At 45.4% G+C, this 142,018-nt stretch overlaps 8 protein-coding genes across 68 annotated transcripts in view; 2 read left to right on the top strand and 6 right to left on the bottom strand.

Moving 5' to 3' along the window:
- Positions 1-23,897, bottom strand: part of LOC127927549 (focal adhesion kinase 1-like) — a 26,912-nt gene extending 3,015 nt beyond the window's left edge. The window contains exons 1-2 of the mRNA XM_052514079.1: positions 22,822-23,897; positions 3,549-3,757 (exon numbers count right to left, since the gene is read on the bottom strand). Coding sequence (XP_052370039.1) covers positions 3,549-3,757; positions 22,822-22,897 — 285 coding nt within the window. The 5' untranslated portion in view covers positions 22,898-23,897. The remainder of the gene's footprint in view (positions 1-3,548; positions 3,758-22,821) is intronic.
- A 17,261-nt stretch (positions 23,898-41,158) lies between these two features.
- Positions 41,159-48,682, bottom strand: LOC127927563 (uncharacterized). The gene is made up of 6 exons (XM_052514111.1): positions 48,677-48,682; positions 42,431-42,548; positions 42,017-42,361; positions 41,868-41,936; positions 41,698-41,766; positions 41,159-41,635 (listed from the first exon to the last, which is right to left on the bottom strand). The coding sequence occupies exons 1-6, from the start codon at positions 48,680-48,682 to the stop codon at positions 41,211-41,213; spliced, it is 1,032 nt and encodes a 343-aa protein (XP_052370071.1). The 3' UTR covers positions 41,159-41,210.
- A 1,949-nt stretch (positions 48,683-50,631) lies between these two features.
- Positions 50,632-55,357, top strand: LOC127927572 (50 kDa spicule matrix protein-like). Its single transcript, XM_052514174.1, has 12 exons — positions 50,632-51,225; positions 51,263-51,341; positions 51,379-51,530; positions 51,683-51,954; positions 52,562-52,675; positions 53,096-53,460; positions 53,536-53,611; positions 53,926-54,305; positions 54,687-54,861; positions 55,004-55,079; positions 55,192-55,261; positions 55,297-55,357. The coding sequence occupies exons 1-5, from the start codon at positions 50,916-50,918 to the stop codon at positions 52,649-52,651; spliced, it is 903 nt and encodes a 300-aa protein (XP_052370134.1). The 5' UTR covers positions 50,632-50,915; the 3' UTR covers positions 52,652-52,675; positions 53,096-53,460; positions 53,536-53,611; positions 53,926-54,305; positions 54,687-54,861; positions 55,004-55,079; positions 55,192-55,261; positions 55,297-55,357.
- A 538-nt stretch (positions 55,358-55,895) lies between these two features.
- On the bottom strand, positions 55,896-87,470 carry LOC118379437 (DENN domain-containing protein 3-like). Of its 48 annotated transcripts, none has more exons than XM_052514132.1 (27): positions 86,751-87,470; positions 85,203-85,343; positions 84,799-85,093; positions 84,487-84,602; positions 84,201-84,328; positions 84,013-84,118; positions 83,501-83,620; positions 82,259-82,477; positions 81,863-81,978; positions 77,019-77,174; positions 76,621-76,717; positions 76,428-76,531; positions 74,704-74,888; positions 73,568-73,727; positions 72,847-73,211; positions 71,038-71,297; positions 70,577-70,747; positions 64,279-64,408; positions 63,854-63,961; positions 62,103-62,147; positions 62,013-62,057; positions 59,631-59,770; positions 58,330-58,487; positions 57,783-57,916; positions 57,465-57,583; positions 57,119-57,256; positions 55,896-56,725 (listed from the first exon to the last, which is right to left on the bottom strand). In XM_052514132.1, the coding sequence occupies exons 2-27, from the start codon at positions 85,284-85,286 to the stop codon at positions 56,519-56,521; spliced, it is 3,906 nt and encodes a 1,301-aa protein (XP_052370092.1). In that variant the 5' UTR covers positions 85,287-85,343; positions 86,751-87,470; the 3' UTR covers positions 55,896-56,518. The 48 variants fall into 48 exon arrangements, with proteins under 48 accessions (XP_052370092.1, XP_052370113.1, XP_052370114.1 ...); XM_052514124.1 differs by having other exon boundaries at positions 56,438-56,725; positions 63,854-63,964; XM_052514128.1 differs by lacking the exon at positions 62,013-62,057 and adding an exon at positions 61,743-61,787 and having other exon boundaries at positions 56,438-56,725; positions 63,854-63,964.
- Positions 86,775-92,526, top strand: LOC127927562 (uncharacterized). The gene is made up of 6 exons (XM_052514110.1): positions 86,775-86,803; positions 87,321-87,512; positions 89,076-89,099; positions 90,441-90,647; positions 90,696-91,127; positions 92,180-92,526. The coding sequence occupies exons 1-6, from the start codon at positions 86,775-86,777 to the stop codon at positions 92,511-92,513; spliced, it is 1,218 nt and encodes a 405-aa protein (XP_052370070.1). The 3' UTR covers positions 92,514-92,526.
- A 610-nt stretch (positions 92,527-93,136) lies between these two features.
- Positions 93,137-121,529, bottom strand: slc45a4b (solute carrier family 45 member 4b). Of its 11 annotated transcripts, none has more exons than XM_052514175.1 (8): positions 121,154-121,529; positions 115,879-116,528; positions 110,370-110,558; positions 109,942-110,121; positions 104,741-105,876; positions 103,809-103,908; positions 97,517-97,728; positions 93,137-96,380 (listed from the first exon to the last, which is right to left on the bottom strand). In XM_052514175.1, exons 2-8 carry the CDS (start codon positions 116,117-116,119, stop codon positions 95,994-95,996), a joined length of 2,445 nt encoding a protein of 814 aa, XP_052370135.1. In that variant the 5' UTR covers positions 116,120-116,528; positions 121,154-121,529; the 3' UTR covers positions 93,137-95,993. The 11 variants fall into 11 exon arrangements, with proteins under 11 accessions (XP_052370135.1, XP_052370136.1, XP_052370142.1 ...); XM_052514176.1 differs by lacking the exon at positions 121,154-121,529 and adding an exon at positions 120,515-120,536; XM_052514182.1 differs by lacking the exons at positions 115,879-116,528; positions 121,154-121,529 and adding an exon at positions 115,529-115,578.
- LOC127927573 (clumping factor A-like) lies at positions 99,672-102,867 on the bottom strand. 3 transcript variants are annotated; one of them, XR_008128042.1, is made up of 4 exons: positions 102,265-102,867; positions 101,980-102,085; positions 100,129-100,297; positions 99,672-100,053 (listed from the first exon to the last, which is right to left on the bottom strand). XR_008128042.1 is itself a non-coding variant. In XM_052514186.1 (3 exons), exons 1-3 carry the CDS (start codon positions 102,862-102,864, stop codon positions 100,212-100,214), a joined length of 792 nt encoding a protein of 263 aa, XP_052370146.1. In that variant the 5' UTR covers positions 102,865-102,867; the 3' UTR covers positions 99,672-100,211. The 3 variants fall into 3 exon arrangements, 2 of the variants coding, with proteins under 2 accessions (XP_052370146.1, XP_052370147.1); XM_052514186.1 differs by having other exon boundaries at positions 99,672-100,297; XM_052514187.1 differs by having other exon boundaries at positions 99,672-100,297; positions 102,286-102,867.
- A 203-nt stretch (positions 121,530-121,732) lies between the features above and the next one.
- On the bottom strand, positions 121,733-131,116 carry gpr20 (G protein-coupled receptor 20). Of its 2 annotated transcripts, none has more exons than XM_035768061.2 (2): positions 130,742-131,116; positions 121,733-123,806 (listed from the first exon to the last, which is right to left on the bottom strand). In XM_035768061.2, the coding sequence occupies exon 2, from the start codon at positions 123,781-123,783 to the stop codon at positions 122,683-122,685; it is 1,101 nt and encodes a 366-aa protein (XP_035623954.1). In that variant the 5' UTR covers positions 123,784-123,806; positions 130,742-131,116; the 3' UTR covers positions 121,733-122,682. The 2 variants fall into 2 exon arrangements, with proteins under 2 accessions (XP_035623954.1, XP_035623955.1); XM_035768062.2 differs by lacking the exon at positions 130,742-131,116 and adding an exon at positions 125,251-125,751.
- Between the last annotated feature and the right edge of the window lie 10,902 nt (positions 131,117-142,018).

Genomic DNA, 142,018 nt, shown 5'->3' with positions numbered 1-142,018 from the left:
TAGTCCAGGAGAACCACCTATTCACCCATCCATCCATCCCTATAGTCCAGGAGAACCATCTATTCACCCATCCATCCCTGTAGTCCAGGGGTGACTTGAGGACTCCAGGGGAACCATCTATTCACCCATCCATCCCTGTAGTCCAGGAGAACCACCTATTCACCCATCCATCCCTGTCATCCAGGAGAACCATCTATTCACCCATCCATCCTTGTAGTCCAGGGGTGACTTGAGGACTCCAGGGGAACCATCTATTCACCCATCCATCCCTGTAGTCCAGGAGAACCATCTATTCACCCATCCATCCCTGTCATCCAGGAGAACCATCTATTCACCCATCCATCCTTGTAGTCCAGGGGTGACTTGAGGACTCCAGGGGAACCATCTATTCACCCATCCATCCCTGTAGTCCAGGAGAACCATCTATTCACCCATCCATCCCTGTAGTCCAGGAGAACCACCTATTCACCCATCCATCCCTATAGTCCAGGAGAACCATCTATTCACCCATCCATCCTTGTAGTCCAGGGGTGACTTGAGGACTCCAGGGGAACCATCTATTCACCCATCCATCCCTGTAGTCCAGGAGAACCATCTATTCACCCATCCATCCCTGTAGTCCAGGGGTGACATGAGGACTCCAGGAGAACCATCTATCTATAACAGTAGATAGAATAGAAAGAACAGCTTGGCAGAGTTACACTGAATGATAGATCGTCCTCTCTCTCTCTTCCAGGAAGAGATTGTCATTGTGTGCAGAAGCAAGGGAAGAGGAATGGGGCGGGTTAAATAATCCATCATTGAAATGCCACTATGGGGCTTATGACACAATCTGAGAAGTGACACCCCTGCTTGGTTAAAATGATTAACGAGACGACCTCCCCATCTCTTTCAGGGATGACATGTTCCATCACATCCCTCAACATCATCTGGCATCACTACTTCAGGTATTGAAGTTAGAGGCCATTGAAGCATAAATTAGAAGCAGTCTACTTTGAAATGAAGCGCTTTGCCATTCCAGAGCCAGACACCTAACAGAAGAGATGTGGTAGCAAAGCCTTTTGGAATCTTTTCCAAGAAACACCTGTTTAATCACCTGTTTAACTAGCTATTCTTTTCACCTCCTAAACTCTCTGTCTTGTTTCATCTGAATAGAAGTCATTATTAAACCTAACGGGGATGGAAGACACTAAATGTAGAAATGTCAACCTCATAAATACCCGGGTTGTGTCCAGTAGGGAGAAAACGTTTTGAAACACTTTAAAATTGTGATGTAGTCCGAGGTACTAAGTGAATTTGTCTAATAAGAAAACTTGTTTTCATTTTCTGTTACAAAACATTGTAGCTACAGTGGGACCTACTGAACGGCAGGTAGCCTAGCGGTTAAGAGCATTGGGCCAGTAACCAAAAGGTTGCTGGTTCGAATCCCTGAGCCGGCTGGTTGAAACATCTGCCGATGTGCCCTTGAGCAAGGCACTTAACCTGAATTGCTCCTGGAAGTCGCTCTGGATAAGAGTGTCTGGTAAATGACTAAAATGTAAATGTTAAATGAACATCGCCCAGGTGACAGGGGGAGTTCTACAGTGAGATGCTCAAGGAAGGAACATCGCCCAGGTGACCGGGGGAGTTCTACAGTGAGACGCTCAAGGAAGGAACATCGCCCAGGTGACAGGGGGAGTTCTACAGTGAGACGCTCAAGGAAGGAACATCGCCCAGGTGACAGGGGGAGTTCTACAGTGAGACGCTCAAGGAAGGAACATCGCCCAGGTGACAGGGGGAGTTCTACAGTGAGACGCTCAAGGAAGGAACATCGCCCAGGTGATAGGGGGAGTTCTACAGTGAGACGCTCAAGGAAGGAACATCGCCCAGGTAATAGGGGGAGTTCTACAGTGAGACGCTCAAGTCCCAAATGACTGTCTACATATGACACATTTCCATACAGTGTTTTAGCAAAAAGGCCCAAAATGCTCTGTTTCCATCTAAAGGCGCTAGCATGCCTCAGTTCAGCTGGTGGCTAGCCTGAAGTCGTCTAGGCGAACTGAATGAGTGTCCTCGCATACTCCCTTAAAAAACCTTTGCTTGAAAAACTAGAAAAAATACACAATAGTACTGTTTGTCCATTTAGAGAAGCCGTAGCCAGAGTACACATCAGCAAAATAGTCAGAATTAATCTAAGATCACTCAAGAAATCTGTCATTCAAATGGACGTTTATGCGGAGGAGATCTTGGTTGAGCAATTTTACATCTAACTAAGACGTTTGGTGCAGTATTTCTCAATTTAAAAAATTGCATAAAAGCAGGTCGTCTTTCATTGAATGACAACAAAGTCTTTATTGAACAATGCCTAATGTTGACCAATCAATTCAATTTCAATTCAATTCAAGGGCTTTATTGGCATGAGAAACATGTGTTAACTTTGCCAAAGCAAGTGAGGTAGATTATATATAAAGTGAATATATAAAGTGAAATAAACAATAACCAACAAAGTCTTTATTGAACAATATCTACTGTTGACCAATCACCAACAAAGGGGCCTAGACTTCAGCTACTGACTTTGGCTTGCCTCAAGAAAGATGTGTGCCTGAACAGCCGGGTAAACCCTTATCGAAATCCAAAACGAACTAAACGGCACAAAATGGCATCATAATATATTCACTAACTCTTCCTAACTGTTTTGGCTGGAAACCATTTGGAAGCCTTAAGCAGGCCGGCACCCGTGTCCCACTGGGCCATGGCTCCGGTGGACTTGCTCTCACCTGGGGCCAAAGCCAGGCCACTGGTACTTTTCAGCTGGCATTTACATAACATTGGCAAACTGTGGACTTTAACACCTTCTCACAAAGCACCTTCTCACAAGTCCTCAATGTCAGCCCTAGCTATGGAAACACAATTTCCCTAGTATAACATTAGGGTGTATTTTTTTATTTGACCTTTATTTAACTAGGCAAGTCAGTTAAGAACAAATTCTTATTTTCAATGACGGCCTAGGAACAGTGGGTTAACTGCCTGTTCAGGGGCAGAACTAGTGTAACACGGATGTTAAAGTTGAAAAGCAGCAATAGTGCACTTCTTTTGACCAGTGACTATAGGGCTGTATAGGGAACAGGGAGCCATTTGGGACACTCAGGGTGTTGATAGGTAACTGTCTGTCTGTCTAGTAGGTAGAGTAGATAGGTAATTGTCTGTCTGTCTGTCTGTCTAGTTGGTAGAGTTGATAGGTAATTGTCTGTCTAGTTGGTAGAGTTGATAGGTAACTGTCTGTCTAGTTGGTAGAGTTGATAGGTAACTGTCTGTCTAGTTGGTAGAGTTGATAGGTAACTGTCTGTCTAGTTGGTAGAGTTGATAGGTAATTGTCTGTCTAGTTGGTAGAGTTGATAGGTAACTGTCTGTCTAGTTGGTAGAGTTGATAGGTAACTGTCTGTCTGTATGGACAGTATGTGTCCCTACTGTACGAATGATAGGGAGAGACTATACAGACAGTAACCTAAAGAAGCATAGTTGCTGTAACTGTGGTAAACTGTGTTTACCCAATCAGCTGCTCAGCTCACCCTGATGTCAGTGGCGTCTCCGTGGCGGATGTGGCTGGCCCAGGTGGATGGTTCACTGTTGCTCTCCAAGTAGTGGTGGATCTTGAGCACGCGGTCCATGGTCCCCGGCTTCGACACCCCACCGCCCAACCCAGCATGGTGGTTCAGGTTGGGGTCCAGGTACGCTGACGCCATGCTTCCTTTGGTGGGGGCTAGCTGTCTGTCATATTCTGAAGGTAGAGAGACAGAGGGGAGAGAGAGAGAGAGAGAGAGAGAGAGAGAGAGAGAGAGAGAGAGAGAGAGAGAGAGAGAGAGAGAGAGATGCAAAGAGAGAGAGAGCAAAGAGAGAGAGAGAGAGAGAGAGAGAGAGAGGAGAGAGAGAGAGAGAGAGAGAGAGAGAGAGAGAGAGAGAGAGAGAGAGAGAGAGAGAGAGAGAGAGAGAGAGAGGAGGGATGCAAAGAGAGAGATAGGGGAGGGAGAGGTAGACAGAGAGAGCGAGAGATAGGGGAAGTAGAGAGAGAAAGAGAGAGAGAGAGAGAGGAGGGATGCAAAGAGAGAGAGAGAGGAGGTAAAGAGAGAGTGAGAGAGAGAGAGAGAGAGAGAGAGAGAGAGAGAGAGAGAGAGAGAGAGAGAGGAGAGAGAGGTAGAGAGAGAGAGAGAGAGAGAGAGGAGATAGAGGAGGTAGAGAGAGAGAGAGAGAGAGAGAGAGAGGGAGAGAGATAGAGGAGATAGAGGAGGTAGAGAGATAGAGGAGGTAGAGAGAGAGGAGGCTTCAGGTGAATTCCCACTAGACGACTGTGTAACTTTCTCACCATTATAACTTAATCTGTAATCAGTAACAAAAGTGGACTGGAGAGAATAGAACAGACAAACGGACGGCTGGACAGACTGACAGATAACAGTGAGGTCTGCAGGTTGAAGTGGTCTGAGCTGGGCTTGCAGACTGACAGATAACAGTGAGGTCTGCAGGTTGAAGTGGTCTGAGCTGGGCTTGCTACAGTAGGCTGGACAGACTGACAGATAACAGTGAGGTCTGCAGGTTGAAGTGGTCTGAGCTGGGCTTGCTACAGTAGGCTGGACAGACTGACAGATAACAGTGAGGTCTGCAGGTTGAAGTGGTCTGAGCTGGGCTTGCTACAGTAGGCTGGACAGACTGACAGATAACAGTGAGGTCTGCAGGTTGAAGTGGTCTGAGCTGGGCTTGCTACAGTAGGCTGGACAGACTGACAGATAACAGTGAGGTCTGCAGGTTGAAGTGGTCTGAGCTGGGCTTGCTACAGTAGGCTGGACAGACTGACAGATAACAGTGAGGTCTGCAGGTTGAAGTGGTCTGAGCTGGGCTTGCTACAGTAGGCTGGCCAGACAGCTGGGTGGCTTTGGAGAGTGAGCAGGGAGCAGCACTGTCAGAAGCACTGCCAGCATTACAACAACCCTCCTCACGAACCACAAACTGGGGCCATTATACAGAAGCTGTTTGGATTGGGGTAGAAACGGTCAGGGGTGAAATTTGGTGTGTGTGTGTGTGTGTGTGTGTGTGTGTGTGTGTGTGTGTGTGTGTGTGTGTGTGTGTGTGTGTGTGTGTGTGTGTGTGTGTGTGTGTGTGTGTGTGTGTGTGTGTGTGTGTGTGTGTGTGTGTGTGTGTGTGTGTGTGTGTGTGTGTGTGTGTGTGTGTGTGTGTGTGTGTGTGTGTGTGTGTGTGTGTGTGTGTGTGGTAATAGGTACAGCCAAGACAGTACCGCTGTGCTTGTTAAAACATGGCTTTTCTAGTGTTTTGGAAAGACTGACCCAGAGCAGCTCAGTGACATTCCTCAGCCTTCCTGACTGTATCTGCTGTTGGTAACATCACTAGAATAGAGCACCACAGGAAAACCTGCCCTTAACACCAAAACACACACATTCTCAGATGGCGACCTCTTCGATGTTACTTTCTGGTAACCCAGGCAGAACACATGTATGAAGACAGAGGTAAATATCCTAACTCTTGACAATCAGTCAGACAACATTGAAGCAATGGAGATCAGTACAGACACAACTGGTCCATTTGAGCCCACGACTGGTCAACTTCCTTTCAGAGTTGTTCATTAATAAACTCCTGTCAAACTCAATTCAAACACTAATATTCTGATCTAACACCAGCACAGCAACAACAGCCCAATCAGTCAGTCCTCCTACCTTTACTGATGAAGGGCCAGCAGGTACACTCCACTGTAGAGTTCCGTAGTGACAACATTAGTGCTATAGCAACAGCACACTAGGTTACCCAGTAGAATATGTCCACTAGGTTACACAGTAGAGTCTGTCCACGAGGTTACACAGTAGAGTATGTCCACGAGGTTACCCAGTAGAGTATGTCCACGAGGTTACAGTAGAGTATGTCCACGAGGTTACACAGTAGAGTATGTCCACGAGGTTACACAGTAGAGTATGTCTACGAGGTTACCCAGTAGAATATGTCCACTAGGTTACACAGTAGAGAATGTCCACTAGGTTACACAGTAGAGTATGTCCACGAGGTTACACAGTAGAGTATGTCTACGAGGTTACCCAGTAGAATATGTCCACTAGGTTACACAGTAGAGAATCGACAGGTCCATGGGAATTCTTCTTGGTTTCTTCCAGGCACAAACACACTTCTTCTTACCCACACATTCCTCTCTCTCTCTCTCTCTCTCTCTCTCTCTCTCTCTCTCTCTCTCTCTCTCTCTCTCTCTCTCTCCCATACACACACATACAAAGTGAACAACACATTCACGTCTTTCCTGTCCAGTCACGTCACATCCTGGTTATCACAATGCGTCCTGTCCGCTCAGGAGCCACAGTGAGTCATCACTCCTGTCTCCTCACACGGCACAGAGCTCTTCCTGGCTGAGAAGAGGAGAAGCCTGTGCTGTGATCAACATGTCACTGCTGTTTCATGGTAGAGCTCTTCCTGGACTGAACTGAGGGGGGCGAGGCCAGAGTCCTCTCTGCAACACAACATAGCTCCTCTCTCTTCCTGAGCTGAGGGGAAGGCGAGGCAAGCCCAGAAGCCTGTCTATATTCACAACAGAGTCCTCCAGCTCCACAACACAACACAGTCCTGTGAATAATGTGAATGCTGTGAACACAGTCAGGCTGCTAGCCTAACTCCACCGTGGCTGCTGTTACCCAGGCAAGACAGAATGGAGTTCAGTTCCACAGGAAGAGAGAGGCAGGCTGTGATTGGCTTGGTGACAGACGGAGTTGAGTAAACAAGGCGTGCTTAGTGGGAGCCCAGCCAACATGGTAGATTGGATGACAGGAGGGCCGGCCTGGGAGGAGTCAACATGGTTGATAGGAGGATAGGAGGGCCGGCCTGGGAGGAGTCAACATGGTTGATAGGAGGATAGGAGGGCCGGCCTGGGAGGAGTCAACATGGTTGATAGGAGGATAAGAGGGCCGGCCTGGGAGGACAACAACATGGTTGATAGGAGGGCCGGCCTGGGAGGAGTCAACATGGTTGATAGGAGGACAGTAGGGCCGGCCTTGGAGGAGGAGTCAACAACATGGTTGATAGGAGGGCCGGCCTGGGAGGAGTCAACATGGTTGATAGGAGGATAGGAGGGCCGGCCTGGGAGGACAACAACATGGTTGATAGGAGGGCCGGCCTGGGAGGAGTCAACATGGTTGATAGGAGGATAGGAGGGCCGGCCTGGGAGGACAACAACATGGTTGATAGGAGGGCCGGCCTGGGAGGACAACAACATGGTTGATAGGAGGGCCGGCCTGGGAGGACAACAACATGGTTGATAGGAGGACAGTAGGGCCGGCCTGGGAGGACAACAACATGGTTGATAGGAGGATAGGAGGGCCGGCCTGGGAGGACAACATGGTTGATAGGAGGATAGGAGGGCAACACAAACCTTTTGTGAATGTGAGGAAAGATTGTCAATTATACTGACAAGATAGTCAAGCGACCGCTCTAACAATGGAATTTTTATTTATGAATATATATATATATAAAGATATTTTTTTCTTCTAACAATGGAAATACATGTCCTCAAAGACAGATCAATGACCAGATCAGGTAGGACCATTTAGATGGAAGATACACATGTGAACAATAGGGCATAGAGATCGATAGAGGACTCATCTTTGTATCTGTGCCATTAAAATGTCTGTGACAGCCTCAATGGTGCTGCCCATACTATCTCCATTTTAAAGTAGTACATTTTCTTATTTTTCATTGGCTGATTTCTCCCAACTCATAGGAATCCCCACCCAGTCAGTAGTCTGTCAGTCGTCAGTCAGTAGTCAGTCAGTAGTCAGCCAGTCAGTCAGTAGTCTGTCAGTCGTCAGTCAGTAGTCAGTCAGTAGTCAGCCAGTCAGTAGTCAGTCAGTCAGCCAGTCAGTAGTCAGCCAGTCAGGAGTCAGCCAGTCAGTCAGTAGTCAGTCAGTCAGTAGTCTGTCAGTTGTCGGTCAGTAGTCAGTCAGTCAGTCAGTCGCCAGTCAGTCAGTCAGTAGTCAGTCAGTCAGTAGTCAGTCAGTCAGTAGTCAGTCAGTAGTCAGTCAGTCAGTCAGTCAGTCAGTCAGTAGTCAGTCAGTCAGTCAGTAGTCAGTCAGTTAGTAGTTTGTCAGTAGTCAGCCAGTCAGTCAGTAGTCAGTCAGTTAGTAGTCAGTCAGTAGTCCGCCAGTCAGTCAGTAGTCAGCCAGTCAGCCAGTAGTCAGTCAGTCAGTCCTCAGCCAGTCAGTCAGTAGTCAGCCAGTCAGTAGTCAGTTAGTCAGTCAGTAGTCAGTCAGTCAGTAGTCAGTCAGTCAGTCAGTAGTCAGCCAGTCAGTAGTCAGTCAGTCGTCAGTCAGTCAGTAGTCAGCCAGTCAGTCAGTAGTCAGTCAGTTAGTAGTCAGTCAGTAGTCCGCCAGTCAGTCAGTAGTCAGCCAGTCAGCCAGTAGTCAGTCAGTCGTCCGTCAGTCAGTCAGTCGTCAGCCAGTCAGTAAGACAGTAGTCAGCCAGTAAGTCAGTAGTCAGTCAGTAGTCCACCAGTCAGTCAGTAGTCAGCCAGCCAGTCAGCCAGTCGGTCAGTAGTCAGCCAGTCAGTCGCCAGTCAGTCAGTAGTCAGTCAGTAGTCAGTCAGTCAGTAGTCAGTCAGTCAGTAGTCAGTAGTCAGTCAGTCAGTCGCCAGTCAGTAGTCAGTTAGTCAGTCAGTAGTCAGTCAGTCAGTAGTCAGTCAGTCAGTAGTCAGCCAGGCAGCAGAGCAGGCACAAGGACAGTGATGAGGGGGAAGTATAGCCTAGCCTATCTGCTGACTCTGCTAGTTTACGGATTGACCTACAGTCACCTCTAACTGAGATACTCTCTCCCGCACGCACACACACGCACGCACACACGCACGCACACAACCAAGAATCCTTTCATAGAAGACAAAGTTATACCTGCCGGGAAACGTTTATGAGATCAGCCGACTTGACAAAATGCCTCATCATACTGACAAAGCTCCTTGAGTGAACCTACTGTATGGAAGAATGACAAATGTCTTCATGTTAAACATCTTTAAGGTTTAACACTCTTAAATAGACCTACTAAATAAACCTTTTGTCAACATTATCAGGAACTTTCTAGCATGTATGTCTACTGACTGCCTCAGCCAATCCCCCTACTATAGTTTCTGAAAGACCTGTTACCAGGTTAGGCTAATCATTATAGGACACAGACGGACACACACATCCCTTGTAGTGACTGAGAGGCTGGAGGGCCAGTAGACTAGGAGATGAGAGAGATGGTTAACAGGGGTGATACAGGAGAGGACAGAGATTTAATGTTGTCCCCACAGACTCCCCAAATAACACTCATCTGATTGTAAGACTGACATATATGGCTCAATTACTGTACATGAACTTGATACAACTCACTCTGGGTTATCCCATGAATAATATCAGCCTGATAATAACAGGCTGCTAATAGGATAATAGGATAATAAGAGTCTAGTTGTTATCCCTCAGGGTTAAACATGACAACGTTGTTTCCTCGTTATTTCAACTCAATCCAACATCAATCAAAATACTTGTTTATTCGATGTTGACATCAGGTCATTGCCGTGGGATGTTTAGTTATCAAATTAATTCTTCATTTCCTTGTAGTATGGACAAAGCTTGGTATATAAGCTTAGATAATATAATCAATAGAGTAGCCCACTGTCTGTCTAGCTCGTGGGAGTATTGACCTCATTACTCTGGTTGTACTGTAGTCTCATCCTAAAGAGATTGTGTAACAGTGTCTCGTGGCTCAGAGGGATTGACTGTGGGACTGCAGTCTTCTCTCTAGGTTAGTTATTGACAGTAGTCTGAGCCCACATTGGCCAGAGCAACGCTGCTATAACAACACGTGTCAATTCCAATGAAAGTCAAACAGCACTTCATCAGCACTACTGAGCAACCATACATTTCTGTTCCACTGTTTCGCTGCGGTGAAGAAAAACATGGCCTTTTTCCCAACTCACAGAGGGCCCATTCAGCAGCTAGGCCAGGCTATCTCCAGGGAGGGCCCATTCAGCAGCCAGGCCAGGCTATCTCCAGGGAGGGCCCATTCAGCAGCTAGGCCAGGCTATCTCCAGGGAGGGCCCATTCAGCAGCCAGGCCAGGCTATCTCCAGGGAGGGCCCATTCAGCAGCCAGGCTATCTCCAGGGAGGGCCCAATCAGCAGCAGCTAGGCCAGGCTATCTCCAGGGAGGGCCCATTCAGCAGCCAGGCCAGGCTATCTCCAGGGAGGGCCCAATCAGCAGCTAGGCCAGGCTATCTCCAGGGAGGGCCCATTCAGCAGCTAGGCCAGGCTATCTCCAGGGAGGGCCCATTCAGCAGCTAGGCCAGGCTATCTCCAGGGAGGGCCCATTCAGCAGCTAGGCCAGGCTATCTCCAGGGAGGGCCCATTCAGCAGCTAGGCCAGGCTATCTCCAGGGCCCATTCAGCAGGGCCCATTCAGCAGCTAGGCCAGGCTATCTCCAGGGAGGGCCCATTCAGCAGCTAGGCCAGGCTATCTCCAGGGAGGGCCCATTCAGCAGCTAGGCCAGGCTATCTCCAGGGGGAGGGCCCATTCAGCAGCTAGGCCAGGCTATCTCCAGGGAGGGCCCATTCAGCAGCTAGGCCAGGCTATCTCCAGGGAGGGCCCATTCAGCAGCTAGGCCAGGCTATCTCCAGGGAGGGCCCATTCAGCAGCTAGGCCAGGCTATCTCCAGGGAGGGCCCATTCAGCAGCCAGGCCAGGCTATCTCCAGGGAGGGCCCATTCAGCAGCTAGGCCAGGCTATCTCCAGGGAGGGCCCATTCAGCAGCTAGGCCAGGCTATCTCCAGGGAGGGCCCATTCAGCAGCTAGGCCAGGCTATCTCCAGGGAGGGCCCATTCAGCAGCTAGGCCAGGCTATCTCCAGGGAGGGCCCATTCAGCAGCTAGGCCAGGCTATCTCCAGGGAGGGCCCATTCAGCAGCTAGGCCAGGCTATCTCCAGGGAGGGCCCATTCAGCAGCTAGGCCAGGCTATCTCCAGGGAGGGCCCATTCAGCAGCTAGGCCAGGCTATCTCCAGGGAGGGCCCATTCAGCAGCTAGGCCAGGCTATCTCCAGGGAGGGCCCATTCAGCAGCTAGGCCAGGCTATCTCCAGGGAGGGCCCATTCAGCAGCCAGGCCAGGCTATCTCCAGGGAGGGCCCATTCAGCAGCTAGGCCAGGCTATCTCCAGGGAGGGCCCATTCAGCAGCCAGGCCAGGCTATCTCCAGGGAGGGCCCATTCAGCAGCTAGGCCAGGCTATCTCCAGGGAGGGCCCATTCAGCAGCTAGGCCAGGCTATCTCCAGGGAGGGCCCATTCAGCAGCTAGGCCAGGCTATCTCCAGGGAGGGCCCATTCAGCAGCTAGGCCAGGCTATCTCCAGGGAGGGCCCATTCAGCAGCCAGGCCAGGCTATCTCCAGGGAGGGCCCATTCAGCAGCCAGGCCAGGCTATCTCCAGGGAGGGCCCATTCAGCAGCTAGGCCAGGCTATCTCCAGGGAGGGCCCATTCAGCAGCTAGGCCAGGCTATCTCCAGGGAGGGCCCATTCAGCAGCTAGGCCAGGCTATCTCCAGGGAGGGCCCATTCAGCAGCCAGGCCAGGCTATCTCCAGGGAGGGCCCATTCAGCAGCCAGGCCAGGCTATCTCTCCAGGGAGGGCCCATTCAGCAGCTAGGCCAGGCTATCTCCAGGGAGGGCCCATTCAGCAGCTAGGCCAGGCTATCTCCAGGGAGGGCCCATTCAGCAGCTAGGCCAGGCTATCTCCAGGGAGGGCCCATTCAGCAGCTAGGCCAGGCTATCTCCAGGGAGGGCCCATTCAGCAGCTAGGCCAGGCTATCTCCAGGGAGGGCCCATTCAGCAGCTATCTCCAGGGAGGGCCCATTCAGGCCAGGCTATCTCCAGGGAGGGCCCATTCAGCAGCTAGGCCAGGCTATCTCCAGGGAGGGCCCATTCAGCAGCTAGGCCAGGCTATCTCCAGGGAGGGCCCATTCAGCAGCTAGGCCAGGCTATCTCCAGGGAGGGCCCATTCAGCAGCTAGGCCAGGCTATCTCCAGGGAGGGCCCATTCAGCAGCTAGGCCAGGCTATCTCTATCTCAGGGAGGGCCCATTCAGCAGCTAGGCCAGGCTATCTCCAGATGTAACGCCCATTCAGCACTGTGAACAATAATGAAAACAAAGTCAAATTCAGCTAGGAGGGCCCATTCAGCTACTAAAGGCTATGCAAAGGAAATAGGAACTAGATTTGGAGGCATGCAGCTGAGAACATTTTCTATCTCCAGGGAGGAAGTGTTCAATTCAGCAGCAAGCATGGCTGCTCCAGGGAAGGCAGAGGGACAACCTGCAACTGCACCTGTACAGGCTATCTCCAGGGCCCATTCAGCAGCTAGGCGGCATTCACGCAGCCAGGCCAGGCTATCTCACGGGCCCAGGGCCCATTCAGCAGCTAGGCCAGGCTATCTAGGGAGGGCCCATTCAGCGCTAGGCCAGGCTATCTCCAGGGAGGGCCCATTCAGCAGCCAGGCCAGGCTTCTCCAGGCTATCTCCAGGGAGGCCAGCATTCAGCAGCTACGCCAGGCGATGTACGCACGCACTGTGAACGCACGAACAATAATGAAAACAAAAGTCAAATACTAAAGTATGCACAAAATAGGAACGCACGAGAACTACTGCACGCATGTGCAGAACATTTTCACTGAGAGGAAGCACGCACATTCACACATGCACGCACGCACAGGCACGCACGCACGCACACACACACACACACACACACGCGCACACACACACGCACGCACGCACACACGCACGCACGCACACACACACGTCAATATTTCTAAGAAGGTAATGAATGCATGGTCTCAAAACCTTGGTTAGAGAACATAGACATGTAGAACAGGACTGTTAATTCTAGTCCTGAAGAGAAAGGACCTCACCCAACTGCTTGCTGTGCAGACGATGGATTCATTTCATTGGTCTACTCTCACTAGGGGGAATCAGGTCTGGTATCCACTCCTGTCTGAACATATAGACTATTTGATTTATTCCTTATTTTACCAGGTAAGTTGACTGAGAACACATTTTCAAACACAGCAACAACCTGGGGAGTAGTTACAGGGATGAATGAGCCAATTGGAAGCTGGGGATGATTAGGTGGCCATGATGGTATGAGGGCCAGATGGGGAATTTATCCAGGACACCGGGGTTAAGACACATACTCATACAATAAGTGCCATGGGATCTTTAGTGACCACAGAGAGTCAGGACTAGGATTGCACATTTTGGGGAATATTCAGAGGTGGAAACTTTCCATGGGAATTAATGGGACTATATGGGAATTCATGGGGATGAACGGAAATATATGCAAATTAATATGAATTCCATATAACTGTAAATGTTTTTTGCATTGGATATATTTACCATATCATATGGAGACAGAAACATAAACCTTTAACCTTATCATAAGTACACATACTGTAATTGTAAATGATTAAATCCTTCCAATAGAAATACTAGTTACCAATTGAACTGTAATTAAATGAGTTGACTCTTCACATGGGATGATTTCACTGAACAACAAAAGAAAGGGAATATCTAATGGTCCCCAATGATCCATCGCATCTCACAATCTGTAAATGATAGTCTAGAAACTAAAGCTTTGGTTGTCTTCCTCTCAGGCTTCCATGTCTTCTCTCTAGACCTCCTCAATGTCCACCTCTTGAACATCAGACTCTGAGGCCTCATGTTCACTGTCCCTTTCCAACCTTGTTGAGGATGGCTCGTTGTCAGACTCAAAAAGCCTCAAATTTGCCTGGATGGCCACCAATTTTTCAACCCTTGTATTTGTCAGCCTGTTGTGTGCTTTGGTGTGTGTGTTCCCTACCAAGAACCAGATGCGCTCTGAGACAGCTGATGTTGGTGTGATTTGGAGGATGATGGAGGCAACAGGGGAAAGAGTCTCAGATCCACATAGTCCCTTCCACCAGGTGGCTGATGAGATATGTTGGCATGACTGCCATATTGTATCTCCATCCCAAAGCCCTTGCACTTCGCCAGACTGCCCTCATTCAGGCCAAGGTGGCGAGACACAGTAGTGATGACACCATAGGCCTTGTTGATCTCTGCACCAGACAGGATGCTCTTGCCATCTCATATTTCTTCTCTTACATCTGCAAGCAGAGTCTGAACATGAGACAGGATGGCAATGTCTCCCTCAATCCGTGCAATGGCTACTGCTATAGGTTTCAGGAGTTTCAGGCTGCTTTACCACTCTCTCCCAAAATCCCGGAGGATCCTCTTGATGGGGCTGTCCATATCGGCAGACTGTGATATGGCCATTTCTTGGAGAGACTCCTTTCCCTCCAGGAAACTGTAAAACATGATGACAACACCACCCCAACGGGTGCTGCTGGGCAGCTTCAATGTGGTGCACTTATTCTTCTCACTTTGCTTGGTGAGGTAGATTGCTGCTATAACTTGATGACCCTTCACATACCTAACCATTTCCTTGGCTCTCTTCTGCCTTCAGCTCATCTGCAATGTAGAGACCGGTGTGTCTGTGCTCTTGTAGAATACTGGTTTAGGGGTGGAGATGATGTAGTTAATTATTTCTTGCCCATGAACATTTGACCACCCATCAGAGATGATTGCAATACAGTCAGCTTTCTCTATGATTTGCTTGACCTTCACTTGAACTCTGCATCTAGAAACTAAGTAGATAAAGCATGTCTGGTTGGAGGGGTGTATGCTGGGCCAAGAACATTCAGAAATCTCTTCCAATACACATTGCCTGTGAGCATCAGAGGTGAACCAGTTGCATACAGCTCGAACAAGACATTCATCAGCATTTCTCTGACTACGTTTCTCCATTGAGTCAAAAACATTCTGATTCTAGGAGGACTGTGAGCGGTTGATATCGATAAGGTGTCTGATTCATCATTTCCACCTCGAATAGAAGTAGAGGGACTTTTGTCAGAGGTTGCTTGTTGTGAGCGCAGAGGGAACTTTTTGCACTTCGTCGTGTATGGATCTGTTGTGGCGGTATGCAAATTGGGAGTGGGTCTGGGTGTCTGGAAAGATGGAGTTAATGTGGGCCATAACCTTCCTCTCAAAGCACTTCATTATTAAAGAAGTAAGTGCTACAGGGCGGTAGTCATTGTGGCGTGAAGCCTAAGAGTTCTTGGGAACAGGAATGATGGCGGTCAGTTTAAAATATGTGGGGGATGACAGACTAGGACAAGGAGAGGGTGTAAGCGCCATGATAAAAGCATTTTCTATTGAACTGCCATTGTCCTCAATGTACAGCTGCTGAAACTCCAGTGGCCGCCCCACTGCTTAGAGGGGGGTTGAGAACGGAGCAGAAGACACATTTCCGTTGTTCGCTGTAACACATGGACAATAATATATACGATAATAATACTACTACTACTAATAATAATAATAATAATAATATGGACAATAAAGTTATATTCCAGGTTGAGGTCTAGCCTTTTGCGTCATGCTCCTTGTTTGGACTACAAGGCCCTGTAGCGACACAGTAGCCTATATTTCCCCCTACAGACGCCATCTACCCTCCATAGTTCCCCAGGTGGTCTCTGTAAGCTGTGGCACTAGAGGGAGGGAGATGACGGAGAGACAGCCTGGTGCGTGGGGCTGCCACAGGCAGGGGTGACCTACAGGGGGCCTGGTGCGTGATGGAGGCACCGGATGGACCGGGCTGTGGGGGAGCACTGGAGCTCTGGTGCGCAGCCTTGGCACCACTCCTCCAGGCTGGGTGACCACTTTAGCCCGGACTCTCCAGAGTGCAGGCACAGGTTGAACCGGGCTTTGGGTGAGCACTGGAGATCTGGTGCATACCACTTGCACCTCTCCCTTAGGCTCAATACCCACATTCGCCCGGCATGGGCGGAGCGCAGGCTTAGGACGCACTGCACCCTCCCAGCGCCCCGGAGACACTGCATGCAGCACCGGCGCAGGATACCCTGGGCCGAAACGGCGTACCGGAGACCAAACACGCTGGGCCGGCACAATACGCCCTGGCTGGATGTCTACTCTCGCATGGCACTTGCGGCGACACCGTGCGCTTGAACGCATAACTCGGTGCCTGACCAGTACTGCGCTTCCTCCGGTAAGCACGAGGTGTGGGCTCAGGTCTCCAACCTGACTCCGACACTCCCCGTGTGCCCCCACCCAAAAATGTTTTAGGGCTGCCTCTCGTGCCTGCCGTGCTGCAACCTTGTATCGCCGCCGCTCAGCTCTCGCTGCCTCCCGGTTCTTCCTTGGGGTGGCGATATTCCCCAGCCTGTGGGTCCCTTACCATCTAAAATCTCCTCCCATGTTCATGAGTCCAGAGAACGCTGTTTATCGATACCACGCTGCTTGGTCCTTGGTTGGTGGGTGTTTCTGTAACGGTTTTCGTTGGTGGAAGAAGGTGAGGACCAAAGCGCAGCGTGGTGAGTGTTCATGATTATTTAATAGAACAGAACACTGAATGACAAAAACAACAAGAGACCGAAATGAAAACGAAACAGTTCTGCCAGGTGGACAGACACTAAACAGAAATTAAACACCCACAACCAAAATGGGGAAACCAGGCTACCTAAGTATGATTCTCAATCAGAGACAACGAACGACACCTGCCTCTGATTGAGAACCATACTAGGCCAAATACATAGAAATATAAAAAGAACATAGACTACCTACCCCAACTCACGCCCTGAACAACCTAACACAAAGACATAAAAAGGAACTAAGGTCAGAACGTGACAGTGTCCTTTAATGCTGTTGCATCTCACATGTTTCATTGACCACAACATTCCTCCAGCTGAAAACTAAGCCTTATCTTTTAATGGCTTTGAAATCTCTTGCTTTGACCAAGAAATGTTAACAAAATACCACAGATCAGTGTGACTGATTGGGGGTGGGGTGGGGTGTGTGTGTGTGTGTGTGTGTGTGTGTGTGTGTGTGTGTGTGTGTGTGTGTGTGTGTGTGTGTGTGTGTGTGTGTGTGTGTGTGTGTGTGTGTGTGTGTGTGTGTGTGTGTGTGTGTGTGTGTGTGTGTGTGTGTGTGTGTGTGTGTGTGTGTGTGTGTGTGTGTGTGTGTGTGTGTGGACAAGTGAGTCACAGTACAACATCTGATTTGATCCATTTGGCCCCAACGGCATTACCATGAACCAAGGGCTCAAACAAAACCCCTCCTTTTACAGTACAGTAGAACTGATCACATCATGTCCAGTACATGGAGCACCATACCTTCACCATCACCATCCTTTACTGTGGAGTTAGTGCTCAGGGTACAACACCTGCTGCCTCTGCAGCATGTATGGTCACGTCCCAAACAGCACCCTATTCCCTACATACTGAACCTATGAGCCCTGGTCAAAAGTACTGCACTCTATAGGGAATAGGGTGACAATTAGAACGCATCCAGTATCTATCCTATAGCCTGTGGGGACTGAAGCGGATTCCCACTGACTCTCTCCCTCAGTCCCACGGCTCTGCTCTACACTCCTACCTTCTCATTACGACCTGCTACTGCTGGAGCTACTTCCTCCCTGGATTACGACCTGCTACTGCTGGAGCTACTTCCTCCCTGGATTACGACCTGCTACTGCTGGAGCTACTTCCTCCCTGGATTACGACCTGCTACTGCTGGAGCTACTTCCTCCCTGGATTACGACCTGCTACTGCTGGAGCTACTTCCTCCCTGGATTACGTCCTGCTACTGCTGGAGCTACTTCCTCCCTGGATTACGACCTGCTACTGCTGGAGCTACTTCCTCCCTGGATTACGACCTGCTACTGCTGGAGCTACTTCCTCCCTGGATTACGACCTGCTACTGCTGGAGCTACTTCCTCCCTGGATTACGACCTGCTACTGCTGGAGCTACTTCCTCCCTGGATTACGACCTGCTACTGCTGGAGCTACTTCCTCCCTGGATTAAAGCTTCCTTTCCTCTCATCCTCTGCCTACTGTACCAGCTCACACTATCCAGCCCCCCCAAAAAACTACATCAAGGCTTTGCCTGGGTTTAATATATTCTGCGTTTACACTAACCCTGGAGGATGCAGTTAGAAGGAGAGCCAGAGCCTCTAAATAGATGAAGACAGAAGGGAAGACTTCCCCAGTGTTATTCTGTTCTGGCTTTTCTAAAGCACCCGGACTCATGATAGATACTGGTATCCAGGGAGAGAGTAAAGCACCAGGACTCATGATAGATACTGGTATCCAGGGAGAGAGTAAAGCACCAGGACTCATGATAGATACTGGTATCCAGGGAGAGAGTAAAGCACCAGGACTCATGATAGATACTGGTATCCAGGGAGAGAGTAAAGCACCAGGACTCATGATAGATACTGGTATCCAGGGAGAGAGTAAAGCAACAGGACTCATGATAGATACTGGTATCCAGGGAGAGAGTAAAGCACCAGGACTCATGATAGATACTGGTATCCAGGGAGAGAGTAAAGCACCAGGACTCATGATAGATACTGGTATCCAGGGAGAGAGTAAAGCACCAGGACTCATGATAGATACTGGTATCCAGGGAGAGAGTAAAGCACCAGGACTCATGATAGATACTGGTATCCAGGGAGAGAGTAAAGCACCAGGACTCATGATAGATACTGGTATCCAGGGAGAGAGTAAAGCACCCGGACTCATGATAGATACTGGTATCCAGGGAGAGAGTAAAGCACCAGGACTCATGATAGATACTGGTATCCAGGGAGAGAGTAAAGCACCAGGACTCATGATAGATACTGGTATCCAGGGAGAGAGTAAAGCACCAGGACTCATGATAGATACTGGTATCCAGGGAGAGTAAAGCACCAGGACTCATGTAAAGCACCCGGACTCATGATAGATACTGGTATCCAGGGAGAGAGTAAAGCACCAGGACTCATGATAGATACTGGTATGCAGGGAGAGAGTAAAGCACCCGGACTCATGATAGATACTGGTATCCAGGGAGAGAGTAAAGCACCAGGACTCATGATAGATACTGGTATCCAGGGAGAGAGTAAAGCACCAGGACTCATGATAGATACTGGTATCCAGGGAGAGAGTAAAGCACCAGGACTCATGATAGATACTGGTATCCAGGGAGAGAGTAAAGCACCAGGACTCATGATAGATACTGGTATCCAGGGAGAGAGTAAAGCACCCGGACTCATGATAGATACTGGTATCCAGGGAGAGAGTAAAGCAGCTGCCACCGCTGCTGTTTCTGTTTCTGCTGCTGGTTCTGTTTCTACTGCTGCTAGTTCTGTTTCTACTGCTGCTAGTTCTGTTTCTACTGCTGCTAGTTCTGTTTCTGTTTCTACTAGTTCTGTTTCTACTGCTACTAGTTCTGTTTCTACTGCTGCTAGTTCTGTTTCTACTGCTGCTAGTTCTGTTTCTACTGCTGCTAGTTCTGTTTCTGTTTCTACTAGTTCTGTTTCTACTGCTACTAGTTCTGTTTCTACTGCTACTAGTTCTGTTTCTACTGCTGCTAGTTCTGTTTCTACTGCTGCTAGTTCTGTTTCTGTTTCTACTAGTTCTGTTTCTACTGCTGCTAGTTCTGTTTCTACTGCTACTAGTTCTGTTTCTGTTTCTACTAGTTCTGTTTCTACTGCTACTAGTTCTGTTTCTGTTTCTACTAGTTCTGTTTCTACTGCTACTAGTTCTGATTCTGTTTCTACTGCTACTAGATCTGTTTCTGTTTCTACTAGTTCTGTTTCTGCTAGTTCTGTTTCTACTGCTACGTGTTCTGTTTCTACTAGTTCTGTTTCAACTGATTCTGCTTCTAGTTCTGTTTCTACTGCTACTAGTTCTGATTCTGTTTCTACTGCTACTAGTTCTGTTTCTGTTTCTACTAGTTCTGTTTCTACTGCTACTAGTTCTGATTCTGTTTCTACTGCTACTAGATTTGTTTCTGTTTCTACTAGTTCTGTTTCTACTAGTTCTGTTTCTACTGCTACTTGTTCTGTTTCTACTAGTTCTGTTTCAACTGATTCTGCTTCTAGTTCTGTTTCTACTGCTACTAGTTCTATATCTACTGCTACTAGTTCTGTTTCTACTGCTGCTAGTTCTGTTTCTACTGCTACTAGTTCTATATCTACTGCTACTAGTTCTGTTCTGTTTCTACTAGTTATGTTTCTACTGCTACTAGTTCTGTTCTGTTTCTACTAGTTATGTTTCTACTGCTACTGCTGCTAGTTCTGTTTCTACTGCTACTAGATATGTTTCTGTTTCTACTAGTTCTGTTTCTACTGCTACTAGTTCTGTTTATGTTGCTACTGCTGCTAGTTCTGTTTCTACTGCTACTAGATATGTTTCTGTTTCTACTAGTTCTGTTTCTACTGCTACTTGTTCTGTTTCTACTAGTTCTGTTTCAACTGATTCTGCTTCTAGTTCTGTTTCTACTGCTACTAGTTCTATATCTACTGCTACTAGTTCTGTTTCTACTGCTGCTAGTTCTGTTTCTACTGCTGCTAGTTCTGTTTCTACTGCTACTAGTTCTATATCTACTGCTACTAGTTCTGTTCTGTTTCTACTAGTTATGTTTCTACTGCTACTAGTTCTATATCTACTGCTACTAGTTCTGTTCTGTTTCTACTGCTACTAGTTCTATATCTACTGCTACTAGTTCTGTTCTGTTTCTACTAGTTCTGTTTCAACTGATTCTGCTTCTAGTTCTGTTTCTACTGCTACTAGTTCTATATCTACTGCTACTAGTTCTGTTTCTACTGCTGCTAGTTCTGTTTCTACTGCTACTAGTTCTATATCTACTGCTACTAGTTCTGTTCTGTTTCTACTAGTTATGTTTCTACTGCTACTAGTTCTGTTCTGTTTCTACTAGTTATGTTTCTACTGCTACTGCTGCTAGTTCTGTTTCTACTGCTACTAGATATGTTTCTGTTTCTACTAGTTCTGTTTCTACTGCTACTAGTTCTGTTTCTACTACTACTAGTTCCGTTTCTACTATTACTAGTTCTGTTTCTACTACTACTAGTTCTGTTTCTACTACTACTAGTTCTGTTTCTACTACTACTAGTTCCGTTTCTACTACTACTAGTTCCGTTTCTACTACTACTAGTTCTGTTTCTACTACTACTAGTTCCGTTTCTACTACTACTAGTTCTGTTTCTACTACTACTAGTTCTGTTTCTACTACTACTAGTTCTGTTTCTACTAGTTCTGTTTCTACTGCTGATAGTTCTGTTTCTACTACTACTAGTTCTGTTTCTACTAGTTCCGTTTCTACTACTACTAGTTCCGTTTCTACTATTACTACTTCTGTTTCTACTACTACTAGTTCCGTTTCTACTACTACTAGTTCCGTTTCTACTATTACTAGTTCTGTTTCTACTCCTGATAGTTCTGTTTCTATTATACTACTACTAGTTCTGTTTCTACTACTACTAGTTCCGTTTCTACTACTACTAGTTCTGTTTCTACTACTACTAGTTCCGTTTCTACTACTACTAGTTCTGTTTCTACTACTACTAGTTCTGTTTCTACTAGTTCTGTTTCTACTGCTGATAGTTCTGTTTCTACTACTACTAGTTCTGTTCTACTGCTACTAGTTCTGTTTCTACTGCTACTAGTTATGAATCTGTTTCTACTGCTACTAGTTCTGTTTCTACTATACTACTACTAGTTCTGTTTCTACTAGTTCTGTTCTACTGCTACTAGTTCTGTTTCTACTATACTACTACTAGTTCTGTTTCTACTAGTTCTGTTCTACTGCTACTAGTTCTGTTTCTACTACTACTAGTTCTGAATCTGTTTCTACTGCTGATAGTTCTGTTTCTACTACTACTAGTTCTGTTCTACTAGTTCTGAATCTGTTTCTACTACTACTTGTTCTGAATCTGTTTCTACTACTACTAGTTCTGCTGCTACTGCTGTGCAGTTCCTGGGCAGTTCTCGCTCTACCTGGCCTAGTTCTTCAACAGCTATCCCCTCTCCTCACAATAACACTAATCACAGCCCTGCCCGACACTTAATCAGTTCAAGACTAATGGGAATTCACCCCTCTGCTCCGTAATATGTTCAGGGGACAGACAGACAGCAGTCCTCCTGTAAGTCAGTGCTCAGCAGTAGTCAGCGTTTCCCAGCTCCGGTTCTCCAGTACCCCCACCAGCACACATTTCTGTTGTAACCCGGGACAAACATACCTCATTCAACTCCTTTAGGGTCTGATGATTAGTTGAAACCGGTGTGCTTGTCCAGGGCTACAATAAAAACGAGGACTGGAGTTGGGAAACCCTGTGTTAGATGCTGTACAAATTACTTTCACAGCCATGGATAACTTAATATCCACCATGGCTTGGTTTGTTGTGGTGATCAGATGACAGAAGAATACCTTTGTCTCTATGGCAACCTACGGTACAGTGCTACTGTACACATTGGGGCATTGCCATTCAGTGCACCTGACGTCTTGGCATGTTATAGTAGGAGAGGCAGCAATAATACCTGCATAAAGCAGGGCATGGCAAATCACAATCATCTCTAACTATAGCAGAGTTCTGGGAATTAGCATTCAGTCAGTGTAGCCTTAAATCACAATCATCTCTAACTATAGCAGAGTTCTGGGAATTAGCATTCAGTCAGTGTAGCCTTAAATCACAATCATCTCTAACTATAGCAGAGTTCTGGGAATTAGCATTCAGTCAGTGTAGCCTTAAATCACATTCATATTCATCACACATCCAAACACAGCCATCATCAACAGAAAGACCTCTAAAGAACACTGAGATGAACACTGGTTAAAAGGCTCTACCTAGAAGCACCTAGTGTGCATAACATATCTGCTGTGTGTACACAGTACATACTTGGGAGTGGAGGGTGTTGAGCATAAACACAGGCGCCCCGGGCCCAGCATAGGGGGATGCAGCCACTCCTCTCCATGATGGCCGCAGCAGCGCCTGCCTTTCTATCCCACCACCAGACCCTGCAGCCTGAACCAGCCCCAGGCTCCCTGACCCTGTCCCCTTCCACAACCGCATAGAGGCCAGGCCAGGCTGCTGCTTCTTCCTCTGCCCCCGAGGACCCCGGCACAGCCCCTCTCCGCTCCTCACAGCCCCTACCGCTGCCCCCCTCGGACCCGTTCACACAGCCCTGCCTCAGGGGAGAGAACTGTGGGGTGAGGAGAAGACGTCAAGGGAGCAACTCAGTGAAATCCTCAAGAGGTTTTAATCCTAACATCCACCTTGCCTGACAGACAGGCTGTTTCCGGGTCAGAGGTGTTTGGTGTCACTCCAAGAGGGAGTGAGAGAGACACAGAGAGAGAGAGAAAGAGAGAGACAGAGACAGAGACAGAGATAGAGAGAGAGAGAGAGAGAGAGAGAGAGAGAGAGAGAGAGAGAGAGAGAGAGAGAGAGAGAGAGACAGACAGACAGACAGACAGAGACAGAGAAACAGAAGATCAATATGGGACAGGTCTGTGTTGTCAGCTCCTTATCTTCCGATTCCTCTTCAGATCCCCTCAGCGTTGGCTTCCAGCCTCTAAATAAATCCCTCTGCGTGCCTCTGCACAGCCTTGTAAATTAATCAAGCCCGGGAGGCAGCTGACTTGGAAAACAGTGTAGTAGAAGACACAGAGGAGGCAAAAAACCAAAACAATCCTTCATTTAATTCATCACTACAACCGTCTGTCTACTCCGATGTGACAGCCTTGTAATCCAGGACAAGCTGCTGCCGCTGCTGCTGCTGCTGTTAAACCCTGCTGCCGAGTCGGCTGTGTCAGGAGGGAGTGTGAGCTGGGTTTGTGTGTGACTCAGAGAGAGAGAGAGAGGTAGAGGTAGGGAGAAAGTGAGGGAGGCGGGAGGCAGGGTGGGAGGAAGGGAGGAGAGAGAGGGAACCTCATTTAGGGAACTACACTCAGCTCTTCTCCTGTTTACAAAATGGACAGCGGCTCTTACATCCAGGGTCATGACTAGCGTTCAGTTCATTAGCAAACAATATCTCTTCTTCCTCCTCCTCTTTCGCCTTCTTACAACAAGGTCTGCCCCTATGCCTCTGGCTATCAATCAAAACATGTCCCTCCCTCTCTCCTTTCCTCCCTTCTTCCTCTCCTCCTCTCTCCTTTCCTCCCTTTTTCCTCTCCTCCTCTCTCCTTTCCTCCCATCTTCCTCTCCTCCTCTCTCCTTTCCTCCCTTCTTCCTCTCTCCTTTCCTCCCTTCTTCCTCTCCTCCTCTCTCCTTTCCTCCCTTCTTCCTCTCCTCCTCTCTCCTTTCCTCCCTTCATCCTCTCCTCCTCTCTCCTTTCCTCCCTTCTTCCTCTCCTCCTCTCTCATTTCCTCCCTTCTTCCTCTCCTCCTCTCTCCTTTCCTCCCTTCTTCCTCTCCTCCTCTCTCCTTTCCTCCCTTCTCTCTCCTTTCCTCCCTTCTTCCTCTCCTCCTCTCTCCTTTCCTCCCTTCTTCCTCTCCTCCTCTCTCCTTTCCTCCCTTCTTCCTCTCCCCCTCTCTCCTTTCCTCCCTTCTTCCTCTCCTCCTCTCTCCTTTCCTCCCTTCTTCCTCTCCTCCTCTCTCCTTTCCTCCCTTCTTCCTCTCCTCCTCTCTCCTGTATGCTTTCCATTTGCAGCATTCCATTTTCCTCCAAGGTGTAGACAGGTGAGGAATATTGATGATGTTACATAAGATGTTTTCAGTGATATGAAAAGTAACTCTGCAATGCTATCACCATCCTAGTGAATGTCTGGGATCAGATATCTGTGGTGTGATGAGGTCACAGCTATCTCCCTGTCTTAGTGGCAATGGAGCTTTTTGATTCCACCAATCACACAACAGAACAGAGGTTCTAGGGAATAACGTCATAATGCATGAATTAGGCCGAGACTATTACATACACAAGCATTTCTAAACCTGCTGCAAAACACAATGGTATCATCAAGCTTTGATTATTTAAATCAGCCGGGTGGGTCAAATTCATTCCATGGAGGGCCTAGCATCTCCTAGACAACCAGGTGAGGAGAGTTTCTTACTAATCAGTGATCTTCCTTAGTTCATCAATCATGTACAACGGGGGAGTGAAAACCCCCTGACACTTGGGGAATGAGTTTGACAGATGATTGACCCAGAAAACGATAGTTTGATGTGTTTAGTCAGTCCACTCAATTTTCAGCTCTGTGAACAGACAGCCTGGCTTGTACCCACTGACTACCTCAACAGCTCTACAGGATGGTGCTGTTCTATAGTTCTCATAATCCAGCACAGACCTACATTATTCACTATAGAGAGAGGAGAGGGATCTGGTTGTCACTGGGTTCTTTCACAGTATAGGCCTTCTGTCTATACATACTTTCAAAGAGGAGTATTTGTCCACATGCACCCAGTATAAATTGAATATGTATGATCAATTCCTCTCAAGGGGTGCTACATCAATTCCTCATTTTCAGCGAGCGCATTAACACACTTTAAGGCTTCATCCAAAAAGGCACCCTAGTCCCTTTATAGTACACTACTTTAGATCAGGGCCCATAGGGCTCTGGTCAAAAGTAGTGCACTATATAGGGAATTTGGGACATAGTGTGAGACCAACAAAATGTTTTAATTGCTGCAATTACCACGACAATTATTCAAGATGTCTGTAAAACTAAAGAAGAACAAATAACCATATTAATTGTGGCTGTGAATCACCCCGACATGAAAACAACAAACCTAATCAAGGGACAAATCTCACTCTACTCATTACACACATCACACACAGGCAGTTCTATGGTCCCTTTAAACATTCAGAAGTGTGTGTGTGTGTGTGTACTGCAAATCTCTCTTTTTGGACACCGATTTGGCAGATTTTTTTTTTACACCTTTATTTAATCTTTATTTAACTAGGCAAGTCAGTTAACAACACATTCTTATTTTCAATGACGGCCTAGGAACAGTGGGTTAACTGCTTGTTCAGGGGCAGAACAACAGATTTGTACCTTGTCAGCTCAGGGATTCAATCTTGCAACCTTACAGTTAACTAGTCCAACGCCCTAACCACCTGCCTCTCATTGCACTCCACGAGGAGACTGCCTGTTACGCGAATGCAGTAAGAAGCCAAGGTAAGTTGCTAGCTCGCATTAAAATCAAATCAAATTTTATTTGTCACATACACATGGTTAGCAGATGTTAATGCGAGTGTAGCGAAATACTATCTTATAAAAAACAATCAATCAATCATAATCACTAGTTAACTACACATGGTTGATGATATTACTAGTTTATCTAGCGTGTCCTGCGTTGCATATAATCGATGCGGTGTGTATTGTTGCTCCAATGTGTAGCTAACCATAAACATCAATGCCTTTCTTAAAATCAATACACAGAAGTATATATTTTTAAACCTGCATATTTAGCTAAAAGAAATCCAGGTTAGCAGGCAATATTAAGCAGGTGAAACTGTGTCATTTCTCTTGCGTTCATTGCACGCAGAGTCAGTGTATATGCAACAGTTTGGGCCGCCTAATTTGCCAGAATTGTACGTAATTATGACATAACATTGACGGTGTGCAATATAACAGGAATATTTAGACTTATGGATGACACCCGTTAGATAAAGAAAGAATAAACGTCTTGTTTTCGAGATGATAGTTTTGTATTTCTGTGTGTTATTATGTTATAACTACGTCTATGATTTGATAGAGCAGTCTGACTGAGCGATGGTAGGCAGCAGCAGGCTCGTAAGCATTCATTCAAACAGCACTTTCATGTGTTTTTCCAGCAGCTCTTTGATGTGCTTCTGCACTGTTTATGACTTCAAGCCTATCAACTCCAGAGATTAGGCTGGTATAACCGATGTGAAATGGCTAGCTAGTTAGCGGGGTGCACGCTAATAGCGTTTCAAACGTCACTCACTCTGAGACTTGGAGTAGTTGTTCCCCTTGCTCTGCATGGGTAACGCTGCTTCAAGGGTGGCTGTTGTCGATGTGTTCCTGGTTCGAGCCCAGGTAGGAGCGAGGAGAGGGACGGAAGCTGTACTGTTACACTGGCAATACTAAAGTGCCTATAAGAACATCCAATAGTCAAATGTATATGAATTACAAATGGTATAGAGAGAAATAGTCCTTTAATTCCTATAATAACTACAACCTAAAACTTCTTACCTGGGAATATTGAAGACTCATGTTAAAAGGAACCACCAGCTTTCATGTGTTCTCATGTTCTGAGCAAGGAACTAAAACGTTAGCTTTCTTACATGGCACAAATTGCACTTTTACTCCAACACTTTTTGCATTATTTAAACCAAATTGAACATGTTTCATTATTTATTTGAGGCTAAATTGATTTTATTGATGTATTATATTAAGTTAAAATAAGTGTTCATTCAGTATTGTTGTAATTGTCATTATTACAAATAAATAATACATTTTAAAAAATCGGCCGATTAATCGGTATCGTCTTTTTTTGGTCCTCCAATAATCGGTATCGGTATTGAAAAGTCATAAGCGGTGGATCTCTAATCTAAACCCTGGTAAAAGTGTTGGTATGTACTGTATAACTGATGCAGGATGGTTCATACTCTGTTGATACTGCACCCCATTCAAGAGGACGTCAGTCTGTCAGATGATACCGGCTTTTGGTGCAGTTATCCAGTCTTGGCCAGGCCACGATTCTCTAATACTGCTGACTGACTATGGATCAACACAAGCAATCAGCTGGATGTTATTTAACTACACAACTAACCACTTAACCTGTCTGTCCTCACAGCCAGCTCCATCCTAACCCTGTGAGTACAGAGAGAATTTAGAGATGTTTCCACTGATAGTCTGTCGCAACACACTCGCACAGGGAACATGGCTGCCTCTGAGCCCTAGATATCAGGTCAGAAACCCCATTATGTCTAGAATAATGGGCTCTAGCTCCACACATACATACAGTGCCGTCAGAGTATTCATACCCCTTCACTTATTCAACATTTTGTTGTGTCGCAGACTGAATTCAAAATGGATTCAATCGATTTCCTCTCACCCATCTACACACAATACTCCATAATGACAAAGTGAAAATCCTATTCACACCCTTGAGTCAATATCGACCAGATTCACCTTTGGCAGCGATTACAGCTGTGAGTCTTCCTGGGTAATCCTCTAAGAGCTTTGCATACCTGGACTGTACAATATTTACACATTACATTATTATTGTTAATATTCTTCAAGCTCTGTCAAGTTGGTTGTTGATCATCGCTGGACCAGGCTGGTCACAAGACAGAGCCTTCGATTTGGGACATGTGAAAAGGTCCTGAGGATGTGGATATGTGCCTTTGTTGGAGCTACATACATAAATAAATAAATAACAATAAAAAATAACACAATGACACAACGAACTCACAAGGCCCTGAGCCAGAGCACACTGCTTAGACCCCTGCGCCACGGCAGTTCACAACGAACTCACAAGGCCCTGAGCCAGAGCACACTGCTTAGACCCCTGCGCCACGGCAGTTCACAACGAACTCACAAGGCCCTGAGCCAGAGCACACTGCTTAGACCCCTGCGCCACGGCAGTTCACAACGAACTCACAAGGACCTGAGCCTGAGCCAGAGCACACTCACTTGCTTAGACCCCTGCGCCACGGCAGTTCACAACGAACTCACAAGGCCCTGAGCCAGAGCACACTGCTTAGACCCCTGCGCCACGGCAGTTCACAACGAACTCACAAGGCCCTGAGCCAGAGCACACTGCTTAGACCCCTGCGCCACGGCAGTTCACAACGAACTCACAAGGCCCTGAGCCAGAGCACACTGCTTAGACCCCTGCGCCACGGCAGTTCACAACGAACTCACAAGGCCCTGAGCCAGAGCACACTGCTTAGACCCCTGCGCCACGGCAGTTCACAACGAACTCACAAGGCCCTGAGCCAGAGCACACTGCTTAGCCCCTGCGCCAGAGTTCACACTCACAAGGCCCTGAGCCAGAGCACACTGCTTAGACCCCTGCGCCACGGCAGTTCACAACGAACTCACAAGGCCCTGAGCCAGAGCACACTGCTTAGACCCCTGCGCCACGGCAGTTCACAACGAACTCACAAGGCCCTGAGCCAGAGCACACTGCTTAGACCCCTGCGCCACGGCAGTTCACAACGAACTCACAAGGCCCTGAGCCAGAGCACACTGCTTAGACCCCTGCGCCACGGCAGTTCACAACGAACTCACAAGGCCCTGAGCCAGAGCACACTGCTTAGACCCCTGTGCCACCGCAGTTCACAACGAACTCACAAGGCCCTGAGCCAGAGCACACTGCTTAGACCCCTGCGCCACGGCAGTTCACAACGAACTCACAAGGCCCTGAGCCAGAGCACACTGCTTAGACCCCTGCACCACAGCAGTTCACAATTCTCTCGCAAGCAGGGAGAGTACTTGATGATACTGAATGAAAAAAGCACATTGAACCTTTGAGTTGTTTTTGTTTAAACCCTGTAAACACGCAAAAATAACTCTGTAACCACACAGAATTAACCCTGTAAACACACAGAATTACCCTGTAAACACACAGAATTACCCTGTAAACACACAGAATGAATAGGTCAAAAATGTACGTTCATCCAATTACGGCAATTCCGAAGTGAAACTATGAGAACAGGCTGTGCTAGCCAGCCATGTTGAGGTCTTGCCATAGATGTTCAAGCCGATTTAAGTCAAAACTGTAAGTCTGGTGAGAAATTAAATACAGTGCCTTGCGAAAGTATTCGGCCCCCTTGAACTTTGCGACCTTTTGCCACATTTCAGGCTTCAAACATAAAGATATAAAACGGTATTATTTTGTGAAGAATCAACAACAAGTGGGACACAATCATGAAGTGGAACGACATTTATTGGATATTTCAAACTTTTTTATCAAATCAAAAACTGAAAAATTGGGCGTGCAAAATTATTCAGCCCCCTTAAGTTAATACTTTGTAGCGCCACCTTTTGCTGCGATTACAGCTGTAAGTCGCTTGGGGTATGTCTCTATCAGTTTTGCACATCGAGAGACTGAATTTTTTTCCCATTCCTCCTTGCAAAACAGCTCGAGCTCAGTGAGGTTGGATGGAGAGCATTTGTGAACAGCAGTTTTCAGTTCTTTCCACAGATTCTCGATTGGATTCAGGTCTGGACTTTGACTTGGCCATTCTAACACCTGGATATGTTTATTTCTGAACCATTCCATTGTAGATTTTGCTTTATGTTTTGGATCATTGTCTTGTTGGAAGACAAATCTCCATCCCAGTCTCAGGTCTTTTGCAGACTCCATCAGGTTTTCTTCCAGAATGGTCCTGTATTTGGCTCCATCCATCTTCCCATCAATTTTAACCATCTTCCCTGTCCCTGCTGAAGAAAAGCAGGCCCAAACCATGATGCTGCCACCACCATGTTTGACAGTGGGGATGGTGTGTTCAGGGTGATGAGTTGTGTTGCTTTTACGCCAAACATAACGTTTTGCATTGTTGCCAAAAGTTCAATTTTGGTTTCATCTGACCAGAGCACCTTCTTCCACATGTTTGGTGTGTCTCCCAGGTGGCTTGTGGCAAACTTTAAACAACACTTTTTATGGATATTTTTAAGAAATGGCTTTCTTCTTGCCACTCTTCCATAAAGGCCAGATTTGTGCAATATACGACTGATTGTTGTCCTATGGACAGAGTCTCCCACCTCAGCTGTAGATCTCTGCAGTTTATCCAGAGTGATCATGGGCCTCTTGGCTGCATCTCTGATCAGTCTTCTCCTTGTATGAGCTGAAAGTTTAGAGGGACGGCCAGGTCTTGGTAGATTTGCAGTGGTCTGATACTCCTTCCATTTCAATATTATCGCTTGCACAGTGCTCCTTGGGATGTTTAAAGCTTGGGAAATCTTTTTCCGGCTTTAAACTTCTTCACAACAGTATCTCGGACCTGCCTGGTGTGTTCCTTGTTCTTCATGATGCTCTCTGCGCTTTTAACGGACCTCTGAGACTATCACAGTGCAGGTGCATTTATACGGAGACTTGATTACACACAGGTGGATTGTATTTATCATCATTAGTCATTTAGGTCAACATTGGATCATTCAGAGATCCTCACTGAACTTCTGGAGAGAGTTTGCTGCACTGAAAGTAAAGGGGCTGAATAATTTTGCACGCCCAATTTTTCAGTTTTTGTTTTGTTAAAAAAGTTTGAAATATCCAATAAATGTCGTTCCACTTCATGATTGTGTCCCACTTGTTGTTGATTCTTCACAAAAAAATACAGTTTTATATCTTTATGTTTGAAGCCTGAAATGTGGCAAAAGGTCGCAAAGTTCAAGGGGGCCGAATACTTTCGCAAGGCACTGTAGCTATCAAACTGGAAGAGATTTTCATTCCTTCATTCCTTTGCAGAGATGTTTACTGCAACTAATACTGATATTTTCCAATAGATCATTTTCTCCAGTACATGTTGTTCAAACAATTAAATATTGATGAAGAATCAGAGAGAAATGCTGATTGCAGGAGATTGCAGGAGATGAAGACAGCCCCATCATGCCTTTAGCTTCAGCCATGGGTCCCCTCCAGGAAGCTAACAGAGTCACATAGCTGTATGTACTATATAGGGAACAACATCTGGGATAGCTGTATGTACTGTATAGGGAACAACATGTGGAATAGCTGTATGTACTGTATAGGGAACAACATGTGGAATAGCTGTATGTACTGTATAGGGAACAACATGTGGAATAGCTGTATGTATTGCATAGGGAACAACATGTAGAATAGCTGTATGTATTGCATAGGGAACAACATGTAGAATAGCTGCATGTACTGTATAGGGAACAACATGTGGAATAGCTGTATGTACTGTATAGGGAACAACATGTGGAATAGCTGTATGTACTGTATAGGGAACAACATGTAGAATATCTGTACGTATTGTATAGGGAACAACATGTAGAATAGCTGTATGTATTGTATATGGAACAACATGTGGAATAGCTGTATGTACTGTATAGGGAACAACATGTAGAATAGCTGTATGTATTGTATATGGAACAACATGTGGAATAGCTGTATGTACTGTATAGGGAACAACATGTGGAATAGCTGTATGTACTGTATAGGGAACAACATGTAGAATAGCTGTATGTACTGTATAGGGAACAACATGTGGAATAGCTGTATGTACTGTATAGGGAACAACATGTAGAATATCTGTACGTATTGTATAGGGAACAACATGTAGAATAGCTGTATGTATTGTATATGGAACAACATGTGGAATAGCTGTATGTACTGTATAGGGAACAACATGTAGAATAGCTGTATGTATTGTATATGGAACAACATGTAGAATAGCTGTATGTACTGTATAGGGAACAACATGTGGAATAGCTGTATGTACTGTATAGGGAACAACATGTAGAATAGTATGTATTGTATAGGGAACAACATGTAGAATAGCTGTATGTATTGTATAGGGAACAACATGTGGAATAGCTGTATGTACTGTATAGGGAACAACATGTAGAATACAATCTGGCTGCACTCATCTAGAGCATGTCTAGGTGCAGTTTGTCCTTTTTCTATAATAACTACACACACTCAACCAGCACTTCACACATAGCACTAATAACTTTAAATGGCAGAATCTTTACTGCCAGGGTAAAATACACATAGCACTAATAACTTTAAATGACAGAATCTTTACTGCCAGGGAAAAATCCCCCGGTACATACCAGCGTAGTATGATGATATCCTGGAAATATCTGCAAGGGAAACAGAGAGAGAGAGAAGTATGTTAGGATGGCATTACTCAGGGTATTTACATGAGCTGACTGTGGAGGCCAGCCAGAAGCCAGTAGCCAGCAGCACCTGTGCAGATACAGCCCCCTAGAGGTCATCTGTTCAGCACAGCCCAGAGGCTGTTAGACTGCACTGCCAAAGGCACTGGGGTCTTGGCCTGCTTGCACAGAACCTTTGGGGTTTCAGGTGATGTAACGGTGACTGTCATCTCAAGTGGTAACATTATACATTGATGGTACTGGACATTTCTTAAAGGCCAGCATGATGGTAGCAGGCTGGTGACTCATGAATTGATTTGGAGAGATGGTGGTGAAAGTGGTAGAAAGGAAGAAAGAAAGAGGATTAATCCTGGATGGAACGCACCCAATCTTGACACAGGGAGGAGGATGTGCTTCTGTTTCTGATGACTTTACGATTGATTAGTCCTAATTTAATAAGCATTAAGCAGTCTGGGCTATTTTGTCCACACACAGTGTTTTGGATTCAGCACAGTGCTCCCTGTCTGCCTGTCTGCCTGTCTGCAGTCAGTCACCACCTAACCTTGTCTTCCAGTGGAGATCACGCCTACGTCCCAAATGACAACATATTCCCTACATAGTGCACTACTTCTCACCAGAGCCCAATGGGCCCAAGTCAAATGTAGAGCACTAAAAAGAGGAATAGGGTGGTCTTTGGCACTCAGATGACATCCTCCTGCGGTCATTAAAGTCCGAGGCACGTTCAGACGGACAGCAGATGATGGCAGGACTTTGATAATATCCTCTAGATACTAGAGGTCGACCGATTAATCGGAATGGCCGATTAATTAGGGCCGATTTCAAGTTTTCATAACAATTGGAGATCTGTATTTTTGGACACCGATTTTTTTTTTACACCTTTATTTAATCTTTATTTAACTAGGCAAGTCAGTTAAGAACACATTCTTATTTTCAATGACGGCCTAGGAACAGTGGGTTAACTGCCTCGTTTAAGTGCAGAACGACAGATTTTCACCTTGTCAGCTCGGGGGATCCAATCTTGCAACCTTACAGTTAACTAGTCCAACGCAATAACGACCTGCCTCTCTCTCGTTGCACTCCACAAGGAGACTGCCTGTTACACGAATGCAGTAAGCTAAGGTAAGTTGCTAGCTAGTTAAACTTATCTTATAAAAAACAATCAATCAATCATAATCACTAGTTAACTACACATTGATGATATTACTAGATATTATCTAGCGTGTCCTGCATTGCATATTATCTGACTGAGCATACAAGGATACAAGTATCTAAGTATCTGACTGAGCGGTGGTAGGCAGAAGCAGGCGCGTAAACATTCATTCAAACAGCACTTTCGGGCGTTTTGCCAGCAGCTCTTCGTTGTGCTTCAAGCATTGCGCTGTTTATGACTTCAAGCCTATCAACTCCGAAGATGAGGCTGGTGTAACCGAAGTCAGATGGCTAGCTAGTTAGCATGAGCTAATAGCATTTCAAACGTCACTCCCTCTGAGCCTTGGAGTGGTTGTTTCCCTTGCTCTGCATGGGTAACGCTGCTTCGACGGTGGCTATTGTCGATGTGTTCCTGGTTCGAGCCCAGGTAGGAGCGAGGAGAGGGACGGAAGCTATACCGTTACACTGACAATAGTAAAGTGCCTATAAGAACATCCAATAGTCAAAGGTTAATGAAATGCAAATGGTATAGAGAGAAATAGTCCTATAATTCCTATAATAACTACAACCTAAAACTTCTTACCTGGGAATATTGAAGACTCATGTTAAAAGGAACCACCAGCTTTCATATGTTCTCATGTTCCGAGCAAGGAACTTAAACGTTAGATTTCTTACATAGCACATATTGCACTTTTACTTTCTTCTCCAACACTTTGTTTTTGCATTATTTAAACCAAATTGAACACGTTTCATTATTTATTTGAGGCTAAATTGATTTTATTTATGTATTAAGTTAAAATAAGTGTTCATCCAGTATTGTTGTAATTGTCATTATTACAAATAAATATATATATTTTTTAAATTGGCCGATTAATTGGTATCGGCTTTTTTGGTCCTCCGATAATCGGTATCGGCGTAGAAATCGGTCGATCGGTCGAACTCGACTAGATACCACATCAGAATTTCACTGGCTTCTTAGGGTGGGATACTGAAGGGCTGGCTACATTATTAGACAGATGAAAAGACAGACAGACAGACAGAGACAGACAGACAGACAGCACAGGAGGTTGGTGGCACCTTAATTGGGGAGGACAGGCTCGTGGTAATGGCTGGAGAGGAGAGGAATGAGTGGAATGGTATCAAATACATCAAACATATGGATGTGTTTGATGCCATTCCATTTACTCCGTTCTGGCCATTATTACGAGCTGTCCTCCCATCAGCAGCCTCCACTGACCGACTGGCAGACAGAGGTCCAGCTATCAGTGAGGAGCCAGGAGCAGATAAGCTCATCAGTTAATCATAATGCTCATTATTCCTGACTAAACCTGTCTCAGCAGAAAGCACAGAGGAGGAGATGATAGAGAGATGATCTGAGAAAACAGCAGTGAATGAATAAGGGATTCATGATGTAAGACTTTAAATGGAAATAAGTCAATTCAGTTGTTTTTGAAAATGTTTTTATGCTGAGCGCCAGGGCTTCAAATGACATGGACGTAGTCATGACCTAGGAAACTAAACCAGAAACTGAGAGAAGTTAGCAATTATATGGTACAGTGATTGTATATTCCCCCTCACTGATCAAAATAAATGGTTCTATCAATTCCTCTTGTAATATTGATGTGACTATGAAAGGCCACTGTTTTGTTTGCATTAGAGAATGATTGGTCAATAAAGGTTTTCTTCAGACGTGTTCATATGAATATGACGGTGGCTAGTCAACAGAGGCTATGTCCCAAATGACACCCTATTCCCTACATAGTGCACTACCTTTTGATGGGGAGAAGAAAAAAAATTGATAGTCACATATCGGGATATTATTTTTGACAATATACCATATCGTAACATTTGGACAATATCGTAATATTAATTTTTTTGCTGGATGGCTGTACCTGCACCGTAATCCAGTATTTTTCCTTCCTTCCTTCCTTCCTTCCTTCCTTCCTTCCTTCCTTCCTTCCTTCCTTCCTTCCTTCCTTCCTTCCTTCCTTCCTTCCTTCCTTCCTTCCTTCCTAAAAATCTTTATTTAACTAGGCAAGTCAGTTAAGAACAAATTCTTATCTACATTGACGGCCTACCAAGGAACAGTGGGTTAACTGCCTTGTTCAGGGGAAGAACGACAGATTTTTACCTTGTCAGCTCGGGGATTCGATCCAGCAACCTTTCATAGCTTGTTCTCAATCTTATTTTTAAATAGGAAGCCTTACCGGCTTTCAGCAGTTTTGTTTCCTTGTTTTGTCATGGCTCTATCTTTTCCCACTGTAGCAGACATATGGTTAGCTTGTAAACTAACATCCCACACACTGGAGGCTTGCAGGCGCTGCAGCATTTCCTTCAGCAGACAGACTACCCTTGCTCCATCCAATGATTGCATTTTACAATTTACTGAACTGGTATTATTCAATAACTACTTTGTCTTTGAGTCAGACGTTTTCCTTCAAATTCAGAGGGGAAGCCATGGCCTCCCCCTTTTTCCCCAACTATGCAAACCTGTATGTGGGACAATTTGAGGAAGCACTCCTTTACAAAACAGAGACCCACCCCCAACTTTCTAAAATCCTCCTATGGAAGAGATACACAGATGATGTCTTTGTGCTCTGGGAAGGAAGTCAGCAGGAACTAAATTAATTACAAACTTTACTAAACGAGAGCTCTGAATACCTAAAATTCACCATGCAGACTGATGAGAGAAAAATAAACTACCTGGACTTATGGATCATCAAAGATAATGATGCATTACACACAGACTTAAACACAAAGCCCACACACCGCAATACCCTGCTACGTTGATAGTATGCATCCCCTTCCCCTCAAGAATGGTCTACTATATAGCCAGTTGTGCGGATAAATTCATCTGTGGCCACCAGACAGATTTTGACAGCAAAGCTAAAATAAAAATGACAGAAATTCAAAATGCGAGGCTACAAGGACAAAACTCTTGATGCTGCAATGATGAAAATATCTCAAAAACCAAGAGAGGTTATTTTAGGTGGTTGTGGAATTTAATGGCTCTTTTCTGGATTTGGATAATTAGGCCTAATTCGGCCTAATTCTGCTTTGCATGCATTATTGTTTTTTTTTGTTGCAGAATTCTATATGCAGAGTCTCAATTTGGTGTTTGTCCCATTTTGTGAATTCTTGGTTGATGAGCGGACCCCAGACCTCACAACCATAAAGGGCAATGGGTTCTATAACTGAATCAAATATTTTTAGCCAGATCCTGTCGAATTTTATGTTCCTTTTGATGGCATAGATCGTTCACAGCTTTGTGGAAGTTACCTGTGGAGCTGACGTTCAGGCTGAGGGATGTATAGTTGTGTGTGCTCTAGGGCAGGTATTCCCAAACCCCAGAGGTCCTCACAATGTCGTCAGGGGTATGCCAAATAAAAATGTGATTCACATTTTTTTTTTTTTCACATTCTATTATTTTTATGTCTTCACATTGTCAAACAGTACATTAATATTTTCCAATGGGGATATACATCTGGGTGAGGGTTGTCTCTCGCCTGAGTAACCTGGTTTCACTGCCAATAATAAAATGAAACCATCTAGTGTTCAGCGAAATAACAACACAATGTCAAATACAGGTAGCCTAGTCAAATAATTAACATCCAATCACATTAACTGTTATTGTCTCGTTGGAATTCCACTAACGGTCCGTAGCTGCTGCTCATGGCGCAAAAGCCATGACAGGGAGACATAGTGGAGTGGTAACGCATGTGTAAGCAGTTGCTCCCAACGCCACCTGGGCACACTGCAGCATCCACCAAGAGGCTCTTGCTGCCAAGGGAATGCCTGACAGCTTGAAAGACGTTTTGGACACTACAGTGAAAATGGTTAACTTTGTTAAAGAAAGGCCCCTGAACTCTCATTTATTTTCTGCAGTATGCATTGATATGGACAGTGACCATTAGAGGTCGACCGATTATGATTTTTCAATGCCGATACCGATACCGATTATTGGAGGACCAAAAAAAGACCATACCAATTAATCTGCTGATTTTTTTGTTTTATTTGTAATAATGACAATTACAACAATACTGAATGAACACTTATTTTAACTTAATATAATATATCAATAAAATCAATTTAGCATCAAATAAATAATGAAACATGTTCAATTTGGTTTAAATAATGCAAAAACAAAGTGTTGGAGAAGAAAGTAAAAGTGCAATTTGTGTCATGTAAGAAAGCTAACGTTTTAGTTCCTTGCTCAGAACATGACAACATATGAAAGCTGGTGGTTTCTTTTAACATGAGTCTTCAATATTCCCAGGTAAGAAGTTTTAGATTGTAGTTATTATAGGAATTATAGGACTATTTCTCTCTATACCATTTGTATTTCCTTAACCTTTGACTATTGGATGTTCTTATAGGCACTTTAGTATTGCCAGTGTAACAGTACAGCTTCCGTCCCTCTCCTCCCTCCTACCTGGGCTCGAACCAGGAACACATCGACAACAGCCACCCTTGAAGCAGCGTTACCCATGCAGAGCAAGGGGAACAACTACTCCAAGTCTCAGAGCGAGTGACGTTTGAAACGCTATTAGCGTGCACCCAGCTAACTAGCTAGCCATTTTACATCGGTTACACCAGTCTAATCTCGGGAGTTGATAGGCTTGAAGTCATAAACAGCAGAGCTGCTGGCAAAACGCACGAAAGTGCTGTTTGAATGAATGCTTACGAGCCTGCTGCTGCCTACCATCGCTCAGTCAGACTGCTCTATCAAATCATAGACGTAGTTATAACATAATAACACACAGAAATGCGAGCCTTGGGTCATGAATATGGTCGAATCCGGAAACTATCATCTCGAAAACAAGACGTTTATTCTTTCAGTGAAATACGGAACCGTTCCGTATTTTATCTAATGGGTGGCATCCATAAGTCTAAATATTCCTGTTACATTGCACAACCTTCAATGTTATGTCATAATTAAGTGGCAAATTAGGAGGCCCAAACTTTTGCATATACCCTGACTCTGTGTGCAATGAACGCAAGAGAAGTGACACAATTTCACCTGCTTAATATTGCCTGCTAACCTGGATTTCTTTTAGCTAAATATGCAGGTTTAAAAATATATACCTCTGTGTATTGATTTTAAGAAGATTGATGTTTATGGTTAGCTACACATTGGAGCAACGATGCACACCGCATCGATTATATGCAACGCAGGACACACTAGATAAACTTGTAATATCATCAACCATGTGTAGTTAACTAGTGATTATGATTGATTGATTGTTTTTTATAAGATAAGTTTAATGCTAGCTAGCAACTTACCTCGGCTTCTTACTGCATCCGCGTAACAGGCAGTCTCCTCGTGGAGTGCAATGAGAGGCAGGTGGTTAGGGCGTTAGCTGTAAGGTTGCAAGATTGATTCCCCGAGCTGACAAGATGAAAATCTGTTGTTCTGCCCATGAACGAGGCAGTTAACCCACTGTTCCTAGGCCGTCATTGAAAATAAGAATGTGTTCTTAACTGACTTGCCTAGTTAAATAAAGATTAAATAAAGGTGTAAAAAAAAAAAAAATGTTTCCAAAAATACCAATTTCCGATTGTTATAAAAACTTGAAATCGGCCCTAATTAATCATCCATTCCGATTAATCGGTCGACCTCTAGTGACCATGTAACGCTTTTACAACATACAGAAGTGAGCTGGTTATCAAGGGGCAAAGTATTGGTCACGTTTTTTAAAATTGAGAGACGAGCTTAAAGTTTTCTTTACTGACATAATTTTCACTTGTCTGACCGCTTGCATGATGATGAGTTTTTCACACGACTGGCCTTTCTAGGCTGAATGATCTGAATCGAGGATTACAGGGACTCTCCTGAGGCTGTGATGAAGAAGTTAGAGCTCTTCTCTGTCTGCATTAACAAGGACAACACACAGGTCTTTCCATCATTGTATGATTTTTTTCTGTGCAAATTAACTCAAGCTAACAGACAATGTCAAATGTGATATAGTGAAGCACCAGATTGAGTTGGGTGTGCAATTTTTATTTTATTTTACCTTTATTTAACCAGGCAAGTCAGTTAAGAACAAATTCTTATTTTCAATGACGGCCTAGGAACAGTGGGTTACGTGCCTATTCAGGGGCAGAACGGCAGATTTGTACCTTGTCAGCTCGGGGGTTTGAACTTGCAACCTTCCGGTTACTAGTCCAACGCTCTAACCACTAGGCTACCCTGCGCAGATACTTTCCCGAAACGGATGACACAAAAAACTGGATTCGTTATCCTTTTCATGCCCTGCCTCCAGTCCACTTACCAATATCTGAACAAGAGAGCCTCATCGAAATTGCAACAAGCAGTTCAGTGAAAATAGAATTTAATCAGAAGCCACTGCCAGATTTCTGGTTTGGCCTGCGCTCAGAGTATCCTGAATATCCAAATCACACTGTTAAGACACTGATGCCATTTGCAACCACGTACCTACAGTACGTGAGAGTGGATTCTCGGCCCTCATTAGCATGAAAACTAAATACAGGCACAGACTGTGTGTGGAATATGATTTAAGACTGAGACTCTCTCCAATACAACCCAACATTGCAGAAGTATGTGCATCCTTTCAAGCACACCTTTCTCATTAACCTGTGGTGAGTTATTCACAATTTTGAAGAACAAATAAGGTTTTATATGTGAGCAAGATGATTGATGATGATGATGATTATATTCTAATTTGTGCCATGGTCCTATAAGAGCTCTTTGTCACTTCCCACGAGCTGGGTTGTGATGTCAACTCACACTCATTCTTATGTTTAATAAATGTATCGTATAGTGTGTGTGTGTGTGGCAGGCTTACAATGCTGGCAAAAAACAACATTTGAGAGTGTGCCGACCCTGGTGCTAGAGGGGGTACAGCTGGAGGTTGAATGTTTGAAGGGGTACGGGACAATAAAACGTTTGGGAACCACTGCTCTAGGGCAACGGTGTCTATATGGAATTTGTATTTGTGGTCCTGGGAACTGGACCTTTTCTCTCTCATCACCCCTCAAGCTGCCTGCAGGATGGTGTTAAAGTGAATGGTGTAGGAGGGAACGAACAGGTGAGACTCCAAACACAGCACCCTAGTGTGTGTGTGTGTGTGTGTGTGTGTGTGTGTGTGTGTGTGTGTGTGTGTGTGTGTGTGTGTGTGTGTGTGTGTGTGTGTGTGTGTGTGTGTGTGTGTGTGTGTGTGTGTGTGTGTGTGTGTGTGTGTGTGTGTGTGTGTGTGTGTGTGTGTGTGTGTGTGTGTGTGGAAGACAAACACAGCCTTTTAAATGGAGGGAGTCAACTGTCATTACTGACCGACTACAACACTCCTCCTGATTCCCCTAGAGCAGACCTGGCTGACTGACTACAACACTCCTCCTGATTCCCCTAGAGCAGACCTGGCTGACTGACTGCAACACTCCTCCTGATTCCCCTAGAGCAGACTGGATTAATGTACTGCAGCAGACCTGGCTGACTGACTACAACACTCCTCCTGATTCCCCTAGAGCAGACTGGATTAATGTACTGCAGCAGACCTGGCTGACTGACTACAACACTCCTCCTGATTCCCCTAGAGCAGACTGGATTAATGTACTGCAGCAGACCTGGCTGACTGACTACAACACTCCTCCTGATTCCCCTAGAGCAGACTGGATTAATGTACTGCAGCAGACCTGGCTGACTGACTACAACACTCCTCCTGATTCCCCTAGAGCAGACTGGATTAATGTACTGCAGCAGACCTGGCTGACTGACTACAACACTCCTCCTGATTCCCCTAGAGCAGACTGGATTAATGTACTGCAGCAGACCTGGCTGACTGACTTCCTCCTGATTCCCCTAGAGCAGACTGGATTAATGTACTGCAGCAGACCTGGCTGACTGACTACAACACTCCTCCTGATTCCCCTAGAGCAGACTGGATTAATGTACTGCAGCAGACCTGGCTGACTGACTACAACACTCCTCCTGATTCCCCTAGAGCAGACTATTAATGACTGCAGCAGACCTGGCTGACTGACTTAAGACTGTACTGCAGCAGACCTGGCTGACTGACTACAACACTCCTCCTGATTCCCCTAGAGCAGACTGGATTAATGTACTGCAGCAGACCTGGCTGACTGACTACAACACTCCTCCTGATTCCCCAGACTGGAGAGGCAGACTGGATTAATGTCCTGACTGCAGCAGACCTGGCTGACTGACTACAACACTCCTCCTGATTCCCCTAGAGCAGACTGGATTAATGTACTGCAGCAGACCTGGCTGACTGACTACAACACTCCTCCTGATTCCCCTAGAGCAGACTGGATTAATGTACTGCAGCAGACCTGGCTGACTGACTACAACACTCCTCCTGATTCCCCTAGAGCAGACTGGATTAATGTACTGCAGCAGACCTGGCTGACTGACTACAACACTCCTCCTGATTCCCCTAGAGCAGACTGGATTAATGTACTGCAGCAGACCTGGCTGACTGACTACAACACTCCTCCTGATTCCCCTAGAGCAGACTGGATTAATGTACTGCAGCAGACCTGGCTGACTGACTACAACACTCCTCCTGATTCCCCTAGAGCAGACTGGATTAATGAACTGCAGCAGACCTGGCTGACTGACTACAACACTCCTCCTGATTCCCCTAGAGCAGACTGGATTAATGTACTGCAGCAGACCTGGCTGACTGACTACAACACTCCTCCTGATTCCCCTAGAGCAGACTGGCTGACAGCAGACCTGGCTGACTGACTACAACACTCCTCCTGATTCCCCTAGAGCAGACTGGACTACTGCAGCAGACCTGGCTGACTGATTCCCCTGATTCCCCTAGAGCAGACTGGATTAATGTACTGCAGCAGACCTGGCTGACTGACTACAACACTCCTCCTGATTCCCCTAGAGCAGACCTGGCTGACTGACTACAACACTCCTCCTGATTCCCCTAGAGCAGACTGGATTAATGTACTGCAGCAGACCTGGCTGACTGACTACAACACTCCTCCTGATTCCCCTAGAGCAGACTGGATTGATGTACTGCAGTAGACCTGGCTGACTGACTACAACACTCCTCCTGATTCCCCTAGAGCAGACTGGATTGATGCACTGCAGCAGACCTGGCTGACTGACTACAACACTCCTCCTGATTCCCCTAGAGCAGACTGGATTGATGTACTGCAGTAGACCTGGCTGACTGACTACAACACTCCTCCTGATTCCCCTAGAGCAGACTGGATTGATGCACTGCAGCAGACCTGGCTGACTGACTACAACACTCCTCCTGATTCCCCTAGAGCAGACTGGATTGATGCACTGCAGCAGACCTGGCTGACTGACTACAACACTCCTCCTGATTCCCCTAGAGCAGACTGGATTAATGTACTGCAGCAGCCCTGGCTGACTGACTACAACACTCCTCCTGATTCCCCTAGAGCAGACTGGATTAATGTACTGCAGCAGACCTGGCTGACTGACTACAACACTCCTCCTGATTCCCCTAGAGCAGACTGGATTAATGTACTGCAGCAGACCTGGCTTGTGATTGATCTGGGTGATTGTTCAGTGGTGATGTGTACTGGACTTACTGAGACAGCAGCTTGCTAAACAGATGACTGTATGTGTGGCTGTGTGTATGTGGATAGTCCTATAGGACATTACATGGCCTACGTCTGACTCAGCACAATGCTAGGGCTCTGTCACACCATTCATTTACTCACCTAGACAACACTGATCCTCCCAAGGAGAGGCACAGGGGAGAGGATGGTCACCAATCACATTCTGACTCAAACTGTACAGTACTGCTGAATTCCCAATCCCCCTAGCCTGTACTATTCAAATTCAAATGGTATTACTGACAAGAGAGCACTAATAGTAACCCTCTGTAGGTCTCAACACAATCAGGCTACACTGCACAGTATATGAAACATCCCTAGCCAACACAAAAACCTGACAGGACAATTGGCACCATCCCACTGGGCAAAAACTGGTTGAATCAGCGTTGTTTCCACGTCATTTCAACGAAAAACTTAAATGTGACGATTTGAATCAACGTGGAAAACTGAATGGATTTGCAAAAATTCATCTACGTAAGGGAATTTAGTATTTCTGTTACCTAACTGTTAAATACAATGACCGGGTGACTTTTTTGGTTGATTTCACATTAGTTGACAACTCAACCTAATGTAAATGAAAACAAGGTAAATCATTCTAGAGTGGTAATCATTTAACAGCTGCTCTAGCAGAGTAATCCTGTTGGCCTGGGACCAGTTTTAAAAAAAAGTGATCTATCTGTATGTCGGCTATCGGATAGGACTCAATTAATAGAAATATAATTAATAGAATGGGAGTCTCCATTCAAGTAAATGATTCGTCCTCTCTATTCATAAAATGTCTATGCATTTAATCCTGTCCGAGGTGAAATCCAGATAGATATTTATTTTTTGAACTGGGCCCTGAATATTAGCTGTATAAACTACAGTGATGTGAAAAATACACTCAATCTCCTCCAGCCTCAGACTGTCAGACATGACTACAGTAAGAGATCTAGATCCTGTCAAGCAGAACATCACTTCAGCATTCTCTGAACAGAATGGTCACATAGAAATGTATAGCTTAGAACAGACATGATTATCAGTCAGGTAGAATTGTCTATCATGTTAGTTTTATTCAATACATTTCTATCTACCAGTTTTAGAAATATTTTAGTCTCACTGAATAACCCTGACTAGTTGTTTGCATTCTATAAATGAACAGGAAATTCAAAATAAATTCAAGGAGAGAGATGACAGCAGCCACCTTGTTGATCAGTTCAACATCAGGTTATTTTTCTAGGAGAAAATAAAAAAATGCAATTGAGTCAGTGTTGCAATTTACATAATGTCTCTTGCTAATCACATAATCAAATATGTCTCTGGCAACATATCAGTTTAGGATGAGTTTGCTATAACAAGCCGTCTGCAATGCAGGCCCAATTGCAATACTGTATTTTCTAATGTATTTCTGTCATGGATTATGGTAGCTAGTTCTACTTCCCACAGAGATCATGGACCACTGGGCAAAAACTGGTTGAATCAACGTCGTTTCCACGTCATTCCAACCCAATAATTTAAGGTGATGTTGAATCAATGTGTAAAACTGATTGAATTTGAATTCATCAACATAAGGCAATTTCTTATTTTTTCACCATGCCATTGTAACCAATGAATCCAATGGCACAGGGACATTTTCTGTTGAATTCACCCGTTCACCCAACTAAACCTAATCTGTGCCCAGTGAGTGTGTGCTGCTGTTCAACATAAATAACTTGGTGGCGGTATGCAACACATACTAAAAGGAGTAAGAAAGCATTGTAACAAAAGGTGTTGGCTCAGAGAAATTGAGTTGGGTCATCTGGTCTTCACATCCCAGTAGGGACTTGATAAGAGCTGGGTGTGACAGTATGCTGTGGTCTCAACGCTGAATTCCTGGGAGGCCAGAGCTTCCTCATTTGTCAAATTGTGTAAAAGCTCCAGACTTTGGTTAACCCATTGGTATCATCTAATTTTTAAAAGCTGTTTCGAGAGACCAGCTCAAACAAAAGACCATATCACATCGAGAGAGAGGGGGAGACGTTCACTATTCAAGCCTAAGGTGTGTTGTAGACCTGTGAGAGCTGCACCATAAATCACTGAGGGTTAGAGCCTATTTGACTACTTCTATTTGCAATACACACCTAAAAGGGTTCTTCGGCTGTCGCCGTAGGAGAACCATTTGAAGAACCCTTTTTGGTTCCAGGTAGAACCCGTTTTTCTAAGACTGCAGTTTAGTGAAAGTCATTCCCACAAGCACTTCCCATTGAACTAATAGGTCTAAGGCCATTCCCTGTAGTTCTTTAACTACAGACCACCGTTCTTCTTGAGAAGAACACTATTGACTGATGGTTCTATATTGTTAGTAAAGACTAACTGACAGAGTATAAAACGTTTTTGCTTCCAGATCTTGCCTTGCTTGTATTATAATGATTTACACTTGACAGCCTTGTTGTCTCAATACACACATTCACGTTTACATAACTGTTTCGAATAAATCACTGTTGATGGGCTTTCCAGCCATTTCTTTCCCCCCACACAATTCAACTCCCCATCCACTCGTCATTGAATGGCTGATTTACACAGCAGATCTCCAAACCTATGTTAAAACAACAAGATTTGACAAGGTATTCGATAGCCTTTGCTCAGTGTACCCTGCCAAGGTTAATATTGAAGAAGGGATCCATAATGAATTGTGTCTGTCATTGATCTGTGTTCTGCCTGATACGTGCTGTTTAAAAAGCCTTCTGGAAAGTCAGGTAGCGTACAGTAGGTATCCCGAGTGGCGCAGCGCTCTGATGCACTTCATCTCAGAGTGAGAGGTGTCACTACAGGCCCTGGTTCGATTCCAGGCTGTACCACAACCAGCCGTGATTGGGAGTCCCATAGGGTGGTGCACAGTTGGCCCTCTGTTGTCCAGGTTAGGGTTGGGCCGGGGTAGGCCGTCATTGTGAGTCCCATAGGGTGTTGCACAGTTGGCCCAGTGTTGTCCCAGGTTAGGGTTTGGCCGGGGTAGGCCGTCATTGTGAATAAGAATTTCTTCTTAACTGACTTGTTAAATAAAGGTTCGATAATAAATGAAAAAGGTATGCATGTTCATGTTCAGCAAGCTCAGTAGGCCTCTTTTCCCCACTGACGGCCTATCATCACAATACAGTGAGAGTTTTCATAGCAATCGGAAATCGGTATTTTGGGCGCCGATTTGCCGATTAAAAAATATATATATATTTCAAACCTTTATTTAACTAGGCAAGTCAGTTAAGAACACATTCTTATTTTCAATGACGGCCTAGGAACGGTGGGTTAACTGCCTTGTTCAGGGGTAGAACGACAGATTTTCACCATGTCAGCTCGGGGGATCAAACTTGCAACCTTACAGTTAACTAGTCCAACGCAATAACGACCTGCCTCTCTCTCGTTGCACTCCACAAGGAGACTGCCTGTTACGCGAATGCAGTAAGCCAAGGTAAATTGCTAACTAGCATTAAACTTATCTTATAAAAAACAATCAATCATAATCACTAGTTAACTACACATGGTTGATGATATTACTAGATATTATCTAGCGTGTCCTGTGTTGCATATAATCTGACTGAGCGTTGGTAGGCAGAAGCATTCATTCAAACAGCACTTTCGGGCGTTTTGCCAGCAGCTCTTCGTTGTGCGTCAAGCATTGCGCTGTTGATGACTTCAAGCCTATCAACTCCCAAGATTAGGCTGGTGTAACCGAAGTGAAATGGCTAGCTAGTTAGCGAGCGCTAATAGCGTTTCAAATGTCACTCGCTCTGAGCCTGCTAGTAGTTGTTCCCCTTGCTCTGCATGGGTACCGCTGCTTCGATGATGGCTGTTGTCCTTGTGTTGCTGGTTTGAGCTCAGGGAGGAGCGAGGAGAGGGACGGAAGCTATACTGTTATACTGGCAATACTAAAGTGCCTATAAGAACATCCAATAATCAAAGGTTAATGAAATACAAATGGTATAGAGGGAAATAGTCCTATAATTCCTATAATAACTACAACCTAAAACTTCTTACCTGGGAATATTGAAGACTCATGTTAAAAGGAACCACCAGCTTTCATATGTTCTCATGTTCTGAGCAAGGAACTAAAACATTAGCTTTCTTATATAGCACATATTGCACTTTTACTTTCTTTATTTAAACCAAATTTAACATGCTTCATTATTTACTTGAGGCTAAATAGATTTTATTGATGTATTATATTAAGTTAAAATAAGTGTTCATTCAGTATTGTTGTAATTGTCATTATTACAAATTTAAAATAAACATTTTTATAAATCGGCCGATTAATCGGTATCGGCCTTTTTGGTCCTCCAATAATCGGCATCGGCGTTGAAAAATCATAATCGGTGGACCTGTAAAACATACAATGGCAGTGAACATCTGATCATCTCAAATCTAACTGAACGGAAGGCTTGTCTATGCCTGAGATTGGAATTTGTTCAAAACATTGTGACGCAATACATAACAGCTGGATCGCCCTCTGGAGGGGCTGTGTCGACATCAAAAGGAACATTTTCTACACAACAAAATCTCGGCTTACATTTGTCAACAATCTCTGCCTTCATTGATTTGACTACAGTTGATTTGACTACAGTTGATTTGACTACAGTTGATTTGACTATTGTTGTCAGGACATGGAAGTGAAAGAAACCCAGGTCTTTGACTGTGTGGTTTCATTCACATCGTTTTGCCTACTCTACCACGACCACATCTATAGTGTTAGTTAGTGTATGGCACATATTGCACTGTGTGTACAGTACCCGTATCCTCATGGGCAGAAGCATAGACATCTATTTTCATACCCACATTATAACTGCTGATATTTCTGGTTATTTACAAGCCATGAGATGTGACGAGATGACTCATATCAGAAGACGAACCCTGAAGCAGCACATTCTCTGAGGTATACCTCGGTGTCCTGGAATTTATCAGGTAACATTGACAAACAAGGTAGGCTATGGGTTCTTCTGAGGGTTGAACACTCAGTACAACATTCTGTACGGTTCTCCTGCTCTCTATAGCCCTGTATGATTCCTCTACAAAAAGATGCCTGGTGTCACTAGTAACATGATGTTCATGCTACAAACAACTTTTACCTGCCTGTGACTGCATGCACGGCCATGACATGAGAAAATTCCTGCCCTTATCTCAGGCACACTGACTCACTCTTCTTGAGACAGACACGCGTTCAGTTCTCAGCCAAACAAGCCTACCACTGCTTCTCAAAAACTGTCAGTTGCATTATGGATATAAATATAGCACACGTACCTCCATTTCCGCAGCCCAGGATATTCCAGAACTGCATATTTGTAGGCTATTTACATGTAAGAGTATTTCCAACTGGTGCAAATCACTTCTGTCAGTGCTACTGAGCTGATAACCTGACACCCTCTTACCAACACACCTGGCCCTCCTCCTCCTGGCTTCCAAACTCCTCCCTTCACACACTAGCTTTAACTTGTTACACCAGCAGGCACGGGGGCAACAATGATACCGATCGTGGAAACAAACACATAGATGATTCAGGCATGCAGATAAAACCATGCTGCTTGCCTGCAATCATACGCAGAGTCAACAAATCAATGCAACTCATTGTAAAAAAACAAGAATCATTACAGTTTATGAGCAGTCTCTCCTTTTTGCACTGTAGCAGTAACTGAAGAAAGCTCAATATCTGTGAACCTCTAAACACAATTATGGTTATTATACAGGTTTTGTTGCATCGTAATATAGTTGTTGCCTTGTAATTGCCTATGGAGTTTAGCAGTGTTTTGTTATGAGACAAGTGGAATAAGGAACAGTCTGTTCGTCTGGTGTAATTCCATCAGCGTGTCAAATACAGAGGATACTAGGGTCTCCTCTAATCTTCCCCTGTAAGTAACGTTAAACCTCACTCAGGTCATTTAAACAACAGCATGCAGAATGGCTGGGGCTGAGCCGGCTACAGAACTAGATCATGCAATGACATACAATCTCCAAACAACCATGAGAGTTGTTACAATTTGTAACATTGTAACAATGTTGTAATCACTTTTTTGTTTTAAACTAGCATTGTATAATTTCCTTAATGTTGCCACTCGAAATGTAGCCACTCGCTGCAGACTATCTGAATAAGACATGCTGTGTTCCCTGAACCTTGCACCAAGGCGTGAGAGATTCGGACACTGCACCACTGTTTGCAGAAACATGCATATTCATCTGCATAAAGGATATATTCCCCTTTTCGCCATCTAATGAAACCGTGATTCCTCCACCAAAAACGCAAATGAAAGTAGGCTAACTGAATGCTCCGACTCTCACTGCAACCCATTGTCAATGACTGGGGTCTTACTATGCTAACTGGCTAATGTTAAAGTTATTTAACATCCTCCACATCACTCAAACATGTACAAGGCCACGTTATACTCACGTATATCTTTACTATTGAAGATCCACCTCAACTATTTCCGTTAACCGGTCTCCTATCCTGCAAATATGTGTTCCAATCCCGTAATAACCGTCTGTCTGTGTGTGGTTCCCTCTCCGTTTCTGTTTCTCCACAGCACCGCGCTCTGGCGCCCTACTCTCGGTAACCACTGACACAGCAGCGCTGCATCCTAATAGTTCCAATATGGCTGACGTGTAGTGACCATGTAGTGACCGTGTAGTGACTGTGTAGTGACCATACCCAGTAGAAACGGCCGGGGAGTTCAGTGACTATCTCAGCTGGCAAAAAAAAATAAAAAAATCGTAACTTGTTCTACTTGTAAATAGCTTTTCACATGACAATTACATCAATGAGAATGACAGTACTTCACAAAACCTTATTTTCTTATAATAAAGTGACTAATACACTTCTCATAAATGTTTCATAAAATGTCAACATTGATATTACAAGTAGCTAAATACATTAGAAATAATATTATTTTTCAATGCAAAAAAAAAGCATTGACAACTGAGTTCTCTGTGGTTAAATAGACTCACATTTACATGTAATTCACACCCACCCACAGACACAGCAAGAGAACTCTGTGTTTCCATTGTCTAAAAGACACAGCCCAAAACATTCCTTTCATTAGCTCTCTGCATAATACTACAACACACAGCAAGCCAGGCCCATAGCCGAGACCCAGTCGGCATACTAAATGACACTCTATTCCCTAAATAGTGCAGTAACTTTGCACATAGCCTTATGGGCCCTGGTCAAAAGTAGTGCACTTTATAGGGAATAGGGTCCCATTTGGGATGTCCCCAGGGTGCATACTTGTTATATGTATATGAAATAAAGGCTGACTTGCATGAATGAGCATAGGAATAAATACAAAATGACTGTACAATCATTGTTTTATTGTATGTGACAGCTAAGACATGGGTGAGGAAGAAATATGAATCTGAAATAAGACATTTAGTGTATACAGAATACTTTTAGTGAAAAAAAATCAAAACATTGTGAAACAGTCAGAGAAATGCTATTACATCATCATCATCCAGTATATACAGGCAGACCCCAACATAAAGAGAACAGAGGATGACAGGGTTCTTCATGATCATGTCATTCCCTGAGTCTCAATGTCCACTGTATATTGTCTACGTACCTAATGGCACCCTATTCTCTATAGGGCCCTGGTCAAAAGTAGTGTACTATATAGGGAATAGCAGGGTCCTCACATTTTCAAACAAGGTGGTGCTGCTGAGTACAGTGGGATGGGGGGGCAGAAAACAAGGTGGAGCAGCATGGTGGGGTTGGGGGACAGATCACAAGGTGGAGCAGCGTGGTGGGGTTGGGGGGCAGACCACAAGGTGGAGCAGCGTGGTGGGGTTGGGGGGCAGACCACAAGGTGGAGCAGCGTGGTGGGGTTGGGGGCAGACTACAAGGTGGAGCAGCATGGTGGGGTTGGGGGGCAGACTACAAGGTGGTGGAGCAGCATGGTGGGGTTGGGGGGCAGACCACAAGGTGGAGCAGCATGGTGGGGTTGGGGGCAGACCACAAGGTGGAGCAGCATGGTGGGGTTGGGGGGCAGACCACAAGGTGGAGCAGCATGGTGGGGTTGGGGGGCAGACTACAAGGTGGAGCAGCGTGGTGGGGTTGGGGGGCAGACTACAAGGTGGAGCAGCATGGTGGGGTTGGGGGGCAGACTACAAGGTGGAGCAGCATGGTGGGGTTGGGGGGCAGACCACAAGGTGGAGCAGCATGGTGGGGTTGGGGGGCAGACCCCAAGGTGGAGCAGCATGGTGGGGTTGGGGGACAGACTACAAGGTGGAGCAGCATGGTGGGGTTGGGGGGCAGACTACAAGGTGGTGGAGCAGCATGGTGGGGTTGGGGGGCAGACTACAAGGTGGAGCAGCGTGGTGGGGTTGGGGGGCAGACTACAAGGTGGTGGAGCAGCATGGTGGGGTTGGGGGGCAGACCACAAGGTGGAGCAGCATGGTGGGGTTGGGGGGCAGACCACAAGGTGGAGCAGCATGGTGGGGTTGGGGGGCAGACTACAAGGTGGAGCAGCATGGTGGGGTTGGGGGGCAGACTACAAGGTGGAGCAGCGTGGTGGGGTTGGGGGGCAGACTACAAGGTGGAGCAGCATGGTGGGGTTGGGGGCAGACTACAAGGTGGAGCAGCATGGCGGGGTTGGGGGCAGACTACAAGGTGGAGCAGCATGGTGGGGTTGGGGGGCAGACCACAAGGTGGAGCAGCGTGGTGGGGTTGGGGGGCAGACTACAAGGTGGAGCAGCATGGTGGGGTTGGGGGGCAGACCACAAGGTGGAGAATCATGGTGGGGTTGGGGGGCAGACTACAAGGTGGAGAATCATGGTGGGGTTGGGGGGCAGACTACAAGGTGGAGCAGCATGGTGGGGTTGGGGGGCAGACCACAAGGTGGAGCAGCATGGTGGGGTTGGGGGGCAGACAACAAGGTGGAGAATCATGGTGGGGTTGGGGGAGCAGCCTACAAGGTGGAGCAGCGTGGTGGGGTTGGGGGAGAGACTACAAGGTGGAGCAGCATGGTGGGGTTGGGGGGCAGACCACAAGGTGGAGCAGCATGGTGGGGTTGGGGGATAGACTACAAGGTGGAGCAGCATGGTGGGGTTGGAGGGCAGACCACAAGGTGGAGCAGCATGGTGGGGTTGGGGGATAGACTACAAGGTGGAGCAGCATGGTGGGGTTGGGGGGCAGACCACAAGGTGGAGCAGCATGGTGGGGTTGGGGGGCAGACCACAAGGTGGAGCAGCGTGGTGGGGTTGGGGGGCAGACCACAAGGTGGAGCAGCGTGATGGGGTTGGGTGGCAGACCACAAGGTGGAGCAGCGTGGTGGGGTTGGGGTGCAGCCCACAAGGTGGAGCAGCGTGGTGGGGTTGGGGGGCAGACCACAAGGTGGAGCAGCATGGTGGGGTTGGGGGAGAGACTACAAGGTGGAGCAGCGTGGTGGGGTTGGGGGACAGACCACAAGGTGAAGCAGCGTGGTGGGGTTGGGGGGGCAGACCACAAGGTGGAGCAGCGTGGTGGGGTTGGGGGGCAGACTACAAGGTGGAGCAGCGGGGTGGGGTTGGGGGAGAGACTACAAGGTGGAGCAGCGTGGTGGGGTTGGGGGAGAGACTACAAGGTGGAGCAGCGTGGTGGGGTTGGGGGGGCAGACCACAAGGTGGAGCAGCGTGGTGGGGTTGGGGGAGAGACTACAAGGTGGAGCAGCATGGTGGGGTTGGGGGGCAGACCACAAGGTGGAGCAGCGTGGTGGGGTTGGACAGACAACAAGGTGGAGCAGCGTGGTGGGGTTGGACAGGCAACAAGGTGGAGCAGCGTGGTGGGGTTGGAGAGACAACAAGGTGGAGCAGCGTGGTGGGGTTGGACAGACAACAAGGTGGAGCAGCGTGGTGGGGTTGGACAGGCAACAAGGTGGAGCAGCATGGTGGGGTTGGGGGGCAGACCACAAGGTGGAGCAGCATGGTGGGGTTGGGGGGCAGACTACAAGGTGGAGCAGCATGGTGGGGTTGGGGGACAGACTACAAGGTGGAGCAGCGTGGTGGGGTTGGGGGACAGACCACAAGGTGGAGCAGCATGGTGGGGTTGGGGGATAGACTACAAGGTGGAGCAGCATGGTGGGGTTGGGGGCAGACCACAAGGTGGAGCAGCATGGTGGGGTTGGGGGATAGACTACAAGGTGGAGCAGCATGGTGGGGTTGGGGGGCAGACCACAAGGTGGAGCAGCATGGTGGGGTTGGGGGGCAGACCACAAGGTGGAGCAGCATGGTGGGGTTGGGGGCAGACCACAAGGTGGAGCAGCGTGGTGGGGTTGGGGGCAGACCACAAGGTGGAGCAGCATGGTGGGGTTGGGACAACAAGGTGGAGCAGCGTGGTGGGGTTGGGGGCAGACAACAAGGTGGAGCAGCATGGTGGGGTTGGAGAGACACAAGGTGGAGCAGCGTGGTGGGGTTGGACAGACAACAAGGTGGAGCAGCGTGGTGGGGTTGGACAGGCAACAAGGTGGAGCAGCGTGGTGGGGTTGGACAGACAACAAGGTGGAGGTTGGTGGGGCATGGCAGACCACAAGGTGGAGCAGCATGGTGGGGTTGGGGGGCAGACTACAAGGTGGAGCAGCATGGTGGGGTTGGGGGACAGACTACAAGGTGGAGCAGCGTGGTGGGGTTGGGGGACAGACCACAAGGTGGAGCAGCATGGTGGGGTTGGGGGATAGACTACAAGGTGGAGCAGCATGGTGGGGTTGGGGGGCAGACCACAAGGTGGAGCAGCATGGTGGGGTTGGGGGATAGACTACAAGGTGGAGCAGCATGGTGGGGTTGGGGGGCAGACCACAAGGTGGAGCAGCATGGTGGGGTTGGGGGGCAGACCACAAGGTGGAGCAGCGTGGTGGGGTTGGGGGGCAGACCACAAGGTGGAGCAGCGTGATGGGGTTGGGTGGCAGACCACAAGGTGGAGCAGCGTGGTGGGGTTGGGGTGCAGCCCACAAAGTGGAGCAGCGTGGTGGGGTTGGGGGGCAGACCACAAGGTGGAGCAGCATGGTGGGGTTGGGGGAGAGACTACAAGGTGGAGCAGCGTGGTGGGGTTGGGGGACAGACCACAAGGTGAAGCAGCGTGGTGGGGTTGGGGGGCAGACCACAAGGTGGAGCAGCGTGGTGGGGTTGGGGGGCAGACTACAAGGTGGAGCAGCGGGGTGGGGTTGGGGGAGAGACTACAAGGTGGAGCAGCGTGGTGGGGTTGGGGGAGAGACTACAAGGTGGAGCAGCGTGGTGGGGTTGGGGGGGCAGACCACAAGGTGGAGCAGCGTGGTGGGGTTGGGGGAGAGACTACAAGGTGGAGCAGCGTGGTGGGGTTGGACAGACAACAAGGTGGAGCAGCGTGGTGGGGTTGGACAGGCAACAAGGTGGAGCAGCGTGGTGGGGTTGGAGAGACAACAAGGTGGAGCAGCGTGGTGGGGTTGGACAGACAACAAGGTGGAGCAGCGTGGTGGGGTTGGACAGGCAACAAGGTGGAGCAGCATGGTGGGGTTGGACCACAAGGTGGAGAGCATGGTGGGGTTGGGGGCAGACACAAGGTGGAGCAGCATGGTGGGGTTGGGGGACAGACTACAAGGTGGAGCAGCGTGGTGGGGTTGGGGGACAGACCACAAGGTGGAGCAGCATGGTGGGGTTGGGGGGCAGACTACAAGGTGGAGCAGCGTGGTGGGGTTGGGGGACAGACCACAAGGTGGAGCAGCGTGGTGGGGTTGGGGGCAGACCACAAGGTGGAGCAGCGTGGTGGGGTTGGGGGACAGACCACAAGGTGGAGCAGCGTGGTGGGGTTGGGGGCAGACCACAAGGTGGAGCAGCGTGGTGGGGTTGGACAGACAACAAGGTGGAGCAGCGTGGTGGGGTTGGAGAGACAACAAGGTGGAGCAGCGTGGTGGGGTTGGACAGACAACAAGGTGGAGCAGCGTGGTGGGGTTGGAGAGACAACAAGGTGGAGCAGCGTGGTGGGGTTGGAGAGACAACAAGGTGGAGCAGCGTGGTGGGGTTGGAGAGACAACAAGGTGGAGCAGCGTGGTGGGGTTGGAGAGACAACAAGGTGGAGCAGCGTGGGGCCATTTGGGACACAGACGTGGAAGAATGTTAAAAACAATATGGCCAACCTTGAGTCTTTAATCCAGGAAAAGCACATTTTAGAACAAAGCTTTGAAAAAACCTTTAGAAGCTCACCTTCTCTCTGAGGTGTTCAGGGAAAATAAGAACAATTTATAGTCTATAGCAGGGACATTCAACTCTGACCCCACGAGGTCCGGAGCCTGCTGCTTTTCTGTTCTACCTGCTAATTCATTGCAACCACCTGGAGTCCCAGGTCTAAATCAGTCCCTGATTAGAGGGGAATCACCCACCTGGTGTCCCAGGTCTAAATCAGTCCCTGATTAGAGGGGAATCACCCACCTGGTGTCCCAGGTCTAAATCAGTCCCTGATTAGAGGGGAATCACCCACCTGGTGTCCCAGGTCTAAATCAGTCCCTGATTAGAGGGGAATCACCCACCTGGTGTCCCAGGTCTAAATCAGTCCCTGATTAGAAGAGAATCACCCACCTGGTGTCCCAGGTCTAAATCAGTCCCTGATTAGAGGGGAATCACCCACCTGGTGTCCCAGGTCTAAATCAGTCCCTGATTAGAGGGGAATCACCCACCTGGTGTCCCAGGTCTAAATCAGTCCCTGATTAGAGGGGAATCACCCACCTGGTGTCCCAGGTCTAAATCAGTCCCTGATTAGAGGGGAATCACCCACCTGGTGTCCCAGGTCTAAATCAGTCCCTGATTAGAGGGGAATCACCCACCTGGTGTCCCAGGTCTAAATCAGTCCCTGATTAGAGGGGAATCACCCACCTGGTGTCCCAGGTCTAAATCAGTCCCTGATTAGAAGAGAATCACCCACCTGGTGTCCCAGGTCTAAATCAGTCCCTGATTAGAGGGGAACAATGAACAAAGCAGTGGAACTGGCTTCCAGGTCCAGAGTTGAGTTTGAGGGTCTGCAGCGCTCTTCCTCTAACCTGGTCCCACATCTATTTCTGCTGTTTAGGAAACTCCTGTCATTGTTGTGCCAAACATTTTATTCACTTCAAAGAGTTGTCAAAACCACACAAACAGATACTGGACCAGGCTACTCATCCTCTACTCAACCTTCCAAATGGCGATTTTGCCATCCTGGCAGGCGGAGCCACTGAGTACATAGCGGCCCTCTGCAGAGCACAGTGCCTGGACACTGTCTGTGTGGGCCATCAGCTCCTTCTCTACACTGTGGCTCTCTGTGTCCACTATGTAGATCTTCCCACTCATCCTGCACTGGTCAGGGCTCGGCCCGCTGCAGCCAACCCAAATCTGGACGAGGGAGGGGGAGGAGACAAACAATGAAGAGAAGCTTGTTGAGGATTTGCAGTTGTACTGTGACATTCACTACCTAAATAAAACTCAGAGTTCGCTCTGGACACTCTGATCATTACTATGAGAGATAAAATAACGATGGTAGGGTGGAATGTATGGTATCATTTCTAAGTACGATACTATTTTAACTGCTACTTTACAAGCTTTTGTAGAAATTGCAACACCTGAGAAAGACTGTTGTTGCCAGGATCTTATGAATGTGTTTGGTATGTGTTAATAGTCACGTGTTAAAGACGTTATTATGTTGGTACCCTTCCATTAAAGTGTTACCAGCAAAACACACAAAGAACAGCAGGTGTGAACATCCAACTGAGACCATTATTTTCTCACCTGATTCTTAACCTTGATCATACAGTTGACCCCTGTACAGTTCTGCAGCCGCACCCTCAGGAAAGGCTTGGTCAGGTCTTTACAGTGCCAGAGACAGAGCTCGTCAGAATCAGAACAGCTCGTCCACAACTGGCCCCTCTGAAAGAAAACACACATTGGACTGGTTTAGCCATCAGCTCATGACACACTCTCATTGACAAGCAAACTGACTGTTGGAAGCCTGCAAAAATACATAGTGTCTGGCTTGATTATTGAGGCCACTTGGAGGCAATGGTGAAGGCATCGCATGAGATAAAGATCTTGGTTCAGTGAAATCTCCCAGATGAAGGGAACATGGGCCTACTACCTCTAAGAAGAGGATGAGGCTGCTGAACTCAGTGGGCATGCTCCGTAGATCCTCAGGAAGTGTCATCTTACGATGTGGGGTTCCGTTCTTCCTCAGTTCAACGATGCCGTCTCTGGCACCTAGTCAACATACCAGATGGGAAAAAACAAACAAAGGTTTCTGTCTAGATGTTTGCTGTTGTTAGCATGTGATCTTGTGGTCAATTGACACACTTTGTTCATTGATCATTGGCAGGGTATTTAATACATAGGAGTATATAAAAAAAGAGAATAATAATATACAGTTAGAGTATAACTATGACTGAGTGAGTTTACTTACAGCACCACAGTGTTCCATTGAAGAGCTGAATGGACATAAGCCTATCACAGGTCAGTTGAAACTGCTTTTTCACTTTTAGCGTTGAGAGGTCCCACAGAATGACTGTTCCATCGGCACTACAGGAGTATGTCTGTCTGGGGGGGAGGAGAGGGACAGTTGGATTAAAACAAGCACCATGTAGAAGCCTGATTGTGGTCTAACTACTGATGATTCACTGAAGGCAAATTAAATAAGTACTTTAAGTACACTGCTGCCATCTGCTGGTTGGAAATAGACATCAAAAACACTCCATGTTCTAAGATTCTTGCACTATGATACTGGGGTGGGACAGTTAGAAGAACTACTTTCTGCAATAGGTGCATTGGTCATTTGAACAGGCAGTTCTAACACATTATCCTGCCTTCAACATAGAATCCTGAGCATCACACATGGGTTAACAGTTTGTGAGGGTGAAGTGACTGTAGCATGAAAGAGTGCCCTACAGTATATAGGGAATAGGGTGCACTGTGGGACACAGACATACGGTACTATATGTGTAACATTTTACCTCATCTTGTCACTCTCCTCCAGGGCAAAGTCCATAACCTCATGCCTGTGCTCTGTCAGCTGCTTATTGCAGGACATGCTGCGAGTGTCAATTATGTAAATGATGGAATCCTGGGAGCCAATCCATACTTGATCCTGGTCCAATCCCAGCATGCAGTTCTGTGCACATAATAAAGCCACGTATTCAGCACATAAATGCGTCCCAAATGGCACCTATTCCCTATATAGTGCACTACTTTTGACCAAGGCCCATAGGACTCTCGTCAAAAGAAGTGTACTATATAGGGAATAGGGTGCTATTTTGGACGCATACATATCCAGGTTTAATCCACTGTTATGTGAATGGCAGGCACTCCTGTTCATGCCTCATGAGACCACAGAAAGGAGGAAACACTATCAACAGAAGAAAAAGAGAGAGAGAGAGAAAACAAGTGAAACAGAACTAGAAGGAGAGAGAAAGAATGAGTGAAAGAGAGCTAGAGAAAGAGAGAGAGAGGGAGAGAGAAAGATGGAGAGGGAGAAAACAAGTGAAACAGAACTAGAGGGGGGAACGGGAGAGAGAGAAAACAAGTGAAACAGAACTAGAGGTGGGAGAGAGAGAGAGTGAAAGAACTAGAGGTGAAAGAGAGAGAGAGAAAGAAACAGAACTGGAGGTGGAAGAGAGAGAACAAGTGAAACAGAACTAGAGGGGGAGGGAGAGAGAGAAAACAAGTGAAACAGAACTAGAGGTGGGAGAGAGAGAGAGAGAAAGAACGGGTGAAAGAGAGCTAGAGAGAAAGACATGGAGAGGAAGAGAGAGAACAAGTGAAAGAGAGCTAGAGAGAGAGAGAACAAGTGAAAGAGAGTTAGAGAGAGAGAGAGAACAAGTGAAAGAGCTAGAGAGAGAGGGAGAGAGAAAGAGAGATGGAGAGGGAGAGAGAACAAGTGAAACAGAGAGTTAGAGAGAGAGAGAGAACAAGTGAAAGAGCTAGAGAGAGAGGGAGAGAGAAAGAGAGATGGAGAGGGAGAGAGAACAAGTGAAACAGAGAGCCAGAGAGCGAGAGAAAGAGATCACTGTGTACTTAATTCAATATAACAATTTATTTTCAAAGGATATCTGTAAGCAATTTCATAGAAACAAAGGACATGTTCCAATATCCACTCGCATAGAACCCTTAGAATGTACGGCCAAATCCAATGCTTCTCTCTAAGTGTTCTGCTACACTAATGTGGATATTGGAACAGAGCCTAGTAGAAAGGCTCAAGTGATAGTCCAGGGAGAGCGCAGGGGAAATGGTGTGTGTCTGCTTGCAGACATCATACCAGTTGGGAGGATCCCACTTGAACACAGTTCTGCTGCATGGACCAGCTGGCTGCATCAAACACAACCATCCTCCCACCACTGAGGGCACACCACAGCTTGGGGTTCCCATCTCCGTCTGCCTCCGAGTAACTCAACTGGCCTGGATAAACAGAGAGAGAGAGACTGTAGTCAGTCACAGCAATTCAGCTTTTATCTGCGAATGTCTACATCAAAATCAAATACACTAAAAGTTAAATACACAATCCATGGGTCAGCCAGTCGATGGATACTCCCACAGGCATATAGATGATATGTATACGGTATAAACTGTAGCTCTGCATTACAACAGAATATGTGGCTTTTTCACTGCCTTTGAGATCATACTATTATTTTTTTGGCAACTTTTACATCACTACAGAAAGGAAATAATGTACCTTTTACTCCATACATTTCCCCGGACACCCAAAAGTACTCGTTACATTTTGACAGGAAAATGGTCCCGTTCACACACTTATCAAGAGAACATCCCTGGTCATCCCTACTGTCTCTGATCTGGAGGACTCACTAAACAGAGAACATCCCTGGTCATCCCTACTGCCTCTGATCTGGAGGACTCACTAAACAGAGAACATCCCTGGTCATCCCTACTGTCTCTGATCTGGAGGACTCACTAAACAGAGAACATCCCTGGTCATCCCTACTGTCTCTGATCTGGAGGACTCACTAAACAGAGAACATCCCTGGTCATCCCTACTGTCTCTGATCTGGAGGACTCACTAAACAGAGAACATCCCTGGTCATCCCTACTGCCTCTGATCTGGAGGACTCACTAAACAGAGAACATCCCTGGTCATCCCTACTGTCTCTGATCTGGAGGACTCACTAAACAGAGAACATCCCTGGTCATCCCTACTGCCTCTGATCTGATGGACTCACTAAAAAGAGAACATCCCTGGTCATCCCTACTGCCTCTGATCTGATGGACTCACTAAAAAGAGAACATCCCTGGTCATCCCTACTGCCTCTGATCTGATGGACTCACTAAAAAGAGAACATCCCTGGTCATGCCTACTGCCTCTGATCTGGGGGACTCACTAAACACACATGCTTTGTTTGTAAATTATGTCTTGGAGTGTTGGAGTGTTGGAGTGTACCCCTGGCTATCCGGCAATAAAAACAAAACAATTAGGCCGTCTGGTTCACTATAAGGAATTTGTATCAATAATTTATTTTACCTTTGATACCTTTGATACTGAAGTACATTTTTTCCTAATACTTTTAGACTAATACTCAAGTAGTATTTTACTAGAGTGAAGATAAGAGACAAACTATGATAGAAAGTCAGCTGTCTGTTTCCCCTCATCTGGTGTGTAGAGTAATAGAAAGTCAGCTGTCTGTTTCCCCTCACCTGGTGTGTAGAGTAATAGAGAGTCAGCTGTCTGTTTCCCCTCACCTGGTGTGTAGAGTAATAGAGAGAGTCAGCTGTCTGTTTCCCCTCACCTGGTGTGTAGAGTAATAGAGAGTCAGCTGTCTGTTTCCCCTCACCTGGTGTGTAGAGTAATAGAAAGTCAGCTGTCTGTTTCCCCTCACCTGGTGTGTAGAGTAACATAAAGTCAGCTGTCTGTTTCCCCTCACCTGGTGTGTAGAGTAATAGAGAGTCAGCTGTCTGTTTCCCCTCACCTGGTGTGTAGAGTAATAGAAAGTCAGCTGTCTGTTTCCCCTCACCTGGTGTGTAGAGTAATAGAGAGTCAGCTGTCTGTTTCCCCTCACCTGGTGTGTAGAGTAATAGAAAGTCAGCTGTCTGTTTCCCCTCACCTGGTGTGTAGAGTAATAGAAAGTCAGCTGTCTGTTTCCCCTCACCTGGTGTGTAGAGTAATAGAGAGTCAGCTGTCTGTTTCCCTCACCTGGTGTGTAGAGTAATAGAGAGTCAGCTGTCTGTTTCCCTCACCTGGTGTGTAGAGTAATAGAAAGTCAGCTGTCTGTTTCCCCTCACCTGGTGTGTACCTGGTAATGAAAGTCAGCTGTCTGTTTCCCCTCACCTGGTGTGTAGAGTAATAGAAAGTCAGCTGTCTGTTTCCCCTCACCTGTGTAGTGTCAGAGTAATAGAGAGTCAGCTGTCTGTTTCCCCTCACCTGGTGTGTAGAGTAATAGAAAGTCAGCTGTCTGTTTCCCCTCACCTGGTGTGTAGAGTAATAGAGAGTCAGCTGTCTGTTTCCCCTCACCTGGTGTGTAGAGTAATAGAGAGTCAGCTGTCTGTTTCCCCTCACCTGGTGTGTAGAGTAATAGAGAGTCAGCTGTCTGTTTCCCCTCACCTGGTGTGTAGAGTAATAGAGAGTCAGCTGTCTGTTTCCCCTCACCTGGTGTGTAGAGTAATAGAGAGTCAGCTGTCTGTTTCCCCTCACCTGGTGTGTAGAGTAATAGAAAGTCAGCTGTCTGTTTCCCCTCACCTGGTGTGTAGAGTAATAGAGAGTCAGCTGTCTGTTTCCCCTCACCAGGTGTGTAGAGTAATAGAGAGTCAGCTGTCTGTTTCCCCTCACCTGGTGTGTAGAGTAATAGAGAGTCAGCTGTCTGTTTCCCCTCACCTGGTGTGTAGAGTAATAGAGAGTCAGCTGTCTGTTTCCCTCACCTGGTGTGTAGAGTAATAGAAAGTCAGCTGTCTGTTTCCCCACCTGGTGTGTAGAGTAATAGAGAGTCAGCTGTCTGTTTCCCCTCACCTGGTGTGTAGAGTAATAGAAAGTCAGCTGTCTGTTTCCCCTCACCTGGTGTGTAGAGTAATAGAAAGTCAGCTGTCTGTTTCCCCTCACCTGGTGTGTAGAGTAATAGAAGTCAGCTGTCTGTTTCCCCTCACCTGGTGTGTAGAGTAATAGAGAGTCAGCTGTCTGTTTCCCCTCACCTGGTGTGTAGAGTAATAGAAAGTCAGCTGTCTGTTTCCCCTCACCTGGTGTGTAGAGTAATAGAGAGTCAGCTGTCTGTTTCCCCTCACCTGGTGTGTAGAGTAATAGAAAGTCAGCTGTCTGTTTCCCCTCACCTGGTGTGTAGAGTAATAGAAAGTCAGCTGTCTGTTTCCCCTCACCTGGTGTGTAGAGTAATAGAAAGTCAGCTGTCTGTTTCCCCTCACCTGGTGTGTAGAGTAATAGAAAGTCAGCTGTCTGTTTCCCCTCACCAGGTGTGTAGAGTAATAGAGAGTCAGCTGTCTGTTTCCCCTCACCTGGTGTGTAGAGTAATAGAGAGTCAGCTGTCTGTTTCCCCTCACCTGGTGTGTAGAGTAATAGAGAGTCAGCTGTCTGTTTCCCCTCACCTGGTGTGTAGAGTAATAGAGAGTCAGCTGTCTGTTTCCCCTCACCTGGTGTGTAGAGTAATAGAAAGTCAGCTGTCTGTTTCCCCTCACCTGGTGTGTAGAGTAATAGAGAGTCAGCTGTCTGTTTCCCCTCACCTGGTGTGTAGAGTAATAGAAAGTCAGCTGTCTGTTTCCCCTCACCTGGTGTGTAGAGTAATAGAAAGTCAGCTGTCTGTTTCCCCTCACCTGGTGTGTAGAGTAATAGAGAGTCAGCTGTCTGTTTCCCCTCACCTGGTGTGTAGAGTAATAGAGAGTCAGCTGTCTGTTTCCCTCACCTGGTGTGTAGAGTAATAGAGAGTCAGCTGTCTGTTTCCCTCACCTGGTGTGTAGAGTAATAGAGAGTCAGCTGTCTGTTTCCCCTCACCTGGTGTGTAGAGTAATAGAGAGTCAGCTGTCTGTTTCCCCTCACCTGGTGTGTAGAGTAATAGAGAGTCAGCTGTCTGTTTCCCCTCACCTGGTGTGTAGAGTAATAGAGAGTCAGCTGTCTGTTTCCCCTCACCTGGTGTGTAGAGTAATAGAAAGTCAGCTGTCTGTTTCCCCTCACCTGGTGTGTAGAGTAATAGAGAGTCAGCTGTCTGTTTCCCCTCACCTGGTGTGTAGAGTAATAGAAAGTCAGCTGTCTGTTTCCCCTCACCTGGTGTGTAGAGTAATAGAGAGTCAGCTGTCTGTTTCCCCTCACCTGGTGTGTAGAGTAATAGAGAGTCAGCTGTCTGTTTCCCCTCACCTGGTGTGTAGAGTAATAGAAAGTCAGCTGTCTGTTTCCCCTCACCAGGTGTGTAGAGTAATAGAGAGTCAGCTGTCTGTTTCCCCTCACCTGGTGTGTAGAGTAATAGAAAGTCAGCCGTCTGTTTCCCCTCACCAGGTGTGTAGAGTAATAGAGAGAGTCAGCTGTCTGTTTCCCCTCACCTGGTGTGTAGAGTAAGACATGTACAGTCTGTGGGGCTGGGAGGTCTAGTGATGGATTGATCTTGTGTTTCAACGTCTCCAATGTTGTCTTTGGAACCATCACAGGAACTGCTTACAGACAAAACAGAAAGCAGAAAAAAATGACATATCAGAATATGAATCACTTTCCTGATTACAGAAAATCACAATGAATTTCACACACTATTGTTCTTCAGAGGCACATCCGATGTTGATTTAGTTGTATACTTGATCCTTGAACTCCAAGGTTTCCTGGAAACTCCTGGACTAAATACATTTTCAAGGATTCTCCATTCAGTTTGTGTTTTAGTCCAGAACCCCACCATTAAACTTGCAAATGGTAAAGCTTACAGATGATTTATATGCAACAAAACAAATGGAAAGTGCATCTGGACCATAATGCATACCTTCATGTTTCACTCTGTCAAAGTATGCCAGTTTGGAGGCGGCAAATATGGCCTTCTGGGTCTGAAGGCAGCCAACCACAGCATCCATGAGCAAGACGTTAGTCAAAGCCTGCTGCATGTACTGAGGATCCTTAAAGGGAACATGACAACTTATACACACACTGCCTGTACTGAGGATCCTTAAAGGGAACATGACAACTTATACACACACTGCCTGTACTGAGGATCCTTAAAGGGAACATGACAACTTACACACACACTGCCTGTACTGAGGATCCTTAAAGGGAACATGACAACTTATACACACACTGCCTGTACTGAGGATCCTTAAAGGGAACATGACAACTTATACACACACTGCCTGTACTGAGGATCCTTAAAGGGAACATGACAACTTATACACACACTGCCTGTACTGAGGATCCTTAAAGGGAACATGACAACTTATACACATACTGCCTGTACTGAGGATCCTTAAAGGGAACATGACAACTTATACACACACTGCCTGTACTGAGGATCCTTAAAGGGAACATGACAACTTATACACATACTGCCTGTACTGAGGATCCTTAAAGGGAACATGACAACTTATACACACACTGCCTGTACTGAGGATCCTTAAAGGGAACATGACAACTTATACACACACTGCCTGTACTGAGGATCCTTAAAGGGAACATGACAACTTATACACACACTGCCTGTACTGAGGATCCTTAAAGGGAACATGACAACTTATACACACACTGCCTGTACTGAGGATCCTTAAAGGGAACATGACAACTTATACACACACTGCCTGTACTGAGGATCCTTAAAGGGAACATGACAACTTATACACACACTGCCTGTACTGAGGATCCTTAAAGGGAACATGACAACTTATACACACACTGCCTGTACTGAGGATCCTTAAAGGGAACATGACAACTTATACACACACTGCCTGTACTGAGGATCCTATAAGAGAGACATAGTCTTACAAGTATAGACACACAACCTACTACACACTACAATGTACAATGAGTACAGCCAATTAAACAGCGTGGGAGATCACATTACGTTTGGGAGATCACATTAAGTTTGGGAGATCACATTCGGATAATATAATAAGGACAAAACATAATACTTTCCAGCAGAGCAGAGGGGTGGGACAAGCCTGTACTCCAACGTGGGGCAGCAGGTAGCCTAGTGGTTAGAGCATTGGGCCAGTAACCGAAAGGTTGCTGAATCGAATCCCCGAGCTTACAAGGTAAAACTCTCTTGTTCTGCCCCTGAACAAGGCAGTTAACCCACTGTTCCCCGGTTGGCCCTCATTTAAATAAGAATTCAACTGACTTATCTAGTTAAATAAAGGTTAAATAAATAAATAAATACATGTATTCATATCCCTGTAGGAAGCCTGAAGGAAAGCATCAGGTCAGAGGGGTAAAGCCTGTACTGTATGACAATATCCCTTATAGGAAACCATCAGGCCAGAAGGGTGGGACAAGCCTGTACCCAACGTGTACCTGTGGTTAGGATCCAGTAAAGGTTGAATCGAATCCCAGAGTGACAAGGTAAAACTCTGTAAACAAGGCAGTTAACCCACTGCCTGTATTTAAATAAGGATCCTTCTACTTATCTAGTTAAATAAAGGTTAAATAAATAAATAAATACATGTACAATCCCTGTAGGAAGCCTGAAGGAAAGCATCAGGTCAGAGGGGTGGGACAAGCCTGTACTGTATGATTAATATCCCTGTAGGAAGCCTGGAGGAAACCATCAGGCCAGAGGGGTGGGACAAGCTTGTACTGTAAGATTAATATCCCTGTAGGAAGTCTGGAGGAAACCAGCAGGCCAGAGGGGTGGGACAAGCCTGTACTGTAAGATGAATATCCCTGTAGGAAGCCTGGAGGAAACCATCAGGCAGAGGGGTGGGACAAGCCTGTACTGTAAGATTAATATCCCTTTAGCCTGGAGGAAACCATCAGGCCAGAGGGGTGGGACAAGCCTGTACTGTAAGATTAATATTCCTTTAGGAAGCCTGGAGGAAACCATCAGGCCAGAGGGGTGGGACAAGCCTGTACTGTAAGATTAATATCCCGTTAGAAAGCCTGGAGGAAACCATCAGGCCAGAGGGGTGGGACAAGCCTGTACTGTAAGATTAATATCCCTTTAGGAAGCATCAGGCCAGAGGGGTGGGACAAGCCAGTACTGTAAGATGAATATCCCGTTAGGAAGCCTGGAGGAAACCATCAGGCCAGAGGGGTGGGACAAGCCTGTACTGTAAGATTAATATTCCTTTAGGAAGCCTGGAGGAAACCATCAGGTCAGAGGGGTGGGACAAGCCTGTACTGTAAGATTAATATCCCTGTAGGAAGCCTGAAGGAAAGCATCAGGTCAGAGGGGTGGGACAAGCCTGTACTGTATGATTAATATCCCTGTAGGAAGCCTGGAGGAAACCATCAGGCCAGAAGGGTGGGACAAGCCTGTACTCCAACGTGGGGCAGCAGGTAGCCTAGTGGTTAGAGCATTGGGCCAGTAACCGAAAGGTTGCTGAATCGAATCCCCGAGCTTACAAGGTAAAACTCTCTTGTTCTGCCCCTGAACAAGGCAGTTAACCCACTGTTCCCCGGTTGGCCCTCATTTAAATAAGAATTCCTTCTTAACTGACTTATCTAGTTAAATAAAGGTTAAATAAATAAATAAATACATGTATTCATATCCCTGTAGGAAGCCTGAAGGAAAGCATCAGGTCAGAGGGGTGGGACAAGCCTGTACTGTATGATTAATATCCCTGTAGGAAGCCTGGAGGAAACCATCAGGCCAGAAGGGTGGGACAAGCCTGTACTGTAAGATTAATATCCCTGTAGGAAGTCTGGAGGAAACCATCAGGCCAGAGGGGTGGGACAAGCCTGTACTGTAAGATGAATATCCCTGTAGGAAGCCTGGAGGAAACCATCAGGCCAGAGGGGTGGGACAAGCCTGTACTGTAAGATTAATATCCCTTTAGGAAGCCTGGAGGAAACCATCAGGCCAGAGGGGTGGGACAAGCCTGTACTGTAAGATTAATATTCCTTTAGGAAGCCTGGAGGAAACCATCAGGCCAGAGGGGTGGGACAAGCCTGTACTGTAAGATTAATATCCCTTAGGAAGCCTGGAGGAAACCATCAGGCCAGAGGGGTGGGACAAGCCTGTACTGTAAGATTAATATCCCTTTAGGAAGCATCAGGCCAGAGGGGTGGGACAAGCCAGTACTGTAAGATGAATATCCCTTAGGAAGCCTGGAGGAAACCATCAGGCCAGAGGGGTGGGACAAGCCTGTACTGTAAGATTAATATCCCTGTAGGAAGCCTGGAGGAAACCATCAGGTCAGAGGGGTGGGACAAGCCTGTACTGTAAGATTAATATCCCTGTAGGAAGCCTGAAGGAAAGCATCAGGTCAGAGGGGTGGGACAAGCCTGTACTGTATGATTAATATCCCTGTAGGAAGCCTGGAGGAAACCATCAGGCCAGAAGGGTGGGACAAGCCTGTACTCCAACGTGGGGCAGCAGGTAGCCTAGTGGTTAGAGCATTGGGCCAGTAACCGAAAGGTTGCTGAATCGAATCCCCGAGTGTACAAGGTAAAACTCTGTCGTTCTGCCCCTAAACAAGGCAGTTAACCCACTGTTCCCCGGTTGGCCCTCATTTAAATAAGAATTCCTTCTTAACTGACTTATCTAGTTAAATAAAGGTTAAATAAATAAATAAATACATGTATTCATATCCCTGTAGGAAGCCTGAAGGAAAGCATCAGGTCAGAGGGGTGGGACAAGCCTGTACTGTATAATTAATATCCCTGTAGGAAGCCTGGAGGAAACCATCAGGCCAGAGGGGTGGGACAAGCTTGTACTGTAAGATTAATATCCCTGTAGGAAGCCTGGAGGAAACCATCAGGCCAGAGGGGTGGGACAAGCCTGTACTGTAAGATGAATATCCCTGTAGGAAGCCTGGAGGAAACCATCAGGCCAGAGGGGTGGGACAAGCCAGTACTGTAAGATGAATATCCCGTTAGGAAGCCTGGAGGAAACCATCAGGCCAGAGGGGTGGGACAAGCCTGTACTGTAAGATTAATATTCCTTTAGGAAGCCTGGAGGAAACCATCAGGCCAGAGGGGTGGGACAAGCCTGTACTGTAAGATTAATATTCCTTTAGGAAGCCTGGAGGAAACCATCAGGCCAGAGGGGTGGGACAAGCCTGTACTGTAAGATTAATATCCCTTTAGGAAGCCTCAATATCCCTTTAGGAAGTTTCAACTTACCCATCAGGCCAGAGGGGTGGGACAAGCCTGTACTGTAAGATTAATATCCCTTTAGAAAGCCTGGAGGAAACCATCAGGCCAGAGGGGTGGGACAAGCCTGTACTGTAAGATTAATATCCCTTTAGGAAGCATCAGGCCAGAGGGGTGGGACAAGCCAGTACTGTAAGATGAATATCCCGTTAGGAAGCCTGGAGGAAACCATCAGGCCAGAGGGGTGGGACAAGCCTGTACTGTAAGATTAATATTCCTTTAGGAAGCCTGGAGGAAACCATCAGGCCAGAGGGGTGGGACAAGCCTGTACTGTATGATTAATATCCCTTTAGGAAGCCTGGAGGAAACCATCAGACCAGAGGGGTGAGACAAGCCTGTACTGTATGATTAATATCCCTTTAGGAAGCCTGGAGGAAACCATCAGGCCAGAGGGGTGGGACAAGGCCAGAGGGGTGGGACAAGCCTGTACTGTAAGATTAATATCCCTTTAGGAAGCCTGGAGGAAACCATCAGGCCAGAGGGGTGGGACAAGCCTGTACTGTAAGATTAATATCCCTTTAGGAAGCCATCAGGCCAGAGGGGTGGGACAAGCCAGTACTGTAAGATGAATATCCCGTTAGGAAGCCTGGAGGAAACCATCAGGCCAGAGGGGTGGGACAAGCCTGTACTGTAAGATTAATATTCCTTTAGGAAGCCTGGAGGAAACCATCAGGCCAGAGGGGTGGGACAAGCCTGTACTGTATGATTAATATCCCTTTAGGAAGCCTGGAGGAAACCATCAGACCAGAGGGGTGAGACAAGCCTGTACTGTATGATTAATATCCCTTTAGGAAGCCTGGAGGAAACCATCAGGCCAGAGGGGTGGGACAAGCCTGTACTGTAAGATTAATATCCCTTTAGGAAGCCTCAATATCCCTTTAGGAAGTTTCAACTTACCCATCAGGCCAGAGGGGTGGGACAAGCCTGTACTGTAAGATTAATATTCCTTTAGGAAGCCTGGAGGAAACCATCAGGTCAGAGGGGTGGGACAAGCCTGTACTGTAAGATTAATATCCCTTTAGGAAGCCTGGAGGAAACCATCAGGCCAGAGGGGTGGGACAAGCCTGTACTGTAAGATTAATATTCCTTTAGGAAGCCTGGAGGAAACCATCAGGCCAGAGGGGTGGGACAAGCCTGTACTGTAAGATTAATATCCCTTTAGGAAGCCTGGAGGAAGTTTCAACTTACCCATCAGGCCAGAGGGGTGGGACAAGCCTGTACTGTAAGATTAATATTCCTTTAGGAAGCCTGGAGGAAACCATCAGGCCAGAGGGGTGGGACAAGCCTGTACTGTAAGATTAATATCCCGTTAGAAAGCCTGGAGGAAACCATCAGGCCAGAGGGGTGGGACAAGCCTGTACTGTAAGATTAATATCCCTTTAGGAAGCCTGGAGGAAACCATCAGGCCAGAGGGGTGGGACAAGCCTGTACTGTAAGATTAATATTCCTTTAGGAAGCCTGGAGGAAACCATCAGGCCAGAGGGGTGGGACAAGCCTGTACTGTATGATTAATATCCCTTTAGGAAGCCTGGAGGAAACCATCAGGCCAGAGGGGTGAGACAAGCCTGTACTGTATGATTAATATCCCTTTAGGAAGCCTGGAGGAAACCATCAGGCCAGAGGGGTGGGACAAGCCTGTACTGTAAGATTAATATCCCTTTAGGAGCCAACCGATCTTATACTTTTTTCATAATACGGTAATAAAAGAACGTGACATGTTTTTCAAGAGTATGAATAACCACAGAACGCATTCAGGAGGGTGAAATGGACTATGCTAATATTTCTACCCACACGTTCCACAAAGTGTTTAACAGAAGCCACTGCACTGCTTAACAGCTTTGCTGCGCCACCGAAAAGCTAGCAATTCCATGGTGCGGGTTGGGGGACTTCAAGCTGAAGGGGTTAGTTTAATGAATTCAACTTGGTTACATTATACCCTATTGAATGCAGCACCAGTCTTTGAGATCCAGCGTATATCCTACCTTGTGGTCGTCTGCCATCGTCCTCCCAGCCCACATCTCTCTGACCATGAGATTCCACAGGTCACACGCAGACTTCAGGTTGGCCTCAAACACCTCCTTCCTCAGACTGCACTTGATCTTCAGAGACGGGATCCTCAGCAGCAGGAAAGGAGCAAAGGAGATTTTCACCTCCTGACAGAGAGGAGAGGGAAAGGGGGATATCTGGTCAGCTGGACAACTGAATGCATTCAACTGAAATGTGAGAGGATTATCAGATGTGTCATCGTCATCATGGCAGATTTTCATTTGAACAAAGCCAAACATATTCATTACTGAGTGAGTTTCCAAAAGCTTCATAGCACTAAGATCATCTTTCATCCATTGCCTATACTTGTCAAAGATTATTTTAAGACTACAAAGCTTTTAGAGAACTCATGCCTGAACAGTACTACTACTAGTGCCTAAACATAGAGTAACCACACCTTTATGTCTCTGAACTTGGTGATCTCGATAAACCCAGGCCTCCCGTCAGTGAGCAGGAAGAGCCTCTTCTGTGTCATGGCGATCTTACCCACTCCCTGGTTGGTTTTGACGGAGCAGGACAGCTTGTAGACACACTCGTTGTTGTCCAGGTGCTCCATGACCTCAGCTGGCAGGTGAACATCCTGGGCCTCCACCTCCGTCTCCTTCCAGAAGGTGTAGAACACACGGAACACCTCTGGGTCAATCTGCTTCTGTTGCCCTGGAAACAGAAGGTGTAGAACACACGGAACACCTCTGGGTCAATCTTCTTCTGTTGCCCAGGAAACAAAAAGGTGTAGAGCACATGGAACACCTCTGGGTCAATCTGATTCTGTTGCCCTGGAAACAGAGGTAACCTTCTCTTAGAAGAAGGCTTCAGTCTTCAAGGAGCCATTCGTTGTAAGAGTGGTGGTGTACATGTAAACAAGGCATGACAAGTCTCAGCAGCCTGTAGAGAACATGCTCATCAAACGCACATTAAACCCATGCAAATGCATTCCATCATTTTACTTTCATGTTCATGCATGTCATTCAAGCCAATAGAAACAAGCTACTTCAAACAGCATCTATTGTAAACAGAACGTGTTTTGTCAAAGCAAAGAGCACATTTATACATCTTCCATAGCTGAAGACGCCCCATGAGACAACAGCCATCCATCTCATGTATGATGTCATGGAATGAACGTTAAACCCAAGCAGAGATGAAGATAGAGAGAAAAATAAAAGAGAGATGTCACATGAGTCCCGCTGACCAATCATACGATGGGATGCTGCAGACGAACTGGACAGTCTTGCTTACCATCCAATGAGGAGTCAATGTAAAATACTGATTTGGAGGGACTCCTCATGGCAGAATTCAAACCCAAAGTCACTCTTACAAGATCCTATTAATAAAGTAAGGATAATGATACACACCGTGTTCCTAGGCAGAGTGGTACTGTATTTCAAACTGTATTGACAAATCAATCACTCGTTTACTATCATGGGTGATCTTATTGCTATAGTACAAACATACTGTACTGCTCATCTATTTCCATGTCCTGTCAACGAGAGGCCTGACCTCTAACTCACTTACCCACAGTGAGGGCCTCAAACAGTCTATGGATGGTAAGTCTCAACTTACCCACAGTGAGGGCCTCAAACAGTCTATGGATGGTAAGTCTCAACTTACCCACAGTGAGGGCCTCAAACAGTCTATGGATGGTAAGTCTCAACTTACCCACAGTGAGGGCCTCAAACAGTCTATGGATGGTAAGTCTCAACTTACCCACAGTGAGGGCCTCAAACAGTCTATGGATGGTAAGTCTCAACTTACCCACAGTGAGAGCCTCAAACTGCCTATGGATGGTAAGTCTCAATTTACCCACAGTAGGCCTGAAACAGTCTATGGATGGTAAGTCTCAACTTACCCACAGTGAGCCTCAAACCTCAAACATCTATGGATGGTAAGTCTCAACTTACCCACAGTGAGGGCCTCAAACAGTCTATGGATGGTAAGTCTCCTCAAACAGTCTTGGATGGTAAGTCCAACTTACAGTGAGGGCCTCAAACAGTCTATGGATGGTAAGTCTCAACTTACCCACAGTGAGGGCCTCAAACAGTCTATGGATGGTAAGTCTCAACTTACCCACAGTGAGGGCCTCAAACAGTCTATGGATGGTAAGTCTCAACTTACCCACAGTGAGGGCCTCAAACAGTCTGGATGGTAAGTCTCAACTTACCCACAGTGAGGGCCTCAAACAGTCTATGGATGGTAAGTCTCAACTTACCCACAGTGAGAGCCTCAAACAGTCTATGGATGGTGGCGACGTCTTTCACAATCCCAGATTCCTGGATGCGCTTCACAAAGTCCTCCTGCATCATGTGGGTCTTAGGGAGCCGGAACTTCTTCACGTGGTCGTCAGCTTGGACCAGCACCATCTCGTTGTCTGTCTTCACCTTGAAGATGAGCCGCTTGAGCTCTGGCCGCCGGTCCACCTGGGAGAACTCGTCCTTCTGCAGCGAGTCCACTAGCGCCTTTACCAGGTCGGTGGGGAAGATCTCGATGTCCGTCTTGTAGAGGTTCTGGAAGTCGCTGAGGGCGTCAAGACGCTTGGAACACAGCGTGTTCATGAAGCCGCGCAGGTAGAAGTACCTTGGAAATAGGGAAAGGGAATAGGGAAAGGGAATAGGGAAAGGGAATAGGGAAAGGGGAAAGGGAATAGGGAAAAGGAATAGGGAAAAGGTAGGACTTATAAATGATTTGTGAAGTATGTATGTAGTGCGTATTGTGACTGATTGGACACACTAACGCGCCCTCTCTCTGTCTCGCCCACCAGGTGCCTCTCGTTGCTATCAGCAGGAGCATTGCCTTTATGAACTTGGTGGTCCGGTCACTATGAGGACTTTTCAAATACCCAATAAAGCCTTTTTTAAATGTATTTTTTAGATTTAGTGTGTTTAAAGTGTGACTTAATAAAATGAATAATCACTATGTTGTAAATGAAGTACCTGGCCAGGAGGGTGGAGTTCTCAGGAGGAACACAGGAGATGGCCTTCCCCAGTAGTATGATCAACTCTCTATAGTAGTTCTGGACATGATGGTGCACCATGGGAGGAGGAAATTCTGGCAGCTTGAAGATCTTCACAGGCTTGGGTGGGATCTTGAAGGCTGTGTAGAAAAAGACAAAGAGTGACACTGCAAACAAAAAGGGTCTACTTTATATGAATCTTCTCCAGCACCACCTCAACATATGTGAAAATGGCGTGTTTCTATGATCTGTAGTAAAATAAGTGAGGAAGGTGTTTCCAATGACATTATCAACCAATTAGGAGGCATTTAGTAGGTAATGCCTCCTCATAATTGGTTAAAATCACATGATGCACAACGATGTCATTGGAAACACTTATCTCCCTCTATATGTTTTACTACTATAGAAAGACGCCATTTTAACATATGTTGACGTTGAGGATGAACATGAAGTTGAACATTTGTGAAAATTCCTTTTAAGATGAATCTTCTTGTTCACAGAAGTCAAGGCTTAATGACCTACACTTTTCTTTAACCATCTGTCATAAGAGACACGTAACACTAAATAGTTGTGTGTTATAACAGTTTTCATTAGCTGACAACAACAGACATGACTTGTTATGCCATCCGTTATGACAGTGTTATGTAGAGTAGTCCAATAGACATTTCAAGTGTAAAGTCAGTGCGTAATGTCACGGAGTAATGTTACTGTAACCGTGTAAAGTTAAACATCACAGTATATGTGTTAATCAGTGGGTAGCTATTATTAGTCCTCCCACTGCAGGGGTTGCAAAATCTGGATTTCCAGAAATCCTGGTTGGAGGATTTCATGCTTCCGTTCTAATTCCACTAATCTTCCAACTGGGATTTCTGGAAAACCTGGGAATTTGGGGAAAATTTCTGGAATTTTGTAACCTTCCTAAAAAAAGTTGCTATCTAATACCTAAAAGGGTAGGAGAACCCCTTGAAAAACCCTTTTTGGTTCCAGATAGAAGCCTTTCAACAGACAGTTATATATGGAACCCAAAAAAGTGGTCTACCTAGAACAAAAAAGGGTTACACTATGGGGACAACCAAAGAACCCTTTTGGAACCATATTTTCTAAGAGTGTACTCACCACTTTCAGGGATAATGGTCTTCTTGAGGGAGGTTTGTCTGAGGAGGTTGAGATGGCGTTCCTCTCCCAGGTTGGGGAGGCTCATCCCCAGCCTCTTGTTCAGACGGATCTCTGGGTCGCTGCTATACTTCCTGGCCATTTCCTGCATGGTGGGCCTCCTGGGGTTGTCTGTCATCGCCTTCATTCTGACATCAGACACATAAAACATAAAACAGGACTGTATACAATACCCTAAATACCATACAGGACTGTGTACAATACAATACCCTAAATACCATACAGGACTGTGTACAATACAATACCCTAAATACCATACAGGACTGTGTACAATACAATACCCTAAATGCCATACAGGACTGTGTACAATACAATACCCTAAATACCATACAGGACTGAATACCATACAATACAATACCCTAATATACATACAGGACTGAAAACCATACAATACCCTAATATACATACAGGACTGAGTACCAAACAAGACCCAGAATACCATACAGGACTGAATACCATACCCTAATATACATACAGGACTGAGTACCAAACAAGATCCAGAATAACAAACGAGACCCAGAACACCACCCAGACATATATGTAGCATGTTTGCAGTGGGGTACTATGTAATAGAATTCAATCATTTCCCAAATCACTCCTCCAGTATCCCTAACCAGTCTCTTTCACTTATTTGATCTATTCCAGCACTAACTGGTCAACTAACCGGTCAAGGCTAACCGGTCAACTAACCGGTCAAGGCTAACCGGTCAACTAACCGTCAAGGCTAACCGGTCAACTAACCGTCAAGGCTAACCGGTCAACTAATCGTCAAGGCTAACCGGTCAACTAATCGTCAAGGCTAACCGGTCAACTAATCGTCAAGGCTAACCGGTCAACTAATCGTCAAGGCTAACCGGTCAACTAATCGTCAAGGCTAACCGGTCAACTAATCGCCAAGGCTAACCGGTCAACTAATCGCCAAGGCTAACCGGTCAACTAATCGCCAAGGCTAACCGGTCAACTAATCGCCAAGGCTAACCGGTCAACTAATCGCCAAGGCTAACCGGTCAACTAATCGTCAAGGCTAGCTGGTCAACTAATCGTCAAGGCTAGCTGGTCAACTAATCGTCAAGGCTAGCTGGTCAACTAATCGTCAAGGCTAGCTGGTCAACTAATCGTCAAGGCTAGCTGGTCAACTAATCGTCAAGGCTAGCTGGTCAACTAATCGTCAAGGCTAGCTGGTCAACTAATCGTCAAGGCTAGCTGGTCAACTAATCGTCAAGGCTAGCTGGTCAACTAATCGTCAAGGCTAGCTGGTCAACTAATCGTCAAGGCTAACTGGTCAACTAATCGTCAAGGCTAACTGGTCAACTAATCATCGAAGCTCTCAAAACACTGTAAATGGATGGTGGTTCTCGAAGAGAGGTTTGAGAAAAATGCCTCTGCTGTACATTCAAATATTCAACAACAATACAACATCCAACAGACTGGATAACTGGATCAGAAAAACTCTTGGAGAAACTCTTCCTTTGATGTTAACAAAGCAGGTTTGCAGCGGTGTGTTCTATAAATTAATAATTGGACTGAATTCCATAACATGTCCAGGCAGGTTACCAGCGGTGCCATAACTCAGGCTTCGTTCTAACCATCACTGTACCATCAGGGAGAAAAGTGAGTTGGAGGGTAGGGGAAGGGATAAGCAGGAAGGGGATATTGTGAGAGCTTACTTCTGTGTCTCTGAGCGAGTGTTGACTTCCATGCGCGTGAAAGCATCCATCTTCCTATTGAGGCGGTCCTTCAGGAATGAATGAAAGATGTGTGTCTCCAAGACCTATACGGATACACATGTATAAATAGAGTGTAGGAATCAACCGTACTCTTTATAGTGATCGTGACCTGAGAGGCTACTTCAACATGTACCTTTCTGTAAAAGGGAAGGTCAGCTAGCTCTCTGGTCTTCAGGAACTCTTCACTGTTAAACACTCGGTGTTCATAGTTCAGGTGACCACTGACATCCCTGATGAAGGGCAGATATGCAGAGGTCCATTAATACACAGGCTACATTAGTGCCTTTAAAGAGCAGGAAATAGAGCATCTTCCTACACCTCACCGGGTTGACTTCCTCCTTACAGGTACAACACCAACATCATCTCACATATGCCACTATTGGCTCTTTCCAGTGTGAGCATTACTCAAGGGAGAGACAGATTTGAATTCACTTGTTGATGTCTGTAAGCAGGAAGTCCACCCGGTGTGTATGATGATGTCATACTTTAAGCCCTGCACCTCAGAAAGAGAGTCTGAACAGCATGACTGACCTGAACATGTTGACAATGAGCTCCAAGGTAACCTTCTGTATCTCCCAGTTCAGGTTCTGCTGCCATTGTCTCCTCAGCATGCGCATCTCATTAACGTCTGTGCCGGCCCCTTGGTGACACACCTCTAGATCATGTTGTAGCTGAAGGCCCTTCCTCCTGTAGAGCAGCAGGAAAAGAAAAACTGTTGTTCACTCACTGCCACAAAAACAATGTTATATAAGCATGACTGAGTGATAACTGATGTGATATTCTACCTCTCAATAACCTCATTCTGTGTTATTGAGACAATGGATGTGTCATGTCAGTTGTAGGGGGTTTCAGCACAGAACAGAGCACATAGTCTGCATTGTCTATGTATTCCTCCTGTTATTCTTTTGTTCTACATGTTTCTCTCTGCATTGTCTATGTATTCCTCCTGTTATTCTTTTGTTCTACATGTTTCTCTCTGCATTGTCTATGTATTCCTCCTGTTATTCTGTTGTTCTACATGTTTCTCTCTGCATTGTCTATGTATTCCTCCTGTTATTCTTTTGTTCTACATGTTTCTCTCTGCATTGTCTATGTATTCCTCCTGTTATTCTGTTGTTCTACATGTTTCTCTCTGCATTGTCTATGTATTCCTCCTGTTATTCTTTTGTTCTACATGTTTCTCTGTGCATTGTCTATGTATTCCTCCTGTTATTCTTTGTTCTACATGTTTCTCTCTGCATTGTCTATGTATTCCTCCTGTTATTCTTTGTTCTACATGTTTCTCTCTGCATTGTCTATGTATTCCTCCTGTTATTCTTTTGTTCTTTTGATCTACACATGTTTCTCTCTGCATTGTCTATGTATTCCTCCTGTTATTCTTTTGTTCTGTTTCTCTCTGCATTCTACATGTTTCTCTCTGTTTCTCTCTGCATTGTCTATGTATTCCTCCTGTTATTCTGTTGTTCTACATGTTTCTCTCTGCATTGTCTATGTATTCCTCCTGTTATTCTGTTGTTCTACATGTTTCTCTCTGCATTGTCTATGTATTCCTCCTGTTATTCTGTTGTTCTACATGTTTCTCTCTGCATTGTCTATGTATTCCTCCTGTTATTCTTTGTTCTACATGTTTCTCTCTGCATTGTCTATGTATTCCTCCTGTTATTCTTTTGTTCTACATGTTTCTCTCTGCATTGTCTATGTATTCCTCCTGTTATTCTGTTGTTCTACATGTTTCTCTCTGCATTGTCTATGTATTCCTCCTGTTATTCTGTTGTTCTACATGTTTCTCTCTGCATTGTCTATGTATTCCTCCTGTTATTCTGTTGTTCTACATGTTTCTCTCTGCATTGTCTATGTATTCCTCCTGTTATTCTGTTGTTCTACATGTTTCTCTCTGCATTGTCTATGTATTCCTCCTGTTATTCTGTTGTTCTACATGTTTCTCTCTGCATTGTCTATGTATTCCTCCTGTTATTCTTTTGTTCTACATGTTTCTCTCTGCATTGTCTATGTATTCCTCCTGTTATTCTGTTGTTCTACATGTTTCTCTCTGCATTGTCTATGTATTCCTCCTGTTATTCTTTGTTCTACATGTATTCTCTCTGCATTGTCTATGTATTCCTCCTGTTATTCTTTTGTTCTACATGTTTCTCTCTGCATTGTCTATGTATTCCTCCTGTTATTCTGTTGTTCTACATGTTTCTCTCTGCATTGTCTATTATTCTCCTGTTATTCTGTTGTTCTATTGTTTCTCTCTGCATTGTCTATGTATTCCTCCTGTTATTCTTTGTTCTACATGTTTCTCTCTGCATTGTCTATGTATTCCTCCTGTTATTCTGTTGTTCTACATGTTTCTCTCTGCATTGTCTATGTATTCCTCCTGTTATTCTGTTGTTCTACATGTTTCTCTCTGCATTGTCTATGTATTCCTCCTGTTATTCTGTTGTTCTACATGTTTCTCTCTGCATTGTCTATGTATTCCTCCTGTTATTCATGTTTCTCTCTTGTCTATGTATTCTCCCTGCATTGTCTATGTATTCCTCCTGTTATTCTGTTGTTCTACATGTTTCTCTCTGCATTGTCTATGTATTCCTCCTGTTATTCTGTTGTTCTACATGTTTCTCTCTGCATTGTCTATGTATTCCTCCTGTTATTCTTTTGTTCTACATGTTTCTCTCTGCATTGTCTATGTATTCCTCCTGTTATTCTTTTGTTCTACATGTTTCTCTCTGCATTGTCTATGTATTCCTCCTGTTATTCTGTTGTTCTACATGTTTCTCTCTGCATTGTCTATGTATTCATTGTTCTACATGTTTCTCTCTGCATTGTCTATGTATTCCTCCTGTTATTCTTTTGTTCTACATGTTTCTCTCTGCATTGTCTATGTATTCCTCCTGTTATTCTTTTGTTCTACATGTTTCTCTCTGCATTGTCTATGTATTCCTCCTGTTATTCTTTTGTTCTACATGTTTCTCTCTGCATTGTCTATGTATTCCTCCTGTTATTCTTTTGTTCTACATGTTTCTCTCTGCATTGTCTATGTATTCCTCCTGTTATTCTGTTGTTCTACATGTTTCTCTCTGCATTGTCTATGTCCTCCTGTTATGTTGTTCTATGTTTCTCCTGCATTGTCTGTATTCCTCCTGTTATTCTGTTGTTCTACATGTTTCTCTCTGCATTGTCTATGTATTCCTCCTGTTATTCTGTTGTTCTACATGTTTCTCTCTGCATTGTCTATGTATTCCTCCTGTTATTCTTTTGTTCTACATGTTTCTCTCTGCATTGTCTATGTATTCCTCCTGTTATTCTGTTGTTCTACATGTTTCTCTCTGCATTGTCTATGTATTCCTCCTGTTATTCTGTTGTTCTACATGTTTCTCTCTGCATTGTCTATGTATTCCTCCTGTTATTCTTTTCTATGTTGATTCTACATGTTTCTCTCTGCATTGTCTATGTATTCCTCCTGTTATTCTGTTGTTCTACATGTTTCTCTCTGCATTGTCTATGTATTCCTCCTGTTATTCTGTTGTTCTACATGTTTCTCTCTGCATTGTCTATGTATTCCTCCTGTTATTCTGTTGTTCTACATGTTTCTCTCTGCAAGTCTATGTATTCCTCCTGTTATTCTGTTGTTCTACATGTTTCTCTCTGCATTGTCTATGTATTCCTCCTGTTATTCTGTTGTTCTACATGTTTCTCTCTGCATTGTCTATGTATTCCTCCTGTTATTCTGTTGTTCTACATGTTTCTCTCTGCATTGTCTATGTATTCCTCCTGTTATTCTGTTGTTCTACATGTTTCTCTCTGCATTGTCTATGTATTCCTCCTGTTATTCTTTTGTTCTACATGTTTCTCTCTGCATTGTCTATGTATTCCTCCTGTTATTCTGTTGTTCTACATGTTTCTCTCTGCATTGTCTATGTATTCCTCCTGTTATTCTGTTGTTCTACATGTTTCTCTCTGCATTGTCTATGTATTCCTCCTGTTATTCTTTTGTTCTACATGTTTCTCTCTGCATTGTCTATGTATTCCTCCTGTTATTCTGTTGTTCTACATGTTTCTCTCTGCATTGTCTATGTATTCCTCCTGTTATTCTGTTGTTCTACATGTTTCTCTCTGCATTGTCTATGTATTCCTCCTGTTATTCTGTTGTTCTACATGTTTCTCTCTGCATTGTCTATGTATTCCTCCTGTTATTCTTTTGTTCTACATGTTTCTCTCTGCATTGTCTATGTATTCCTCCTGTTATTCTGTTGTTCTACATGTTTCTCTCTGCATTGTCTATGTATTCCTCCTGTTATTCTTTTGTTCTACATGTTTCTCTCTGCATTGTCTATGTATTCCTCCTGTTATTCTGTTGTTCTACATGTTTCTCTCTGCATTGTCTATGTATTCCTCCTGTTATTCTGTTGTTCTACATGTTTCTCTCTGCATTGTCTATGTATTCCTCCTGTTATTCTGTTGTTCTACATGTTTCTCTCTGCATTGTCTATGTATTCCTCCTGTTATTCTTTTGTTCTACATGTTTCTCTCTGCATTGTCTATGTATTCCTCCTGTTATTCTGTTGCATTCTACATGTTTCTCCTGTTATTCTGTTGCATTGTCTATGTATTCCTCCTGTTATTCTTTTGTTCTACATGTTTCTCTCTGCATTGTCTATGTATTCCTCCTGTTATTCTGTTGTTCTACATGTTTCTCTCTGCATTGTCTATGTATTCCTCCTGTTATTCTGTTGTTCTACATGTTTCTCTCTGCATTGTCTATGTATTCCTCCTGTTATTCTGTTGTTCTACATGTTTCTCTCTGCATTGTCTATGTATTCCTCCTGTTATTCTGTTGTTCTACATGTTTCTCTCTGCATTGTCTATGTATTCCTCCTGTTATTCTGTTGTTCTACATGTTTCTCTCTGCATTGTCTATGTATTCCTCCTGTTATTCTGTTGTTCTACATGTTTCTCTCTGCATTGTCTATGTATTCCTCCTGTTATTCTGTTGTTCTACATGTTTCTCCCTGCATTGTCTATGTATTCCTCCTGTTATTCTGTTGATCTACATGTTTCTCTCTGCATTGTCTATGTATTCCTCCTGTTATTCTGTTGATCTACATGTTTCTCTCTGCATTGTCTATGTATTCCTCCTGTTATTCTGTTGATCTACATGTTTCCCTCTGCATTGTTGGGAAGGGCCCACAAGTAAGCATTTCACTGTTAGTCCACAGTTGTTGTTTATGAAGCATGTGACGAATACAATTAGATTCTGAAATGGCACCCTATTCCCTATATAGTGCACTACTTTTTAACAGTGCCCATAAGTAGTACATTATTCCGTATTAGGGCACTATATAGGGAATAGGGTGCCATTGGGGGGGTCCTACCGCTTGGTAAAACACTCTGCAGAAACGAAGGGGACGTCTGGTAGGTCGACAGTCTCTGAGCAGGAAGAAGACACTGTTCCATCATCAATATTAATCAAGATCAGGTCGTCTGTTTCCTGTCACAGAGAATAGAGAGTTCCAAAAACATTCAAAAGTCAAAGCTTTTCTTTCTCCAACTGCTATGACATTTCAACTGTTTGGAAACGGAACAAGACAGTACAACCAAGAAGTAGGTCTAAACACTGTTTATGGACAGTTGGACACTTGACACAACGGCATCATGAAAATCATATTGTTGTCTGACATCAAATAACACAAAGACAAAACCATGGTTATATAAAGGATGTACCAAGGTTGCAATAAAGAAACTACTACTACTAATACAAAGCCTCCTACCGCAGCGACCTCCTCAAAGTGGTTGAGGTGGCAGCCCATGAGGAAGGCGGTGGGGGCCATGACAAAGTCCAGCATCTGGGCTGAGAGGATGGGCACGTAGGGATGCTGCCAGTGGAGGGGGTGGATGTAGAACATGAAACACTCTGCCACCAGGGTGAGGCGGGCCCAGTCAGCTGAGAAGAACACTACCCTCTGCTCCATTAGAATACCAGTGATGATCTGGGCAAACCAACACAGGGTCAGGGGTCAATAGAACCAGAGGAGAGGAGAGCAGGGTAGGGTAGAAAGAGCAGAGCAGAGTAAAGTAGAGCAGAAAGAGCAGAGTAGAGCAGAAAGAGGAGAAGTACCATAGTAGAAAGAGTAGAGTAGAGCAGAGCAGAAAGAGCAGAGCACAAAGAGCAGAGGAGATCAGAGCAGAGTAGAAAGAGTAGAGCAGAAAGGGAGGAGTAGAGCATAAAGAGCAAGAGTAGAGCAGAAATAATAGAGCAGAATAGAGCAGAGTAGAGTAGAAAGAGTAGAGCAGAAAGAAAAGAGCAGAAATGTTGAGCAGAAAGAGCAGAAATGTTGAGCAGAAAGAGTAGAGCAGAGTATAACAGAAAGAGCAGAGCAGAAAGAGAAAAGTAGAGCAGAAAGAATGGAGCATTGCAGAGTAGAGCATAACAAAAAGAGCAGAGTAGAGCAGAGCAGAAAGAGTAGGGCAGAAAGAGCAGAGCAGAGTAGAAAGAGCAGAGTAGAGCAGAGTAGGGTAGAGCATAAAGAGCAGAGTAGAGCAGAGCAGAGCATAACAGAGCAGAGTGGAGCAGAAAGAGCAGAGCAGAAAGAGTAGAGTAGAGCAGAAAGAGTAGAGCAGAAAGAGCAGAGTAGAGCAGAAAGAAGATAGTAGAAAGAGTAGATCAGAGTATAACAGAAAGAGGAGAGTAGAGCAAAGTAGGGCAGAAAGAGCAGAGTAGAAAGAGTAGAGCAGAAAGAGGAGAGCAGAGTAGAGCAGAGCAGAAAGAGCAGATCAAAGCAGAGTAGAAAGAGCAGAGTAGAGCAGAGTAGAAAGAGTAGAGCAGAAATAGGAGAGCAGAGTAGAACAGAAAGAGCAGAGCAGAAAGGGTAGAGTAGAAAGAGTAGAGCAGAGCAGAAAAAGCAGAGTTGTTGCCAGGCAGGGCAGTAGTCAAAACATCACTCCGAACACTTCAGTTGAATGGCTCATCGTAGAAAATGCTGTTACCCGTCTGAACATAACTCTCTACTCACCTGTAAAATCTGTTTGGATCTAAAGCACAGGAAGGGCAAATGGAGGTCCAGGTCTACAGCGGGGTGTTCCTTATCCTCTCTGGAAGGCAGTACGATCATCAGGGGTCTCAGGTTGAACAGCTGGGCACAGTCAGGGGTGAGCACATCATCAATATCAGTACACAAGAAGGAAGAAGGAAAAGGTGTTGGTGGTGGTAGTAGTAGTTTGTATTATTGTTTGGGTCATTTTTATTCTGACTTTAGGATGGAGAGAGGGGGGAGAAATGAAGGACCAAGGAAGAATTAAACCCCAACAATGCATAGTCCATGGAGAGTGAGTGGTGTTCAAATACAACCAACCACTGGCACGTCAGGCAGCCTAGCAGTTTGGATAGATGAACTGGATAACATAAAGCAGCTCACCACATGTAGTTGTCCAGGGGGTGGAATGGGCACTAGAGACAACCAACCACTGGCACGTCAGGCAGCCTAGCAGTTTGGATAGATGAACTGGATTACATAAAGCAGCTCACCACATGTAGTTGTCCAGGGGGTGGAATGGGCACTAGAGACAGTTTGGCTGCAAAGTCCTTCACCCTCTCTTCAGACAACCTGCATGATCTAAGCTGCACCAGCAAACTATAGAAGTGTACAGAAGAGAATGATTTAAGAAACAACAACACACATAGACAGGCTGTATTGAAGACGTATTGACCCTTACCAAGACAGACAGTCCTTCAGAGCATTGTAATAAGGATGCTTGGATATGACACAGATGGCAAAAGCAGTGTAGAGCTTAGTGGTCCTGGTGGACGACCAGTGTCCATTCTGATAGAACACTGACCCTTCCTACGAGGACAGAAGTGACAAATCAACGGTGTGAAGCATTGAGTCTTTCACAGGAAGGAGCGTCACAGAGAAACATTTAACACGGCTTTGTTTTGCACAGCTTTATAATGAAAAGGATCACATGTTTATGCAGGAGAATAAAAAGGAAAGACTCCCACCTGAAATGGTCTACAACACTGAACAACCACTCCATGGGTTTGGTTACCGAACACATCTGTGAAGACTAGAAAGTGAAAACGCTCTTCTTTTGGTTCATTTGTTACTTGAAGCCCCCCTGATTTGAGAAAAGTAAGGATTATTTGTATCTCTATTGTTAGACAGTGCATTGGGCGATGTCTTTGAGCTAATGTTTTAATGACATTGTACATAGGGATGTCTGTCAGCCTTCATTTTGGTGTGGTGTTTACCTCAGGTCATCTTTATAATCACAACAATGACACATTTAACTGGCTATCAGCCTCACAATATACCTCTACCTGGAAAGCAGAGTTGGGGCAGGGCCATGAGGTCGATGTCCTTGGGGACGCTGACATCCTCCGTGACAGTGGCCCCCTCACTGCTCCCGGCCCCTCCAGGGCCACTAGGAGCCACCACTCGCCTCTCCTTCTTCTTGACGAAGGAGCGTCTGCACTGGACTCGACTGAAGGTTCTGGGGACACCAGACTCATCTGCATTCTCTTTGGTCACAAACGGAGGTACGTGGACTTGCAAGACCTCTGGGTCTAAAATAAGGAGGTCTGTTGTGCTGTTGCCCTGCTGTAGAGACTAAACAGAACCATCCATGTTAACCTCCATTTTACATTTATAATCCACGATCCAGCTCAGCTCTCTAATAAACTCTGTATTAAAAAAGACATTTGCTGATTGGCATTACCTGGTAGACATCCTTAAGTTTATCCCCAGAGGCTCCGACAACAACACATGCTTCCAGTAGCCCTGAGGGAAGATGGTCTGCCATCAGAACCGGTACATCAGGCTCACAGTGGTGGAATCACATCCAAGCATGGGATTTGTGCTTTGGAGGAGGAAGTGGAGAGAGAGAGAGAGAGACAGAGAGAAAGAGAGACAGAGAAAGAGACAGAGACAGAGACAGAGAGACAGAGAGAGAGAGAGAGAGAGAGAGAGAGAGAGAGAGAGAGAGAGAGAGAGAGAGAGGCAGAGAGAGAGAGAGACAGAGAAAGAGAGAGAGACAGAGAGAGAGAGACAGAGTCAGACAGAGACAGACAGAGACAGAGATTCTTCAGAAACATGAGTCACACTCCTTAGCTTCTTCATTTGGGCAAGTTGTTATACCCTTGATCACAGCAGCTGGCTAACAAGATAAAGAGCACATGACATCCTGCTTATTATATTATATCACCTTTTAATAGATATTTACAACAACAAGCCAAGAGGCTCGCAGGCTGGAAACACAGCTCACCTGATCACTACTAGGAAAATAAACCAAATTGGAGAGAGTCCGCTGCTCTGAGAAACCATTAAAAAAGGTGTCATCAAAAGCAACTATGGCATCACCTCACCAAACAACAAAGCAGAGCTGGAGGAAATACAGCTGTAGCTTGTCTCCTCTGTAAAGGCAGCCACCTCAGGAGATACAACATAAACACCCTTTCATTTCATTTCCCTGCTTGAGGGGAATTTCTGGGCAAATTGGTTTCATGTGTGCTGAAGATACCCTTCAATAGGTCACTGAGAAAACTCAATTGAGGAGTGGCACAGTTCACTTTATGATTGGGTGGGTGGCCTAGTGCTGCTGTATTGAAAATAAGTGCCTTTTTAGATTAAACAAAATATGTCATTTAAAAAACGTAGTAACTGCACTCATATCCCTTTGGCATCTACAATAGAGGTGTGACTTTCTAATGGGCGGTCTGAAAAGCGACCTGTCACCAGTTCCTGCATAGCTTCGCATATTATACACAGGCATCACGTCATTATAGCTGCAGAACTGAAACCATGAAATGTTTTATGTGATTTCAGCAGTTTATGTCACAAGTCCTTTGCAGTTGTAGTCTGAACTAGACGATTAGAAGCAGCACTAAAATGAATGCGTTACAGTGAAATAGGCTGAAATCGGACACTCCTTTTGTCTGCTTAATCCCCTTATCTCCCCATATTCCCAGCCTTTTCAGTAGTTTGACTTGACATACAATGCATTTACTTTCCATTGATCAATTGGTGTCTCTGGAAAACTTGGCAACATTGATTACCTCCGCATTATTTCCATACAAGCCATACTGAAAGAGCCAAGATCCCTTTATAGGCCAAGAGCATGTGATGATCAAATTCCATGTGGTGTGTCATTCAATAGCTACTGTGTATACATCACTGTCAAAGCATATTCATGTTTCCGTAAAAATATAGAAGGTCGCTCAGCTACACATAAACATGTCAATTGTCAAAACAGAAAGTTAGTCTTTACCTGATTTATTTCAAATGCCAATGAATGATCTTCACCAACCTGTTGGTCCATCGGTAATCCAAGATCACGGGCCAAAGTCACTGACATTCGTTTCAATGAATTTGTAGCCACCGAAAGACACAATCAAAACACCTTTGTAAACAATGTAGTTGAATTGACCTTCCCATGAAATGCTGTTATCTGTCTGACTGCGATTAACAGCGTGTTGCTTCCTGCTTTCTGAAAGGATACAAAATCATGCGTACTGGAAAAATGCAGTTGCCCCTACTTTTGTAAAGAATTCAAAACCTCGTGCATTCTAATTTGCTGTCGTAGAAGTTAAGAAGCTGCATTGCCTACTTAACAAAACTGCTATAATAAATTATGTCAGAAGACTCATTCAGTTTCTCTATCGACTTTGTTATAGTGCCATCTAGTGAGCAATGTGCAACATTGTAACAATGCAACGACACTCAATTTAAGTTTAGTGTTAACAAAGTCGCAATAAAGGCATAAAGATTCCGCTTCTTCAAAGAAGGCAACCGCTGCTGGTTATTTTAATTACATTTAAAGTTGTTTAGTTGTTAACAGAGTCAGGAGGTTAGTTGTTATCAGGGTCAGCTGGTTGGTTGTTATCAGGGTCAGCAGGTTAGTTATCAGGGTCAGCAGGTTAGTTGTTATCAGAGTCAGAAGGTTAGTTATCAGGGTCAGCAGGTTAGTTGTTATCAGGGTCAGCAGGTTAGTTGTTATCAGGGTCAGAAGGTTAGTTATCAGGGTCAGCAGGTTAGTTGTTATCAGAGTCAGAAGGTTAGTTATCAGGGTCAGCAGGTTAGTTATCAGGGTCAGCAGGTTAGTTGTTATCAGAGTCAGAAGGTTAGTTATCAGGGTCAGCAGGTTAGTTGTTATCAGGGTCAGAAGGTTAGTTATCAGGGTCAGCAGGTTAGTTGTTATCAGGGTCAGCTGGTTAGTTGTTATCAGAGTCAGAAGGTTAGTTATCATGGTCAGCAGGTTAGTTGTTATCAGGGTCAGCTGGTTGGTTGTTATCAGGGTCAGCAGGTTAGTTATCAGGGTCAGCAGGTTAGTTGTTATCAGGGTCAGCTGGTTGGTTGTTATCAGGGTCAGCAGGTTAGTTATCAGGGTCAGCAGGTTAGTTGTTATCAGGGTCAGCAGGTTAGTTGTTATCCGGGTCAGCAGGTTAGTTGTTATCAGGGTCAGCAGGTTAGTTGTTATCAGGGTCAGCAGGTTAGTTATCAGGGTCAGCAGGTTAGTTGTTAACAGGGTCAGCAGGTTAGTTATCAGGGTCAGCAGGTTAGTTGTTATCAGGGTCAGCAGGTTAGTTGTTATCAGGGTCAGCAGGTTAGTTGTTATCAGGGTCAGCAGGTTAGTTGTTAACAGGGTCAGCAGGTTAGTTATCAGGGTCAGCAGGTTAGTTGTTAACAGGGTCAGCAGGTCAGTTGTTATCCGGGTCAGCAGGTTAGTTGTTAACAGGGTCAGCAGGTTAGTTGTTAACAGGGTCAGCAGGTTAGTTGTTATCAGGGTCAGCAGGTTAGTTGTTAACAGGGTCAGCAGGTTAGTTGTTAACAGGGTCAGCAGGTTAGTTGTTATCAGGGTCAGCAGGTTAGTTGTTAACAGGGTCAGCAGGTTAGTTGTTAACAGGGTCAGCAGGTTAGTTGTTAACAGGGTCAGCAGGTTAGTTGTTATCAGGGTCAGCAGGTTAGTTGTTAACAGGGTCAGCAGGTTAGTTGTTAACAGGGTCAGCAGGTTAGTTGTTAACAGGGTCAGCAGGTTAGTTGTTATCAGGGTCAGCAGGTTAGTTGTTAGGGTCAGCAGGTTAGTTGTTATCAGGGTCAGCAGGTTAGTTGTTATCAGGGTCAGCAGGTTAGTTGTTAACAGGGTCAGCAGGTTAGTTGTTAACAGGGTCAGCAGGTTAGTTGTTATCAGGGTCAGCAGGTCAGTTGTTAACAGGGTCAGCAGGTTAGTTGTTAACAGGGTCAGCAGGTCAGTTGTTAACAGGGTCAGCAGGTTAGTTGTTATCAGGGTCAGCAGGTTAGTTGTTAACAGGGTCAGAAGGTTAGTTATCAGGGTCAGCAGGTTAGTTGTTATCAGGGTCAGCTGGTTGGTTGTTATCAGGGTCAGCAGGTTAGTTATCAGGGTCAGCAGGTTAGTTGTTATCAGAGTCAGAAGGTTAGTTATCAGGGTCAGCAGGTTAGTTGTTATCAGGGTCAGCAGGTTAGTTGTTATCAGGGTCAGAAGGTTAGTTATCAGGGTCAGCAGGTTAGTTGTTATCAGGGTCAGCAGGTTAGTTGTTATCAGGGTCAGCAGGTTAGTTGTTATCAGGGTCAGCAGGTTAGTTGTTATCAGGGTCAGCAGGTTAGTTGTTATCAGGGTCAGCAGGTTAGTTATCAGGGTCAGCAGGTTAGTTGTTAACAGGGTCAGCAGGTTAGTTATCAGGGTCAGCAGGTTAGTTGTTAACAGGGTCAGCAGGTTAGTTGTTATCAGGGTCAGCAGGTTAGTTGTTAACAGGGTCAGCAGGTTAGTTATCAGGGTCAGCAGGTTAGTTGTCAGGGTCAGCAGGTTAGTTATCAGGGTCAGCAGGTTAGTTGTTAACAGGGTCAGCAGGTTAGTTGTTATCAGGGTCAGCAGGTTAGTTGTTAACAGGGTCAGCAGGTTAGTTGTTAACAGGGTCAGCAGGTTAGTTGTTATCAGGGTCAGCAGGTTAGTTGTTAACAGGGTCAGCAGGTTAGTTGTTAACAGGGTCAGCAGGTTAGTTGTTATCAGGGGCAGGTGGTTAGTTGTTAACAGGGTCAGCAGGTTAGTTGTTAACAGGGTCAGCAGGTTAGTTGTTAACAGGGTCAGCAGGTCAGTTGTTAACAGGGTCAGCAGGTTAGTTGTTATCAGGGTCAGCAGGTTAGTTGTTAACAGGGTCAGCAGGTCAGTTGTTAACAGGGTCAGCAGGTTAGTTGTTATCAGGGTCAGCAGGTTAGTTGTTAACAGGGTCAGCAGGTTAGTTGTTATCCGGGTCAGCAGGTTAGTTGTTAACCGGGTCAGCAGGTTAGTTGTTAACAGGGTCAGCAGGTTAGTTGTTATCAGGGGCAGGTGGTTAGTTGTTAACAGGGTCAGCAGGTTAGTTGTTAACAGGGTCAGCAGGTTAGTTGTTAACAGGGTCAGCAGGTCAGTTGTTAACAGGGTCAGCAGGTTAGTTGTTATCAGGGTCAGCAGGTTAGTTGTTAACAGGGTCAGCAGGTTAGTTGTTATCCGGGTCAGCAGGTTAGTTGTTATCCGGGTCAGCAGGTTAGTTGTTATCAGGGTCAGCAGGTCAGTTGTTAACAGGGTCAGCAGGTTAGTTGTTAACAGGGTCAGCAGGTCAGTTGTTAACAGGGTCAGCAGGTTAGTTATCAGGGTCAGCAGGTTAGTTGTTATCAGGGTCAGCAGGTTAGTTATCAGGGTCAGCAGGTTAGTTGTTATCAGGGTCAGCAGGTTAGTTGTTATCAGGGTCAGCAGGTTAGTTGTTATCAGGGTCAGCAGGTTAGTTGTTATCAGGGTCAGCAGGTTAGTTATCAGGGTCAGCAGGTTAGTTGTTAACAGGGTCAGCAGGTTAGTTATCAGGGTCAGCGGGTTAGTTGTTAACAGGGTCAGCAGGTTAGTTGTTAACAGGGTCAGCAGGTTAGTTGTTAACAGGGTCAGCAGGTTAGTTGTTATCAGGGTCAGCAGGTTAGTTGTTAACAGGGTCAGCAGGTTAGTTATCAGGGTCAGCAGGTTAGTTGTTAACAGGGTCAGCAGGTCAGTTGTTATCCGGGTCAGCAGGTTAGTTGTTATCAGGGTCAGCAGGTTAGTTATCAGGGTCAGCAGGTTAGTTATCAGGGTCAGCAGGTTAGTTGTTATCAGGGTCAGCAGGTTAGTTGTTAACAGGGTCAGCAGGTTAGTTGTTATCAGGGGCAGCAGGTTAGTTGTTATCAGGGTCAGCAGGTTAGTTGTTAACAGGGTCAGCAGGTTAGTTGTTAACAGGGTCAGCAGGTTAGTTGTTATCAGGGTCAGCAGGTTAGTTGTTAACAGGGTCAGCAGGTTAGTTGTTAACAGGGTCAGCAGGTCAGTTGTTAACAGGGTCAGCAGGTTAGTTGTTATCAGGGTCAGCAGGTTAGTTGTTAACAGGGTCAGCAGGTTAGTTGTTATCAGGGTCAGCAGGTTAGTTGTTATCAGGGTCAGCAGGTTAGTTGTTAACAGGGTCAGCAGGTTAGTTGTTAACAGGGTCAGCAGGTTAGTTGTTATCAGGGTCAGCAGGTTAGTTGTTAACAGGGTCAGCAGGTTAGTTGTTAACAGGGTCAGCAGGTTAGTTGTTAACAGGGTCAGCAGGTTAGTTGTTATCAGGGTCAGCAGGTTAGTTGTTAACAGGGTCAGCAGGTTAGTTGTTATCCGGGTCAGCAGGTTAGTTGTTATCCGGGTCAGCAGGTTAGTTGTTATCAGGGTCAGCAGGTCAGTTGTTAACAGGGTCAGCAGGTTAGTTGTTAACAGGGTCAGCAGGTTAGTTGTTAACAGGGTCAGCAGGTTAGTTATCAGGGTCAGCAGGTTAGTTGTTATCAGGGTCAGCAGGTTAGTTGTTATCAGGGTCAGCAGGTTAGTTGTTATCAGGGTCAGCAGGTTAGTTGTTATCAGGGTCAGCAGGTTAGTTGTTAACAGGGTCAGCAGGTTAGTTGTTAACAGGGTCAGCAGGTTAGTTGTTATCAGGGGCAGCAGGTTAGTTGTTATCAGGGTCAGCAGGTTAGTTGTTAACAGGGTTAGTTGTTAACAGGTCAGGTTAGTTGTTAACAGGGTCAGCAGGTTAGTTGTTAACAGGGTCAGCAGGTTAGTTAACAGGGTCAGCAGGTTAGTTATCAGGGTCAGGGTTAGTTATCAGGGTCAGCAGGTTAGTTGTTAACAGGGTCAGCAGGTTAGTTGTTAACAGGGTCAGCAGGTTAGTTGTTAACAGGGTCAGCAGGTTAGTTGTTAACAGGGTCAGCAGGTTAGTTGTTAACAGGGTCAGCAGGTTAGTTGTTAACAGGGTCAGCAGGTTAGTTGTTATTAGTTGTTATCAGGGTCAGCAGGTGGTTAGTTAACAGGGTCAGCAGGTTGTTGTTAACAGGGTCAGCAGGTTAGTTATCAGGGTCAGCAGGTTAGTTGTTAACAGGGTCAGCAGGTTAGTTGTTAACAGGGTCAGCAGGTTAGTTGTTAACAGGGTCAGCAGGTTAGTTGTTAACAGGGTCAGCAGGTTAGTTGTTAACAAGGTCAGGGTTAGTTATCAGGGTCAGCAGGTCAGTTGTTAACAGGGTCAGCAGGTTAGTTGTTAACAGGGTCAGCAGGTTAGTTGTTAACAGGGTCAGCAGGTTAGTTGTTAACAGGGTCAGCAGGTTAGTTGTTAACAAGGTCAGCAGGTTAGTTATCAGGGTCAGCAGGTTAGTTGTTAACAGGGTCAGCAGGTTAGTTGTTAACAGGGTCAGCAGGTTAGTTGTTAACAGGGTCAGCAGGTTAGTTGTTAACAGGGTCAGCAGGTTAGTTGTTAACAGGGTCAGCAGGTTAGTTGTTAACAGGGTCAGCAGGTTAGTTGTTAACAGGGTCAGCAGGTTAGTTGTTAACAGGGTCAGCAGGTTAGTTGTTAACAGGGTCAGCAGGTTAGTTGTTAACAGGGTCAGCAGGTTAGTTGTTAACAGGGTCAGCAGGTTAGTTGTTAACAGGGTCAGCAGGTTAGTTGTTAACAGGGTCAGCAGGTTAGTTGTTAACAGGGTCAGCAGGTTAGTTGTTAACAAGGTATAACACGTCTGTACAGCTCAACAGCAGAAGGGAATATAACATTTCCACTTTGACAAAATCATTGCTCGACTTTGAAACCAAAATGTTGAGATAATTTATATTATAAAGATTGAAACTTCAGTGTGACCAATTTAATTTCTCATTTGCACACATTCCCAAACTAAAACTATTCACAACCAGTTAGACATTTATATTTTCCCCATTACAACCAAACCTCTCAAATTACAGCAGTTGACAAGAAAAATGTACCAAAAAGTTCCTTTTCCCACTTTCTAGAGCCAGATGTTTCTGCTGGATGTGATGATAAATCCTCTTCATTTGAGAACACCTCCAAAACGCTTTGCAACAGGACACTTTTTGATTGGATAAATTCAGTGAGGTCCGTCCCTGTATCCACCCCTTTACTTCCATTTGGTTCCTGGTGAATACCACCCTCTGCCTACCACCTCACGTAGGTGGAACAACTCCTAAACCCAACACTCTGGGCCTGGGAAGACCTTCTAGGCACACAGCTCATTAGTTGTACATGCCTGGTACAAAGGTACCACCGTTTGGGACTTCATCTCAGATTTCTCAACAGATGTGCATGAATGTTCTGCCAGATAAATAATGACACACACACTGTCCTCTCTTAAAGTTCTCAAAATGTATAGTGCAGCTTTTGCAGTTGTTAAATGTAAAAACATACAGAGCAATATCCTTTCTTGTGCGTTACCCTGTGGAACAGATGGTTCAGAACAACAGAGGGCTACTTACTGTAGTACAGTACAGTGTAGGGTTTCTTCAATGCTGGATGGGCCCAAAGGCATCTTATGATCATAGACCATTTGTAATGACTAGTTGTAGTAGGAAATCTAGTATTCTTCCATGCAGCATAATAGAGGTTTACAACATGTTCCCTTTTTAAAATATTGATATGTTAGAATGTAAGCATCATCACTTCAGCATTAGATTATCTTAAGGCTGATAGCGTTTATCCAACTCTGTCATGTAAGTCGCTCTGGATAAGAGCGTCTGCTAAATGACTTAAATGTAAATGTAAACAGTAGGCTATAGGCCACTCAACCCAATAAATGGCAAATGTGAGCTACAAAAAGGAACATCCTGAATGGTTCTTTGGACTTCTGGTGTAACCTGGACATCATATCATCTGTGCTGTATAATAGCCCTGAGTGTTTTCATGATATACATGTCAATAGACTGAAGAGAGTTAGTGGATGGTGTTTATAATAGGGAATGTAACTGACTGACCCTGAACTGGATCCTCTGTGGCATAGTGAGGTCACAGTAAAAGAGACCGACTCCTATATTGTTCTGAACTGGATCCTCTGTGGCATAGTGAGGTCACAGTAAAAGAGACCGACTCCTATATTGTTCTGAACTGGATCCTCTGTGGCATAGTGAGGTCACAGTAAAAGAGACCGACTCCTATATTGTTCTGAACTGGATCCTCTGTGGCATAGTGAGGTCACAGTAAAAGAGACCGACTCCTATATTGTTCTGAACTGGATCCTCTGTGGCATAGTGAGGTCACAGTAAAAGAGACCGACTCCTATATTGTTCTGAACTGGATCCTCTGTGGCATGATGAGGTCACAGTAAAAGAGACCGACTCCTATATTGTTCTGAACTGGATCCTCTGTGGCATAGTGAGGTCACAGTAAAAGAGACAGACTCCTATATTGTTTTGACCGACTGCTTGTTCAGGGCCAGGTATTAGTACCTTGTCAGCTCGGGGATTTGAACTTGCAACCTTTCGGTTACTCGGTTACTAGTCCAACACTCTAACCACTAGGCTACCCCGCCGCCCCTTAGCGAGGTCACAGTAACAGCGAATCCTATACTGTTCTAAACTGGATCTTCGATAGCTGCAGAATCTTTAGTGAGGTCACAGTAACAGAGCACCTCCTATATTGTTCTGAACTGGATCCTCTGTGACTGCAGCATCTTTAGTTAGGTCACAGTAACAGAGTGACTGCTATATTGTTCTGAACTGGATCCTCTGTGACTGCAGCATCTTTAGTGAGGTCACAGTAACAGAGTGACTGCTATATTGTTCTGAACTGGATCCTCTGTGACTGCAGCATCTTTAGTGAGGTCACAGTAACAGAGTGACTGCTATATTGTTCTGAACTGGATCCTCTGTGACTGCAGCATCTTTAGTGAGGTCACAGTAACAGAGTGACTGCTATATTGTTCTGAACTGGATCCTCTGTGACTGCAGCATCTTTAGTGAGGTCACAGTAAATAAGAGAGACTCCCATACTGTTCTGAACTGGATCCTCTGTGACTGCAGCATCTTTAGTGAGGTCACAGTAACATAGGGACTCCCATACTGTTCTGAACTGGATCCTCTGTGGCTGCAGCATCTTTAGTGAGTCACAGTAACATATGGACTCCCATACTGTTCTGAACTGGATCCTCTGTGACTGCAGCATCTTTGGTGAGTCACAGTAACATATGGACTCCCATACTGTTCTAAACTGGATCCTCTGTGGCTGCAGCATCTTTAGTGAGTCACAGTAACATATGGACTCCCATACTGTTCTAAACTGGATCCTCTGTGGCTGCAGCATCTTTAGTGAGTCACAGTAACATATGGACTCCCATACTGTTCTGAACTGGATCCTCTGTGACTGCAGCATCTTTAGTGAGTCACAGTAACATAGGGACTCCCATACTGTTCTGAACTGGATCCTCTGTGACTGCAGCATCTTTAGTGAGTCACAGTAACATATGGACTCCCATACTGTTCTGAACTGGATCCTCTGTGACTGCAGCATCTTTAGTGAGTCACAGTAACATAGGGACTCCTATATCATTCTGTCTGTGGGGAAACTAACTTTGATCTAAAAAAGTTAATCGGTCACTCAAAACATTTCGTACAATCACAAAATAAAATCAATAAAAAATATTTTCAATTTAGAAACGGAGTGAAAATATTCATGTGCAGTCAAAACAACCATCTACAGAAAAAGTCCAAGTTACGTTTAAGAAAAAGAGTCCAGCATTAGATCCCATGAGTAAAAAAAAGAGAGTCCAGCATTAGATCCTGTGTATGAGGTGGATACTCCTCCTGATATTGTGGATACTCCTGATAAGGCCTGCAGGCCTTTCAAACTGTGAATGAGTCCCAAATGGCACCCTATTCCCTATTTAGTGCACTACATTTGACCAGAGCCTTATGGACCCAGGTAAAAAAAAAAAATAAAGTGCACTATAAAGGGAGTAGGGTGCTATTTGGGACGTAATCAGTGAAACCACAAACATTTGAACCCCAGGAGGAAAAGAAAAACAGCCATATGTCAAGAAATGCACAACGGTGTTCATTGGAACAGTCCATCCCACTGGAACTCATGTGACTAGTGAGTGTTAAGGTTTGGTCACTGTCTGTGCAGATTAAAGAAAGGAGACAAAGAGAGGAAGCCACTTTATGACTATTGTGATGCCACCAGTATTTTGTCCTAGTCCCTCTTCTTCTTTGTTAAATAGTGGACTCGTAGTGTGCCGTGCTGCTGCTGCCCTTAGGAGACGTTTTGAGAAGGTCTACTGGCTCCTGCATACTGCTAGCACAGGGGCCTGGTTCTGGGGCCACCAGGGCCGGAGCCCCCTCCTCTCCATACCCCTCCTGGTCCTGCGTAGTAGTGGGAGTGGAGGAGTCTGGGTAGATGACCAGGAAGGTGGAGGTGAGGAAGCCCAGGAAGGAGCCTCCAGAGGCCATCATTGGGATGACCCGCACGCTGCCCACCGCGTCCACCACCGTGCTCAGTGCAGACGCCACCAGGATCTGGGCAATGTACACCTGGCACGACAGTATGGCACAGTCGATGCCGAAGCCTCGCCGCGACTTCCCCGGACTGTGGTGGATGTACTGCGGTAGAGACAGAGGGGGGAAGAAATTACCTGTTTTTACTCATCTCTCACATCAGTCCAAAGATTGGAACTAGGTAATAGTCTAACTCAGTTATCATCACATTGGCCTAGAATGATCAACATCATATCCATATCAAGTTGTTTTTATTAACAATATGACCCCTTTGAAAGTGTACCGACATCCTTGTTCTCATGCTACTGGCAGCGTCTACTAACTAGGTCTGTTAAGATCTTAATGTTTTGTAGACTCAGTGTAGAACACCTGCTCTTTCCATGACATAGACTGACCAGGTGAATCCAGGTGAAAGCTATGATCCCTTATTGATATTAAATCCACTTCAAACAGTGTAGATGGAGACATGTTGAAGACGAAGGCCATGCAGCCGAAACAGAGAGTTTAAACTTTGTTTTCATTGAACATGCCATACAAAATGGCATTTTAAATAATTATATGAAGAGTGCCTTGGTCCTCCTTTCTTTCTAAGGATTTTTAAGCCTCGAGACAATTGAGACATGGATTGTGTGTGTGCCATTCAGAGGGTCAATGGGCAAGACAAAAGATTTAAGTGCTTTTGAACGGGGTATGGTAGTAGGTGTCAGGCGCACCGGTTTGAGTCAAGAACTGCAACGCTGCTGGGCTTTTCATGCTCAGCAGTTTCCTGTGTGTATCACCCAAAGGACATCCAGTCAACTTGACAACTGTAGGAAGCATTGGAGTCAACATGAGCCAGCATCCCTGTGGAAGCATTGGAGTCAACATGGGCCAGCATCCCTGTGGAATGCTTTTAACACCTTGTAGAGTCCATGTCCCAATGAATTGAGCCTGTTGAGGTGTTCCTAATGTTTGGTATTCTCAGTGTATGGTCTAATTTAACCCTACAAGACATGCGGGCATGTAGTTCTGTTACCATTTAGAAAGGATGTGAGACAGAATTTATGTACCGGCTCAGCTACACTACAGCTATCGGGCTTTCGGCATTGGCTTCGCACATTGAGGGAATGTTTAAAGAATGGTCCACCACCCAAAGGACATCCAGGAGGGGGGGGGGGCTGTAACTCAATATTAGGAAGGTGTTCCTAATGTTTTGTGCACTCAGTGTATAGTGATCTATGGTGCTACACAGTGATCCTCACCTGCTTGTTCTCGTGATACTGGCCCAGCAGAGCATAGGGGCAGTAGGAGATACTCATGGAGATGATGCCCATGGTGCTGATCATCACCATGGCAACGTAGACGTTACGGAAGATCGCCATGACTGCAGTTCCCAGGGAGAAACTCAGAGTACCCAGGATGTAGATCACCTTAATGCTCAGGTCGTAGTTGTCCAGGTACTTCTGGAGCACAGCTGTCAACAAATACAACATACGCAACATTATTGAGTTGGCATAAATAAGTTGCATTAAGTAGCAAGTACTTAGTACTCACTATACAGGTTGTGAGTCAAGACCTCACTCTTTGGTATACACGTTGCTGTCCATACCGTACACGTTGCTGTCCACGTTGCTGTCCACATTGCTGTCCATACCGTACACGTTGCTGTCCACATTGCTGTCCATATTGCTGTCCATACTGTACACGTTGCTGTCCATACCGTACACGTTGCTGTCCACGTTGCTGTCCATACCGTACACGTTGCTGTTCATACCGTACACGTTGCTGTTCATACCGTACACGTTGCTGTCCACATTGCTGTCCATACTGTACACGTTGCTGTCCACATTGCTGTCCATACCGTACACGTTGCTGTCCACATTGCTGTCCATACCGTACACATTGCTGTTCTTACCGTACACGTTGCTGTCCATACCGTACGTTGCTGTCCATTGCTGTCCTTACCGTACATGTTGCTGTCCACACAGTACACGTTGCTGTCCACGTTTGATGTCCATACGGTACACGTTGCTGTCCGTACGGTACACGTTGCTGTCCATACGGTACACGTTGCTGTCCATACCGTACACGTTGCTGTCCACGTTGCTGTCCATACTGTCCACATTGCTGTCCATACCGTACACGTTGCTGTCCATACCGTACAGGCTTGCTGCTGTCTGTCATACTGTACACTGCTGTTCATGTTGCTGTCCATACTGTACAGGCTGCTGTTCATACTGTACAGGCTGCTGTTCATGTTGCTGTCCATACTGTACAGGCTGCTGTCCACGTTGCTGTCCATACTGTACACGTTGCTGTCCATACTGTACACGTTGCTGTCCATACTGTCCATACATATTGCTGTCCATACTGTATAATTGCTGTCCATACCGTACACCTTGCTGTCCATTGCCGTCCATACCGTACACGTTGCTGTCCATACCGTTACCACGTTGCTGTCCATACCGTACACCTTGCTGTCCGTCCATACCGTACACGTTGCCGTCCATACCGTGCACGTTGCTGTCCATACCGTACACGTTGCTGTCCATACTGTACGTGTTCACGTTGCCGTCCGCGTCCATACCGTCCACGTTGCTGTCCATACGCGTACACGTTGCTGTCCATGCTGTCCGTACACGTTGCTGTCCATCCGTGCACGTTGCACCTTCATGCCGTCCGTTGCGTGTCACCTTGCCGTCCATACCGTGCACGTTGCTGTCCATACCGTGCACGTTGCTGTCCATACCGTGCACCTTGCCGTCCGTACCGTCCACGTTGCCGTCCGTACCGTCCACGTTGCCGTCCGTACCGTCCACGTTGCCGTCCACGTTGCCGTCCCGCGCCGTCCACGTTGCTGTCCATACCGCCGTACACGTTGCCGTGTCCATCCACGTTGCCGTCCGTTGCCGTCCACGTTGCCGTCCGTACCGTCCACGTTGCCGTCCGTACCGTCCACGTTGCCGTCCGTACCGTCCACGTTGCCGTCCGTACCGTCCACGTTGCCGTCCGTACCGTCCACGTTGCCGTCCGTACCGTCCACGTTGCCGTCCGTACCGTCCACGTTGCCGTCCGTACCGTCCACGTTGCCGTCCGTACCGTCCACGTTGCCGTCCGTACCGTCCACGTTGCCGTCCGTACCGTCCACGTTGCCGTCCGTACCGTCCACGTTGCCGTCCACACACATTGCTGTCCATACTGTCCACGTTGCTGTCCATACCGTGCACGTTGCTGTTCATACCGTACACGTTGCCGTCCATACCGTACACCTTGCTGTCCATACTGTACACCTTGCCGTCCATACCGTACACGTTGCTGTCCATACCACGTACACGTTGCTTGCTGTCCACGTTGCTGTCCGTACTTGCTGTCCACACTGTACACGTTGCTGTCCATACTGTACACGTTGCTGTCCACGTTGCTGTCCATACCGTACACGTTGCTGTCCATACGGTACACGTTGCTGTCCATACGGTACACGTTGCTGTCCATACCGTACACGTTGCTGTCCATACCGTACACGTTGCTGTCCATATTGCTGTCCATACCGTACACGTTGCTGTCCATATTGATGTCCATACTGTCCACCTTGCTGTCCATACCGTCACACGTTGCTGTCCATACCGTACACGTTGCTGTCCATACCGTACACGTTGCTGTCCATACCGTACACGTTGCTGTCCATACCGTACACGTTGCTGTCCATACCGTACACGTTGCTGTCCATACTGTACACCTTGCTGTCCATACCGTACACGTTGCTGTCCATACCGTACACCTTGCTGTCCATACCGTACACCTTGCTGTCCATACTGTACACCTTGCTGTCCATACTGTACACCTTGCTGTCCACGTTGCTGTCCATACCGTACACGTTGCTGTCCATACCGTACACCTTGCTGTCCATACCGTACACATTGCTGTCCATACTGTACACATTGCTGTCCATACTGTACGTTACTGTACATGTTGCTGTCCACGTTGCTGTCCAATATGTACATGTTGCTGTCCATACTGTACACATTGCTGTCCATACCGAACACCTTGCTGTCCATACAGTCCATACCGTCCACGTTGCTGTCCATACCGTCCACGTTGCTGTCCATACCGTACACGTTGCTGTCCATACCGTACACCTTGCTGTCCATACTGTACACGTTGCTGTCCACGTTGCTGTCCATACTGTACATGTTGCTGTCCACGTTGCTGTCACATACCGTACACACACCGTGTCCATACTGTCACGTTGCTGTCCATACCGTCCACGTTGCTGTCCATACCGTACACCTTGCTGTCCATACTGTACACGTTGCTGTCCATACTGTCCACGTTGCTGTCCATACTGTACATGTTGCTGTCCACGTTGCTGTCCATACTGTACACGCTGTCCATACCGTCCACGTTGCTGTCCATACCGTACACGTTGCTGTCCATACCGTACACGTTGCTGTCCTTGCTGTCCATACTGTACATGTTGCTGTCCACGTTGCTGTCCATACTGTACATGTTGCTGTCCATGTTGCTGTCCATACCGTACACGTTGCTGTCCATACCGTACACGTTGCTGTCCATACCGTACACGTTGCTGTCCATACCGTACACGTTGCTGTCCATACCGTACACGTTGCTGTCCATACCGTACACGTTGCTGTCCATACCACTGTCCACGTTGCTGTCCATACCACGTGTCCACGCTGTGTCCACTTGCTGTCCACTGTGTTGCTGTCCATACTGTCCACGTTGCTGTCCATACGTTGCTGTCCATACCGTACACGTTGCTGTCCATACTGTACACGTTGCTGTCCATACCATACACGTTGCTGCTGTCCATACTGTCCACTGTCCGTTGCTGTCCATACCGTTGCACGTTGCTGTCCATACTGTACACGTTGCTGTCCATACCGTACACGTTGCTGTCCATACTGTACACTGTTGCTGTCCATCCATACTGTACACGTTGCTGTCCATACCGTACACGTTGCTGTTCATACTGTACACGTTGCTGTCCGTACACGTTGCTGTCCATACTGTACATGTCCACGTTGCTGTCCATACTGTCCACGCTGTCCATACTTGCTGTCCACGTTGCTGTCCATACCGTACACATGTTGCTGTCCATACTGTACACGTTGCTGTCCATACTGTACATGTGTACAGAATGCTGTCCATACCACGTGTGCTGTCCATACGTGCTGTACATACTGTACATGTTGCTGTCAACGTTGCTGTCCATACAGTACACACCGTAGTCCACGTTGCTGTCCATACAGTACACACCGTGTCCATGTTGCTGTCCATACTGTACACGTTGCTGTCCATACACGTACTGTCCACCGTACACCTTGCTGTCCACGTTGCTGTCCATACCGTACACATTGCTGTCCATACCGTACACCTTGCTGTCCATACCGTACACGTTGCTGTCCATACTGTACACGTTGCTGTCCATACTGTACACGTTGCTGTCCATACTGTACACGTGTCCATACCTGCTGTCCATACTGTACACATTGCTGTCCATGTCCATACTGTACACACTGTTGCTGTCCATACCGTACACATTGCTGTCCATACTGTACGTTGCTGTCCATACTGTACATGTTGCTGTCCATACTGTACATGTTGCTGTCCATTGCTGTCCATGCTGTCCATACCGTACACCTTGCTGTCCATACCTGTCCACGTTGCTGTCCATACTGTACACATTGCTGTCCATACCGTACACCTTGCTGTCCATACTGTAGATGTTGCTGTCCACGTTGCTGTCCACTGTACATATTGCTGTCCACGTTGCTGTCCATACCGTCCACGTGGCTGTCCATACCGTACACCTTGCTGTCCATACTGTACACGTTGGTGTCCATACTGTACGTTACTGTCCATACTGTACATGTTGCTGTCCACGTTGCTGTCCATACCGTCCACGTGGCTGTCCATACCGTCCACGTTGCTGTCCATACCGTACACGTTGCTGTCCATACTGTACACCGTTGCTGTCCATACCGTCCACGTTGCTGTCCATACCGTCCACGTGGCTGTCCATACCGTCCACGTTGCTGTCCATACCGTCCACGTTGCTGTCCATACCGTCCACGTTGCTGTCCATACCGTACACGTTGCTGTCCATACCGTACGTTGCTCCCATACTGTACGTTACTCCCATACTGTACACCTTGCTGTCCATACCATGCCCGTTGTCCATACTGTACAGGTTGCTGTCCATACTGTCCACGTTGCTGTCCATACTGTCCACGTTGCTGTCCATACTGTACACGTTGCTGTCCATACTGTACAGGCTGCTGTTCATGCTGCTGTCCATATTGCTGTCCATACTGTACACGTTGCTGTTCATACCATCCACGTTGCTGTCCGTACTACTGTCCACGTTTCTGTCCATACTGTACACGTTGCTGTCCACGTTGCTGCACATACTGTACACACCATACATGTTGCTGTCCATACTGTACACGTTGCTGTTCATACCATCCACGTTGCTGTCCGTACTACTGTCCACGTTTCTGTCCATACTGTACACGTTGCTGTCCACGTTGCTGCACATACTGTACACACCATACATGTTGCTGTCCATACTGTACACGTTGCTGTCCATACAGTACACCTTGCATGTCCAGACTGTACAGGCTGTTCACGTTGCTGTCCATACTGTACACCTTGCTTCCATACATACACGTTGCTGTCCACGTTGTACACATTGCTGTCCATACTGTACACCTTGCTGTCCATACTGTACACCTTGCTGTCCATACTGTACACCTTGCTGTCCACATTGCTGTCCATACCGTACACATTGCTGTCCATACCGTACACCTTGCTGTCCACACCGTACACGTTGCCGTCCACACCGTACACCTTGCCGTCCACACCACCGTACACGTTGCCGTCCACACCGTACACCTTGCCGTCCACACCGTACACGTTGCCGTCCACACCGTCACGTTGCCTTCCACACCGTACACCTTGCTTCCACACTGTACACCTTGCCTTCCACACTGTACACCTTGCCTCCACACTGTCCACATTGCCTTCCACACCGTACACCTTGCCGTCCACACTGTACACCTTGCCGTCCACACTGTACACCTTGCCGTCCACACTGTCCACACCTTGCCCACGTTGCCCACACTGTTCCACACCTTGCCGTCCACACTGTCCACGTTGCTTTCCACACTGTCCACGTTGCTTTCCACACTGTCCACGTTGCCTTCCACACTGTCCACGTTGCCTTCCACACTGTCCACGTTGCTTTCCACACTGTCCACGTTGCTTTCCACACTGTCCACGTTGCCTTCCACACTGTCCACGTTGCCTTCCACACTGTCCACGTTGCCTTCCACACTGTCCACGTTGCCTTCCACACTGTCCACGTTGCCTTCCACACTGTCCACGTTGCCTTCCACACTGTCCACGTTGCCTTCCACACTGTCCACGTTGCCTTCCACACTGTCCACGTTGCTTTCCACACTGTCCACGTTGCTTTCCACACTGTTCACGTTGCTTTCCACACTGTGTATTTCTCTAAGGAGTAGGACCTACCTGAGCAGACTGCAGCAGTAGCAGCATAGACAACCAGTCCCCAGCAGCCCATCTGAACCCCTTTATGGTAGTTCTGTAGTTCAGTGGAGTTAGCAGGAGCCTAGACAGAGACAATAGAACAAACAAAATTGTGCATATTATCAGAATTAACATTTTGTCCCATTAAAAACATTACATCTGCATTTAAAATAACTTGAGACCTTGTCAGTAGACCTAGTGATTCTGAGGGTTCCCTGTCCTGTAGAGGAGAAACAGAGACCTAGTGATTCTGAGGGTTCACTGTCCTGTAGAGGAGTAACAGAGACCTAGTGATTCTGAGGGTTCCCTGTCCTGTAGAGGAGTAACAGAGACCTAGTGATTCTGAGGGTTCCCTGTCCTGTAGAGGAGTAACAGAGACCTAGTGATTCTGAGGGTTCCCTGTCCTGTAGAGGAGTAACAGAGACCTAGTGATTCTGAGGGTTCCCTGTCCTGTAGAGGAGTAACAGAGACCTAGTGATTCTGAGGGTTCCCTGTCCTGTAGAGGAGTAACAGAGACCCAGTGATTCTGAGGGTTCCCTGTCCTGTAGAGGAGTAACAGAGACCCAGTGATTCTGAGGGTTCCCTGTCCTGTAGAGGAGTAACAGAGACCTAGTGATTCTGAGGGTTCCCTGTCCTGTAGAGGAGTAACAGAGACCTAGTGATTCTGAGGGTTCCCTGTCCTGTAGAGGAGTAACAGAGACCTAGTGATTCTGAGGGTTCCCTGTCCTGTAGAGGAGGAACAGAGAATAGGAAAGAAGAGTAGAAAGAGAAGGAAGGAAAACAGGAACAATAGATTATTGAGGAAAGAGACAAATAAAGAACAAGAGTCCTCATTCTCTTACTGAAATAAACTACAAACTATAATGAACTACAATATACAATGAATTACAATGGAGGACTGGACAGGTTCTCACTGTGGGGTCTCCTTCATAGATGACCTGTCCCATGAAGTCTGTGTAGAAGACTGCCTCAGCGATGATGGAGAACCAGGTGAGGAGATGACAGACGCAGAGCCTCAGCAGCTGGGGGGGCATCTTCAGCATGGACAGCCACAGCAGCTTGACCGTGGTGCCCCCCTGGTCTCCGTCGTCCCTCTCTGAGTCCCCGCTGGACAGTGTGGTGCTGCTCTGCTGGAGCTCCCTCCTCTGCTGCCGTCGCTGCATGTGCTCGTAGATGTCGTTCATGCTCTGCGAGGTCTTGATGCGGAGGTTGGCGCCGGCCGGATTGCCCATGGTGTTTCTGCGGTGGCGGTATCGTGCTAAACCCACGCGGCCATAGTAAGAGAATGTAAATGATGGCTGGCGGTAGAAGGGGAAGCGACGTGCCCCGGTAGTGGTGCTGGTGTTGGACGGCCTCAGGCCTGGCATACGCCCCTGGCTCTTGGCCCCGCGGGCTGTGTGGTTGGAGGGGACCGCCGGGGCCGACTTGGCTCCCTGGTTGGTCTGGTTGTTGAACAACATGTGCTCCCTGCTGTAGTAGGGGGAAGGGTCCTGGTGGAAGAGGGGCAGCTGGCTGTCTGCCTGAGCCTCGGCCTGGGGGCCTTCCAGGTCCTGGATGCCCCATCCACTGTGGTGTCTCTGAGGGGTGCCAGGGTACAAATCTTGGGGGTAGTCCTGAAAGATGGAGGGCTCAATGTCGGCCAGGAAATGACCGTCCTGGTCCAGGTCTGAGTCCAGTTCGATGGTGGCGTCAGGCATGGCCAGCACCGAGTCGCTCTTACTCCTCACCCTGTCCACGTTGATGAAGAGCTCCCTCTCTGACTGGGCGTCCTCCTCTCCTATAACGTCCAGCTGAGGTACACTACGAGGCCCCGCCAAGCCCCCCTTCAGTTTCTCTGAGGACAGGCTGTCGGAGTCGGAGTCTCCCAGAGTGTCACCACGAGCCTCAAAACTCTCCTCCTTGATACTGAACATGTGTAGAATCACAGATATGGTGAAGATGAAGGCAGCAAACACAAACAGGATCTGCTCCTGGGACTTGAAGGCCGTGCCCAGGATGGTGCTGGTCCAGTCCAGGCCACCCAGCACGTAGCCAACCGCTCCTCCCAGCCCTGCCAAAACACAGTGTCAAAACAATGTCAGAACAAGACACTTTATGAGTTGTTCAGTGCTCCAAATACCGATGATAAACGAGTTTCCTTATGTTTTTGTTCATTTCCCCCAGGGAATCATCACGTGAACAACCGTGACCAATACAAGTAAAGATCGTATTTGTTGAGAGGGGGTGTGACCTCACATTCCGAACATGTAGCCCCCCAGTTACATAGTGATCATATAGTGTCTTTGGCATTTGGCATTCACCCCCCCAGTTACATAGTGATTCTACAGTGTCTTTGGCATTCACCCCCCCCAGTTACATAGTGATTCTACAGTGTCTTTGGCATTCACCCCCCAGTTACATAGTGATTCTATAGTGTCTTTGGCATTCACCCCCCAGTTACATAGTGATTCTATAGTGTCTTTGGCATTCACCCCCCAGTTACATAGTGATTCTATAGTGTCTTTGGCATTCACCCCCCCAGTTACATAGTGATTCTACAGTGTCTTTGGCATTCACCCCCCCAGTTACATAGTGATTCTATAGTGTCTTTGGCATTCACCCCCCCAGTTACATAGTGATTCTAGTGTCTTTGGCATTCACCCCCCAGTTACATAGTGATTCTATAGTGTCTTTGGCATTCACCCCCCAGTTACATAGTGATTCTATAGTGTCTTTGGCATTCACCCCCAGTTACATAGTGATTCTACAGTGTCTTTGGCATTCACCCCCCAGTTACATAGTGATTCTACAGTGTCTTTGGCATTCACCCCCCAGTTACATAGTGATTCTACAGTGTCTTTGGCATTCACCCCCCAGTTACATAGTGATTCTACAGTGTCTTTGGCATTCACCCCCCAGTTACATAGTGATTCTACAGTGTCTTTGGCATTCACCCCCAGTTACATAGTGATTCTACAGTGTCTTTGGCATTCACCCCCAGTTACATAGTGATTCTACAGTGTCTTTGGCATTCACCCCCCAGTTACATAGTGATTCTATAGTGTCTTTGGCATTCACCCCCCAGTTACATAGTGATTCTATAGTGTCTTTGGCATTCACCCCCCAGTTACATAGTGATTCTACAGTGTCTTTGGCATTCACCCCCCAGTTACATAGTGATTCTACAGTGTCTTTGGCATTCACCCCCCAGTTACATAGTGATTCTACAGTGTCTTTGGCATTCACCCCCCCCCAGTTACATAGTGATTCTACAGTGTCTTTGGCATTCACCCCCCAGTTACATAGTGATTCTACAGTGTCTTTGGCATTCACCCCCCAGTTACATAGTGATTCTACAGTGTCTTTGGCATTCACCCCCCAGTTACATAGTGATTCTATAGTGTCTTTGGCATTCACCCCCCAGTTACATAGTGATTCTACAGTGTCTTTGGCATTCACCCCCCAGTTACATAGTGATTCTACAGTGTCTTTGGCATTCACCCCCCAGTTACATAGTGATTCTATAGTGTCTTTGGCATTCACCCCCCCAGTTACATAGTGATTCTATAGTGTCTTTGGCATTCACCCCCCCAGTTACATAGTGATTCTATAGTGTCTTTGGCATTCACCCCCCAGTTACATAGTGATTCTATAGTGTCTTTGGCATTCTTTGGCATTCACCCCCAGTTACATAGTGATTATATAGTGTCTTTGGCATTCACCCCCCCAGTTACATAGTGATTCTACAGTGTCTTTGGCATTCACCCCCCAGTTACATAGTGATTCTATAGTGTCTTTGGCATTCACCCCCCAGTTACATAGTGATTCTTCATTAGTGTTCTATAGTGTCTTTGGCATTCACCCCCAGTTACATAGTGATTCTATAGTGTCTTTGGCATTCACCCCCAGTTACATAGTGATTCTATTCACAGTTACATAGTGATTCTTTGTCTTTGCATTCACCCCCAGTTACATAGTGATTCTATAGTGTCTTTGGCATTCACCCCCCCAGTTACATAGTGATTCTATAGTGTCTTTGGCATTCACCCCCAGTTACATAGTGATTCTATAGTGTCTTTGGCATTCACCCCCAGTTACATAGTGATTCTATAGTGTCTTTGGCATTCACCCCCAGTTACATAGTGATTCTATAGTGTCTTTGGCATTCACCCCCCCAGTTACATAGTGATTCTATAGTGTCTTTGGCATTCACCCCCCCCTACATAGTGATTCTATAGTGTCTTTGGCATTCACCCCCCCAGTTACATAGTGATTATATAGTGTCTTTGGCATTCACCCCCAGTTACACCCCCAGTTACATAGTGATTCTAGTTCACCCCCAGTTACATAGTGATTCTATAGTGTCTTTGGCATTCACCCCCCCAGTTACATAGTGATTCTATAGTGTCTTTGGCATTCACCCCCCAGTTACATAGTGATTCTATAGTGTCTTTGGCATTCACCCCCCAGTTACATAGTGATTCTATAGTGTCTTTGGCATTCACCCCCCAGTTACATAGTGATTCTATAGTGTCTTTGGCATTCACCCCCCAGTTACATAGTGATTCTATAGTGTCTTTGGCATTCACCCCCCAGTTACATAGTGATTCTATAGTGTCTTTGGCATTCACCCCCAGTTACATAGTGATTCTATAGTGTCTTTGGCATTCACCCCCCAGTTACATAGTGATTCTATAGTGTCTTTGGCATTCACCCCCCAGTTACATAGTGATTCTATAGTGTCTTTGGCATTCACCCCCCAGTTACATAGTGATTCTACAGTGTCTTTGGCATTCACCCCCCAGTTACATAGTGATTCTATAGTGTCTTTGGCATTCACCCCCCAGTTACATAGTGATTCTATAGTGTCTTTGGCATTCACCCCCCAGTTACATAGTGATTCTATAGTGTCTTTGGCATTCACCCCCCAGTTACATAGTGATTCTATAGTGTCTTTGGCATTCACCCCCCAGTTACATAGTGATTCTATAGTGTCTTTGGCATTCACCCCCCAGTTACATAGTGATTCTATAGTGTCTTTGGCATTCACCCCCCAGTTACATAGTGATTATATAGTGTCTTTGGCATTCACCCCCCAGTTACATAGTGATTCTATAGTGTCTTTGGCATTCACCCCCAGTTACATAGTGATTCTATAGTGTCTTTGGCATTCACCCCCAGTTACATAGTGATTCTATAGTGTCTTTGGCATTCACCCCCCCAGTTACATAGTGATTCTATAGTGTCTTTGGCATTCACCCCCCAGTTACATAGTGATTCTATAGTGTCTTTGGCATTCACCCCCCCAGTTACATAGTGATTCTATAGTGTCTTTGGCATTCACCCCCCCAGTTACATAGTGATTCTAGTGTCTTTGGCATTCACCCCCCAGTTACATAGTGATTCTATAGTGTCTTTGGCATTCACCCCCAGTTACATAGTGATTCTATAGTGTCTATTACATAGTGATTCTATAGTGTCTTTGGCATTCACCCCCAGTTACATAGTGATTCTACAGTGTCTTTGGCATTCACCCCCAGTTACATAGTGATTATATAGTGTCTTTGGAATTCACCCCCAGTTACATAGTGATTCTATAGTGTCTTTGGCATTCACCCCCCAGTTACATAGTGATTCTATAGTGTCTTTGGCATTCACCCCCCAGTTACATAGTGATTCTATAGTGTCTTTGGCATTCACCCCCCAGTTACATAGTGATTATATAGTGTCTTTGGCATTCACCCCCCAGTTACATAGTGATTATATAGTGTCTTTGGCATTCACCCCCCAGTTACATAGTGATTCTACAGTGTCTTTGGCATTCACCCCCCAGTTACATAGTGATCATATAGTGTCTTTGGCATTCACCCCCCAGTTACATAGTGATTCTATAGTGTCTTTGGCATTCACCCCCCAGTTACATAGTGATTCTACAGTGTCTTAGTGTCCTCTCCTCCCGTCCTCTCCCTGCCTCCTCCTCAAAACATCAGATGAAAGTGCAGAAAGACAACAGGATATGAGGAGAAGAAATGTGCTTGTAGGGTTCTTAAATCCTCTTCTTGCTTCCCCCTGACTGTTTGAGGAGGTGGGGAGCAGAGGACACAGGAGCCAATACAACTAGGGCAGCATCGTGTACCTGCAGAGAAAGCATGTATGTTGAGGGCCATGTCCTGCTCCTCTGTGTCGGCTACATCCAACAGGTAGGCTCTGATAGGCCCATCTGAGGCGTCTGCACTGAAGTCCAGTAGAACCACGCCCAGCACCGTCAGCACTATCCCAATGGGCTGACTGCTGGGAACGTCCCCGAGGGCTAATCCTAGAGCACATCGAATAATAATAAGGCATTCTATTTATTTAGCATAGCGTTTTCATTAAAGAATAATTTTACAAATTAATCTAAGGGAGTTTCACATTTCCAATACATGATGATTAAATAGTGCCTATTCCCTTCATAATGCACTACTTTTGACCACAGCCCACAGGACTCTATGGCTCTGGTCTAAAGTAGTGAACTTTATAAGGAATAGGGTTCCATTTGGAACTCAGATAGTAACTCCCACTCACCTAGGAGGGACCCATTGAGGAAGAGAGAAACTCCCAGTAACACCCCCACACAGAGTGCCAGGATGAAGGGTCTCCTGCGGCCCCATTTCAGGGTGCAGCGGTCGCTGGCTGAGCCAATGAGAGGGGTGAGGATCAGGCCCAGGATGGGGCTCAGAAACCACGTCAGGCTGTAGTACTGCTCTGGAAGTCCTGAAAACAACAGAACACACAGGAAAAACACCTTCAATCAATATGCTTCAGGCTTTGACCACAGAGAGACTGATCACGGATCAAATCCTATTAGCATTCATCAAATATTACTTTGTCAAAAGTTTAACTATTTACACAATCTTTTCCCGCAGCCTAAAGGGCGTGTTCTTTACAGAACCACAGCCATCAAAGCTTTTAGTCAACAATGCTGAATCACATTCCAGTCATTACATAGTCACTAGCAGGTTTGGTGAGGCATAGATCAAATCTGGCCGTGTCAGGTGAGGTGAAAGGAGGTTTGTGGGTAGCTGGAACCATCAATGTACCACGCTCCACTCTGATGTACTGTGGACCTCGGCGTGGAACGAGGCTGTTTTACTGAGCGCTATGCTGCTGATGCTCTACTTCAGCAGACCTACACATTAAACAACAATCCCTGTACATCTCCCACTAGAATACGTGTTAGAGATCGTCACTAGAAGGAAAACAAGTGGACTTGTTTCTACAAGCTGGTTGTTCATTATCCTAGATAAGAGTCCTCACGCAAGTCACAACATGCTGCAAGAACTATGGAAACAAACTGACAATCTTCATCTCTGTAGGAACGCTACAATGATATAGGCCTCACGCAGCTATGGCAACAACAGAACAGACAGTGAAACTGGAAACAATAAAATGGCAGCTTTCTATCCTCTTTCAAATGCCAGGTAGTGCACGTTAGAATCTGTTCAGACCGGGTTAAATGCGTAGCCTGTTGGTTTATGGAGTGGAATGCACTGAATGTGACCTAGTCTGTTGCTCAGTCTGAGCAGTAAACTGGTTATTGGAAGGTCACTGGCTTCTAGACAGAGTATTATAACCCTCTCAGAATATCAACAAGATATGAGAAGCTGGCATCAAGTCAGATTGTCCTTCTCAGAAATACCAAGGAAAAGTAGTTAAACATAGGCTATACATTAGGGGCCGTACTGAATGACTGGGACTAGGTTATACTCAAGGGAATAGTGGGAAATGTCACCAAGACTTAACCCTCTACACTCGTGGGAATTGGCCTATATGGATAGGGCTAAATTGAAATGTTTCTTACAGAAAAAGTATGGAAAAACATATGCATAACCATTGTAGCAATTGGAAGGGAAGAGTTTGTAGATCATGGGAAAATTAGTAGACCAAAAGTTGAGTGCACAACAGTTCACCTGGCACAAGACTGAATTCAACCATTACACTGTTGATTTTATATTTACTCTACTTTGTTTATAACAAAATCTGAATATACTCTGGATACATTTAGTAACATAATAATATTCCTGGAAATTGTGGGGTAGGTGCAACATAAGACAAGACATAAGACAAGGGTCTAACTGCTGTCTCCAAGTGGACACACACACCTCTCCAAAGTGGGCACAGTTCCTAATACATTTCAAGTCACTTTTATGACTCAAAGAAGAGTCTTGAACTCTGCTAGCTGTGCCGTTGAGGAACTAGAGCAAGCACACTTGTAGTTGTTTAGTTTGGAACACAACCCGGCATCCACAGTCATCACACAATTACTGTTGTTATTTACACAATCCAAAAAAACAGTCCATTATAAATCACAATATGGGTCAGGTGGGCATGATTTTAAAGCTTGTTCTATTGCCAACATGACTAACTAAGTTATCAAACAGGATCTTACAGCGTAGGCTTTCACAAGGCAATACAGGGGAACATATAGTCATTTAGGTGTGTAGAAAGAAGTCATAAGTGCATTCAGGTGCTTGTTCCACACAATAAACAAACAGACTGCTCCTGTTCAGAACAACCCAGGGTATGACCACGTCATCTTGTAACTGTACATCAAACAGACTGCTCCTGTTCAGAACAACCCAGGGTATGATCACATGTCATCTTGTAACTGTACATCAAACAGACTGCTCCTGTTCAGAACAACCCAGGGTATGATCACAGGTCATCTTGTAACTGTACATCAAACAGACTGCTCCTGTTCAGAACAACCCAGGGTATGACCACATCATCTTGTAACTGTACATCAAACAGACTGCTCCTGTTCAGAACAACCCAGGGTATGATCACATGTCATCTTGTAACTGTACATCAAACAGACTGCTCCTGTTCAGAACAACCCAGGGTATGATCACATGTCATCTTGTAACTGTACATCAAACAGACTGCTCCTGTTCAGAACAACCCAGGGTATGATCACAGGTCATCTTGTAACTGTACATCAAACAGACTGCTCCTGTTCAGAACAACCCAGGGTATGACCACATCATCTTGTAACTGTACATCAAACAGACTGCTCCTGTTCAGAACAACCCAGGGTATGATCACATGTCATCTTGTAACTGTACATCAAACAGACTGCTCCTGTTCAGAACAACCCAGGGTATGATCACAGGTCATCTTGTAACTGTACATCAAACAGACTGCTCCTGTTCAGAACAACCCAGGGTATGACCACATCATCTTGAAACTGTACATCAAACAGACTGCTCCTGTTCAGAACAACCCAGGGTATGATCACATCATCTTGTAACTGTACATCAAACAGACTGCTCCTGTTCAGAACAACCCAGGGTATGACCACATCATCTTGTAACTGTACATCAAAACATAGTGATCATAAACGTTGATACTGTATATGACAGTAGGTTTATGATGTGGAAATGTGAAGTGTACATTTGGACTCACGGATGTATGTCTTGCTTGTATGACATCAAAGCGGTATTTAGTATAATCCTCAACGTCTCATCTTTCTAAATACATTGAGTCATCTTAATGTACAGCATATCCCTCACTCAGACAACAAAGAATTTGCAAAAGTTGACCAATTAATATCAGGGATCGTAGCCGCTTATTAGTGGCCAAATCTGCCATTTTCAACCAGCATACAGCCACTGCGTTCCAATCGTAGGCGCTTATTAGTGACCAAATCTGCCATTTTCAACCAGCATATATGGGCACAAGTTTAAAGGGTTACAAAAACAAACTAACTTCACCACTATTTCAAAACATTATTATGCGCACTGACATGTTTGCTTCTGTTATGAGTCCAGAAAGAGCGGATTTAGATAAGCCTGTGTTATCCAATACTAGTTCATTTGTAGCTAACCCTTTTCTGTGTGACAAGGTCTGCCTAAGATTGTTCATCACTACATTAAAAGAAAAGTGCAGCTGTTACATGCTGTATAGATAAAGATGTGTGTAGATAAAGATAGATCTAGAGACCTACTATCCATGTACCCTAAACGGTACATAGGAGTTACATCACGGAGATGGACAGTTTAGCAAATCCATTTATGACAAAATAGTTTGCGTCTGGAAAACAGGTTGACTGAAACGTGCAGACTCACACATTCTCACCATACCTACCAAACTCTGTAGAACACATTGTTCCATTCTGCATTGGTGGCAAACCTAGTAACGGCCCCGGTCTGTTATGCTGCCTGTGCACAGTGTACAGATAGTTAACATAACCCCACATAACTCCCAGCCCTTATGATGGAGTAAACCTAACACAGACTGGGGTGGGACCAATCTTTGGTAGCCATTTGGCAAACAATTATCCAAAAGGGTCAAATACACATATGAAATGCCTTAGTTGTAACTCCACTACCATTGTTTTGGTCAACCAACACCCTCCATTGGTACTGACCTATTTGCAGTAAGACTGGTGTGACCAGGGCTGTCTCCATTGGTATTGACCTATTTGCAGTAAGACTGGTGTGACCAGGGCTGTCTCCATTGGTACTGACCTATTTGCAGTAAGACTGGTGTGGCCGGGGCTGTCTCCATTGGTACTGACCTATTTGCAGTAAGACTGGTGTGGCCGGGGCTGTCTCCATTGGTACCCTAGGACTGGTGCTGTCTCCATTGGTATTGACCTATTTGCAGTAAGACTGGTGTGACCAGGGCTGACTGGTGTGACCAGGGCTGTCTCCATTGGTATTGACCTATTTGCAGTAAGACTGGTGTGACCAGGGCTGTCTCCATTGGTACTGACCTATTTGCAGTAAGACTGGTGTGATTGGGTATTGACTATTTGCAGTAAGACTGGTGTGACTGTCTCCATTGGTACTGACCTACCTGGTGTGACCAGGGCTGTTTGCAGTAAGACTGGTGTGACCAGGGCTGTCTCCATTGGTATTGACCTATTTGCAGGGCTAAGACTGTAAGACTGGTGACCAGGGCTGTCTCCATTGGTATTGACCTATTTGCAGTAAGACTGGTGTGACCAGGGCTGTCTCCATTGGTATTGACCTATTTGCAGTAAGACTGGTGTGACCAGGGCTTTCCATTGGTAGACCTAAGACTGGTGTGACCAGGGCTGTCTCCATTGGTATTGACCTATTTGCAGTAAGACTGGTGTGACCAGGGCTGTCTCCATTGGTACTGACCTATTTGCAGTAAGACTGGTGTGACCAGGGCTGTCTCCATTGGTACCTGAAGACTGGTGTGACTGTCTCCATTTGACCTAGTAAGACTGGTGTGACCAGGGCTGTCTCCATTGGTATTGACTGGTGTGACCAGGGCTGTCTCCATTGGTATTGGTGTGACCAGGGCTGTCTCCATTTATTGACCTATTTGCAGTAAGACTGGTGTGACCAGGGCTGTCTCCATTGGTAAGACTGGTGACCTATTTGCAGTAAGACTGGTGTGACCAGGGCTGTCTCCATTGGTATTGACCTATTTGCAGTAAGACTGGTGTGACCAGGGCTGTCTCCATTGGTATTGACTGGTGTGACCAGGGCTGTCTCCATTGGTATTGACCTATTTGCAGTAAGACTGGTGTGACCAGGGCTGTCTCCATTGGTATTGACCTATTTGCAGTAAGACTGGTGTGACCAGGGCTGTCTCCATTGGTATTGACCTATTTGCAGTAAGACTGGTGTGACCAGGGCTGTCTCCATTGGTATTGACCTATTTGCAGTAAGACTGGTGTGACCAGGGCTGTCTCCATTGGTATTGACCTATTTGCAGTAAGACTGGTGTGACCAGGGCTGTCTCCATTGGTACTGACCTATTTGCAGTAAGACTGGTGTGACCAGGGCTGTCTCCATTGGTATTGACCTATTTGCAATAAGACTGGTGTGACCAGGGCTGTCTCCATTGGTACTGACCTATTTGCAATAAGACTGGTGTGACCAGGGCTGTCTCCATTGGTACTGACCTATTTGCAGTAAGACTGGTGTGACCAGGGCTGTCTCCATTGGTACTGACCTATTTGCAGTAAGACTGGTGTGACCAGGGCTGTCTCCATTGGTATTGACCTATTTGCAGTAAGACTGGTGTGACCAGGGCTGTCTCCATTGGTACTGACCTATTTGCAGTAAGACTGGTGTGACCAGGGCTGTCTCCATTGGTACGTAGCAGAACTCTCGTCCGAACATGACAGCACCATGCATGACCCACTTGCGCAGGGGAATCCGTTCCCCCCCAGCACCCTCACCCAGAGACCCATAAGGACTCTCCTCGTCCCTCTCACTGCTCTGCTTCTTCACTGGCATCTCCACCACATCCTGACATGGCAAAACAGTCAAGTCAGCCTTCTGGGGGACCATGGTCGTCGGCTCGTATGGAGACAGAAGTTATGACTGCTCCCCTAAAGCCTTAATGTACTTTACGGTCCTGTCCGCTCTGATGCAACTGTCCTTCCCTTTATGGTCAATCAGAGGAATACTCTCAAAACAGCAGCACTATACATGAAGGAAAAATCATGGTTTTCTTTAGTTCTTTCGAGGCACTTTTGAAAGCAATTCGTAAGGTTCCGTGGCAAAATGAGGCTTTGTAAGAGACTGGCTCTCTTCACTGCTGGCTGCTGTACTGAATCCAAACCCATAGAAAGTGGCATTCAGATAGAGCTCATTTGATGATGTCTGTAGAGGGGAGGCTGAGCAGGGTGAGGAAGACGGGGGGCCGGCAGTGGAGGACAACGTTCCTCTCTAGAGTCCCTTGGAGTGACTCATTCATCTGTAGAGGGGACACAGACAGACAGAGTCAGACAGACAGCATGAGCATTAGTATGTTAACCCATAGTCAATAATGCCTTTATAACCAATAAACATTTTAATGTTATGAACTCTGGATAAGCCGATAACGGCTAGTATTATGACGGTTTAGGCCCATTTTATATTTCAAATGTCAGCAGTACAAATACAATAAGAGCATTAGTAGCTAGTTGGGTCAAGTTTAATGATGCACATTCAGCTGGGATGCTGCCAAATAGAGAAGCCGAGCTGCTGCTGTAATCAGCCCTATTACTATAAATGTACACCTGCAATTAGGCTAAAGTACTGAGTCAACCCATTGAGCTGTAGGAGAAAGTTCCTCAGATTGGAGGAAGGAAACTCCATCCACGCAATCAAGTCTTGAAAACACAAGAGCTCAGCCACTGCGTGAACTTGGGTGAACTAGCTGTCCTGTAGGAGTTTCAGCAGCTGTGAGATGAGTGACTAGTGTAGGCCTAGAAAGATAGATGTGTATTTCAGCCTGTATTGTCCATAATGCACATATCACTCATGCCTAACAACAAGGTTGTGCTGTTATGCATGACATCGCTGTGCTCCTAGTCACTTACCTTGCTTGGTGGGTAGATGAGGTAGCTATTAAACAACCCAACAGGTGGCCTACTGTTCTAATAGAGATTGAATTAAACATTCGATTAAAAATATATATTTTTAAAAAGCCGAGATTTCCAATAAGGTCTTACAGTAAACCTGTTCTGGCTAAATGTACCAGACAACAATTATCCCCTTGTGTCAAACTTCTTCAACTGGGTCTTCTAAACATCCTCATATGGAAAATGACCTTGAAGAACCCACCCCTCAACGCTCCACCCAGTCTAGTTAGCTAGCTACAATATTCTCATGGGAAGAATAGTTGAGTGGTGGGAAATCCTGCTCATCTCTCATCCTTTCTAACCGCTCTGCTAAAATCCACTCCTCTCACAGGAAAAAAACATATGATATGAATGAAAAGTATTCTAATAAACATGAAAAGGTGAATGTAACAAGCGCTCATCATTTCAAATAGGCTACATGTCATATTAAACAGCATGTACAGTGCATCCGCAATTTATTGCACATTTTGTTCGTTTTATAAAAATTCCTCAACACAATACCCCATAAAGACAAAGCAAATAGGTTTTTAGAATAAATGTTTGCAAATGTATTAAAATCAGAAATACCGTAAGTATTCAGACCCTTTGCTAGGAGACTTGAAATTGAGCTCAGGTGCATCCTATTTCATTGATCGTCCTCGAGATGTTTCTACAACTTGGGAGTCCACCTCTGGTAAATTAAATTGATTGGACATGATTTGGAAAGGCACACACCTAAGGTTCCACAGTTGACAGTGCATGTCAGAGAAAAAACCAAGCCATGAGGTTGAAGGAATTGTCCGTAGAGCTCCGAGACAGGACTGTGTCAAGGTACAGATCAGGGGAAGGATATGGAAACATTTCTGCAGCATTGAAGGTCCCCAAGAACACAGTGGTGTCACGCCCTGGCCTTAGTATTTTGTGTTTTCTTTATTATTGTGGTTAGGCCAGGGTGTGACATGGGTGATTATGTGTTTGTCTTGTCTAGAGGTTTTGTAGATTGATGGGGTTGTGTTCAGTGTAGTATTCTAGGTAAGTCTATGGTTGCCTAGAGTGGTTCTCAATTAGAGGCAGGTGTTTATCGTTGTCTCTGATTGGGAACGATATTTAGGCAGCCATATTCTTTGAGTATTTCGTGGGTGATTGTTTCCTGTCTCTTGCACCAGTTAGGACTGTTTCGGTTTTTCCATGTTTTCTTTATGTATATTGTTCACGTTATCATCTTTATTAAAGATGTTCAACCATTACCACGCTGCATTTTGGTCTGACAGAACTCCAGAGTTCTTCTGTGGAGAAAGGGAAAACCTTCCAGGAGGTCAACCATCTCTACAGCACTCCACCAATCAGGCCTTTATTGTAGAGTGGCCAGACTGAAGCCACACTGTAAAAAAAACAAGATTCTCTCTGGTCTGATGAAAGCAAGATGGAACTATTTGGCCTGAATGCCAAGCATCACATCTGGAGGAAACCTGGCATCATCCCTACGGTGAAGCATTGTGGTAGCAGCATGCTGTGGGGATGTTTTTCAGCTGCAGGGACTGGGAGACTAGTTAGGATCGAGGCAAAGAGATCCTTGATGAAAACCTGCTCCAGAGCACTCAGGACCTCAGAATGGGGCGAAGGTTCACCTTCCAACAGGACGACGACCCTAAGCACTGCCCTATTTGCTCTGTTCAGAGAAGGGAGTAGTACACAGTGTAGTACGAGATCTTCAGTTTCTTGGCAATTTCTTGCATGGAATAGCCTTCATTTCTCAGAACAAGAATAGACTGTAGAGTTTCAGAAGAAAGTTATGTGTCTGGCCATTTTGAGCCTGTAATCAAACCCTGAGCCTGTAATAGTAATCCAATGAAGGATATGTAAACATTATTAAGGTGGCGTTATTTAAAGTGACTAGTGATACCTTTATTAAATCCATTTATTAAAGTGGCCAAAGATTTGAGTCTGTATGTTGACAGCAGCCTCTATGTTAGCGATGGCTGTTTAACAGTCTGATGGCCGCTAACTAGCATATAACAGGCCTCTGTAAATCAGCTGTTTCCAGCTACAATAGTCATTTACAACATTAACAATGTCTACACTGTATTTCTGATCAATGTTGTAATTTTTAAATTGACAAAAAAGCTTTTCTTTCAAAAACAAGGACATTAGTAAGTGACCCCAAACTTTTGAACGGTAGTGAGTGTAGGCTGTGACTTGCTTAGAATTAAATACAAATTAAGTGAAAAATGCCTTATTAGGCTCAGTGCCTTTGAATTCATTTTTAAAAGTGAGTCTGTGGCTTCAGGATTAAGTGAAGGTGCCTGGAGAGCAGGCCTGCAGCGTGCCTGCAGAGCCACTGGGGATGCTAAACACCCTTTTGGCCACTCTTGCCAGGCTAGGCAGGGATGCAGTATATATTTTTTAATTAGGCTTAAAGGTTTTTAGGCACAATAACCCAATCAAAACTAAAAGCTCCTTGAAAAAAGTTGGAATATGCTAGGCCTATTGGGACAAAAATCAATGATGGCCCAATGTATAGATAATAGAACAAAAATTAAGTAAACTTAAGATCAGATTTTTTTGGTTTAAACATTCTTTGATCCAATGACAACTACCCACCTCTTCCTTCCTTTTAGCATGTGCACATAGTAAGTACACCATCTTGCTTCCAGATGTGTCTGTTCAGTTTCCACAATGATTATTTAGTTGTGGACATTACATCTTTGTAAGTCACCTTGATTTTGCATGTGTGTTTTTTTTTTAAATGACAATATTTTGCAAACTCCATGACAGTAGCTAAAGCAAGGAGCTATAGCTGCAGACAACAAATGTATGCTGGGCCGGGCCTGCCCTGAGCTCATGGAGCGCTCCAGCCTTTGGGAATCTTGCTCCGCAAATTGGGCACGCTCCGCTCCCATACTCTGACACTGACTCCGGTACATAGGTGGGGGATTGGGGCGCTCCAGTACAGTAGGTGGCAATAATGCAACATAACGTTGGATGCCAACTGCCAATAAACCCCACAGAAGAAGGGGCGGGGGCAACAATGGTAGCTAGTTATCGGCACACGTGAAAAATAAACTTTGATTTACACACCGGCAACGGTTTTCCTACAGTTATGTTAACGATGGCAGGTGTCTGGCAGGCAGGAGCAAAGGACACTGTGCTAGCTAGTTAACGAGCACATCGTGTTGCCCCAGCCTCCCGCTCTAGTGGGGGACGACCAGTAGACTGTCCTTCGCCCCCGCCTGTCAGGCATCCTTTTAAGGCAGTTCTGTTGATGAGGGCAGGCAGGAGCGAAGGACACAGCCTACCGGTGTCGTAGAACACCTGCCCGGTACACAGGAGACGAAAAACTTATAATACTTTCATTTACCTTTTGGGGGGTTCTTGAAGAAACCAATGGGATGCTCGAGGGGGCGTTCCTACAGATGCAGTAATGCCCATATGCAGGAACGCCCTCTTAATGCTGGCTGCAGTTGCACACTATAGGTTGGGACCGTTATTCTACACCTCAATGGTTGGGATACGTTGTAGACAGGACTGGTCAAGATGCTGACTGGCTGGTTATTTTATCTCAGAAGTAAGAAATAAGTATTTATCATCAATAACTTGCTAAATTAGCGAACGTTACATAAGCTAGCCAAGCTAAAGAGCTAACTAACTTCCTCAGTCTGTAACGTTAGCTAACTATGCTGTTCTGGCATGAGTTACCGGTATATTATTGGTATTACTGTCCCCATATCTAACGTCAAAGCCCACTACAATATAGACCATCTCTGCTATTAACGTTGGTGTGTAGTAGATTGTACAAACTGTCACGAACGCTAACGATACAACGGACAGGTGTGTTCACATGATCAGACGGTAGCTAACTAGCTAGTTAACGTTAGCTTAGAAGCTAGCTAAGTAGCTACGGTATTTTAGCTAGCTATGATGAAGGTAACCCGTAGATAACAAGCTAACTTGGGATGGGCAACCGATTGCTGATAAAAAATACACAAATCGAATATACCTGATCCTTTTTTTCCAACGTAAAGAAGTATTCACGTTCCTTAGTCGTCGGTGTGCCCGAGTAGCCTGAGCTTGCTAGTTGTTTCGACACGCTGATGCCCAGTCCAATGACAAAATGCATTGCCCAATCTCATTAATTGCCACGGTAAAAAAGCAGTACCTACTGACATCACTAAATTGCTCTAATTCTATCCAATGGGAGGCAAGCTTGGATGCTATTCAAGAAATGTACACAACATTCAGTATAATTTTTTGTCCTGTGATAATTGTAACAAACATAATAATAGAGTGTATTTATATAGCGCGTTTCTACGGTTACTCAAAGCGCTTTACATAGTAAAGGGCAAACTCATCTCATCCACCACCAAATGTGCAGCACCCACCTGGGTGATGCATGGCGACCATTTTTGTGCCAGAACGCTCACCCCAATCAGGTGGAGAGGTGAGTTATATTATACCAATTAGGAATGAGGGAGGTGATTAGATGGCCATGATGGAATGGGACCAGGTTGGGGATTTAGTTATTTAAAAATATCTATATTTTACCTTTATTTAACTAGGCAAGTCAGTAAAGAACAAATTCTTATTTTTAATGACAGCCTAAGAACAGTGGATTAACTGCCTTGTTCAGGGGCAGAACGATAGATTTATTTTTATTACATTACATTTAAGTTATTTATCTTGTCAGCTCGGGGATTTGAACTTGTAACCTTTCAGTTACTGGTCCAATGCTTTAACCACTAGGCTAACACCCCTACTCTTAGTGCCATGGGATTTTTTTTATGACCACAGAGAGTCAGGACACCTGTTTAATGTCCCAGCCAAAACGAGGCACCCTACACAGGTCAATAAATATCCCCTTCACTGCCCTGGGGCAGAGTGAAGAGTGCACGCTACTGGCCCTCCAACAGTAATACAAACTAAATTAAATGAGTTCTTGCTATAAAATCAATAAGGTTTTGTATGTTTTATTCTATATGTTTTTGGACAATTGGTTTGGTAATATTTGCCAGTAATATAAGTTTAGCATAAAACCAGTTTCTGAGCAGGCTGACGATAAATATGTATTGTGACAACAATGTCACACATTAATTTACAGAAGCTGTTTATCATATATTTCTATTTGTTTCCATAGCAATGCAGTAGAATATTACTTGTCTATTTTGTCAGAGGTCCATAAGATCTAGGATCAAAGTAAACAAATACTCCTCAGATGATAATTGTACAGTAGAAATAAATCATGCTGCAATAAACACGTTATAGGTCATATTCAGTGTCAATGCCCTCCATCGTGACTGGTGTAGGCCAACACAAGAGAAATAACGTTTCTTGTCCGAAAATGTCTTCAAGTACTTACATTTCCAAGCCAACAATAGGCTACAATAATAGAAGCAGGAAAGCATTTTCTCAAATGGGAGAATAGCCTACTGTAGTATGTCAATTGCACTCCAGAGTCTCACAGTTAAGCAATAGAAGTCCATCTCTCTCTGAACACTGAACATCCCATTCCTCAATCTTCCCATCCCTTTCTCAGTCTAACGCTATGTGGTTCCCATGCTGGGGAGAGGAGGAGGACAGGACGTTCATCATCACACTGTGAGCGATAGCTGTGACAGTCCCCGAGCCCTTGGAGCTATTCTGCATGCTGATTATGTTCCCACTGGTCTGCTCCAGCTCTGCCTCCGCCTTGCGGAAGAAGTCCCTCATGCTGGACTGGAAGTTGTTGGTGACGAAGCAGTAGACGATGGGGTCCATGCAGCTGTTCAGGCTGCTGAGGGTGACGGTGACGTGGTAGACAATGACGTGGTGGGGCATGTCGGGGTAGAAGTACACCAGCACCTGCCTGACGTGGAACGGGGTGAAGCAGATGGTGAAGATGACCAGGACAGTGGTGAGGAGCTGCACGGCCCGCACGCGCCTCTCTCTGCTCTGCTGCATCAGACTGGAGTTGGACAGGGCACACATGATGCGCACGGTGAACACCACAATGACGACCAAGGGGAGGAAGAACTCGAAGACGGTCAGGACGAAGAGCTTGGAGACGCAGCAGCCCGCGTGTCGGAACGCCGTGGTGAGGAAGGAGTAAGTAACCACGATAGCGAAGAGCCAGATGAAAATGCACACCCCCTTGGCCACGTTAGGGTTCCTCCACTTCCTTGAGGCCTCAGCCTGTACTATGGCCAGGTATCTGTCCACGCATATACTGGTGAGGAAGAGGATGCTGCAGTACATGTTGACAAAGTAGCTGAATATATGCACGTAGGAGCAGTTGAGGCACTTTCCCCCACTGTAATAGAGAATGATACGTGTGGGCAGGGATAGGTTAACCAGTAGGTCTGTGACAGCCAGATTGATGGTGTAGATGACTGAGGTGGTCTTGGGCTTGGTGCGGAAGCAGAACACGTACAGGGCCAGGGTATTGAGAACCATTCCCACCATGAAGATGAGTGTGTTGACCACCACCAGACAGATCCACAGGCTGTAGAAGTCATTGTAGAGACCCTCGTCTAGATGGGCCAGGCGGTGCATGTACGGCTCTCTGCTCACATTGGTGTTGCCAGCGGAGGTCGCCATGGGCATCACTGTTGAGGTTGAGTTATCCAGTGACATCCCAGTATAGGCAGGCTCCATGGTTCTGTGGTTGACCCCGCGGCCTGAAAAAAAAACAAAAAAACAATATGGAGTTAAGTGGGTTCATTTTTCAGATCAACACAACTAGCCCACACCTATTTATCATGGCATTTTTAGTTGAGGAATTCTGAACCATACACGGAATATTCAGGAAAATATTATTGGAAATCTAAACATAAACCAATATCATAATCATGTTTTAATAATGTTTAGATGGTGTGATATTCTCTAAAGACTGAAGACTGCATCTACAAAACATTCATGAACAAAATATCAGCCCCCTGCTGACACAATTATATTCCAATCAATGTTGTTGTATTACTTGATGAGGTGATCCAAATAAATACTCTTAACTTGATACTGGATGGGAAAAGTCTGTCGGACATTATACAGCCAATTCCATTGGATCATGTGGACGTCAGTGTGTATGCAGTCCAGGTCTGCATCCCAAATTGCACCCTATTCCTTATATAGTGCAGTCGTTTTGACCAAAATCCTGGCCAGAAGTAGTGCACTATATAGGGAATAGGGTGCAATTTGAGACACAACCCAGATATAGTAACCACGTATGTTTGTGTGTACATATCAGGTAGGGAGATCTTTCCTGAGGATCTGGAGTCTCATGAGAACAGGCATCCTCTGTTACCTAAACACTTATTCAACTTTGACCTGGGCCCTGGACTCTAGCCACCAATGTCACTACTTCTCCACCATCCACTCCCATTGTGGTACGGTCACAGTGTTTGTTTCTGTTGGCATCAACCCCATTAACGAGCCAATTACAAGGGCATCTGAGCTATTCCATTCATTTCAAGTGTTTATTTACCAACTAGAAATCCATTCGTTTTCTCAGACATGGGAATCAGAGACGGGTGTAATTTATCTGTATATTTAACAGTGAAGGTGGGCTTTTAGACAGAAAAATAAGCAAACGTATGCTACATAATATACACTAGCAATAGGAACAGGACTGACATAGGAAATACAGCTGTATAGAGAATTGCAAATGATTCATATTATTCAGTTTTCCGGCAAAGTGAACTTCTTCAAAGAGAATCAGCACAGAGAGCAATAGAGAGTAGAACAGATGCTATGATTTCAAGATGTCAGACATCATTCTTGTGGGGCTTTTGGTATTTGCAGTGTCATCATAGTATATTATTATGCATTTCAGCCCTCCTTTTTTTGATATTGGGACCTTATGAAATCAACCAACACAGAGCTATCTGATAACTTCCTTTAAAGGGATATCTGACACGCCTGCTCCAGCTCTCCCTCCCTGGTGCTCGAGGGAACCAGGCTGCCCGGCGTTACCCACTCCTACCACCATCATTACGCACACCTGCTTCCCTCGTCACGCGCATCAGCGATTCATTGGACTCACCTGGACTCAATCACCTGTGTTGTTACCTCATATCTGTCTCTTCTCTGCTTCTGCATTCATTGTTCTTTTGTCTTTGTTATTACCTGGTTCTGACGCTGCTCCTGTCCTGTTCCATGTCTGTGCAGAATGAAATGTTCACTCCCCGTACCTGCTTCTCTACTCCAGCGTCGGTTCTTACAGATATCATGCAATAAATATTACTTTTAAACAAACCCACCTATTTCAACACCTGACCTCTCTACAAGGTTCAAAGTGAGTCTAAATTAGTGTCATTGTATACAAGACAATACATTGTAGACAATCCTCTTAAGTACCTGTTGTGAAGAGCTACTTAGTCTCACTTTGTATAACACCAAGTAGACCGTAGTGCGTTTGGAATAGTCGGACACAACACACACACACAGATAGATGGCCTCTGTATCCTCAATCCCCTTCCCACAGCCTGCAATTAACCATATTAGGGCAGAGAGAAGAGGCAAGGGACTGGCAAAGCAGGGAGATCGTGGGGAAGTCAACTGAGTGGAAAGGAATAGAAACAGCCAGGCTGCTCAGGCGTGTTAACTTAGAGCAGAAACTGACTGATCACACTGACATCTGGAATTCTTTAAAGAAATTCTCACCAGCTATGTGATGTACACTGAGTATACAACCCACCCCTCCCCTTTTGCCCTCAGGAACGCCTCGATTCGTTGGGGCAGGGACTCTACAATGTGTCAAATACATTCCACAGGGATGCTGGCCCATGTTGACTCCAATGCTTCCCACAGTTGTGTTAAGTTGGCTGGATGTCCTTTGGGTGGTGGGCCATTCTTGATACACACAGGAAACTGTTGAGCATGAAAAACTCAGCAGCGTTACAGTTCTTGAAACAAACCGGTATGCCTGCCACTTGCCACCTACTACCATACCCTGTTCAAAGGCACTTAAATCTTTTGGCTTGTGTATACAGTTGCCCATTCACCTTCTGAATGGCACACATACACAATCCATGTCTCAATTGTCTCATGGCTTAAAAATCCTTCTTTAACCTGTCTCTTCCCCTTCATCTACACAGATTGAAGTGGATTTAATAAGTGACATCAATAATGGATCATAGCTTTCATCTAGATTCACCTGGTCAGTCTGTGTCATGGAAAGACCAGGGGTTCTGAATGTTTTGTACACTCAGTGTATACGGTGCATTCAGAAAGTATTCAGACCCCTTGACTTTTTCCACATTTTGTTACATTACAGCCTTATTCTAAAATGGATTTAATTGTTTTTTCCCTCATCAATCTACACACAATGCCCCATAATGACAAAGCAAAAACAGGTTTTTGAAAATGTATTAAAAATAGCATGATGCTACAAGCTTGGCACATCTGTATTTGATCTCTGCAGATCCTCTCAAGCTCTGTCAGGTTGGATGGGGAGCGTCGCTGCATATATATTTTCAGGTCTCCAGAGATGTTCGATCGGGTTCAAGTCTGGGCTCTGGCTGGGCCACTTAAGGACATTCAGAGGCTTGTCCCGAAGCCACTTCTGTGTTGTCTTGGCTGTGTGCTTAGGGTCGTTGTCCTCTTGGAAGGTGAACCTTCGCCCCAGTCTGAGTTCCTGAGCGCTCTGGAGCAGGTTTTCATCAAGGATCCTTCTATACTTTGCAAAACATTTATTTAATCTATTTTAGAATAAGGCTAAAATGTAACAAAATGTGGAAAAAGTCAAGGGGTCTGAATAGTTTCCAATTGCACTGTATATATATGCATCATAGCGAGATAATATTTGACTACTACATTTACATTGAAGAACAATTTAGAACATCCAAGCAAATGAGTATAACATGCTCAGTTGAGGGCATAATGAAATGAATAATGTAATTTGTCAAAAGCAACGAGAGCAATGTGGCCACAGGCTGCCTACAGCACATTGTAAAGACACATGCAACAAATACATGGGATTGAATTACTATTTTCATTTCAATATCCCTGCATATTATCCAGTCCACAAGGCCAAGTTAATCATCATTAGTAGTAATATGTGTTACAGAGGGTGTCATTTACAGGAAATGTGATATCAAACGGCTCTCTGAGGAGATTACAGAGATAAATGGATTCTTGCTCTGCCAGTTACAACACATTCATTGACAAACGTCTGCTGACAATTGTCTCACACTGTGTTTCCAGCCTCAGCAGCAACTCCCAAGTTGATCAACCACAAACATAATAGTGATGTATTGTTGCTATTTTAAAAACAATCAATAGTCAAATCAAAAACAACATATAGCGGTCTGATATTTCACCTCAAAGTGACACAAACAGACATGTTTTAAATTGAACCTTTATTTAACGAGGCAAGTCAGTTAAGAACAAATTCTTAGTTACAATGACGGCCTAGCAGGGAACAGTGGGTTAACTGCCTTGTTCAGGGGCAGAATGACAGATATTTACCTTGTCGGACTAGCAGGGAACAGTGGGTTAACTGCCTTGTTCAGGGGCAGAATGACAGATATTTACCTTGTCGGCCTAGCAGGGAACAGAGGGTTAACTGCCTTGTTCAGGGGCAGAATGACAGATATTTACCTTGTCGGCCTACCAGGGAACAGCGGGTTAACTGCCTTGTTCAGGGGCAGAATGACAGATATTTACCTTGTCGGCCTAGCAGGGAACAGTGGGTTAACTGCCTTGTTCAGGGGCGGAATGACAGATATTTACCTTGTCGGCCTAGCAGGGAACAGTGGGTTAACTGCCTTGTTCAGGGGCAGAATGACAGATTTTTACCTTGTCGGCCTAGCAGGGAACAGCAGGTTAACTGCCTTGTTCAGGGGCAGAATGACAGATATTTACCTTGTCGGCCTAGCAGGGAACAGTGGGTTAACTGCCTTGTTCAGGGGCGGAATGACAGATATTTACCTTGTCGGCCTAGCAGGGAACAGTGGGTTAACTGCCTTGTTCAGGGGCAGAATGACAGATTTTTACCTTGTCGGCCTAGCAGGGAACAGTGGGTTAACTGCCTTGTTCAGGGGCAGAATGACAGATATTTACCTTGTCGGCCTAGCAGGGAACAGTGGGTTAACTGCCTTGTTCAGGGGCAGAATGACAGATTTTTACCTTGTCGGCCTAGCAGGGAACAGTGGGTTAACTGCCTTGTTCAGGGGCAGAATGACAGATTTTTACCTTGTCGGCCTACCAGGGAACAGTGGGTTAACTGCCTTGTTCAGGGGCAGAATGACAGATTTTTACCTTGTCGGCCTAGCAGGGAACAGTGGGTTAACTGCCTTGTTCAGGGGCAGAATGACAGATTTTTACCTTGTCGGCCTACCAGGGAACAGTGGGTTAACTGCCTTGTTCAGGGGCAGAATGACAGATATTTGCCTTGTCGGGCTACCAGGGAACAGTGGGTTAACTGCCTTGTTCAGGGGCAGAATGACAGATATTTAGCTTGTCGGCCTACCAGGGAACAGTGGGTTAACTGTCTTGTTCAGGGGCAGAATGACAGATTTTTACCTTGTCGGCCTACCAGGGAACAGTGGGTTAACTGCCTTGTTCAGGGGCAGAATGACAGATATTTAGCTTGTCGGCCTAGCAGGGAACAGTGGGTTAACTGTATTGTTCAGGGCCAGAATGACAGATTTTTACCTTGTCGGCTTACCAGGGAACAGTGGGTTAACTGCCTTGTTCAGGGGCAGAATTACAGATTTTTACCTTGTCGGCCTAGCAGGGAACAGTGGGTTAACTGCCTTGTTCAGGGGCAGAATGACAGATTTTTACCTTGTCGGCCTAGCAGGGAACAGTGGGTTAACTGCCTTGTTCAGGGGCAGAATGACAGATATTTACCTTGTCGGCCTAGCAGGGAACAGTGGGTTAACTGCCTTGTTCAGGGGCAGAATGACAGATTTTTACCTTGTCGGCCTAGCAGGGAACAGTGGGTTAACTGCCTTGTTCAGGGGCAGAATGACAGATATTTGCCTTGTCGGGCTACCAGGGAACAGTGGGTTAACTGCCTTGTTCAGGGGCAGAATGACAGATATTTACCTTGTCGGCCTACCAGGGAACAGTGGGTTAACTGCCTTGTTCAGGGGCAGAATGACAGATATTTACCTTGTCGGCCTACCAGGGAACAGTGGGTTAACTGCCTTGTTCAGGGGCAGAATGACAGATATTTACCTTGTCGGACTACCAGGGAACAGTGGGTTAACTGCCTTGTTCAGGGGCAGAATGACAGATTTTTACCTTGTCGGCCTAGCAGGGAACAGTGGGTTAACTGCCTTGTTCAGGGGCAGAATGACAGATATTTACCTTGTCGGCCTAGCAGGGAACAGTGGGTTAACTGCCTTGTTCAGGGGCAGAATGACAGATATTTACCTTGTCGGCCTAGCAGGGAACAGTGGGTTAACTGCCTTGTTCAGGGGCAGAATGACAGATATTTACCTTGTCGGCCTACCAGGGAACAGTGGGTTAACTGCCTTGTTCAGGGGCAGAATGACAGATATTTAGCTTGTCGGCCTACCAGGGAACAGTGGGTTAACTGCCTTGTTCAGGGGCAGAATGACAGATATTTAGCTTGTCGGCCTACCAGGGAACAGTGGGTTAACTGTCTTGTTCAGGGGCAGAATGACAGATTTTTACCTTGTCGGCCTACCAGGGAACAGTGGGTTAACTGCCTTGTTCAGGGGCAGAATTACAGATTTTTACCTTGTCAGCTCGGGGATTCCATCCAGCAATCTTTCGGTTACTGGCCCAACGCTCTAACCACTAGGCTACCTGCCACCCCAAGGCCTATAGTAGATACAGTAGATATGTCTACAAACAACCATTTTTTATTAAAGTGACAACATTGATTCAACCAGTGTTACCCAGTGGCAAGGATATAAGTAATGATTAAGTTATGATAGTGACTTTATAAGATGATTGTCAGAGGACTGCCTTTTAACTTAAAGGAACAGTGCTGTTAAACCGGATTTTCCTGTTTTAAAAAATAATATTTCAACACAGTGACCTTTTTATGCGAGTATGTACAATATATTATATATAGAGAATGTGTTTCCTAAACCCACATGATCAGACTGATAATTTCTATGGCCAAAAGAGGCTCAGGGAACTAAATTATAAAAAAATATATTTTGGAATTATTTGATTAAATAAACACACAGGGACTTATTAGACACACAGTAATGATTAAAAAATACAATTAAAAAGACTGCATGGGGGCTTTAAAAGTTTAAAGGATGTCATGTCCTGATATAGAGACAGCAAACTAAGTTCAGTCAGGGATCCCAACAGATCAGAAACACCATGTGCAAATAAATATCCCTGTGTGAGTTCTGAACATGTCTTGTTTCAGGCAGGATGTAGAATCACATGGGTGAAATCCCACAATGTAGCCTAATCTACATAAACACCATATAAGGCAATAGCCTCTAACCATTTAAGTGTCAGTAACAAGCCGTTTGTTACATAAAGTGAATCTTACTAAGTGTTGCAAAAAACATCCATCATCATCAGTCAACAATATTGCACTGATACGTCTCAGTCAGAAAGAACTCACATCTTTTCCAAGAAAGAGTAAATAAACAAACAAAAAAACGTCCCTACTTACCTCAACGCCTAGAGAAGAGTGAGGAGATCAATAAATCTGTTGGCCAGTTTGAGGTTACGTCTTGGTCCCCTTGAGGTTAGTAGAGATACCAGGGCCTCCTCAGTCCAGAACCTCACTGCCCCTAAGGCTTCCTAGTTTATGCCTCTACTGTGTCAACGCCTCATTTCACTGTTTACCTCTGGTCCTCTGCTCCCCAGCATACGACTCTGCACTCTTCCCATATGTAAACATTTCAAAGGAAACCCCACAGTTCTGTCTCTCTGTGCCTTAGCCTCCCGGTCTGCTCTTCCGCTCAGCATCACACCAACTAATCCGGTCCCCGGTCTTTTAGCTGAGGATACTTAGAGAGGAAGTCTTCCTAAGTTTACATCAACTGTGACATCACTAAACAAGGACTCTCTGTACCACAGACTGTTTCCTAAATGGCACCCTGTTCCATTTATAGTGCACTACTTTTGACCAGTGGGCACTATAGTGTGCTAAAAAGGGAATAGGGTGCCATTTGGGAAGCGAATACAGTCTTGTGGAATATCCCGGAATTTATTCCTGTGAGACTGAAAAAAAAGTAACTGGAAATTGGTAAGTCTTTTTCACAAAAGCATTTCATACAAATGAGAACAATCAAGTGGCATCCTCCTATAACAGCACATATGACTGCATTTCAACTCCAGATCTGGGATCTCTTTAAAATACATATTCCATTATTTACATCAATACAAACATTAAGTTAGCAAGGACAACCAAAGTGAATCATAACAAAGATCATTTGAAGTGAGAAGTTAGTTTGATGATTCCACTTGACACTTCTAGACTGGAAAACATCCTTTCAGTACAGTACCATTCAGGGACAGACTGGGGAACACCGGTCCATTTTTTCCTCGAGGTCTTAATTATTAGCCAGAATAATAATAATTCGCCGGAAAAAGCCCAATTCAGACAGGCCCACCGGGCTAAAGATGGACGACCCATCTGGCATTTGCCAGAACTGTCCTATGGCCAGTCTGTCTCTGGTATCAGCTAAGTAATGACCCATGAGTGAACCTCTTCTAGACACATTCATCTTCCAGAATGAGTCTCAACTTTTTCCACATTTCCTGTGAGGGACCTCATTTCTCTTGCACTGTCAGTACTCTGTTATCACACAAAAAGTATTGATGTTCAGCAGAATGAGCTGAAAAGTCTATTGCTGTGAGCTGTGCTGACTCATTTTGAGGTATCAAGCCAGTTGCATTATTGAAACTGTCAAAATAATGTATTTACGGAAGTATTATGTAACAACATGCTAATACAACTCTGTTACTGGTTTAATTACAGTGTTATTACACAGGTATAATAGCAACACAAGTGTTACCCATCTTCCCAGGGTGTTTACTGTCTGTGGGCATTGGAGATCACCAGCCTAATGCAGTCCTAGTCAACTCTCCTCGTCCCAGCCTCCTAAACATTGTGTCACCATGACAAAGCCCAGGGAGCTGTGTTTCATTGAATGGTCCCTCCTGAAAACGAGCAGGAACCAAACACAGCACATCGCCCCCCACTACCAAAAAAGGACCCCTACTCTGCTGGACCTGAGTTAAGGTGTATATATTGGACTGGATCTACAGACCTGAGTTAAGGTGTATGTATATATTGGACTGGATCTACAGACCTGAGTTAAGGTGTATATACTGGACTGGATCTACAGACCTGAGTTAAGGTGTATATATTGGACTGGATCTACAGACCTGAGTTAAGGTGTATATATTGGACTGGATCTACAGACCTGAGTTAAGGTGTATATACTGGACTGGATCTACAGACCTGAGTTAAGGTGTATATACTGGACTGGATCTACAGACCTGAGTTAAGGTGTATATACTGGACTGGATCTACAGACCTGAGTTAAGGTGTATATACTGGACTGGATCTACAGACCTGAGTTAAGGTGTATATATTGGACTGGATCTACAGACCTGAGTTAAGGTGTACATACTGGACTGGATCTACAGACCTGAGTTTAGGTGTATATACTGGACTGGATCTACAGACCTGAGTTACGGTGTATATACTGGACTGGATCTACAGACCTGAGTTAAGGTGTATATACTGGACTGGATCTACAGACCTGAGTTAAGGTGTATATATTGGACTGGATCTACAGACCTGAGTTAAGGTGTACATACTGGACTGGATCTACAGACCTGAGTTAAGGTGTATATACTGGACTGGATTTACAGACCTGAGTTAAGGTGTATATACTGGACGGGATCTACAGACCTGAGTTAAGGTGTATATACTGGACTGGATCTACAGACCTGAGTTAAGGTGTATATACTGGACTGGATCTACAGGCCTGACTTAAGGTATACATACTGGACTGGATCTACAGACCTGAGTTAAGGTGTATATACTGGACTGGATCTACAGACCTGAGTTAAGGTATACATACTGGACTGGATCTACAGACCTGAGTTAAGGTATACATACTGGACTGGATCTACAGACCTGAGTTAAGGTGTATATACTGGACGGGATCTACAGACCTGAGTTAAGGTATACATACTGGACTGGATCTACAGACCTGAGTTAAGGTGTATATACTGGACTGGATCTACAGACCTGAGTTAAGGTGTATATACTGGACTGGATCTACAGACCTGAGTTAAGCTGTACATACTGGACTGGATCTATAGACCTGAGTTAAGGTGTATATACTGGACTGGATCTACAGACCTGAGTTAAGCTGTACATACTGGACTGGATCTATAGACCTGAGTTAAGGTGTATATACTGGACTGGATCTACAGGCCTGACTTAAGGTATACATACTGGACTGGATCTATAGACCTGAGTTAAGGTGTATATACTGGACTGGATCTACAGACCTGAGTTAAGGTGTATATATTGGACTGGATCTATAGACCTGAGTTAAGCTGTACATACTGGACTGGATCTACAGACCTGAGTTTAGGTGTATATACTGGACTGGATCTACAGACCTGAGTTACGGTGTATATACTGGACTGGATCTACAGACCTGAGTTAAGGTGTATATACTGGACTGGATCTACAGACCTGAGTTAAGGTGTATATATTGGACTGGATCTACAGACCTGAGTTAAGGTGTACATACTGGACTGGATCTACAGACCTGAGTTAAGGTATATATATTGGACTGGATCTACAGACCTGAGTTAAGGTGTACATACTGGACTGGATCTACAGACCTGAGTTAAGGTGTATATACTGGACTGGATCTATAGACCTGAGTTAAGGTCTATATACTGGACTGGATCTATAGACCTGAGTTAAGGTGTATATACTGGACTGGATGTACAGACCTGAGTTAAGGTGTACATACTGGACTGGATCTACAGACCTGAGTTAAGGTGTATATACTGGACTGGATTTACAGACCTGAGTTAAGGTGTATATACTGGACGGGATCTACAGACCTGAGTTAAGGTGTATATACTGGACTGGATGTACAGACCTGAGTTAAGGTGTACATACTGGACTGGATCTACAGACCTGAGTTAAGGTGTATATACTGGACTGGATTTACAGACCTGAGTTAAGGTATACATACTGGACTGGATCTACAGACCTGAGTTAAGGTGTATATACTGGACTGGATCTACAGACCTGAGTTAAGGTGTATATACTGGACTGGATCTACAGGCCTGACTTAAGGTATACATACTGGACTGGATCTACAGACCTGAGTTAAGGTGTATATACTGGACGGGATCTACAGACCTGAGTTAAGGTATACATACTGGACTGGATCTACAGACCTGAGTTAAGGTGTATATACTGGACTGGATCTACAGACCTGAGTTAAGGTATACATACTGGACTGGATCTACAGACCTGAGTTAAGGTGTATATACTGGACGGATCTACAGACCTGAGTTAAGGTATACATACTGGACTGGATCTACAGACCTGAGTTAAGGTGTATATACTGGACTGGATCTACAGACCTGAGTTAAGGTGTATATATTGGACTGGATCTATAGACCTGAGTTAAGGTGTATATACTGGACTGGATCTACAGGCCTGACTTAAGGTATACATACTGGACTGGATCTACAGACCTGAGTTAAGGTGTATATATTGGACTGGATCTATAGACCTGAGTTAAGGTGTATATACTGGACTGGATCTACAGGCCTGACTTAAGGTATACATACTGGACTGGATCTACAGACCTGAGTTAAGGTGTATATATTGGACTGGATCTATAGACCTGAGTTAAGGTGTATATACTGGACTGGATCTACAGGCCTGACTTAAGGTATACATACTGGACTGGATCTACAGACCTGAGTTAAGGTGTATATATTGGACTGGATCTATAGACCTGAGTTAAGGTGTATATACTGGACTGGATCTACAGGCCTGACTTAAGGTATACATACTGGACTGGATCTACAGACCTGAGTTAAGGTGTATATATTGGACTGGATCTACAGACCTGAGTTAAGGTGTATATACTGGACTGGATCTACAGACCTGAGTTAAGGTGTATATACTGGACTGGATCTACAGGCCTGACTTAAGGTATACATACTGGACTGGATCTACAGACCTGAGTTAAGGTGTATATACTGGACGGGATCTACAGACCTGAGTTAAGGTATACATACTGGACTGGATCTACAGACCTGAGTTAAGGTGTATATACTGGACTGGATCTACAGACCTGAGTTAAGGTATACATACTGGACTGGATCTACAGACCTGAGTTAAGGTGTATATACTGGACGGGATCTACAGACCTGAGTTAAGGTATACATACTGGACTGGATCTACAGACCTGAGTTAAGGTGTATATACTGGACTGGATCTACAGACCTGAGTTAAGGTGTATATATTGGACTGGATCTATAGACCTGAGTTAAGGTGTATATACTGGACTGGATCTACAGGCCTGACTTAAGGTATACATACTGGACTGGATCTACAGACCTGAGTTAAGGTGTATATATTGGACTGGATCTATAGACCTGAGTTAAGGTGTATATACTGGACTGGATCTACAGGCCTGACTTAAGGTATACATACTGGACTGGATCTACAGACCTGAGTTAAGGTGTATATATTGGACTGGATCTATAGACCTGAGTTAAGGTGTATATACTGGACTGGATCTACAGGCCTGACTTAAGGTATACATACTGGACTGGATCTACAGACCTGAGTTAAGGTGTATATATTGGACTGGATCTATAGACCTGAGTTAAGGTGTATATACTGGACTGGATCTACAGGCCTGACTTAAGGTATACATACTGGACTGGATCTACAGACCTGAGTTAAGGTGTATATATTGGACTGGATCTACAGACCTGAGTTAAGGTGTATATACTGGACTGGATCTATAGACCTGAGTCAAGGTATACATACTGGACTGGATCTACAGACCTGAGTTAAGGTGTATATACTGGACTGGAACTATAGACATGAGTTAAGGTGTATATACTGGACTGGATCTACAGACCTGAGTTAAGGTGTATATACTGGACTGGATCTATAGACATGAGTTAAGGTGTATATACTGGACTGGAACTATAGACATGAGTTAAGGTGTATATACTGGACTGGATCTAAAGCAGGCAACTCTACTTCTGACATGGAATTAGAACTCTGTTGCCTGCAATGTCCAAGAGACGCTGGTTGAATGTTTGTTTCATTCCAGTCCAAGTGGTTCGGACTGGACATCATGAATTGAACGTTTGAGGACATTCTAAGTGTTGTTTAGACAGACCCTTCGCTGCAGGATGACTTCATATTCATTTAGGCTCCTGTGATCTTTCAATAAACTAAGTAAGTGATGGGAGAACGGTAAAACAAACTCGTACATTAAACATCTCATACCACACCAGTGAGACAGACTTTTGGGCTGTAGGGCGAGTATGGAGGCAGTTGTATTTTCTGGTGCTGGATCAAAATGAACCCCAAGGGCCCTAGAAGCAATACCTTAACATTAGGCAACAGGTGTCATGGTTAACTGAACAGTTGTGAGACTGGTTTCGAGGTCAGAAAATAAATATGTAATTTTGGCATTTATATGAACTAAGGGGGTAGAGACAATTTCCACATGTCATTAATCATCTCAGTCATTAACCCACTTGAAACCAGGAGGGACTTTCACTCAATGGAAACGTCCTGTTATAGAACACCATGTGAAAAGATTAAGGACAACTGGGTATCATCCCATTGAACCCATTGCACAAAAAAATGACAATGGAAAAATACTCCATCTTCTTCTTCTGCCTATGTCAGTTCAGACCCAGTCGGAGGGTTCTGCTTTCTGTCAGAGCTAGAGTTGCAAAATGCCGGGAACTTTCAATAAAATCCCTGGTTTTCCCGAAAACCCAGTTGGAGGATTTCTGCAATCAGGAGGGAATAATCAATAAATTCCCTGGTTTTCCCGAAAACCCGGTTAGAGGATTTCTGAAATCAGGAGGGAATAATCAATAAATTCCCTGGTTTTCCCGAAAACCCGGTTAGAGGATTTCTGAAATCAGGAGGGAATTATCAAGAAATTCAGAATCCTCCAGCTAGGTATTCTGGACAATCTGGGAATTTATTCTTCGTTACCGGAATTTTGCAACCCTAAGAGCGATGCTGTAAAAGCTACAGGCTGCAAAGACGACTTTGAAATGCGTGGGGATATTCTCCTCCAGGCTGCTGTGCGCGCCATGCAGAGGAAGTGAGTGAATTAAAACACAGAAGATGACAGTAATGTAAGTAAACACACCTCCCCTGCATTACTCAGACACATTAGAGCTGCTCCCAAATGGCACCCAATCCCTATATACTGTAGTACTCTGACACCATACTCCCTACTGTATATAGTGCACTACGTTTGACCACTACCCATAGGGCTCTGGTCAAATTTATTGCACTACATAGGGAATAGGGTGCTATTTGGGACAATGCCCTCCAGCTGAACCAATGGGAACCATATGATATACAGGACATATTGTTTCTGGTGCTGCTGAATGGGAGAGGAAGATTAAAGTCTGAGGAGCTTCAGGATGTTATCAGGACCTTTCTAACAGCTTGTCTAAAGGGGGTCTGTTTAATTTGCCAGGGATTAAGTAAGGGGGATGTTGGTGTTGTAGGCTACAGTTGGCAAATATTCAAGGTTGAACACAGCCATCATCTCTGAATAGACTGAGTAACAGAACAAGGTGGAAAACAGCCATCATCTCTGAATAGACTGAGTAACAGAACAAGGTGGAACACAGCCATCATCTCTGAATAGACTGAGTAACAGAACAAGGTTGAACACAGCCATGATCTCTGAATAGACTGAGTAACAGAACAAGGTGGAACACAGCCATCATCTCTGAATAGACTGAGTAACAGAACAAGGTTGAACACAGCCATGATTTCTGAATAGACTGAGTAACAGAACAAGGTGGAAAACAGCCATCATCTCTGAATAGACTGAGTAACAGAACAAGGTTGAACACAGCCATGATTTCTGAATAGACTGAGTAACAGAACAAGGTGGAACACAGCCATCATCTCTGAATAGACTGAGTAACAGAACAAGGTGGAAAACAGCCATCATCTCTGAATAGACTGAGTAACAGAACAAGGTGGAACACAGCCATCATCTCTGAATAGACTGAGTAACAGAACAAGGTTGAACACAGTCATCATCTCTGAATAGACTGAGTAACAGAACAAGGTGGAACACAGCCATCATCTCTGAATAGACTGAGTAACAGAACAAGGTGGAAAACAGCCATCATCTCTGAATAGACTGAGTAACAGAACAAGGTTGAACACAGCCATCATCTCTGAATAGACTGAGTAACAGAACAAGGTTGAACACAGCCATCATCTCTGAATAGACTGAGTAACAGAACAAGGTTGAACACAGCCATCATCTCTGAATAGACTGAGTAACAGAACAAGGTGGAAAACAGCCATCATCTCTGAATAGACTGAGTAACAGAACAAGGTTGAACACAGCCATCATCTCTGAATAGACTGAGTAACAGAACAAGGTTGAACACAGCCATCATCTCTGAATAGACTGAGTAACAGAACAAGGTTGAACACAGCCATCATCTCTGAATAGACTGAGTAACAGAACAAGGTGGAACACAGTCATCATCTCTGAATAGACTGAGTAACAGAACAAGGTTGAACACAGCCATCATCTCTGAATAGACTGAGTAACAGAACAAGGTTGAACACAGCCATCATCTCTGAATAGACTGAGTAACAGAACAAGGTGGAACACAGCCATCATCTCTGAATAGACTGAGTAACAGAACAAGGTGGAAAACAGCCATCATCTCTGAATAGACTGAGTAACAGAACAAGGTTGAACACAGCCATCATCTCTGAATAGACTGAGTAACAGAACAAGGTTGAACACAGCCATCATCTCTGAATAGACTGAGTAACAGAACAAGGTGGAACACAGCCATCATCTCTGAATAGACTGAGTAACAGAACAAGGTGGAAAACAGCCATCATCTCTGAATAGACTGAGTAACAGAACAAGGTTGAACACAGCCATCATCTCTGAATAGACTGAGTAACAGAACAAGGTTGAACACAGCCATCATCTCTGAATAGACTGAGTAACAGAACAAGGTTGAACACAGCCATCATCTCTGAATAGACTGAGTAACAGAACAAGGTTGAACACAGCCATCATCTCTGAATAGACTGAGTAACAGAACAAGGTTGAACACAGCCATCATCTCTGAATAGACTGAGTAACAGAACAAGGTGGAACACAGCCATCATCTCTGAATAGACTGAGTAACAGAACAAGGTTGAACACAGCCATCATCTCTGAATAGACTGAGTAACAGAACAAGGTTGAACACAGCCATCATCTCTGAATAGACTGAGTAACAGAACAAGGTTGAACACAGCCATCATCTCTGAATAGACTGAGTAACAGAACAAGGTGGAAAACAGCCATCATCTCTGAATAGCACTGAGTTATAGAACAAGAGTCTTAATATAGGCCTACTGTATATAATGTTAATTTGGCGTATATTTCACATACCACACACACCGCACACAGACACGGGTACTGTAGATGTAAACCCACGCACGCTCTCTTTTCCCCACCCTTCTTCCTGAGAGAAGACACACAAACTGACTCCAAACTTCAGTTCATTGCAATCAGCGATTACAATCTCCTGTCTCGCTCCACTTCCCTAAACAACTGATAACGCCAGTGCCAAATATGATTTAGCAGCCAGCCGCTGAGGCTTGGCGTCAGACAGCTGCAGGGTAATCACTAATGTCAATAATTAGAGAAGTTGTGTGCGTCCCAAAAATGTAACCCTACTCCCTATATAGTGCTGGTCAAAAAGTGTGCTATATAGGGAATAGGATGCCATGTGGGAGGCAGCTGTTGTCGTCACCCCTTCCCACGTCCCCACGTCTCCTCTCCTCTGCATTCACAGAGACATGTCTCTAGGGCCCTCAGTCACTAAATGAATAAACATACAGTACTGGTCAAACGTTTTATAACATCTACTCATTCAAGAGATTTTCTTTATTTTTACTATTTTCTACATTGTAGAATAATAGTGAAGACATTAAAACTATGAAGTAACACACATGGAATCATGTAGTAACCAAAAAAAGTGTTAAACAAATCCAAATATATTTCATATTTTAGATTCTTCAAAGTAACCACCCTTCGCCTTGACAGCTTTGCACACTCTTGGCATTCTCTCAACTTCATGAGCTTCATGAGGTAGTCACCTGGAATGAATTTCAATTAACAGGTGTGCCTTCTTAAATGTTCATTTGTGGAATTTCTTTCCTTTCTTTAATTCTTTAGCCAATCAGTTGTGTTGTGACAAGGTAGGGGGGTATACAGAAGATAGCCCTATTTGGTAAAAGATCATATTATTAAGTCCATATTATGGCAAGAACGGCTCAAATAAGCATCAGATCAGTCAATATGGAAAATTTCAAGAACGTTTCTCAACATCAACTGTTCAGAGGAGACTGTGTGAGTCAGGCTTTCATGGTCGAAATCCTGCAAAGAAACCACTACCAAAGGACACCAATAAGAAGAAGAGACTTGCTTGGGCCAAGAAACACAAGCAGCGGACAATAGACTGGTGGAAATGTGTCCTTTGGTCTGGAGTCCAAATAGGAGATTTTTGGTCCCAACCTCCGTGTCTTTGTGAGACGCGGTGGGGGTGAACGGATGATCTCTGCATGTGTATTTCCCAACATACAGCATGGAGGAGGAGGTGTGATGAGGTGTGTGTGCTTTGCTGGTGACACTGTCTGTGATTTATTTAGAACTCAAGGCACGCTTAACCAACATGGCTACTACAGCATTCTGCAGTGATACGCCATCACGTCTGGTTTGGGCTTAGCGGAACTATCATTTGATTTTCAACAGGTCAATGACCCAAAACACACCTCCAGGCTGTGTAAGGGCTATTTTACCAAGAAGGAGAGTGATGGAGGGCTACATCAGATGACCTGGTCTCCACAATCCACCGACCTCAACCAACTTGAGATGGTTTGGGATGAGTCGGACCTGGAAACGCAGCCAACAAGTGCTCAGCATATGTGGGAACTCCTTCAAGACGGTTGGAAAAGCAATCCAGGTGAAACTGGTTATGAGAATGCCAAGAGCATGCAAAGATGTCATCAAGGGAAAGGGTGGCTATTTGAAGAATCTCAAATATAAAATATATTTTAATTTGTTTAACACTTTTAAGACTTTTTTGGTTACTACATGATTCCATACGTGTTATTTCATAGTTTTTATATCTTCACTATTATTCTACAATGTAGAAAATAGTAAAATAAAGAAAAACCCTTGAATGAGTAGGTGTTCTAGAACTTTTGGCCGGTAGTGCAGCTATATAGTGTCTGCTGGGGAAACGAGCCAAGTGCAGTCACTGCAAGGTACTGTATCCTTCTCAATTCATTTGGAAAGGAGATATACACTTCACGTTTAAGACGGAATGCAGATGTACTTTTTGTGAGTGCAAATACACTGTACTCTTAAAAAGGCAAATTGCAATTACTCAAATCCTACACATTTTACTGTATGTGAAACTGCATGCAACTTTATGCGATCTGCAACAGAACAAATCGTCACTCCTGTTCTAATCTGAAACACTATCAGCTGCGGGACATCTTGCAGACTCAGGGTTCTGAGCAGCGTCACATTGTATGTCGGGGACAGGAAGTAGAATTACCTGTAGCCATTTCAGGAAGTCTTCCTTCTACAGAAGCCATTCATCAAACACTCTCTCTCTGATTGGA

The sequence above is a fragment of the Oncorhynchus keta genome, unplaced genomic scaffold (assembly GCF_023373465.1).
Source record: "Oncorhynchus keta strain PuntledgeMale-10-30-2019 unplaced genomic scaffold, Oket_V2 Un_scaffold_1526_pilon_pilon, whole genome shotgun sequence".
Classification (NCBI taxonomy): Eukaryota; Metazoa; Chordata; class Actinopteri; order Salmoniformes; family Salmonidae; genus Oncorhynchus; species Oncorhynchus keta.
The sequence above is the reverse complement of the archived record's forward strand: the minus strand, read 5'-3'. Positions and strand labels throughout refer to the sequence as shown.

What these genes read in the sequence shown, in the direction of transcription:
- LOC118379437 (XM_052514124.1), bottom strand. Translation starts at nt 85,286, where the DNA reads ATGGCAGACCATCTTCCCTCAGGGCTACTGGAAGCATGTGTTGTTGTC. An exon ending in CCCCTGGACAACTACATGTG is followed by an intron (nt 83,621 to 84,012) that starts GTGAGCTGCTTT and finishes GACTGTGCCCAG; the next exon opens with CTGTTCAACCTGAGACCCCT. An exon ending in ACTCGCTCAGAGACACAGAA is followed by an intron (nt 74,889 to 76,427) that starts GTAAGCTCTCAC and finishes GTCTGATGTCAG; the next exon opens with AATGAAGGCGATGACAGACA.
- gpr20 (XM_035768061.2), bottom strand. Translation starts at nt 123,783, where the DNA reads ATGGAGCCTGCCTATACTGGGATGTCACTGGATAACTCAACCTCAACA.
- LOC127927573 (XM_052514186.1), bottom strand. Translation starts at nt 102,864, where the DNA reads ATGGACAGCAACGTGTACAGTATGGACAGCAACATGTATGGTGTGTAC. An exon ending in TGGACGGTATGGACAGCAAC is followed by an intron (nt 102,086 to 102,264) that starts GTGGACGGTATG and finishes ATGGACAGCAAG; the next exon opens with GTGTACGGTATGGACAGCCA. An exon ending in TCTACAGTATGGACAGCAAG is followed by an intron (nt 100,298 to 101,979) that starts GTGTACGGTATG and finishes ATGGACAGCAAG; the next exon opens with GTGTTCGGTATGGACAGCAA.
- LOC127927562 (XM_052514110.1), top strand. Translation starts at nt 86,775, where the DNA reads ATGATCTTCACCAACCTGTTGGTCCATCG. An exon ending in GTTGTTAACAGGGTCAGCAG is followed by an intron (nt 90,648 to 90,695) that starts GTTAGTTGTTAT and finishes CAGGGTCAGCAG; the next exon opens with GTTAGTTGTTAACAGGGTCA. An exon ending in GTTGTTAACAGGGTCAGCAG is followed by an intron (nt 91,128 to 92,179) that starts GTTAGTTGTTAT and finishes CAGGGTCAGCAG; the next exon opens with GTTAGTTGTTAACAGGGTCA.
- slc45a4b (XM_052514175.1), bottom strand. Translation starts at nt 116,119, where the DNA reads ATGGTCCCCCAGAAGGCTGACTTGACTGTTTTGCCATGTCAGGATGTG. An exon ending in CCTCAATGGGTCCCTCCTAG is followed by an intron (nt 110,122 to 110,369) that starts GTGAGTGGGAGT and finishes GATGTGCTCTAG; the next exon opens with GATTAGCCCTCGGGGACGTT. An exon ending in AGTATCACGAGAACAAGCAG is followed by an intron (nt 96,381 to 97,516) that starts GTGAGGATCACT and finishes TCTCTACCGCAG; the next exon opens with TACATCCACCACAGTCCGGG.
- LOC127927572 (XM_052514174.1), top strand. Translation starts at nt 50,916, where the DNA reads ATGACAGGGTTCTTCATGATCATGTCATTCCCTGAGTCTCAATGTCCA. An exon ending in GTTGGGGGGCAGACTACAAG is followed by an intron (nt 51,531 to 51,682) that starts GTGGAGCAGCAT and finishes GCAGACTACAAG; the next exon opens with GTGGTGGAGCAGCATGGTGG. An exon ending in GTTGGGGGGCAGACTACAAG is followed by an intron (nt 51,955 to 52,561) that starts GTGGAGCAGCAT and finishes GCAGACCACAAG; the next exon opens with GTGGAGCAGCATGGTGGGGT.
- LOC127927563 (XM_052514111.1), bottom strand. An exon ending in TGTTGTAGTCAGTCAGCCAG is followed by an intron (nt 42,362 to 42,430) that starts GTCTGCTGCAGT and finishes TCAGTCAGCCAG; the next exon opens with GTCTGCTGCAGTACATTAAT. An exon ending in TGTTGTAGTCAGTCAGCCAG is followed by an intron (nt 41,636 to 41,697) that starts GTCTGCTGCAGT and finishes TCAGTCAGCCAG; the next exon opens with GTCTGCTGCAGTACATTAAT.